The 144,179-nt window shown below is 40.1% G+C and overlaps 4 protein-coding genes across 5 annotated transcripts; 2 read left to right on the forward strand and 2 right to left on the reverse strand.

The window, feature by feature from the left end:
- Positions 1–9,089: 9,089 nt before the first annotated feature.
- Positions 9,090–30,535, reverse strand: tgfbi (transforming growth factor, beta-induced). Of its 2 annotated transcripts, XM_036548643.1 has the most exons (18): positions 30,384–30,535; positions 29,813–29,911; positions 19,564–19,628; positions 18,579–18,736; positions 18,045–18,209; positions 17,492–17,638; positions 16,945–17,086; positions 16,486–16,698; positions 15,522–15,659; positions 15,128–15,270; positions 14,386–14,522; positions 13,701–13,831; positions 11,272–11,396; positions 10,983–11,009; positions 10,676–10,778; positions 10,472–10,545; positions 9,997–10,021; positions 9,090–9,817 (listed from the first exon to the last, which is right to left on the reverse strand). In XM_036548643.1, the coding sequence occupies exons 1-18, from the start codon at positions 30,497–30,499 to the stop codon at positions 9,756–9,758; spliced, it is 2,070 nt and encodes a 689-aa protein (XP_036404536.1). In that variant the 5' UTR covers positions 30,500–30,535; the 3' UTR covers positions 9,090–9,755. The 2 variants fall into 2 exon arrangements, with proteins under 2 accessions (XP_036404536.1, XP_036404539.1); XM_036548646.1 differs by lacking the exon at positions 10,983–11,009.
- A 14,739-nt stretch (positions 30,536–45,274) lies between these two features.
- On the forward strand, positions 45,275–64,481 carry stard15 (StAR-related lipid transfer (START) domain containing 15). Its single transcript, XM_036548456.1, has 6 exons — positions 45,275–46,071; positions 58,006–58,153; positions 60,770–60,873; positions 61,254–61,371; positions 62,158–62,210; positions 63,480–64,481. Exons 1-6 carry the CDS (start codon positions 45,925–45,927, stop codon positions 63,693–63,695), a joined length of 786 nt encoding a protein of 261 aa, XP_036404349.1. The 5' UTR covers positions 45,275–45,924; the 3' UTR covers positions 63,696–64,481.
- Positions 64,482–68,775: 4,294 nt separating this feature from the next.
- Positions 68,776–103,256, forward strand: arap3 (ArfGAP with RhoGAP domain, ankyrin repeat and PH domain 3). Its single transcript, XM_036548049.1, has 34 exons — positions 68,776–68,953; positions 80,491–81,540; positions 84,253–84,296; positions 84,583–84,665; positions 85,331–85,404; positions 85,995–86,231; positions 86,909–86,978; positions 87,383–87,503; positions 87,808–87,992; positions 88,275–88,381; positions 88,678–88,877; positions 89,039–89,124; positions 89,663–89,845; positions 90,498–90,642; positions 91,893–92,018; positions 92,367–92,520; positions 92,689–92,791; positions 92,895–93,093; positions 93,413–93,476; positions 93,935–94,098; positions 94,311–94,523; positions 94,900–95,005; positions 95,103–95,250; positions 96,137–96,205; positions 96,403–96,477; positions 96,962–97,079; positions 97,720–97,848; positions 98,051–98,187; positions 98,408–98,490; positions 98,597–98,632; positions 99,440–99,503; positions 100,260–100,397; positions 100,725–100,763; positions 101,840–103,256. Exons 2-34 carry the CDS (start codon positions 80,576–80,578, stop codon positions 102,284–102,286), a joined length of 5,112 nt encoding a protein of 1,703 aa, XP_036403942.1. The 5' UTR covers positions 68,776–68,953; positions 80,491–80,575; the 3' UTR covers positions 102,287–103,256.
- Positions 103,257–140,940: 37,684 nt separating this feature from the next.
- neurog1 (neurogenin 1) lies at positions 140,941–141,603 on the reverse strand. Its single transcript, XM_036547581.1, has one exon. The coding sequence runs from the start codon at positions 141,601–141,603 to the stop codon at positions 140,941–140,943; it is 663 nt and encodes a 220-aa protein (XP_036403474.1).
- Between the last annotated feature and the right edge of the window lie 2,576 nt (positions 141,604–144,179).

A 144,179-nucleotide genomic window follows, 5' to 3' on the forward strand; every position in this document is an offset into this window, starting at 1 on the left:
TCCTCCTCATGACACCACACCTTCATTTCTTTGAATTTAAGTTAATTGAAAATGGGCTATTTAAAGTCTATAAGTTCTAGACAACATTTAAAAAGAGTGTATCATAGCAAAGGAAACAAATTGTTGTGAATCAAAATAAGCATTTCAATAATGTCACTGCTCGGGGGCAGTATAATACCTATCAATTAGTGATGCAAGATCACGCATGATGTTATTTGCACACTATTGATCACAGTTGTGATAAAACATATCAGTATGTAAGAAATAAGTAAGAAATAAAGGACATAGAAACTATAAAACATTTTGAGCCATCTTTAATAGTTTCTCTAGTAGTATAGGAAAATGTATTTCTGTTTATTGGCATTTCATGTTCAATGAAGAGCATTAAATAGTAGTATTAGTACAGATTATTAAATAGAGTATTGTGTGTGTGTGTGTGTGTGGGGGGGGGGGGGGGGGTGCAAAAACATGCTTAACCCACTAACTGCTCTATACAAGTAACTGTACAAGTACAGCTTTCATGCGTTTTATGTATCTTTAAAGTTACTTGTACAGGGCACTTGTAACTTAGAGTTCAGAGTATCTCATTTATCTGAGGCTGATTATTCTAAACAGGTATATAGGAGTGATTTAAAATGACTGTGATGCATGGTGATAGATAGACTTCTTACATCAGGTCTGGGCACAAATGCATGGCTGAAAACTGGGTGAGTATGAAATAAGAGAAGCCCCATCCCCATCTCTATTAGTGATTTGTTACTAATTTTTACTATCCAGACAATTTTACAGATTTCCTCACCAGGATAGTTTGCACAATGAGCAATTATGCAAGTGTGACAATTGAGAATTACATTTGTGTGAAGGATCTAAGAAATGTTACATGCAATGAAATGTCATTTTCAATAAAGTGAAATTATGTATGCTTCCAAAATAGTCTTGTTTGTAATGTTTGGAATATGTCAGTGTGGCAGAGTTGTGGTATACAATACAAAACTGGACAATAATACAACAATGTACTAGCTTATAAACAAAATAGCAACACTTATGCTGCATTTTGGGTTTCACTTTCAGTCTTGACTGTGTTTTTTAACCTACTGCCTGACTGGTGTCATTTGTTACAGATAGGTTTCAGCTCCACATGACAGACATACACAGAACTCTCTGAATCCTGTTCATGTACCCTGCTGAAATTAAAAAGCCTACGTTTACTGTAGCTAATAATTAATAAAATTATTTGGTTAACTGATGCAAAAATGTTATTATATATCTAATGATTTGGTAATAAAAAGTTGTCTTATAATGATTATGGGTTTTTTGACAAGTTTTATGCCAGGATCTAAAATGACCTCAGTTGGTCATTAGTATAGGCAAAATATATTGGTCATTTTAGGGATAACTGTAGATCAGTGTTTCATGATTAATCATCTTTTGCATCCACTTCCATTACTCTGAGATAACTAAACAGTGGAACCAAATGCAGTGTGTGTGTGTCTGTGTGTGTGTGAGAGAGAGAGAACACGGTGGGAGAGAGAGAGGACTAATTAATTATCTGCAATGATACCACGGCGACATTAATAGCCCAACTGTGGTAGAAATTGTAATTCAACACGGTAATAAATTACATAAAACATGGGTGATCCGCGTATGTCCTGAAACTTTCCCTAGAGACACTTGCATATTCATTACATGGGCCTTCCATAGAGTAGACTGACTAGTTGAACGATGCGGAAGGACACAACCTACATCCATTTGTTCCAATAGTATTCTTTTTGCTGTGCTTAGGCTGGGTGACGTCACACAATTTGGCTCCGCTCAGTCTGGGATTTAAAAATCCACAAAAATCAAGTGAGCAGTGGCATAAACGAAAGTAAACGATTTCATTAGACAGAACGCCTGTTTTTGTTGTTTTTAAACTATATTGTTAATTCTGCATTATTATAGAAACCTGGTGAAATTCGCTGCATATGAAAAAAAACATAAAACGCTAATGCATCTTCAGCAAAAAAGATGCACTGCTGTTCTTCAGAAAACGGCGATCTGGAGTGGTCAGCAGCGAGGCGTAGGGTTACATAATTACTCTAAATAAACACCTTTGTTTAAACAGTTTGTTTGACCTATTCCTAAATATGTTCACATATAAATGGGAATGGATCATGTACCGGTAGCTTTGTGTTGATATTGGAGGGTATTCATAGGCCTGCTTCTCGTGTAATGCCCCAGTGCGCCTATCAGTCAGTCAGCATTTTGATCCCCGCCCAGCACAACCTCCTCGCCATTGTTCGTGAAGGTCACAAAAAACACAGATCTCTCTCCCTTCTGTCCGTTCCGAAAACCAGCTGTGGAACATCGCACTGTACATCAAGCAAAAAGCCAAGTCATGAATGTCAGTCGTCTCATCTCTCCCCCTAGTGGCGGTAAGGTCGTTACTGTAGACAACTGTGGCTGGCTTGGAAATGCTGCAGGTGAATTGAAATGACTCACCAGGAAAGACTTGGCTTGACATTATTTTAGAATGTGCACATTAAGAAATCGAAACAGTCGACACGATCAAACGACACGAATATCCTTGTACTTCAAGGAAAAAAATCCACATCATTCCAGTCTCTTGGAAGGACCAAATTTCACACAGAAAAGAGGGCATTGGTTTCACAAGTGATGGCATGATGCTGTTTTTTTCTTTCTTTTTTTTTTTTTTTAAATTTGTTCTGTGTGGCTCAGTTGAATAACAATGGAGCCTGTCCATTCAGGGGCCGTATTAGCAAAGCCTGCATTGTAAATGCAGGTCATAGTGTTAGCAATATACAGTACACTCATAGAATGCATTTCTGTGCTTAAATACCACTCCACCCCTTAGAAAACTATTGTTTGCCACCCTTAGTTACATATGGATATTGGATAAATTTGGATATTGATTGTTTCTGATCTCCAGTGCTGTCAGAAAAGAGGCGGATCGAATTGTGATGAATATTTTGTAACAGCCAGGCTAAAGCACAATGGTTTTCGCATTAGGCTCCATTTAAACATTTGTCGTAAAGTCCTTAGATTTCTATGGATTAATGAGTGATTTCGGGTGATTGTTTATGTAGAAATATTTACCTTTTTAAACAGATTTATTTTGGGGGCTTGTTTCAACAGCAACAGATCTATGACATGAGAGATTTATCCATATATGAAAGATGGATTGAATGTGGGATTAAATAAGTACTATGCTTACAATATTTAGTGCTTATCAAAATTTTGAAACCCATTAACATGGAATTTGTGTGGCAACACAAATAGCTACAGTTTATGAATACCAGTGTGACAGGGTAAGCTTTAATTTACTGCATGTAATTTTCTTCATTTATAAAATGAATGTATAGATACATGCTGTATACCCTGAGTGTTGAACATATGTCTGTAGGCATCTCCATCTGGGAATCAGCTGTACATCCGAAGATTGATATGTAAATTTACCTGGCAAATAACACCATCTATCTTGCATTCAGGATGGGTTCCAGTACATTTACTTTTTATATGAAAAAATCTTCTGTGAAATAGAACCTGGTTCCACACATAACACACCACTATAGGTCTACCACCAGGGGGTGATCTTTGTCTTAGTACAAGTTAAGAGTTTTTCTTCTTGTTTGAGGCCTCATTTCACAGCCTCCAGTCCTAAATCTGTCCAGCACTGAACCATTGTTGGTTGTCAAGGCTTTTAACTGCTATTTTAACTGGAAAAAAGAGGGCCATTCCCACAAGAAGACATGATATGCAGTGTAAAATAAAGGCCTTATTGTTTATTTTGACTATAGGTCTGCTTTTGCAGCATTGTGGTTATGCATTGTTGCCAAGTGAGACAGATTAATGAAGGAATAATATGATAGCCAGTGCACTGCTGTAACTATAAACGCCCCTACAGATACCACAAGGGGTTCGAGGAGCTTCGCAAACTCAGTTTCCTGTGGTAAACATGGATGAATATGAGAAGACATTACAGATAAATTTCTGAAAAAAAGGCATGAAATAGAACTTTAGAGAAAGCACTGTTCTCAGACAATGGGTCCAGAATACTTTTAAATGAGAGTGAGAGCGCACCAGTTCTCCATCAGTCATAAGGGAAAAGGTGCATCTCAACAGATCCCATGAAAGTTTGGCCAGGGCAGATCAGTGATGTGTGCTGCTAAGCACATTTGGGAGAACAGATGGAAAACTCTAGTCTCTGTCCTAGCCTTGGAGCCCACTAACCCCTTGTTGCTGGCAGCTATTCCTGCTTCAAGGGATAGATTATCTTCTGATTTATGCCGTGTCCCACAACTGTCCTTGAGCATCTAACCACAGCTAAAGAGAACAGTGGCAGTATAAGGGAGATGGAAGGGGTTTCTTTGCCTTTGGAGACTTCTTTAATCAAAGCAGATCAAATCTCCATTCATATGAAAATTTTCTACAGACATTTTCATTACCCAACAATATACTGTATATAGGCAAATACACATATGCAGACAAGCACATATACTGACATGCATGCACGCAAGCACACACACATACACAGAAATACACACACATGGACTCTCCAAAACAGGCCAAAACCTAAAAGTTTTCTCCTGCAACAAACTGACCTGTCATGTTTCTTGTTATATTTTTAGATATTTTTACTTTCATGCTTTGACTAGATCTGGGACTGAATCAATGCATGCTGCATTATTGCCTAAACCTTGATTTTTATACAGCACATTTCAGCAACACAGTTCTGATAGAGAATGCCAAAGGTGACTGCTTTCAGATGATTGCGATAATAAGAAGGCTCTTTTAACATGGGAATCTGTGGGACCCGGTTAGTGTTTTTTAGTGAATAAAAAAGTAAAATCAAGTGTATCTGAATATTCTGCAAGGGTACATTATATGTATTTAATTCATGTTTCTTCCTACACTTACTTTTAGATCTTTTTTTACCCTAATTCAATCTTTTTTCTCATACATTACTAGGGCGTTCACATACATATAAATATGATTTCATTTCCTGTGATAAAGGTGATCCTGGAGTAACAGTGGAACTGCAGAGAAAGGCGCTGGACTTGACATCCCCAAGAAGCCCAAACTGGCACTAGACATGTTGGGTTGGGGGCACTGAGTGAAGTACTGCCAAGGTTGGACATGCCACAGCTGGCGACTCCTGACTATCATAAATATTCCTGTGGCCAAAAGAACGAAAACCTGCCATGCATTCATCACCGCCGCGGCCTATATATCAGCCCTCCCGTCACGGCGCCCGCATAACAGGAAGTCCGCGGATAATCTCTCTACCACATGCAGGGCTGGCCTTTGCCATGATCCTCCGGCTAAACCAAGTCTGTGACTGTCCTGATGTCATGTGACTCGAGAGAGTGCTCCGTGCTGTTTATTTTCAGTGAGTGCTTCATGCTTTCTGTGCGTCATAAACGGTCAATGGGTCATCAAGCTGTGCTGCACAGGCAATGTCACAACCAAATGGAAGTGAGGGAGTGCATGTTGGCCTGTTCTGTTTTGTCATCCATCATGGTAGTGGTATGCATGAGCTACTCTTGAGTGCAGAGGCTTGAGTGGTTATCATCCTCACAAGCAGAAAGTGTTCTGTACATCACACCCCCTCTGGCCCAAAGCCCTCTTTTCCAAGTGTTCCTTGTTTGCAATAAATTGGACATTTTATGTAAACCATCTTCATGTGCAGAGAGCACAGAAGAGGGCAACAGATGTCCCACAGGTCAAATGTTTTACAGAAATCTTAAGCTTGGAACCAAGAACACCTGTTGCAGTCTATCAGATGTCACAAGGAGTGCTGCCAATCTTGTGTAACTCTTTCAGTTATTTATCTCCTCTTTATGCAGCATCACCTAAAACACACAAAAATCTGTACCTTTACTTTTGTAAGGAGTGCTGTGCAAAACTGAATCTGATTTATTGTAGGATTAAAAAATGACCTCAAAAGAAGACTGCACTGGAGTTCACCCACCTTCCCAGATGAATAACTGAGTTGTTAATGTATTAACATATATTACAAGACTATTTGTGTGTAGAACGCTTGCATTTTTCATATAACAAGGTTCATGGGTACAGTACATCAGCCCATGGAGGAGGGTCACAGGAAGAAGGCTCTTTCAAGGCTTATTTGAGCTTAAAATTATTGCACACAAAACCGGCAGTGACATAAACGTGGAGAGAGCTTGCGGCTGTCCGCTGGCTCCTCTGGAGCGGTTCGTGAGGACGTCAGCTGCTGCCATTGATTAGCCGTCTTACAATGTGCCTTTAGAGAGCGCTTAAGCCAGTGGAACATGTGGAGGAATTTGTCAGGCAGGGAGCCCTACACCACACTTAGGCCTCTGTGTAGATTCCTCCACACGTGTTCCATATTACTGGCCGCCTGACTCTACGTTAGTGACCTGAGGAGAGACTCCAAGTGAGCAGTGCACAGGTAGAGAACGAAAGACAAGGCCCCGAATTATGGCCATCATAACATGGGAAGCCTTTTATGGCACAGCAGCTCCAGTTTAAACATGCACATGTAGACACCACGACAGGCTTACTGGTCGAGGCCCACAGCCTATCTTGAGCCGTTTCAATTGTTGCTTAATGTTTCACTGGTAATAATGTGCAAAATATTCCCCTATGTCACTGTATGGTGTCAGCGTACTAATTGATTAGTGTTTTGAAATGTAACAAAAATAATGTTGCAATAAAAATATAAGTAAACTGTTTTGTATATGTATATTTTGTGTACTCTTACATACCACCTGTTTATTCTTCAAAGTCATAGACAACTTTTGCATGGCACTCTAGAGATACTTTGGTAGAGTGTAGTCACTTTATTCTTTACCTTAAAATTATGTGAGATATGAGAGAACTTTTAAGTCACAGAATGTTTTGACAGATTCAGTGTACCGAAAAGTGTTCAGCTAAAGCAATACTTAATGGATAATGGATAGATGGATAGTTTTTACAGCACAAAACTGCTGATGTTGGGAGATTTTTCTCACTGCATGTTTGTAACACTTTGTTGTGTATTGAATCAGACCCACCACTCATAATATAATGATTGCCTACAAATTGTAGATGTCATGCTTAATCCTTAATAATTGTACAGAAAACTACTATAATATCCAAGAGCTTCTTTTCATATAAAGGGCAAGATTCTTTTCACAACTGTGTTAGGGCTACACATTAATCAATAAACTGATAACAGCTGCTCTTGAAATATGGAATATTACTTCTCATAATCTGGCCTGTAAAGGTATCTTATCCTAGCAGCTGTGCCCATTGAGAAAAGTCAGCATCTTCCTTCTCAGCTGGATGGCCTGTTGGCAGCAGGTCACTAAAAACAGAGTTGTCCCACAGCAATACATTCGGGAGGGTTTTCTGTTTTTCTTGCGGTGTGAAGTGCAAAGTGATTGACAGGACAGAGTCACTGAAAGCCCTTGTGAGAGACTGGGCAGAGTGTGGTTGGAATGTTGGCTTCTGCCTCTCAGAGGTGTTGAAACCCGTTAACCACGACTGAGGAGTCACAGGAGAGGGCCTGTGTCCAATGTCCTGAATGTTTGGGTTCCACTTGAGAATTGTGTGGGGAAAAGTAAGGAAACTACAGGGACAAACCTTTGTAGCCAGCCCTTCAGCAGACCACATTCCCGGTGTCTTGAATCAAATGTGCTTTGTTACAGTTTGTCTTTAACTCTGATGATGAATTTAAGACAATGATTGTGTTTGTGTTCTTACAAACCATTTTTGCTCATTTGAGTGACTTCCAAACACATACAGTTGCGCAAGGAATAAAAATAAATAAGGCAACAGTTGCTCAAATGTGTTACTCAAAAGCTGGAGACAAACCACTGCTGCTGTTGCTGCTGCTTTTGGCAGCCCACTCGCTAATCCCCAATTACTCGGCTTTTACCCTTGGTTCTGATCTGCGGTGAGACTATTTTAAGACCTGGCAGTGTTTCATTTGCATAAAATTCTCGCAGATTTTTGATCACTTCTCCAAGGATGGCTTTAACAGAGGCTAATATCTTTTCATGATGTCTTTTGGGCTTTGCTTTACATTGAGCAGGAATGTATTCTTTCAAAAGTTGCCCTTCCAACTAAGAAAAACTGAGTAACAGAGTAACACAGCCAAAACTGCATTGTGCTTATCTTAGGCCAAAGACAGAGGCCTACCCATGATACACTATAACTTTAACAAAAGTGTCCTAGAAATTAAAAACATACATTTGTTACCCAAAGTTAAAACAAAGTGCAGTGGCATTAGATTGAACAGAAGACAAGTGATGTCCCTGCAATTTATGACGCAGAAGTTCGACAAACCGACGCAGCACTAAACAGACACACAGAGACTAATAGAAAAAGGCTGTGGGTATTCCCCACCTCGCTGGGTGCCGTGACCTTTTGCGTGCGGCATATTTTATCTCGCAATATTTGGACTTGTTAAGTTGTCTTTTGGCAGCCCTCCTCCGCTGCTGGTAGCCCAGGCCGCGCTGCCCCCCCATGGCTGAAACAGCCCGGCCACGTCTGGCCCGGACTGTAAAACAGTTCTGGAATGTCTCGTTCGCTGTTCCGGATCGTTCGTTCTCAGGCCTGCCAGCTGGGAACTGACTGCCGAGTGCATACATCCACCTTTCCCAACAGCACTCAACCACAGCCCCCTCCCTCCAGCCTTTACAGGGAACTATGATTCACAGAGAGAACTCAATGACTCAATGATGAGCTTATTCCAGACAACATAATATAATCACGGAATATTATAAACCTGCTGTTAAGATTCGGTTTGTATCCTCTAAGCCCATTGTTAGGTACAGGACAGGCTAATGACTTAAGATTTAATGTAATAATTTCCGATTTGAAGATGGTTTGATGGTTTGCTGTCTTAGTTCATTCTAGCAATAATACTATACAGCTATTTGTGATGAATTAATGTTGACTCAGTTGGGTAATTTTAAAAAAACTGGTAACCAGAATAGATTTTTAGACACAGTATGGTTCCATATTTTTGCAGTACACTGTTGAATTTGACAAGATAATTGTGAATCATATAAACTAATTATTTAATGAACATTGAAAATGAATGAAAACTATAACACTTTGGCTACAAAATGAACATTTTATTTTGAAATGTGCAGACCTGTTCTTATGCTCTACACAAAAATCCCTAGTACAGTATGTTGCAGATGGGTTGTGTGTGACTTGCATATGAATGTGTGCTTTTTTAGCTTGTCTAAAAAAACACAAAACAGATGGTATGAACTGAGCTTCTGAAATGCATGTGGCCAAATAGCATTTTTAGATTCATCTTAAACCATGCAAACATGCTACAGGTAAATGATAAGGAAATACCATATACATTTTTCAAAAGTCTGGTCCAATTTAACAATCAGAAATAAAATGATAAACAGAGTCATTTCAGGTGTATGAGTATTCAAAAAAAAATTAACGAAGCTACATCAAAAAAATCACTAAATGCCGTCCTCCATTTAAGTACCACACAATGCTCACATCAGATGAACAAAAATATCATTCACCAATCTAACGCTGGCCTTTGGTATAAGAAAACAATCATACAAACATGTCTACCAAAATATTTAATCTCTGCATTTACTTTTGCTGTTTTGTTTAACTTTACAATTGTGAAAAGGTACAGACTCATTACCCGCTGAATGTTCAAGTGTAATAATATATTCCTTAGCAAAAGGAATTATTTTTGAAACGTTGGTGGTTGAAATGTCTTCAAACCGTTTTATCCTGCTAAGCACCAGTTACTGAGTACGAGACAGGGTTCGACTGGAGTGACTTCTCAAAACCTTCTGAAACAGATCATCTGGAAAAGGTTAAACGGAACAAACACATTAAATGAATGACAGCCCTAAAGAAAAGCTTTATATTGTATCATATACAGTGAATCAGTATTAGTTCACATTCTGTTTCATTAAAGTTTTACACTCAAACAACAAAAACAACACAGTACATGTAATTATGGAAATTATCATGACACATTACCGTTTTTAACAGCCTGCCTGTGAGTCTGTAAGAAAAAAAAAAGAAGAAAAGGATATATTATTATTTAAGGTGAATTAAAGTTTGTGCATAAAAACTCTATGAAAGAACATTCAGACATTTCATGCTCACTCGAAAAATATAATATCAGAGATAATATCAAGCCTTGTCATGCTGAGAGAATACTAAATATCACTGACATCTGTATGCCTTACAGGAAGATCAGTATGAGCAACAAAAAAAAAATCACCAATCCTGAACCCGAAAGCATTGATTATATATCTAGGAATCTGACTTATTCTGACTTGTCCTTTATCTAGCTAGCCATCTGCTTGCTGATCTTGCAAATCACTATCATGCACAAAGCTTTGTGAATAAGTCAAAGAAAACCATTGTAACGGTTTGTACATCAATTTGGAGCTGGATCAATTTGCGATCTGTGACAAAAAAAGTCCACAAATATTGTCTGGTATCTTACTCTCACAGTAGAGGTGTGCCTGAACACCCTTGCACCCTTGGCTGCCTCAGGCTCGTCACTCATCACTTTCGGAGCTGAAAGAGAAGGAGACCGTGAAGTGGCCTGCCTGCAGAGTCCTGGTTAAGATGTACAGTGGGCACCAAGTTGTACTTGGTCACAGAATTATGGTGACAAGGTCTAGGGAATTTGAGCTGTAACTCTTACGCAGTGGCTGGATGATTGAGCCCACAGCATGGACGACTCCGTTGGTGGCCATCATGTCCGCTTCAGTCACAGGGACCTTGTTGACGTGCACAGTGTAGTTCCTCTGAGAGAGAGGAGGACCCCACCATTAGAACTATGTTATAGCAGGTTAACATTTATCTAAAAGCTTTCACTTAGTCTTCACATCAGAAGTCTCAACACGAATTATTTTACAAAGAGATGTATTGAAGAATACATTGATTTCTGCTTTTTAATTAACATTTCATTCTGAATTGTACATGTAACGTGTAATGCTATGTTCATTTACCCTGGATGCGGGCATCGCCAAACTCATCTAGGAATAAACAGATAGTTATATTAAAACATGAAAAAATAAAAAACTAGGAACTGCTCACTGAGAAACATCAAGTATAAGCTTAAATGTACATATTTAGGTGGGAACTGAACAATTACGTCATACTGTTATGCATTATAGTCTTTTAGGTTTAAAGGGGGAAGCTGGGAGTGATACCACTGATACAAAAAAACTGCTATCTTAGATACAGGAGGAAGGTCAAGGAGACAACAGCACACACCTCCCTCCCCTCCCTACCCACCATGCTCAGCTCCAGCCTTTCTCCCTGCAGTGGCTTCATCCTGGTGTGGGACCCCACTCCTCCGCTGACCAAAAGTTCCTTCCCAATGTGGTACTTCAGAACGCCGGCCAGCTGGGTAGGGTTACCTAGGAAACACCAAGAGGTGTCAGGAGAGCACTTGGAAACACGCAAGCTTTTCCTTCAATATTGTCATCTGGGGTTGAAATTTGACTCCACCAACCAAAAACACAAGAACAAAGAGGGGAAGTGGTACATGGATTGTGGTCACCCACAGTTCAAGGTTTATGCATGTTGCAAAGGCAGGAATGACAGCATTCTCCCAAGTGTGAACTAAAAGCAGTGACAAATCCACTTTGCCCAAACAAATCAGTGTTTTTACACTAGCTTTGTGAACATGGAAAGCAATCTATGTCAACCTGTGTTTTTATTTATTGTCTTTTCAATTGTTGTACTGTACATGATCTTACAATTTGATCTTAATATTAGTATTAGAATGCATTGCTTCAATGTACACACCATAACATACATGCCATATTTTGTTACTTTCCTGTGAAACAGACTATAAACATTAAGTACCTATGTCAATGTCCTCATAGCAAGCCTTTTACAGGAAGAGAATAACATTTACAGACTGACTTTGAGCTTGTTTTAAAGGAAATGCTAAAATCCTGATCTGTCTGCCAGGATACCAGGGCACATGTTTGAATGCATCTGTTCTTTCACCAAATAGATGTACTGAGGGGAAAGCTTCGGAAGTGTGAGCAACACTGTGGTTTCGAGAGACACAACAAAGGAACCTTTAAAGACAGCTGTCTGGCTGTAATGCGCGATGACTCTCAGGCTAGATGCTGTCTTTGTGGCAGCCAGAGGAAAAGTTCCTGGGTGAGGTAATGATCCTAATGATGTGAAGCTGCTTTAACTGGAAGAGATACAACCTCCGGCTCTGAGTCACTGACAATGTTGCCGAAAGGTGCCAGCTGTAACTCCTAATTAAGTCACCATTTGCTGAAGTGGGAGTCCTCCCTAAATGCTGTATTCCTGAGTTATAAATGCAAAACATGTCTTGTTTATAATACAACTCCATGACAGCTGAGAATGGAAACAAATACATAAATTAGCAGAGGACCTATTTTTTTTACAGTACAGCTTTGTTGATTAAGGGAATGAATGGCCAGATGCTGAGTCAGTCATGACTGTGTGTAATACGTCAAGTTCAGCTTTGTTTGCAGAAGACCCAAATGGCCAGTTGTGGGGGAGGATAAAGCCTAGGGAACCAATACCAAAATGTGTTTTCACTTAAGAAGACATAACAATTGTAGGGCCCTGTAACTCCGGACCAGAAATGACATGATGGAGTCATTTGAGGTCTGATGAGCATTTTTGACCACAGCTGGAAGATACTGCTTTCCATGTACAAGAACCAAGCACAGCAGCTGCAAAATGTACAGGGAATATTTTTTTCAACATGATTTAAATGAGCAAAGGGAATAATTCCAAAGTGGGTGCAGCAATTTAAACAAATTTCAAATACAGAAGACAGAGTTGTACAGTAAGTGCCTGGACTCTTTGAAAGTCAGCCGAAATGGCACCAAATCAAAGTAAGGGTATGGCTTTACATGTTATGAAACAAGGTTTATGTTAAAAGTTGAACATCAGTCATCGTGTTCTTGCTTGAGGCTGATAAGGCTATATTAAAGATTTTAAGCTGTTTATACCCTCTCTTGGAAACACATCTCAAACAAATGTTACCGCATCAAAGAGTTGTCTCATTGCACCTTGGCACTCACTTATTTATGTTTCGGAAAGCACAATTCAACAATTGTCAGACCACACATGTCCTCTGAAAGTGGTTGTTTCAACGTTCTGGTGCTGAATCATGCCTTGTCGTTCAAATATATGCAGATTTTTTTCTCTAGATAGCCTTTATGTGTTGCAATGATGTGGAAAGCCTAATATGCTTTTCATTAGCTGGTAAGCGCTCAAATCCTCAAAGAGAAGCATATGATTTACTGAGCAAGATATAGAAGGCACGCAATCCAGTAATACATAATAATACATTGTAATACAGTAAGACATAATACAGAGCTTCCCAGTTCATTGGCAGTCACACTTTTCGGTACACTTGATGCACAGGAAACCTTTCAGAGTCTTTGATTACTCCCCTTTTTTAACAGCCTAATTAGTATTTTATTTGTGTCAGTGATGCATGCTTACCATTGTTTCCTGTTTCCACTAAATCTACTTCAGGGAGTCATAAAAATCTTTTGCACCTTGTCAAAGGGAAACGAAACCTCTCTCACATGCCTTTGATACTAATGGCCCCTTTAAATGTAGCAGCCTGCAGCTTGCCGTGAGTGCAATGCTAAGCAGAATTCCGCCAGCCCTGCGCAGTTCCATGCTGTGCTGCAGGCAGAAGGAATAGTCATTACCCAAGAGCTTATTGAGGTCGGCTGCAGGCATGGCACTGAAGGCTTCGTTGGTCGGGGCGAAGACGGTGTAGGTCCCAGGCTGGTTCATCATCTCCGTAAGGCCAGCTGTCTGAATGGCTCCTACCAGGGTGCTGAAACCAGGAAGCCTATTATTGCATTCACACCACCTCAGGACGCGCAAAACTTTAGCAATGAGGACAATCTGTAACAGCTGGTTAACTGTAATGTGACATCAGAGGACTGAACTGTGTCACACCATTTTACTTCAGCAGCATTGAAAATAAGGTGAATGAGAGAAGTCAGCATTTGACTCCTTTTTCCCCTTTATGAAAGAAATGGAGATAAAAAATGCTGTGAGAGTGGGTGGGGAATGCAGCAGCAGCAATATACTTTGCAGCTGTGCATCCTGTTTGTCTGTTAAAGCCATTAAGCCATTTTCCTAGTTTATCCCATTGGGTATCTCAGGAGCTTTACAGGTTTCAAATAAGCTGTTGGCCACAAACCAGAGTTTAAAGTTATCAGTCAGGCCACACCTGTGAGGGATCAGCTTTTGCATGTAAGACAAGTTTTTTTTTCTTTACCTTTCCTTCAAGTTTGGTGAAACAGTCTTATATTACATTCAGAGCTAAAAATGGTGTTTTGTGTGCAAAGTAATGTAGCAGTGAAGGCTGGCATTTTCCCCTACCTGAATCGGTCATCTCCCTTGAGCACATCCATGACTGTGCCACTGGGTGGGGTCAGAACCTTGTCCACAGTGAACATGGTGGCAAAGCGGCCTGTCTTGTCGTGGGCGGCAATGCAAGCATTCTCGATGCATAGATTCTGTGGAGGACAGCGCAGACAGGTGAGACTCTGGACAGACCTGTACCTCTTGACCGCTGGCTCAGAAGCAGCCAATGGGAAGGACTGTGTGACTCCAGATGGGAAGTGTGGGTGGTCTGTAGTTTCCATTGAAAAGCAGAAATGTGAGAGCTTACTGTACAAATTTCACCCGCAACCCCAGAGAGCACGGCTGTGGTTGTTGGATATGAAAACAGGGGTATGAAATATGTCCCTTGCTCTGGGATTTTAGCTGTGTTTTCTTCAAACAAGTCCATTTATGAAGAGCAATCCTGCTAATTACTGGTTAGAAAATCTGGTCTGGAAATATCCGGTTAAAAATTTCACATGGTGTATCCATTGAAGAAAGTGAAGGATACCAGTGATACATTATTCACATTTTAAAATAAGAAGAAACACAATTTTGCAAATGCACAGTAGTTGGAATGCTGAAAGTACCCATATCTAACTCTATAGCTGAACAGATGCTATGCAAAATAAGTTATAAAGCTGAGACAGTAAATAATTTAAATATGTCGATTATTGTGTCCTCTGAAGTGATAGAATCTATGAGATAGAACCCTTTACATCTCCTCAAACACACTCACATTGCGGTAGACGAACACCCTGAGATTCAGTCCTCCAAGTGTCTCCAGCACTTGACCATGGTAAAGGCTTTTGGAGGACAGCTGTTCCTTTAAAATGTGGTTCGTCAGCAGCGTCTTCAGTTCATCAGTGACTGCTGGGTCCTCTGTACACAACAGTGTCACCTCCATGAACACGTAGCACACCTTTGATAAATCCTTTACTTTATCGTATATCATTTATCATTTATATGTTTTAGAATATGGTTTTCTGAGAAAAAGTCTTGATACATCCAACCAAATGCTTTTCCTTTATTTTTTCTCATATAATGGCATTTAATGGCATTTAAGCTGGGTCCACACAGTAGTAACAAAGCACATATGTGCTGTAATTGAAGCAAAAAGATGATTCTCTCACCTTTGAAAGCTTCATTCTGAGGAGCTAAAAGTGTCAAAGCTTCACTGCCGGTCAGATGGGAATCCAGGCCAGCCTCAACAAACATTTTGGCTGCTGTTGTAACACTGGATCCCTGGGCCAGCTCCAACAGGGTCTTGGCTTCAAGGTAAATAAAACAGACATATCCTGTTCATATGTATGTTCATAAACCTTGGCCCACTGAGTGTGATGTAGTGAGTATGGAGCTAGACTTGAAAGCAGAAGATCACAGGCTTGAACTCTAGGTGGGCTATTGCTGTTGTAGCCTAAAGTGAAATACTTGTCATGAACTGCTTCTGTAACTCTGTATACATGGATAATACTATAAGTACAAAGTCAAAAATATAATTCTCCCTGGATAAGGGCATCTACAAAGAGGATGAGTGACATAATAATGTAACAATTATCTGTATTTGAACTGTCTCTATCATCATTTGAAAATGTAACGTCATTAACCTTCTGGTAACAGTTAGCACAACAGAGCAGTGGCGTTGATCCCTGACTGAGTCAAATCAAAGACTTAAAAATGGCCTCTCTTTTGAATTTGTCATTTAACTAATGACTTTAAGTAAAAGCCCTACAACAGACTAACAACCTGAGTGTGCAATTACTCTGCTGAAGGTCTGACCCACTGACTTACTGTATCAAGGCTAGATAGCCTTTCTATCACTAGTTTGACAAAGTTGAGGGCAAAACCAAAATGCTTATGCCTTTTATTTACCAGCCTTCATGACCAAATAAATCTTTCACATACCATAAAGGTCCATAACAAAGACATTAGCAACTCTCAGTCCTACCTTAACAAATCAGAAAGACTACTGGCATCAACTCAGCAAGTTAATAATATTTCCTTACATCAAACTATCTATATCTTTGGTTCAAATTAGAGCACATCTAGCTCACGCCACATGTCAGCATATCAGGAAGGTTCTGCATGGTGGCCCACCTGAGTCTGGGATGAGGAGCTCGTTGATGTAGTGGACGACGCCATTGGTTCCCAGCTGGTCCTTCAGGCCGATGATAGTCTTGCCATTGAGTGTCATCTGGTCACCATCACAGCCCACCTCCAGCACAGTGCCCTGCAGTGTCTCCAGGGGTGTGCCAGCTACGATGGACTCAGAGCACTGCATGTTCTTCAGAATGTGGTAGTTGAGCAGGTCTAGGGAATCACCAGAAAGAACAGCCCGCATTTGCAAACTTGACTTTATCTAACTGGCCTGTTGTCTTTTCTTTGGAGCAGAGACCTTAAAGACAAAGTGCCAGTGCCTCTTTGGTTCTTGTGATGACCTTATTTTTCCTGAAATTGATCCTGCACTATCATATATGGTTATGTACAATAACTCACATTGTAACTCACTGTCATGTTTGGAGTTGTTTTGATATTTTTGGCCTACACTGCACCAACCTTTCAGTGCCACGGGGTCTCCCAGGATCCTGTTTAAGGTGTCTGGTGGGATCTTCTCAAAGGCCTCATTGGTTGGTGCAAACACAGTGTAGTGGCCATCAGACTCCAGCATAGTGGTCAGACCAGCAGCAGCAACAGCAGTCTGTTACACAGACAAACATTCTTAACCAGAATACCTACATGCTTACATCTTCTAGTCGCAATGTGACATGGAATGATGCATCTGTCAGAGGGACACCTGCATAATAGCTTTTAATTCCTGCCTCAGTTTAGATTGGTGAAGGCAATTATTAAGACATTATGTAAATGGCCATGTTCAGAGATCATTAAGTACTCAAAATACCTTTCAACCATGTAGATGAGAAACTGACTACATTTGGTCATTTACCAATCATTTATGGGTGACTTGAGCTGAGAGAGGGGCTGTTGAAAACGAATAAGGCCATAAAACCATCATTTCCAAGCATTATTTTCTTACAAGATGGGAGATAAGGCACAAAGAGGTATATCCTGTTGTGGGAAAGAAATAATATGCGTCTCAACTCACACGCAGAGTCTCCAGGTCGTCGTCAGTGTCAATGAATGTGTGGATGTTGTTCGTGATGGCTGTGATGACCCGGTCAACAACATGCACGATTCCATTGGTGGCATGCTGGTCTGTTTTGACCAGACGGGCACAGTTCACGGTCACAATCTTTACAAGGAAACAATAGAAAAGAAAGTCTCCTGAATGTGGTTTAAACGTCATGCCCCCAAAACTGCTGTGCAGTTTCAATTTGCATTTTCAAATGTTCTGCCAAACTGGCTAAATAGTGACTTAGATCCAAACCAAATGCTCCATAGACTCCTGGACGCAGTAAAGTGTACCAAAACATGCTGAGACAGAAGGTTGAAAAGAAACAGCGGCCAACCCACATGTCTGAAGTTTCTTGTAAAATGCACATTATGAAATGCAGGGTCTTTTTTCCCAGCCCCAGGAAAAAAAACGTTTTCAGTAGTTATTGACAGCTGCGGGAGCTTTACTTTGGCTCACGCAGAGCTGTCTGGCACAGATGGAAATCAGCACACTGATCTAAAACCAATAGGGGGGTGACACTCACTCCATTGGGGTAGTGGTGAATGTGCACGTCAAAGTCCTGGTACATGGAAGGGTAGGATGAGCCGTGCTTGAGGTCATCAGAGGTCAGGCGTCTGTTGACCATGTGGTAGTGGAGAGCATTGAGCAGCTCAATGTTGACATTGCTCACCAGGGCATCCAAGATTTCCTATAGAGTGGGAAACAGCAGCAGCACACTGACTTCACGACAGTGGTCTTCTTGAATTTAGCTCACTGGATATAGTATACTGACTGAATGACAATTACACTAAACTGCACTACTGTCTACCTGTCTGTCAACAAACAAGTCTCATGTCTCAGTAAAGGAAAGAGTCATTAGCTGCAGCCTCCCTCAGAAAGAACCCCTTCACAAATATCAGCAGCCTACATACTGAAAATCAAAGGATTTTCACGCCATGTTTTTCAAGTCAAATATGTAACATCACCGAAGAATATTTCTGACAACGCTTTGCACAGGAACAGCTGAGGAGTTAAGGGGGTGTAGCTGTAGTCTGGCTGAGTAAATGAGGGCACTTACAGTGGGCAGGGCTGCCCAAGCCTCATTGCTAGGAGCAAAGAAGGTGAAGCTGCCAGGCCCCTCAATCTCTGCCTGCAGTTCAGCCCTTTCTGAGTACATCTTGGTGGTGGTGGCTCCTACCACACCCAGGGTGTTGTAGATGTTCACAAGGGGCAGGGCTGTAAGACATATAAAACCATATTAATGAAGGCCATCAATTCTGGGCATGGATCACAGGGAGTGTTTTATATGGTACTTAAATCACCAGCTACATGTGGATTTCAGAGCTGACCTGTTACATCCCAGCACTACCTCTGACTGAATACTGTGACCCATTTTTAGGTGACAATGTGCTCCTTGAAATCAAAACAATTAATTTTATGTTCTCCGTAGAATAACAGGTAAGTGAAAAAATGTGGATGCAGCACTTCAGATCCACTGCTGTCTACTACCATGTATCGTCACTTAAGAATGAGGCAGTACGTCATTACTTTAAGAAACAATTTCTTTGAAGGCTACAATGATGAATATGATTCTGTTCAGTATCGTTTGATAAGAGCTTTTCTTAAACACATTAGGGATATATACATATCAAAAATACATGGGGGAGCTATACATGGAAGAGTGGACAGCTATTTATATTACATTGCTCTTATCAAGAATGGGTAAAAAATATATCAATAAAATATCAATAAAAAAACCATATGCCACATAACATATCAATTACACCTCAGTGCTAACAGAGAAATATTTCCAGCTTGTGAGTGCATTTTTTAGCTGTCTGTTCCACGCTAGAGAGAGCAAACTAAAATGGTTTTCACTGCTGCACCAAGAAAAGATGGGACTGACTGCCTCTAACCCGACTGCACCCCAGCTGGCAGTATTTTATCACATACACAGCATACAATTCAAAGCGAGGGCTAAATGAAAGGTGCTGTTATTGGTGGGTGGTTATACTACATTTGGCATCAACCCCTATGAATAGTACTGGGCAATGCTAATTTACCTGCTGGACAGCCCTTCTCCCCAGGAATCTTTTCATAGCCAGGGCAACACTCATAGGTGATCACCCTGCAAAACGAAGAAAATGCTGTTTAGTTCAATTATTGGTTGTGATTGACACCTTGTAACCACTCTATATGCATTTCATTACTTTCATGTAGCATGCTGACAAAATGTCATGATTGCACCTTTTATTACTGAAACATTATATGCCATTTTCATGTCTTACAGTTATCACAGTGTGATAACCACTGAGTGTTTTTACTGGCCTCTATAACAGCAACCATGGCTACAAATTTTGAATCATATCTCAATGCTTCATCGATTTGTTGTCTCATAATGGAATTGATTTCCATAGCACATTTAAGTCTGTTTTTCCTGTTGGACATTGCAATGGAAAGGAATATTCTTTTAAATAAAAACAGACAACATGCATTTAGGATGAGATCAGGTCATAGTGCTTTAATAAATCAGTCTGTAATGAAAGAGAAATTGCAGTGAAGGAGGGATTTGCTTGACTTCATCACATTGATATTTCAGCCTGTTAAAGCTGTATTACTGATACTTATCTTCATCATTCATTGACTCTCCATTTCTGTCTCCTTAAGACCTGAGAAGCAGACCTTAAGCTGTTGGGTGGATGATGTCTACATCCTGTCTTGCGTGACGAAACCCACTGAACAACCCTGCTGTGAATCTCCATTTTGTGCCTTTCACATATTTCCACACTAAATCGACACTGGTTCGGACCTGTCGTGAAGGACTGTAAAAACCAATTCCCTCAGAGACTCAGAGGAATCCAGAGACACAGAGTTGGCAATGAAGAAACCCCTTAGAGGACAGCACGGGGCCAATATTGACTACAATTCAAACACTGACTCTTGCCAATAAAAACACATGAGAAATTCTTCAGAGTGGCCAGGCTAAGGTGCACTCCCTCAGCTACCGAAGGAAATTTCAGTCTTCCAGCACAAAAACATATTTCATTCACAAGAAAATATATTTATTTAATATACATATCATATTATATTATACATATATATGCTTTCTGCTACATGCTGTGGAATTATATGCTATTCTATTCCCACAAGAAACTCCCCTAAACAAATACGTCTTCATCTTCACCACTGCAAAGTTTTATCATGATGTCATGAGAAATGTAGCCATGTGCCGCAGGTACATGTGTGGCCATGACCTTTGGCAGCCATTTATACATAAGTCAAACAAGTTTCTCAAATTTTAAAATGCAACTGACTCATTCATTAACATATGAGACTAAATGAAAGAAAACTGTGGGTCATTACTGCTATAATGACACAAGCCATCAATCTGCTAAAGCAGGAAATGGAGAGTTCCAGGTTTATACTAAATCTTCATTAAACAGGAATCTCTCCCAGCTACCTAACTGAAGCAATTCAACTGCTAGAACAACATAAAATCTGACAACAATAAAAAATTCTGGTATAAGATGTAAAGTGATGCCATATTTCGCTACTTTAAAACACAAAGTATTTTTTCAATGAGTGAAAAAGATTGATGCCTATCAATGAAGGCACCAGTTTAAACTGTATAGTATGCATCTGCTATGCATTTCCATAAGAAAAACGAGCAAAACACCACCTACCAGATATACAGTATTACTGTTGTTGTGTTAACCCACACATTGAAATCATTTGAATCTCAACACAATTCAAACAGTCTGTTTTCACTGTCAGTCTTCAAATACTCATTCCAAGTTCAGACTATCCTTTTCTACCATGGGTTCAAACCTCACAGTAATACCACAAACAAGTGAGCCCTTCTTTCTATCATCTTTGTTCCCTCTACCCCTTTGTCCCAAACTAACACCACAATGTGCAATGGGATCTTTCTTTTCCAGATGGCTTAAAATATTCAATGCTTATTTACTGCTTACACTTTCAAAAATGCCACTAGAGTCTTTTTCATATTACTAGAAAGCTCTGCACATGACTTTTGAAATTCAATAACATCTGGATTTTGATTATAAAAGTCACTGAGGCATGGAATTCATTTGAAGTTAACTGTAAAAATACTGAATAATCTTTATTTGAATGGGAAACCCAGGAGAGGTTCCCGGTTTCATTAGATGCCAGTTTTCGCCTCCCTGCTCTTTAAAATAATCACTTCTCATGATGTTATCAAGTAGATTTAGGCAGCAAAGGATCAAGGCGTGTACGGGCAGCAACACTTGACCATAATATGATAAAGGAGGAAACTGCAAAGCTTCAATGTCATGTTTGACACAACTCTCATTCAACTCTACCATGTCTCTCTTAGTATCGTATAGGGTGGGAATAATATTTTTAAAAGATATTTTAACAAGGAGTTCACTGCTACAGATGTAAGCAGAACCCTTCATTCTCAGGGCATTCTCATACTAATGGCGGTCTTCACAATACCTTTGCTGCTATACTTTTTACAACACAGCAGTATTTGTATTTGTATTTGTAACTGTAATTTGACTGCAAGACTAGGTATTTCTCCAAGCCTAATCCAAGCAGGTGTTCTTACCATGAACCATAATGAACTATTCACATTTTAATTTTCCTTAAATGGCTCAACCATAAAAGTAATTTCTCTTTTTTGCCTTTTTGATTTATCCATGTTTCAGTCAGGTTCTTAGTGGATCATGCAGCAGATATACCCTGTTCACAAGGTGGGAAAAAAGAACAAACCCCACGTCACCTGGAGACCATTTCGACAGCCGTTACCGCACAACTATTTCAACATGCTACAGCTGCAAACTCCTCCCTGTCTGACAGCTCCCTTTGAGACAGCTAAATTGGGTAACGACTACAGAAATATACCTAATTGTCTGTTAGTCGCTTTTGTCTCTTTTAATGACCTTTGATGTTTATTGGAAAATATTGCCTATTAAATCTTAATCGTAATCCTGTGATGAGTTAATGGTGCATACAAATCATACACAGAGAAGCGTAACAACACGAGTAACAATTTAAGCCCTGAAAGCAAGCTGTATGATGTGCCACTCCCACAGGCTCTGAATCCCATTAGCAAAATTGATCTACTCAATATACTTCAATATAAGTTATGACATGAAATTGCCATACCTTCTCTGAAGTACTGTTTATTGTAAATTGTACAGAGAGTTTAATAGAAGAGCCTATATGTTTGTTTATTATTAGACATACTTAAAAAGAATTTAGCATTAATGGTAAATTGTGGAAAAAGGAAAAAAAAACATTGGGTTTCCTCGGATTTCAGCCAAGAACACATGCAAGGCTTTAGGTAATCAGCTGGTATTAGCATCAAATGGCAAGCAGGTCAAAGCAGTAACTCCAAACAAAGACTGCGATTCTGACTTTGGTAGATGGGGGTAACCCCGCAGAACACAGAAGTGCTCCAAAGGAGACTGAACTGATTCTCAAAACAGATGGACACTCAACACCTATTTGTCCTCTGCCAGCATAAACAAAGATGGTAGCCATGGATATTTGACAAAATAAACAGTTTGGGCTGCATAAGTCAAACACTGTGTACATTGAGCTTTCCAAGTGGTGTGGTAAGCTGTCTATCAGATGTCTAGCCAAAGTGGTCACAGGTTCATTATGGAATTTATCTGTTTAATGCATTTGTATTTCCCCGTTGAGTCATCTTGCCTCAGGCTATGTGTTTTTGCGGTTCACTTCTTCAGAAAATATCAAATTATGCTTTGACTTGGAGATATCTAGGAGTAGGTGCATGCACACTTCCAGACAAGACTCATTCTCAGGAAGAAACCGATTTAAAAACACAAATTTATAGCACGGCTATAAATTTAGTGAATCTACTAAAAGCTTCCCAAATAAAATGCCTAAAATAACACTGCGTGCTGCCCTCATCCCTTTGGATCACTCTAAAAGAATGTAAGAAAATATATCAATGACATTATTAGTTACCAATAGAGGGCAGTCACATAGCCATGTAGAAGGGACAAAATAACGCTTTGAATAATTATGTCCTTCCTCAAATTTCTAAAACAATTTGAGTTTAAGGAAAATCATGTGGCCAACAATTATGTCTCCTTGCAGCTTTTGTTGAATGCTGTGGAAATATCTGGCTATGTGGAAAACCCATCTCCGTCCCTGTGTGCACAGTCATAGATTTCGACTTGAGCTGCCTTCACTTTAGTCATCACTTTATTCACCATTGGGCAACCAATCAGATGAGCAAACCCTGGCCCAGCAGACTATGGCATCGCCATGTGTACTGTCACCAAGAAACTGCGGCTGACGGTTTTTGCAAGGCAGTCAGACGGCCGCATGGGATTGGGTTTGGCTTGGTCCTGTGCCTTCCTGGGAACGCGATCCAAAAAATGGAGAACAAACTGAAACCGGGAGCAACTTCACAGTGCTCCCTGGTGCGTTCTGAGAACCCAATTGACTGAGGAAATCGCTTTTCTCATAAAAAAAGAGACAAGAATTACATTTTTCGATGCACGGTATGCACCAGAGACAAACTCAGCTATAATAACAGAAGCATTCCTCTGTGTATTTTAGGATTTCAATTAAAGGCACCCCAACTGTGCTGAAGTATTAAGTGGTGCCACAGTGGAAAGGACAGGCCTTTCCAGCTGATTACCGTCAAAGCCCACCCAGCAGCCAGGGGGAGGTCGGTGGAGGTTCAGGCTCCGGTGCTCACAGCCCCCGACTCCCCTCAAGTGACCCCCCTCACGGGAAGCCCACACAAAGACAGGGATTGTTAGCTCCTTTATACAGAAGGCCGGCCAGCCAGACGTCTCCACACTCCCGTAACGTAAAAGGGCTTAAAAGCTTCGAGCAGATGTCAGGACATCATATGAAATTTGTGCCGCTGAAGTTTTATTTCGCCATTTTCACAAAGCCTAGTCTTGCCCCTCTGGACAATCCTTTTCAGTTACCTTATCATACAAGGTTGCTGACACACATTTTGCTTCGGATGATCTTAAGTGCTAAGAAGCTATGCCATCGGGGCAAAGGAGAGAGGCAGCTGCTGGAAATTCTGTAACATTCCTTTTGGGAGAGATTCCTCTAACCACATGAGTGATTTGTTTGTGTTTGGGGTTATTAGGCTGCCTAAACCCCCCTCTGTAAAGCGGCCATTTCCTGCAAACAACCGGCAGCCCACTGCAACCTTTGGTTCCACTCTTACTTTCAAAATAATTGCCATGAAAGAGGTACAGTTTTACATTTCTTTTCAGGTGCAACGGAAAAATGTGCACAAAATGGTCTTCTAATTCTTTAAAATGTCTCCTTATATCGTCGTTCATATCTCAGTTATTATATCTCAGTTTTATATTGTTTATATCTCAGTTATTACGGTTTTCATGCAGTATTTAGTCCCTGAAATAGTATTTCTGATTGCACAGCAGAGCTTTTCATGAAGGAATTTTATCTTGCTAAAAAAAAGCACCCCACACAGCAGCACATATGGAAAAGAGTTTCTGTACTGCAAGAGGCATATGTATTTTTTCAATCAGATTTCAGATGGATACCAGCCAGACACGCTCCAGTGACTATTGATGTTCAATGTTATGCTAAAGAGATCAAACAGAATCCTTGTGTCAATATAAAATAATAAAACTGTTTTGTATTTGGAGAAGAATTATTAATATTATGCACCTTTCATGAAAATAAATGTGAAATCTTCACAACAAATATAATCTAACAAAAAAATATAACAAATATAATCCCAAAGATAAGAAGACCTATGAATCCATTACACTAGGTAGGATTAATGTCTTGCATAAATAACACACACCATTCCAAATGGCCGATACCACAGCATCAAATAAAAAGTCTTTTTATAATCTACCCTGAAATGTTGTCCCATGTCAGGAGGGGGCTAATCAACTTTGAAACAGCTGAATAAGAATATAAAGAGATTAATTACCTGTACACTTAACCATAATTTCAGTTTGATTTTTGTTGCTGTAGTCTTGTTTTTTATTTCCTTTTTGTGTCACGACTGCTCTCTGTAAGAGTTATCTACAGCCTTATTTGCTTGTTTGAAAAAGTATAAAACTTGAAAAAAAAACTTGAAAGGATGTACACAGTGGCCGAAGTGATTTCTGTTGACATGAAATTGGCATGGAACGTTTCATCTTTTGAAAGGTTTTGTTTACCATAAACACTTGAAAATTACTGCGCTAACAGACCAAAGGACTAGTTGTCTGGTATTTTTTTGCACTGTTTTTAATTCCTTCTCCCTTCTCATGTCTGCAGAGGAACTTCTGCTGGGGGGGTGGCTTAAACGAACAGAAGCACCTTTAAATGACTGGTGATTGATGCCTTTTTGCAGTTTCATTTGAGAGCAGCCTTGAGGGTAAATGCCAAAGCTCTGATCAGCTATAAGTTGAGGCCAAACCCAACCTGCTTAAATCTCACCCTGTTAATGAACATCAGATTACATTTGTCACCACAACAGCTTAAATAGTGTGCAGGGCGGAGCAGCTATCGATCTAATAAATTGCAATCAATCTAATATGTTATCTATCAATCTAATAAATTACGATTAAGACAATACACTAATCCATCATGCATCTCAATCATGGAAAACACAAACCAACTTCCCTGTACAACAGGACAAATATTTTCTGTGCCCAGGAAACAATATAAATGTGTGTCAAATATGCAAGGAGTATGCACATCTCTGTCAGTTGAAATACTATTAATTCAATCATGAATCATGATTAATCTATATAATTACACGAATCTGAAAAAGTAATATGGATATGTACTATATTTAAAATATAGGAGTCCATACATGGTGAACACATGGTACCGCTGCCTGGCAATTCCCTTTTCTCCTCTGAGAGCTTTCAGAGGAAGGATCTGAGCTCTGTTTGCCCCAACTGATCCTTTCATGTCCCTGGAATGTTAGGCCCAGTGACTTTGACTATAACACTGTGCTCCCTGCAGAGACGTAAAAACTGATGTCAATCAAGTTAGTGCTGCCGTCCTGCTTGTCAATGCATTCATGGCTTGTCAGCCTCCCAGCGGAACCGGTGGGGCCTTTTAGATTGATGTCTGTAATCAGAGTCGTTGACTTCTCTCTCAGGTGGTTAAATGATTAAGCTGAGCTATGACTGAGCACTGGAATTAAAGGGCACATGGTATCCATTACAAACTCAGACAGTCCCCTTTCTCTCTCTCTCTCTCTCTCTCTCTCTCTGTACTGCACTATTATACCTTGTCAGCTTTGAAAAACAAATATGTTCTTAAGTTGTTATGTTATTATGTTCTTATATAGGTGCTCTGTATGTCTGTGAACACTCTATGACTGAGCTGTACTTGGAATACTTCTCCAAACTTTGAATTGACAATAAACTTTAATATGAGACAAAGTACTCTTCAAAAGCCAGCAAATGATGGAAGTGCCTGACCAAATATCTAGATTTTGGTCTGTTCAATTCATGTTTCCCCATGTGTGGTTAGAAAAAAATTCATGAGGGTTCTGCAAGAGACACAGTTTTCAATGTTCCTCAGTATGGCTTTTACTGGAAACCAAATGATGTAACAAAATTCTCCTGAAATTACACTTTTGTCTGAAAATTCCACAGTACTCCACTGTTCTCATAAGCCATTAATACAGAACAGAGAGAGTCATTTGGTCAGTTTTTTTCTTTGTGGCTACTGTTAATTATTCCCAGAAACAATGTATTATACTATATACACTATCATTATGAGGTGCTTCTGAATGGCTGGACAGATATATTGAATGACCAAGTTAAGATTATTTCAGTTCACTATATAATTATGGTCCCCTTAAAATAATTTCAGAAGATTAAATGAATCTGTTACCACAGAGTTCTCTAGGCAACAGTTTTTAACACTCTTTTTAAAGAACAGACATTTTTATTGATATAGTGAAATGATTACTGTTCAACATTCAACCATGATGTCAGGTTTGACTGAAAGCAATAATTTCCTCCATGGTAAATGTCTGTTATTAAAAAATATAAAACTTTGCTATTACAATACAGCAAAGTACTATATCCAAATGTTGCATTTTATAACATAAACATTACATTAGATCTGAGCAAACATTTGATTATCCATAGGAATTTACCAGTAAATTGCACAGCACCACCAAAACCAGAATTTTTTATTATTGTTTTTGGCCTGCAGTAGTTATAATTAAAGTAGTCCTAAACCAATGTCAAAATCCTCACATTGTACTTTTATTCTATTGTAACGAGATCCATTTGAAAAATGACAGCCAGTTAAGGACCACCACTTTTCCATAGGTAAGTGATTGTAGTACAGATCGGAGTCAGGATCAGAGACAGGATTTCTAAGCCATGTTCCAGAATGTGACTCTACAAAGCAGTGTTCTGTCAAAGGAAAGAAACACAAATGTTTTTCAGGTGCTGTAGCAAGTTTAGTGTCTTTGGCACGTTTAGACTCCAAAGTGCCCACCTGTAGGCCAATAATTGCCATTGTTCAAACAGTTGTAACATGGTGAGGGATCACTGCTTTCGACCTCACACTGCTGTGTGTACACCCCATTGGGGCACTATAACTAATGAACTGTGGAAATGTGAGGCTGGCAAATGGAGGGGATTCCGGAGAGTGATCTGTCGCTGGTACATAGGCAAAGAAACACAAAACATCTTCCTGGATTGTAAAGCCAAAAATGTGGCTCACCATGTGTCCAAACACTTTGGACAATTTCCAGCTTCTAAAAATTATGATTAAATAAAAAAATTACCAATCATTTGTATGGAGCAAATCTGTCAATCTCATGTCACATGAAAATGTCTCAATGATCATTGTGCTCAAGACCAAAGTTTTGATGGCATTCACAAAGTGGAGAAATAAAATGAAAGTATGATCTCGGCTAACATACAATGTGTTGTTACACTTGATTTTTCAACATGCTTTTAATATTTTAGTCTCCATTAGTCTGATAATAAAGACAGTATAAGAACTGGTCGCCTGGTAGCCCTTGATGTGTAAAATTTGGCTTCACACACCAGGTAGAATACCCCAGAGCATTAGACTCTAATGGTTTTTCCCTTTTCCTGGAAACAGCTCCGGGGTTGCCTGTGTGCATGCAATTGTCCACATGTTGTAAAAAAGACACTGCTAACGTCCTTGTATGAAGAGGCCAAGCGTTTCACTCACTAAAACTTTTACAAGATATTTCCTCTCCTGAATTTGGGGAGATTTTCTCTGAACTTGTAAAGTACACCATCCCATCCAATCAAGACAGAGGCATAAAAATGTCTGCACTCTCAGACTCTCAGTTCAAGCCAAACCATCAGCACCTGGTGTCTGCTAAGCATTTTATTAACATGTTTAATGACCTCATCTCACATCTTGCTAGACCAAGAATAGGGAATTTGGTGAACAGGAAGAATCTCATGAAAAGGGAACAAAAGTCCTTTTTACATTTTTTTTTCAAACGTTGCCGTTTTTTCTTCCAACTGAGCAAGACGACTGTGGAATATGATGCAACACAAATATATATATAAAAAATAAGAAAGCTTTTCTGATCTCCGCCTGGCTGCTGAAGTTGATCATAAATGCAGTTACTGAATGAAATATTCACACCAGGAAGCCACTATGGTTAGCTAGCTAGCCAGCTGCTATTCAGAATGCTGACGGAAAAAATATGCATTCGTCTCTAGTCATTTCGCTCCTATTTATCGTGACTAATACAGGTTTTCAACTCACTGCTCTGGCTGTGTGGAGATGAAAAAGGACTGTCATTAACTTAATCAGATGTAATAACTTCCAGCACAGTATAAAAAGCTCCCTTGAACTCTTTGAAAACGCAAACATTTTTTCCACGCAAATCTTGGACAGGCTGCAAAGCTTTCTCAGTCTGAACGTCATCAAAAAATAAATTACACTTACTGAAATGCGAGACACCACAGCACCAGCCTCTGCAATTTAAAATTCTTTCATTTTGCATTCCGAAATATAAGGGTCCTGTTTCTCTGGGCTTAATTACTGTGATCGTTCAAGAGCAAATCCGTATCAAAAATATACAATTTTGGAAGAAGCTGATGTTTCCTTCATAATTACACATACTACTCTCTCAGTGTAGATTGTAGAATATATCCTTTCATTTCGTAATACAGCAATACAGCGACTGCTTTGGCATGATCTGCAGTAATTAAGATGACATTTGCTGACACTTAACCAAAGTGTATACAACAACCAGACTTTTGATAACATTAGAGTCAAACAGTCAGACACGCACCAAACGTAATTATTACAGAAAGAACAAAAAAGTTAACTCACGTTGGCTTGCCGCAGATCTTTCGATGATACCATTGCTTGCAGTTGGTGAAGTACTTCTTATCAGTTCCTTGGATTTGCTGCATCGCGCATACATTGGGGCTATGGGTGACGGAACACCAAAAATAAATAAATAATACTCAGTTCATTCACTGGACCCAATGCAATGCATCCAAAATAACAGAACAATTGCACTTGATGAATGGGTGCAAAGCTGCACAAACAAAACTCGTGACAACATTTGAAGCTATTTCTTTCTTTCATTTCAGCTCTAATAAATCTGTTCAAATTTAGTGTTCATTTCTTTCCACAAAATGCAGAAATAGCCTTACAATATGATGCATTTTTATAACGCCTAGCATATGCACTCCATAACTTAAGAGGAAGTCAGTATGAGTAACTGAATCTTTCTTTTTTGGTAACAACACTAACTGGAGAATACATTATCCTTACAAAGAAAACAGTTGAAACCTGATCTAATTGAAAAGGTAAATAGCGTATCCCCACAAAAGGTATTCCGGCATCGATAACGTTATAATGTGCGTAATTGCGAGTAATATGGAGAGCCTCATACCCATGTTGCCTTCCCCTAATTCTGCTGTGCTGAAGAACTGATTGATAAGGTGACTTCGCGACACAGAGCGTCGCAATCACCGCAAGAACCAAAGACAACAGTGTAAAATGCTTCATTTTGTCCCGGTAAGATGCCCTCCACGCTCCAGACAAGCTCCTAGAGGTTGAGGGTGTAGCGCTTGACGGTGCTTTAATATATACGGACGGGGGCGCTTTTGGGTTGGGAGGGGCTTGAGACGCCGAGCAATTTGAGATATTTGAGCGTACTGCAAAAAAATGTAACTCACGCTGGTTTCTGAGTTTGGAGTTTCCCTTGTGTCGTCGAAAAAAAATGCTAAGTTTTTTTTTGATCTCTCTTATTTCCACAGGGTGAGGTGAAGATTTCGTTAACTGCAGGTATAGCGACATTGAGTGTGAATAAATGCAATATTAATTTCCATTTTACATTTCACACCGGTAAATTAAATTTTACCGATCGACATATTTTTATGATAATATGGAGCACAGTGCATTAGTGGAACTGTAGAATAATGTGAGAGCAGCGTTTTAATTTTACTGTCAGCATCTAGATTACATTATTACTTTCGCCAATACACAATGTGTAATTTTCCCATGTATAGCTATGTTTTTTTCTTGCAATTCTACTAATTGCAGCAATTACCGTCATGTACCTTTAATCATAGGAGCCCTCATCAACGTATTTGAAGAGCTCGTTTAATAAAGTGAAGTAGTTAGGGTGAAAGATTTCTTTGGACCGCAGTTTCACACGAAGTCCTTCCTGCAAGAATGTCACTCCTTAGCTCAGTGCCTTTCATGTTTAATAATATAAAAGTTCAAAAAAGATGCTGAGTTCCAATAATGCCAGTCACAGGGGGGGGAAGACTTTCCTGTTTAAGCCACCATGAAAAATAAATGCCAATTTTGCTGTTGAAACAATGTCTCAAGGCTATTGGCACAGAATAGTTGTAATTACATATTGAAAGAAAGAGGGGAAAGGTTCAAATGAGCTTAGCTTTCACTGATGAGGAACAAGCAGCAGTCAGTGATGGCTCCTTTGTGTTCACTTGCCTCTAGGCTCGTGTTAATGAAGGTAAAAGCATTGCTGTGTCTATTTAGGTTACTCCAAAACTGAGGATTGGCACAAAGATATTCTCCCCCATAACAATTATTCTGATATGCCCTTTATTTTCTTTGCCAGATTGTGAAGCTAATCTTTTAAGCATTATGTAATATACATCTGAGGAATACCTGGAGATAGATGACATAACATGCCTCTCAGGGTAACCTCCACTTCTCCAGGAACCAGTCAAGGCCCACAGCATGAGCTCCGATTGGAGTTTGACTCTTTATGCTCAGTTGCTTTCATGTGATTTTGATGAGTAAAGTCTAATTTTTTATCTCACTTATTAGGTGGTTGTTTGAGTTTTCATTATTTCATTGATATGTTCAGCATTGTGCTGTACTCAGAGCCCAGCAAATACAATATTCCCTGGTAGTTTTTGGACTGATGTTTCCTTTGCATCCATAGCATATGAATGCCATGGCAGAGCAAGTTCTCTCACAAAAATTTATCAGCTATATATATCAGCTATGCATTACCTTCCCTACCAAATGGTGCAGAGCTCAGAATTTCAGTATGTTACCAGGTCAAAAGTTTGCATCAGTACAGAGGTATAAATCAGTGTCACCAGGTAGGATATGGACTGCAGTCCAGCATTTACTCTGTTCTCTATGTTCAAAAAGAAAGCCTAGGGATTTCTTGCAGTTTATGTTTAAGAAAGCTGACACTTAGCACTTTGCTCCTGTGGGCGCTAGCATAGGGCCCGTTTCAAAGCCATCCATCAGTTGACCAGGCACAGCTGTCATCCTGTCAGCGATGATGCAGAGTGATATTTTGCAGGGTGATGCTAATGAGAAGTAACAACAGAGGACGGAACACATCAGAGCCTGACCACTGATTGGGTCATTATGGCCTTTATGTGCATCTCTATTAGGATTTCATTCAACATTCAGTTTCATTTATTACAAAGGTTTTATCTGGTCATGTTGACTGATTTCAAGGCTATGGTGTGTAATTCAACCAGCCATATGGATAACCTGCATATCATTTTGTGATAAAGTCCAAAGCATGCTGCGCTAATCTAGCTGAACTCCAGAATTTATGAGGACAATTTAGATATAACATTTAAAGATAATTGTTTTACTAATAAGTTTGATTCTGATTTGTATGTTGTAAGTGTTTGTAGGGAGTGTAGTATTTTGTCCCACAACAGGCAAATGTTACAAAGCACCAAAGACAAAGAATGGGGTGAATTGTGTTTATGGTATGCAATAAAGAGGCATTTCTTTTTCAACCATGTCACTTCTGTCAGGAAAAAAAGAGGTCTTTGAGACCTTTCAGAAACCACAGTGGCACAAATGTGCAATTTCCCTTTCAGAATACAACATGAAACAAAAAGGCGATAAAACGTTAAATGAATTTTGGGCCCTTTCAGTGGTGATATAAGTTCCTGTGCAAACACAACTTCTGAATCAAATGCTTTCTTTATCTAGTGAATATCTATGATGGAGATTGTGATCACTCATGAAGGGTCCTTGGCAAAAACTTTCAGGATTTTTTGCAATGCCTGTGCAGAACAGGAAACAATCCTAAGTGTTTCCAACACAAGTGTCTGAAAGCTCCAGCAGAATGGCATCAAGTGGCTCTGGGTTACAACATAAATACACGTATGAGGTTTTCTTTTTTTTGGAGAACATTTTCACTATGATGGAATGTATGGGGAAAAATCGTCTGCCATCATCAGTCCTTACATAACGCTATATTTATGTTCTTTCTCTGCAGCTCCCCTCCTTAGTATTTCCCTTTTAAAACAAAGGAGTGTTTAACTGAATTATTTTCTTTTACTGCTTCAGCTAAAAAAATATTATAATGATTTAATTTCAACTTAGGGATTTCTCTTTTTTTGTTTGAAACTAGAGGTCACAGACAACCATACACATAATGCATGGTGAGCTCCAGTATTGTCAAGAGTACATCAAGAGTCAATGTTTGCGAAATTCAGCAAACATTTTGATACATGAATGCTTGATTAAGAGGATTTAAAGCTGAATGAAGAATGGAAGGTATGTACATCTGCACACAACAATAGGATTTACCACACCTGGTGTGGCTAGATGTGGCCAGGGGCCTGGAACCATCACCAGCAGTTCTAACACATTGGCTGGTCATGACTGGACTGATAAGAATGTCAAATGTGAGATGAGTTAGTGAATGCTGTAGGTGTGGCCTTAGACCAAATACAATGCAACTCTACAGTCTATGGACAATATAGACTCTACAGTCTATGGAGTTTGAATGAAATATGAAATAGAAAATACAAAAATATCTTTGGATAAAGGGGGAAACAGTTTAAGCACCAAGAGATAGGCCTATGTCACTGCTAGTTGACATAGGTGGCCATTGTCTGGACAAGCATCTTGTGCCACAAGGATTGAAACATCTGATATTAATTTATATTTATTAATCTATTGATTTTCCTCTTTTCCTGCTATTGTGAACAAAAGGATGTTTGGGATAAAGTTTTATTCAACTGCAACAATGATTCATTGTTTGTGCCTTTGCAAAACGCAAGTGAGGCTAGGCTTCACCTCAGCGTATGAACACTTGTCCAACTAAAAAGGCTGAACAAACAAGCAAAAACAACATGCACATTGATGTCAGTGGGCATTTCATTGAACTCCTCTTGAACTCCCAACCACTGAACTTTGAAGCCATACAGCTCTTGTGATCACCTTGTTCCCCAGCTGAGGTGAATTTGTGGTTTAAACTGATATTGGGCTCACAATATATACAGTAGCGGTAGTATATGCATGAGTTCAGCCCAGAAGCTGAAGCTGAATGCAACCAAATTATATCTATTCCAACATGAGTGGCAGCCATGATATATATCTTACATATATCATTTGCTTTATACACATTTTGTCAAGGCTCATTTGTCACATTTATGCTCCCTCATGATTTTCACAAACTGACAGTCCAATATGAGTGACTCTGGGCTGATTCCCTGCATTGAGTTTCATCTGCTGGCCTCTCATTGCCACCGTGGTGTCTACAGTATGTGGTTGCACTGCTTACTTCACCTCCTACACATTTATTGATCTAACGCAAAGAAAACATTAAGTTCCCCTTTTGAGAGCTTCTGTTTCCTCATGTGTTTTTTTCTTCCTGAATTTGAATGAAATGTGTCAGCAGAATGACTTATGAAGATCTAGAGAAGGCTAAGGCAGGACTTACTCTAATGCTATCCAGATTTCTTTGTATTATATGCCATCCATGATTTGCCTTAGGTATATCATGCACTTGAAAATAAAAAAAAAAGATTTGTTTTTCATTGAGCGTAGCAAAATGCTTTCAGAAAGGGGTCACAGTTAGGTCAGAATTTTATGAATATCTTGGTGACGTTGCTAAGCCAGATGACATTGCTAAGACAAACAGATACCAAGTGTCTACAATGAAGTGGCTTGCAGTTTTATCACACATTAAGCAAGAGTACCTATTGAAAACTCAGAACAAAACTGGTTGCAGATGAAGTGAATGGGATGCATTCCAAGTATGTACTTGATGTGGGTTTTTAATAATGTCACTAAATATTTCAGCTTAGAGTGTGTCTTCTCCATTCTCCCCAGAGCCAACCAATATTAATCATTGTTTTCAGCTTTCCCAAATGAATATTTCACTCTTTTAGCATTTCTAAAATGACAAGATGTGAAGCTTTGAGGTAGAGCCTTGTCTACATTATAAAATTCACTGAGGTCACAGTTTTGGTGTCATGCAGGGCAGTACAATGCACTCCCCTGTTTCAACATTGTTCAGATGACAGTCTCTGTGATCAACAGCAGAGTGACTGGAGACCACTCTCTGTGAGGTAAACCCACCAATTTTAGACAGAACCCACAGTGACCTGAGGCCAGAGGGCTGCGCACCAGTTTAGCTCTGGGCGGACAATTCTCTTTCTTTCCGCTTGGAATGAAAGGGCTCACATAGTACAGCTTTGCCATTTCATTCAAAAAGCCATGAGACACTGGCAACACAAAAAACAAACTTAGAACACACACATACTTCCCTCCTTGGCCAGATGTGTTCACTTCCCTGCATCTGTGCTTATACTTAAAAGGGCTTCGGCTACAAAGTCCATTCACACTAAGATTCACCTCACTGTTGTAGCTGTAGTACAGAAAATGGACTTGCTTTCTTTTTTACTCAAAAACAGGTGTCTGGAAAACCTCCACTGAAAGAAACCTGGGAACTCAACATTTTTAGATTTAGTGATGAATTGGCCAAATAATGACTTACTGCACAACAGGAAAAATGATCTCTGTTTTAATTGTCTTAGTGTGTTTTCTTTTTGTTTTTATATACATCTAAAACTTGCTGCTTACTCAAACCATATGTACCTCTGGTGAGGTTGAAACATTTGCCCATTCAGGAAGGACGTTTTTATGTTACCAGCTGAGACCTAAATTACTTAAACAGATCCAAGGCAATTCTTTCTCTCTGCTTTCCCCTGATCACATTCTTGTAAATGACATACTGACTTTAATGATACTGATAGTCTTAACTGATGTTAAATCATTTTATATCATTGGTAACTAATTTTTTACTCACATTTTTCAATTGACAATAATCTGATGACAACATTTCATAGCCAAAATCATGCACATGTGTTACTTTAATTGCAAAACTAGATTAGATATCAAATGATGATATATGATTTATGTGACTAACTGGAAAAAGGAAATGATTGCATATTCCATATTCCATGGTGATGTAGTGACACATGAAGAGATTAATATAATAACGTACTTCTTGCTCAATTTTCCTCATGCGAATAAGTGAAATATGCTGAAATTTAAACACTACACCCTCTGCCTTGAAAATGAGGATGGAAAAATATGTTTGAATGCTTTCATACAAGTATCTTTGGATTTGAATATACTTGCCTGCTTGAAGCAAAGAACCAACCCTTGATTTGTATGTTACCACATACATTTTTTATTGGCAGTTACCTACGTGTGGCCCTTTAATCTTATGAATTATATCATACCTCAATATGAACAGGCATTATATCTGGGTAAATCATGTTTTCCTCTGTTGTTGCCGGAATGGTTATATGAAATGTCACTCTAGTTCTGAAACCCAGTATTACTGAGAGTTACTTTTATTGCCCAAGGGTTTAACAGAAATAATATATTTTATCGCATAAAGGCCAGTGTTGCACTGGGATCATATGTTTCACAGCACAGTAAAGACCTATGGTTTCAACCCCTGATGAATAATATTTGAGGAAATGGAAGAAGGAACATTCTTCAATATTTCAGACAGACATTGCATGACTTCTTATGCCACACAGCATTCTATTAAAGGTCTTCAAAATGAGTGCGAGATGTTTAACCATGTTGAGTCCAGAAAATCCACAGCTGTAAAGTGATATCTCCAGGGTTTGCTGCAAATCTCTCTGCAGCTTTCTGCAATGCAATCAGATCAGATCACTGAAACCACCATTAATTTAGCCCACCATCAAAAATATTTGACTGTAACGTACGTCCCTCCAAACCAAGATGGTTAAAAAGATGGTTTCAGCTGGGAACGTGATCCCTTCAAACTACTCGCTTTTGGTGAGAGACGCTTTCTCACAAACATTTCCACACATCTGAGAAGTCCCACTGTCAAGTTTGGGGGTTGGGGAGCTCATAAATCTACAACAGTCTACATCTACTCTATTCTGTGCTGCCATGATGGTCAATTTGCTGCATGGTATTTTGATGTAAGACACCCTCACAAGGGGCCTCCCCAAGTCTGCCTCATGGTTACCAGCTCCGGTGGGATAGCATTTTGAAATCGTTTCTTGGACACCCTGCACCTACGGTAAACATACATGACAGCCTAGGTTTCAGTATATCATGTCAGGGGACAGTTGTTGCTTGTAACACAGCTTGGAGCACCAGCTCGCTATTCACATTTGCCCAAAGATCCTGACCATGAGACAGGGCAATAACTACCTCCTAATTTCTCCCCGGATCACTGGAGCAACAATATAAACACAGCAGGGATTCAGGATAGCGTATGTTTTGATAGGCTACTGTGAGGCACATGTGTGCCACATCAACACTCACAACATGTAGGGGGAAAAGCTTGAAACCTCCCACACTCCAAATGATATGCATCCCTGATTGGTTAACTCTAAAACGCAGGACTGTATCCCCCAGTTCTATGTGGTCATTAACAAAATATGATTTTTAATGTGAGTATGAATTATCATAATATGGTAAGATATTTTGTGTGTTATTTACCATTTCCATGCATCATTTGGCTGAATTCTTGCCTGATTTACACAAGTCACATGCTGAGCTTCAGTTATTATTTTTTTTAGTGGCTGGCACATTGAAGGGGGAAAACAAGCATTGCAACAAAATACACAACTCTTCTCAAAAGCATTTGAAGAGTTCAAAGTTTACTTTAACTCTAGATCTTTGCCTCTTTGCCCCTTTTGAAATAAAGGAATGTCCTGTCAGTATCATTGTTATTGTATAACTATTACATAGAGTCATATAATGCAGTATGTTTCAATATATGCATGAATAGGACTTTTTTGTTCTGTTAAATACACAAAGAAATTGTTGAAAGTCCTATTTACAAAGTCTAAGTTGCCCTTTTGGTGAAATTATATGCAGTCTTCATATAAAATGTAATTATATAATGTAATTTTTATGTTCTGTATAGGGTTCTATATTATTGATACACAGTATTGATTGATTAAATTAAAAAAAATAAATAAAGAACTCCATAAAACAGAAAGATTGATGTAATTCATTTATTTGCACAAAATGACACCATTAGAATTAGGTAATTAGCATTACTTACAAGGGGAAGGGGAGGAAGAGCAGTTTTGATGTGCTTGTTTTAGGCTTAGTTTAGCTTTATATTTAACTAATGAGGACATCAATTAAGATAGCAGTACAACTGTTGGTTATTTTTATTTTAGTTATTTAAATATTGTGATATCATTTAAATAAGTGTAACAGGTCATCCATTAATGACAGACACAATGCTTTTGAGAATGGAATGTTCTAGTAGCCTATAGTTGATGCAGGTGTTCTTTCAGTTGGTTAGGCGGAAAGACATCCAACTGAATCCTTATATTCCACTCAAGCAATAAATCATTGCAATGTGACCACCCTACACCATAGTGTTAGGAACACAATTTTATAAGGATTGTCAGACAAAAGAAAGAAATTAAATTATGACTGCATAAATATTAAAATGTGTGATGTTGCTGCAGTGTTGTGTCCATTCATTTTATGAATATTTATTTGAAAATAGGGCTTTAAGTCATTTCTTTGGATGGCTACTGCTTCTAACAGGAAAACATCTGGTTCATTGCTTTGCAAACTTCTTCTAAAAATGAAAGTTCACGAGAGTCCCAGAAAACCGCAAAAGATTAATACTGATTTAATCTTGATGGTTAAAGGAAATACAGTCTACTCAAATAACATCCTTTGCCATTAAAGCATTAAACACAATAAACAAACAGACTAGCTGATAAACAGCTGATAATCAGTAGCCATAACTACACATCCCTGCTAAGATCAAGATGGTTTATATACAGTCTTTCAGGGTTTTTTTCCAATAATAATCTCTGGAGAATAACAGAGGGTTTCACCTCTAGGGCCTGAGACATGACTTCTGTTATCTATATGAACTCAAGAAAGACTGACAATCTAATCTAATAATGCCTGTGCTGTATTTCTTATTTGTTATTGAAAGTCAGGGATGAAATATGGCATGGTTACCTAGCAGAGGTCTGTTTCTTTAATTATTTTTTATTGCCGTGTCCAACAGGAGCTGGCATGGGGCTTTATGCTTAATGTTTAACTACACAGTTGCCTGAAAAGCACACATTGTTCCACACGGCAGTATCCCAAAAAATGTTAGCCCCAATGTACTGTCTGAAATCTTATGTCCTCTCAGATTTTTTCTTGCATTTTGATTTTACAAGTGAAAAAAGGCAAATATTTAACATGTTACAAATATATTTAATTTATTTCCTTTAAATATACACCTCAGCATGTACTTCTGTTGACCATCATGAAAAAATGTGCACGCTTCTCTTGTCATGACTTCTCCAGCCCACATTATTCAGTATGATAGTTTGAGCTGTCTCTGTTGATGCTCAAGATGAATTAGCTTTAATGGCTATATTACTCACATGTATAAGACAGTTAGACCTTTTCATTGATTACATGAAACGTTTTGCACTGAATACTGTCTTGTTGTGTTGTGGCCAGTCTGGTGCTGTAGGAGATAAAGTTGGATTCTCCTCAAAAATGTCTGTATTGTGTTCTTCTTTCTTATATTCCTGTAATACTACAGATACATTCCAATGCATTTCTTGCTTTCTTTTGTGCTTAATTGTTTACTTTCTTGTTACTTTGCAATGCTTTCACTGCAGCCGTCCATTATTTTATCAAGATTCCCACTCATTGTTCCTCCATTTTCCTCCTTTCCCTGAAAATGAAAACATAGCTATAGAATTTGCATTAGCTGAAGCATCACATTGTGGGTTTTCCATATCAAACCACAAGGGCTGAGAAATGGTGTACCTTAAGGAGAAACAATTATGTGTGTTTTTCTAATCTCCTTGGGGGTGCCAGAGGTCTCCGCAATGTCTGGCATGACTTCCTGCTTACATGTTGAGGTTACCTCCACACAAAAAAACAACATGAGTAACCATGGTTACCGCAATGGCCTACAGACAAAATAAAACCAAGGGGCCATCCTTCTCTGCCCTGGTTGTGCTACTGTTCAGCAATGCACAATTACAGCTGAACGTTTGGTAAAAGGCCAAAGCACCCAGCTTTAAACCCTGTTTGTCTTCTCTTCATATATCTCCTGTCTTTAGAACAGCCACTTTCACTACCACTTGCACAGTGTAATTCAGCATCTGGAATGCCATTAAACGTAATAGGCAAAGTGATGAGTCATAAAGACTGGTCAGGAACCACCTGTGTTGTTTGAAAGGAGTAAGAGGTACTGTTTGTGAGGGCCTGAAATGTCAAAAATAATCACAAACACAAATGGTCGACCTTGTGCATGTGCAGAAAGAGAGAGCAGAGTGCACACCTTTCCCCTAGATCACAGTCTTTTACTCATTTTACACTAATACGTCTGTCACACGCTCGACTCTCTGGCGCTTGTCCAGGGAACAGTGAGGATTTTGTGATTCGTTTAGGAATAAAAGAAAGGAAAAAAGGTGACTCCTACATATTTCAATCTTACTTTCATCTGTGGGTATATTAATTTTAAATCTGACACAGATGTACAGCAAGAATAGCAATATTATGACTTCTGTGCATGTATATGTATGTGTGCATGTGTGCGTATGTGTGTGTGTGTGTGTGTGTGTGTATGTGTGCGTATGTGTGTGTATGTGTGTGCTTGCGCGTGCATGTGTGCTTGCGTGTGGTAATGTGGCATTCCCTCTGAAAGGCAGTAGCATTCTTTCACTGTGTGTGAACCGGCAGGGGCTGTCTTTGAAATCCATGGAGCTTTTCATCTGCATTGGATATATGGGACTCAATATGTGAACATAGCGGGAAAAATAACTAACTCCTGAGCAACGATAAGCATGGGTGGTTATTTAGGACCCACAAATGGATTTATCTGTGAGAATAAAGCAAATGTGACCATGTCATAAATTGGTCAGAATCCCACCAATAAACACTCAAAACTCCCAGTTCTTTTCCATCATTGCGAGTCTCATTTGGAGTGGTGAAAGTGGCATTTCAACTACTGACTCACTCAATTAAAGATGGCAAAGTCTGGCTGGCCTCCTCTTTTGGTCTCTTGTGAGGGCTGAAAGGTGAGAGCCATGAGCTGGAGTCTGCTTCCCTGACTCAGCCATTAGGTCTGTTTGTGGTTCCTCTCTTGCATTCTTTCTAGCTCTGTCTCACCCTCCTCACCGTCAATGTTTATCCCTCTGCCGTCTCCTTTGGCTAGCTGGAGGAAAGCTGTATCTCATCCCTTGAGATTTCCGTTCCAAAGCCTGAGTCTTTCTATTGAGTGTTTGTAATGCTCATATGTGTGCTACATATTAATTTGGCACATAATATTCACTAAGTCTGAACTGATGCACAAATCGGGCCCTTATCATATGTCATATTTAGTCATTGAAACAGTCATAAGTTGTTGAACAAAAATGTATATCCATACACGCAGATACACACACACACACACACACACACACAGACATAGACATAGACATACACACATAGACATGCACACAAGGTCATTTGGGCTATTGTATTGTAGAGATCCTGAGTCTGAGGAACCTATGGTCTTACAATAAATTGAGGTAGAAGAAAAGATGTAGAGTAAGAAAACAGAACTGGTAACAATAAACAGATAAAAAAACATTGTCTCATTTTAAAGCTGAGGCAATTAAAGTCATAGAGAGGTTTTGAACTGAAGCCATCCTCAGTTTGCACAGGAGCTTGTCTGGAAGGGTGTTCTTCTCCTGTTATTTTCTCACTTTCTTTCACAACATGATAAAGGGAACCTATATTGATAAGTATGCCTTTGTGCGTGCATTTGGATCAGGTTACTCAGGCAGATGTCTTGAGGTGAGAGGGGTCAATTACGCAAATGAAACACTCTAGGGATGCATTATTTCAGGCATCCGATTTATTGCATTTACACCAACTGCATGGGCAAGGTTCAGGCGGCTTCACAGTGTGTAAATATGTGCATCCACAGTGTGCCATTAAACTGTCAGCACCCCGGTCGCTATTTATAACTGCATTATTTGACATATTAACTACAGCCATTTACGACCATGAGAATTCCTCTACTGGCCATTTTTCATAGCCCCCCAAAATTAAACCTCGCCACCAAAGCGGGATGTCTCTTCATTTAAAACAATAAGCAAAAGATGTGAATCATGGGAGTATTAGTGTTTGATGTATCGCTGGGACGGCCCCCTTCATGTCTGTGAATGACCAATTCAAGCTCAATGCTCCTATGACCTTGCGAACCTAATGCAGCCTTTGGGAACGCAGTAAAATGAAAAAATTGTGACCTGAGAGCAACAACTGGACCGGGCACATGTTGCTGATGTCACCAGACAAGTATTCCAGGGCCACAAAGAGCAACTTTATCCAAACAGAGAAAGGGAATGGTGTTTCTGCATCTGGGAGGAGGGAAAGAAGGAGAAGGGGGCGGTGTGAAAATTAATAAAAAATAATTGCCATTATCCCATTAGCTCAACACTCAGTAGCAGCAGCTCATGTGCTTCTGAATGGATTAGAGCCTTTATTGGTACACTTTTGGAATTCACAATGTCATTGAAAATTATGAGTAATAATGATGTAATGCACAATTATCATGGGAGTCAGAGTGGACTCTTATTTTAAATTCTGCACCAAATGTATTTCTTCTTTTGTCCTTCTTGACTGTGTTTCACATTCAATTTTCAGGAGCATATTTCAGTTGCATTTCATGTATAAGCGTGCTTCTTGGATGAATCAAATTGTATAAAGGTGGCTGTTTGAGTAGTCGAGATTCTAGGTGGCGGTTTTAGGATCCACGTATCTTGAAATTGGTGCTATTCGATAAATTGGCCCAATGCAATGGCTTGTGCAAAAAGATCCAACATTTTAATGAGCTATGCTACAAAACGGACTGTCTCTTAAACTCAGTATTTAGGTACATTCATCTGCCTCAGCACTGAAAATTGATGTGATGGTAACAACATGAATGTCAAAACAGTAAATTTCGACTTAATGTCATTGTTTTAAAATGTGAAATGCATTCTTAAATTTCCTCTTTCCCCCAAAGGGATCTCTTAATTTCAGTTGAATGTGTTCATTTTTTCTCATTGGAAAAGTATATTATATAACATATAATAAGTATAGGCTATAATATAGGATATTATAGCCTAAATGGACTTTTATGCAGAATATAAAATAATAATATGCTTTTAAATTTTAGGATGAACCTTTGATAGAAAGGTATATAGACTACAGTATAATCCAGACTTTCCCAACAAACAAGTAATTCGAGTTAAATATTACTCTAAAATATTAGTTGGACCTAATGTGTTTAAACTACTCAAAACCCCTAAACAATGATTGGTAGTCAAGTTTTCATTTAATACGTCTTCGATGTGTTCAATGCAATTTCTTTAAAAATATAAAATCTGAGCAAAACTAAAAAAAAAATATTCTGGCCTCCTGTACTTCTTTAAGTTGAAGGGCGCCCTCTACTGATACAAATTCAGCAGTTTCATTTAATAATTGGATTTTTTTTTTTTTTTTGCGATTACTTCAGCTAATAGCTATGGAATTGCGTAAAAAGTCTGTTTGAAGAATGTCTTGTGGTCTTGTAAAGGAGAATGGCGAGGAATGTGCATTTCATGAAACAACTGTTACAAAGTGAAGATGTCTACAGCTTTGTACTGTAACCAATGTAAGTCGCTCTGGATAAGAGCGTCTGCTAAATGCCAATAATGTAATGTACAACAAGTAGGGTATCGGATTACTATGACAAGACAGACATTGGCATAATGAAAATGTACCTTGCTTAAGACACTAGGTATAGATAAGGACTAACGACTCCAATTACCTTCTTAAATTCAGTGTAAATGTACTGGTTTGAAGTACACTACTTCAGACACCTGCATTGGTATTTGATTCATAAAGCACTGCTTTCTAGTTGATTTAAGAGGAGTAAAATTGTAAAAGATCATCAGGCCATAACAGAAGAATTTCTTTACTTGCCAACTGCATGCAGTCTCAAAATGTGTGGATCTATATGCACCATACAGTATCACATTTAATTTCCGTTTCAGATAATTGTTTTGTGACTCATTAATTTAATTGTATCACTTAGCAGACACTCTTATCCAGAACGACCTGGAAGTTATCCATAAAACAAAAGTGAATCTAATAACATCACAGGAATAAGAGTACATTTTGAACAGAACAAACAATTTCTAAATATGCGTCCATAAAAGCTGTTTTTTTTAATTATTTATTTAGCCTTTATGTAATTTCCTTTTTAACAGAAAAAGCAACAATGCATTTGCAAACAATTACAGCTTAAACATGCCATACATACTGTTAAAACCTACATAATAACTGAGACATTATATTTGCAATATCTATGGTTAAATTAAATTAAACAGTACATGGTACACAAACATTAGCCAACTTGCGAATTAATTATAGTACAAAAGGAAGGTTGCAATGCGTTTTTTTTTTTACAAATACGCACAGGATCCTTCCATCCTTCTCACTTGCATTAAACCACCTAAAGTGACTATTACTCCTCTGAGGTGAAAGGTTGCCAGCTTGCTCTTAACATAAAACCGATTGAATGTTTAAATTAATCCAAAAGTCATGATCCATTTGTACAATAGATGTCAATCTCAGAGTTAAAAAAAAAAAAAAACGAACAAGGAAATTCTTGTTATAGAAATAAGAGTTCATTCTCGGAGCACAATGAAACATGAAAACGCACATTGGCTACTCTAAATCGTAATACAACGTATTTGAGACGTAAAGAGAGCTAGCTGCGCCTAGCACGCACCAACACACCACCGATACCAACGTAATTTTGCATTATGATGAGATACTTTTCTATGGGAAATGTCGTGTGTAGACTGTTTTGTGGATACGTCAGTGTCACGGATCAGCTGATTCTCACGGAGCAGGCTGCAGGCTGGAACAAGAGCTGAGCGAAGGAAGAGGAAGCGGAGTGAGTGAGTGAGAGAGAGAGAGAGAGAGAGAGAGAGAGAGAGAGAGAGAGAGGGGGGGGGGGGTGCGACGTAGTGAGACTATGACAAAAGATGGATGTGGGGTGGGAGTAGGGGGGTCAACAGACACATAAAGAAATCTGAGAACGGTTCTCATATTCCATCTAGCCACAATAGAAGCCAAACAAAATAAGCAAAGAAAGGAAATCTGCTGCCACAGAGCTAACATGACACTCGATATGTGTCCATCACTCAGTCTGACTGAATAAGAGGGCTTGTACTCTACCCCACCTGAACAACCGGGATATCAGTAACGTGACGCCTTACCTATATATTGCTCTCCTGTCTATGTGACGAGTGACAGAGGATACGGGCTCCCGCTGAATGCTGACAGCAACTGGTACAATATTAGTGCACCTGCTGGAATAACCTATAACAACAGGAACTAAGTTAGATAAGTTTGATAACTACATATCTGATACAACGCGAAGAAGAGGACTTGCAGTTAGTCGAAAGGTGCGCAACACACAGCTTGGATTTGATTAAAACCGATTTTTTCTGTTCATTCCAGTTTCTGAGAGAAGAGGATAGTTTGTGGAAGGTCAGATACAGCAGCGTTAAGTAAACGTGAAGATCTCGGCTCCAGGGTGCCATTCTGGGGGTTTCATTAATAAGGCAATTATTCCCTGATCCGTTTGAACTGTCGCACGCGTTGTATCACGCCAGGAGAAGATGCCGGTCCAGATTCCGGACGATTCCGATTTCACCTCCTTCAAAGAACAGTGCGAAAATCAGGAGGGATGGACCTCCAGGTACAACAAGGGAGGAGTGACCGTGTGGTGCAGAGAGGAAGAGTGTAAGACCGTGCAGAAACTGAAGGCAAGCGTGATTTTATTCTGCTCCTCTGTATCCTCTTTTTAAGCACCGCAGTGCGGACTACACAGTGCGCGCTATGAGTTGAAAGTGGCTTTCCTCACAATCCGTAGCAGCCTACGTGCAAACCGCAGGATCTTACATCGGTGTTGGTAACTGCTAAAAGGGTCCTTGCTGAAGAAAAGGCAAATAGCTCATATGGTTTTCATAAACTCTAAATAACGCTTCAACGGAATAGATTCGGTTGTAGTTTTTGTTATAGTATAATGTATAAAGTATAATGACCGCTAGTATCTGTTATTGTTGTTTTAGAAAGGATATAGTCACGCCATGTCCACCGGGAAAAACAAGTTTATAGCACCCATGTTTCAGATAATGGACTATTTAAATATATGTACATTTGCTGATAGAAATGTGTGCGTTTAGTACTACTAATTATGAGTTCCTTAGTGTCTGTTTAGGACGTAATCGCTTCTGCCTGATATCACACTTTGGAAAACGATCCTCTGAGAAAAGGCAATGGCCAGAGGGCGAGCCATTTCTTTTTTCCAATATAGGTGTAATTACTGAAATTGGTAACTATCACATTGGTAGAACCTACTCTACATGAAAAATTGGGTTGTAGCACTGTGTAAAAATAACAGTAATGATGGAACTAAAACGGCAAACTAAAAAGATAATAAACACGACTAAATATGGCTCTTAAATTTATGAAAAACATATCTAATCCTCCTGCAATTATCTCCATCATACCAGATAATGTTGATGTGAAAATATCAATTGTGAGTTATGTATTACACACACACACGCAGAGAGAGAGAGAGCCAATGAAAATCAGTTGCCAGCAGACATTTCTCGAGTAAAAACCAAGGATAAAAGATGTGTACTGTTGTGTTATGGCAACCCCAAACCAGTAGCTTTATGGCCAGTTGTGTGACTGAGTTGGAGCTGAGTACCACTAATTAGTCATGTGGATATAGTAAAAAGCAGCTCAATTTCCCATTTTCTGTTATCATCAGTGTGAACAGGCCTTGAGTGAAGGACTAACAAGTCTGTTTTTATTTTTAATTTACTTGATTAGCTCTTTGTGCTACTCAGATACAATGCATTGCAAGTAGAGTATTCCAAGGAGAACAGTTTCCTCTATAAAGTTCAATGAGGTTCTCATGAGTTTAGTTTCAGTGCTCAGCTTGTTATGAGTCTGATACTTTTTAGCATAAGGATCAATTATTTTCTACTGAGAGGAGAAAAGATAGCACACTTGCTCAGTGGACATACCTTATTTCATGTGGACATATCTTATTTCACATCATGTATCTTATCTTTTTTACATAGTACAGTCTATTTTTGCTTTGAATTTTCCATAATGAAACAATGCTATGAATCTCACATATCATTAAGTCATGCTCGAAATGTTAATGTGATTATGTATAGTAAGGATCAGTAGTTGATAAGGATCAGTAGACAAGCATCAAGTAGTCATTTCTCATTTATTCCGCTTTCAGCAGTGTTGCTAGCAGGGTGCCCAAAAAACATTTCACAAAATCTATAACAAGCTAATATTGTCTTTCTGACACACCTAAAGTATGATTCCAAGCCATTATTGTTAAACTAAAGGTAAAGGTATGAAAAAAACAAAAGGTGTCATCTTTCTTGTTTTCTAGAAGGCCATGTTTTTGTTTTGTTTTATAAAATCCATCAAACTATTTCATGCAAAATATCAAAAATATGTTGACTTTTAAAATAAAACATCAGGAAAGTAATATCACCTTATGGAGAAATCTGCTAGAATAAAAGTTGTAATATAAGTTTCCTTTGATCACCTCAAGGTCATAGTATTTGTGTGTTGGAAAATCATACCTTGTATTAGAGAGCCAATGCATTTAGGCTAATTCCTCAGTTAAAAGGAAAGTATGAAAGAAGAGTGAGCCCAGTTGTGTGAGCCCAGTTACAGTAAGGAAGCAAGGAAGCTAAAGTGGCAAAGTGGTGTGGATCCCCATCACTACTTAAGATTCGGTGGAGACAGAATACAATAGTCCGGATAATTGAAAGCAAGCTAAATTAAAGGGAGCTCCCAGTGTTCCTCTTTGAGGAAAAACGCATTAACCTAAGGAAAGTGTTTTGTTAGAAGCACTGAGCAGGTGCAAATCAATGATGCAAAGGCTGAACATTTGATGCATGCTTTTTAAATGAAACCAAACACAAGGTTGCTTCTCTTAAGTCTGCTCAGCTCAGGCTGGATCCACATCTGAAATAACACACCTCAGTCAGGAAGGCAAGACAGCTGCTAATTGAGGCTCTGTGGTAATAATTACAAGGAGAAATTATGTCACATGGGAATTTAGCAGTGTTCGTACTTGGTGTTCTTCTGCGGTACATGGTTAATCTTTTGTGAAGTATGCACAATATTATTTGGAACAAGGGTAGGAAGCAGTAGACTAGAAGTTGGGGTAGGTAGTTAGGTAGGTACCTTTTTGGTATATTTCTACACTGACTTTTCAATAATATTGAGTATGTGAAACACAGACTTTGCAAAATATGTTCCTAGTATTAATTATCTTCATCCCTTAAAATGATTGAAAATAATGCTTTGTGAAGTGGAATGCTTGATTCAGAGCTCGTGAGTGCTATGAAAAAACTGTAGGAAGGAGGTGGGTTTCAGTCCAATTATCAAATTTATGTTAAAGTATTTCAGGTATCGCTTGTGGTTTGAAATCTCTAGAAAATTAGAGACTGATAGTGGTTATGTGCTTGAGCAGATTTATATTTTTAAGCTCACTGTGATCATCAATCCAGCTCCACATGTCCCCTAGGGCCTTGAAGGTCAAAGTTGTATTCATACAGCCTCCTTAAAGCAAAGCAGCGACAGTCATAGTATATTTAGACACCCATTTTGAACTGCATAAACAGCACAAAATTGCTTTCCAACAGAATTTTTTGCAGTTGTACCCATTAAGACGCAGTGTGAGCAAGTGCAGTGCGTGGTAGCCGCCTGGAGGGGGATGGGCCTTTCTTGCACAAAAGCTATAACAGCAGGAGCTTTCAGGGGAATCTCTGAGTAAGCAGTGACACGCTGTAGTAGAATGTGGAGCACCAGACGATCACTTCCACTCATAGTGCTGGCAGCAATACCTCTCCGGGGAAACTGTCAGCAGCAGTCTTTTGCAGCGGGGACTGCCAGAGCTGTCCGAGGGGAAGGGACTGTATGCCAGCTACACTTATTGCAGGGAAAGGTGGGAGGGGGGCGGGGGCTGGCACTCTGTGCCTTGATGTACTGCAGCGTACCATGTGTTCCCACACAGTGCACTGCACACTAGCACTGCCCCCAGCAGTATTCTGTATGCTTCGCTCTGCCTACTTCAGCACTCTCCGGTGGAAGCGCAGCAATAAAAATAACAGCTGAGTTTTATCCCTGAAAAAAGAACCGTTCGTTGTGGCCCGTTGAGCTCTGTTTGCTTGCTGTTCCTCTATGCTGTGCAGGACAGTTGAATAAGGTAGCTCTTTGACCTAATCGTTATATAACAGTCATGAAAACTGCCACCCACACACCTCAGCAAAGCAAAGGAGCATACATGCTTCTGCATCCTCCAAAACTCAGATTTTTACACTACTCAACAGTAGCATTAGTTTCAACTGTTTACATTTACTTCCTTCAATTAACAATCAATCAGGGCTCATTCTTCACTCAAGGCAAGCACATTGATGACTGAGTGACTCAGGAGCCCCTCCAATTTTGCTATGATATATTTTCACTTTTTATTACAGTTGCTGCATGCAGCTTGGCTTACAGTTAAAAATATTGTTGTTGTGGTTTATTCTGAAATGTAGCTCCTCAGGACTGAAATATTGAGCTTGGCATTGTTGTTAACCACTTGCTACTGTTACTTTTCTGATATGGGGGAAAAAGTCTGCCTTTTATGACAGGAGCTGAAATTTTAGAGGCTTAAGAGCTTTTTTAAAAGGTATTTTATTTTGACCCCATTTGACTCGCCAGGTTTCAAACATACAGGAGTCAAGTTAATGAGCATAACCACTATACCACTGACCTGCAGTTTCACTCAAAAATTGTTTAATTTCAGCCTGCAGAGCTTGTTCAACACAAGTATCAGTTGTAACAGGACCAGGGTAGTGGTGGTGGAAGGGTGCTATGCGCCTGCAGAGTAGTTCCATTCCCTGGTGGAGTGGAGCCAGGCCACATCTTCCTGCCAGCCCACAGCCACAAACCTGTTGCCAATGAACTCTCCCCCGGCTTATTTAAGGTTCCCCAATCTCTCAAAGGCAGTGAAATACTGTTGAGGGCAAAAGCATGGAGTGTTTTGGCTGAGCTGATAATCATATCTGTGTACTGAATAATTTTGAATGAGAAACTGCATTGCTGTTCCTGGATTGTATTTTGACTACACTCTTGCCTGCTGGCTTGGATTTGTGTGCTGTGCTGGGAACCATCTTAGCTGGCCAGTAATAGACAGGGACTCGTAGGTGCAGGTTAGCTCCACACGGGGTTATGATTTGTTTTCTTCTTTTCATCTTGTTTTGTGCCATTATTGTGGGCAGTGCATATCTGTCACGATAAAAGCCCTAAGGTCCTTTATTTTATTGCCTAACCCCATGCCTCACCTCTGGTCCCATCGCACAGTATTTACTGGACAGCAAAGGATCACTCCCGCTGACATTTCACCCCATTACTTACACTCTTCCCTCTTGCCTCATTTCTCATCCATTCCTATATCCAGACACAACCTGTGGCTTGAAATGGCTTCCGTAACTGTGGTAGGCGATAGATCAGGATAGGGTAACGACTTAACAACATACTGATCATACAGTCTCACAGTGTTCATGGTTAGCACAGAATTGTGTGTTGTAATATGATGCATCTTTCTTTGCTAGCCTAACTAAAGCTCTTTGGGATGCTAGTGAAGCATAGAGCGTAGAGGCCTGAGCACACTGCAGTGTGGGTAGGCTTGGCTGAGCTCTCCTACAGAAGGCTCCACTTTGGCACTTGAGTCATTAGTGGCCTATGGCAGGGTAGAAACGTGTCACATACGAGCTGTACAGTGGCTTTTTGAACATGTGCTCTCATGTAGAATGAAGCTCTGAGGAATACTTTTCAAGTACTTTTCACACAGTATGGTACCCCATACTGTATAAGTACTCTGTGTAAAACTGCACATCATAGGGCTTACAGTGCCCTGTCATCACAAAATAGATATTCTGCTGTTGTGAAAAATTTGGCATGCTGCTGCAGAATGAATAAAGGGGACTGCTGAAACAACCTTAGAGTTTGAAAGGGCTTAGAAGTAGATATCACAGTGTGAAGGCAAAAGGCGACATTGTAGTTCTGTCTCCTCGCCATTTTTTCACTTTTCATAGAGAAATGCATGAGAGAGAATCACAAAGACACTCACAGAGGCCTCGGAATTACACTGGCATAGTTTGTCCTGAAGAGGTCACGGAATGTGAAATTTACGAGGCAATTACAAATGAAGGTAGCGGCTCTTTCTCCCTGACCCATTCCAACTTTGCAATCACCAGAGACATTTTACCTGGTGCTGCCATGCGGCGATGATTGGCAGAATAGATTAAATGCACTTCTCACAGGAGGGGCCAGGGACTGCAACAAAGCGATTTTAGGGGGTTGTGGGATACCTCAGTAGAAAGGGTGCATTTATGCTAAAGCACGCCCTAACTGGGAATGAAATGGGAATTCACAGCAAGAGCTTGTTTAATATATGATGGAAACACAGCCAGGAAGTGTGTCTCACGCTCAAGGGCCCCGTAAGAGTTGCCTGAAAGATTCATGACTTTTCTGTTTCAATGGGGCTCAGTTCAACTCTTCCTGAATTCCAACATGATTTAGAAAACAAAAAGACTGTTAAATGTGAAACCTAATATTTGGCAAGTATGAAATGCAGTATAATTCATTTTTCAACCTAGTATGAAGTGTTTCATTAGAACATGTGCTTCTTTACAGCCTTGTTCTCTACAATATTTTTATATATCCATTATTTCACAGTGGCTACACTTTATTTCGCTGCGGTTGACAAGTAAGTAAAGAGCCCTGTTCCATTGTAATGCAGCTTGTATTGTTTATGCTTCTTTCATGTCACTGCAATTTGTTAGAAGTGAAACAAAAGTATCACTTGAGTATCACTTTGCCTTGAGCTACAGTACCAGCTACACAGTAATTGTTTGAAAATCTTTGTAAACAAAAATTGTGTTACACTAAATGGCAGGAGATAATGCTCCTGAAGCCTTTAAGAGGATGTGTTTCAAACGTGTTTCCTGTGTTCTCCATGTAGATATTTTAGCACTAGATTATTTTTCACATGAGAACATAGTGTGTTCTGAACTTACTTACTGATGGATTCATCTCCTTTACTGCTGGGTTCACCCCTGTGTGGCATAAAGAGAGCTCCTCTGCACTGCTCCATCACACAGTGGGACAACATCAGAATAGTGCTGCATGATATGCCCCAATACATCAGAAAGCCTCTAGTAATGGAAAATCACTGACTGATGGGATTCATTTTGCAGGCTGTTCCACAGGTATTCACTTGGATGTCTGTGCACAAGTTTCAGTTGGTCCAAGCAGAGGCAATTAGGCCTAGAGAGAAACTTCTAGAAAAAAAGGGATGCAATCGTGCTATGCATCTATTATCCTGTGAGTTAAAGAGCCAACATGCAGAAACTCTAACAGGGTGGCATTGCGAGTACACTGGCTTCAGTGTCAGAAGCGGAGGATAGAGGTCCCTCTTAGGTAGGGCGCACTCAGAGACGCTCTGAAAAATTCAGAGCGGAAAACAGAGGTAAAGGCAGGTGGTGATGCTGAAACCTGAGTCGCCTTCACTGCCGTGTTATGGGGGCAAGCACATTTTTTGGGAGGACTCCAGCTGACCCTGAGGTCCATGTCAGATAGAGGACGACAGGGAAGGGACATGAGGATGTTTATTTTTTGGATGGGGGGGGGAGCAAGGGAAGAATTTGGGCTTCTGCAACACTAACAAAAAAAAGGTATAATGGACTCTCCTACATCATTCATGAGGCCTTCTGGGGCACAGCTGTGCCTCTAGCCATGAATAATTGAACGTTCAGAGAAACCGTCGTCGACATTCCATTCACAGAGCCCCAGCAGCGTTTGTTCCAAGAAGCCAAGTGGAAACGGGGAGCAGTTGTTGGAGCTGAGGGAGGGCGGGGACCGCTCATGAATAATGAATGTTGTATTAGCAGGTCAGGGGTAGAGTTACATGGAGCATTTGCATCATTGCCTCAGACAATATCCGATGGCATTGCACCTGACACTCGGCAGCCTCACTTGACCGGCACACCTACGCAAGCACAATGAAAGCCAACTCGTGGGGTAAAAATTCAAAGTGGAAAAAGGCATTTGTTCCATTACGCTCATCCATTTTGACATAAGGGTTTGCATGGCCTGCTAACAGCCACGCTTGGCAGGATGGCTGATATCACTTATTCCTATGCTTGCTTCCAATGCCGTTAGGGAACCATATTCGCTTTCTGCATCAAAGTTTATTAAATCTAAATTTTGGGGAAAAAAATATATAGAACATCGTTCAACTTTCAAGGTACTATCCAAAGTACAGAACATTTGATCTTCTTGTCAAACAGGCTAGGGAGCAGTTTTATTTTACAAGGTGTTTAAAATCTGTGATACAGGTCAAGGGCAGGTTAATTAAGGAGGCACAGTGTGAAAGATAGTTGGCATCAACAATGCCTGTTAAGCAATTTTGGGTTAATGTACTTCTGCAAGTGATCAGCAGTAAGTTCCCTGGATGAAACAGATCGATACTCATTCTTTTTTTTTTTTTTGTAAAGGCCCGGTGACTTGACTGTAATTCTATACTCTTAGAAGAACAACTCATAAAGTACAGTGAAGGAAGCAGAGATCATTATTGATGATCAGATTCATGGCCAACTATTTTGGCCAAGTGGGTCATTACAGACTCACTGGAGGAAAGGCTCAGCATGCCTTTGAAATATATATCTAAACACACTACAGAAGGACTGCTGAATATAACATTCTTGCATTCAATTTTTTAAATCTATGAAAGAGTGTAGGTGCTGTCCACACATCTAATGCAAAAAGCAAATTTAGGCAGCTAAAAGTGAACAGCCTTTCCACTGAGACGTCTGGTAATGTACCTGTTCTCTTCCTCCAGACAGTACCCAGGCAGTGTCTGCTGGCTCAGAACCAACGTCCTAGCAGGGTCTGTTGCTTTTAATCTTTTGTTCTCAGATTAGCCTTTTGGTCTTCAGGATGGTCCTTCTGTCACTGTCTGAAGCTGCACAGAATAACTGAATCACACCTAGCTTCTAATGACAGGGCTCCTAAGCAAAGCTCAATATCACAAACAGTGACTTGTCCAGGAGGAATTCGAAGGGAGGTGCGAGAAACCAAAAAGTCCCGTACTGCAGGAAGGAGTTCCTGTAGAGGCTCACAAACATTATTCGATTCGTAACGTTTGTTCGGTTAACCTGTATTTATCGACAAAGCAGTTGTTCACTCAACCAAAATACTACATAGTTTCTGTTATTTAAAGCAGTTTCTTGTAGCTAGCTTGGGTTAATATGGCTGTGTATTATAGACTGGACTTTATTTCCTGTTCATTTGATTTAACAACTGAACTGAATCTTCCCGACATGAGTCAGAAGCAGACTACCTTCGTTAAAGAGATTATGATACCTCAAGGAGCTGAGTCATGTTTTTAAGTAAATTAGGAATATATTCATTTTAGATGTGCTCATTTCACAAATAAAATACTGCTTCTATACTGTTAACTCAATACTTATTAACTCTGCGACATACTTTTCTTTCAACAGCCAGCCTAGGAAATCCATAATTTAGCGTAATACATCTTTATGCTTCTTAGTGGGGACTTCTTCAATCCCCACATTGCTTTTATCAGTAGTCATAATGAGCAAAATCATTACTTCAGAAGAGAATGTTGGGCTATGCAGTTTAAAACCTTCCACAGAGCCCCATCTAGTGAACAAATGAAGTCTGTATAACTTCTGTATAACGTCTTAAAGGGGCTATCTTAGCGTGAAAGCTAAGGCTCCTTCATGTTTTCCTGGTTTAGATATTGTCCTCAGTGTACTTTAGTAACTGGTGCCTGAGCTCAGCCTGAGCATTATCAATGAAGGTTATTCACATTGTTGCACTTAACATATGAATATTTTAATTTGAATTGGCACTTTATTTTAGGATCAATGTATACATTGATCAATTGTTTATAGTCTGATTCTGAACACCCCCTTTCCATTCACATTCTTAGCGTTTTTACAGGCCTTTATGTGTGGTGTAATGTAGAATTGGAAGGGAAACAGAATTCAGTTTGATGAACACCCTAGACTTTGCAATAGTGTTTATAAATGCCCGAGACTTATTTGGCCATTATTCAATGTATTGACTGATGAGGTAGCCTAGAAATTACAGTATATAGTGATGATTTAATTGACACGAACAAGACCTGCTGAGGTCCAATATGGCATCAAATTTTAGTTTCTGTTTCCTACATAACTACAACCGAGACTGACTGTGATAACCGTTAGTTGTACATTGTAGTGATTATGGAATTCAATTAAGAGGCATGAGGAGACCATGGCTTTCAGGGTGCAACATCTGCAGAGTGGTGTTTGCAAACTAATAGAAAAGCTTGTGGAAAATGTTTCTTAATGCATATTAAAGCATGGCCCTTGGTTGTACAAATCATTACTATTGAGACAGCAGTTAGTGCAGGAATTTTATGTTTTGTTGATCTGTTGTACCAAAACCTATTCATATTAAAACTGGTGACACAAAAATATTCCTTAAGTAAGCTTAAGAAAGCTCTTTCATTGCTTATAGGTTACTTTTTACCAGGGCCTCATGCAAAGCTCATGCAAAGCACAGCCCTGGATTAATATCATCTCATAATTTGCTTCGCTGCTTTTGTGAAAAAGAATCTATGAGGGAGATTCTAATGCCATGAACTGCTATGCAGGCTTGTGCCAGAGGTGCCTTTAAATTGCTATGTTGGCATTTCAGTAAATGTGTTCTCCAGCTTTATGATTTGTAAGCAGAACTGAATGTTACTGTAGCCCTTTTTTGCACCGTTGAAGTACAGAAGAGAAATATGGGTTTTCAGATCACTTTTGTACTATAATCATTGTTGCTGTAATCATTTGCTTTGTATAATTTCTGCTGAATTCTTCATTGATTGGTGAAGTCCTTTAGTTTACATTTGAATTTTATGTGATGTACTATGTATCTACTGCCAAAACACTAAGGTTTATAAAATACTTCCTATAGCATAAACCTGACGGTACTGTATGTTTCCGGTAATGATCATATGTTCATAATGACTAACCAGGCTGGTGCTATCATGCCCACTTCGTTCTTTTAATAAGATCAATTTGTTCCATTTCTTTACTTTGTAACTGTGACTTGTGCAGCAGCTGCTAATTACACATTGCCACTGGTCTTCAAGCATGGCTAAACGATGTCCTTTTAAGGTTGGCAAACCTGCAGGCCCTTTCCATTGTCTCTGTGTTATTGGCGCTGCCTGTCTGAAATATCACCTTTTGTCTGGGTGAAGTTCCAGAGTTTGCAGCCCTAATTAATCAGGTGAGTTCAAGGGGATAATTGTATGCACGGTCCTGAAACCCAACCGGTCACTTAATCCTGGACCAGCTACCAATTTGACAACATGCGCAGGCTTGTCTCTCTAGTTGCATTGCGAAGACAAGCTTACAGCTTACAAAAGGGAAACACAACAGCGAAATGTGGCCCACTTTCCATGTGCCAGTTGACGTCAGTGATTCAGTTTTAACTGTGTTTACCATGGCATGTTATCCTTGAGATTTCAGCCGGGCGAATGTAACTGAATCTAACATAAGCAATTGTGAAAGCCTCTGAGTACAGAGGGGACCATGTTTAGGCCAAAGTGGTGAGAAGGAGGTGAGAAGGAGATATGGTAAAAGAATGGTATTGAAATAGGTCACTGCCTTGTCCTCTAGTGCCATAATCCGTGAGCATTTAATCAAGTTTAGGATTGGCTGCAAGGCTTTCTTAAATAGCCCAATAGCCCTGTTTCTGCTTTGAACCTGAGTTCTAGATGGGAGTCATAAAGACTGAATTGAATTTGTGTAATGGAGCTTGATATCTTTGATCCTTTGTGCATGAAGGATGAAAAATGACTGCAACAAAAGGTTTTGAAAAATTGGATATCTGGTGGCATTGAATTTAGCATTGTTCAGTTAAATGCAAGTGTTGTACTACCATAATTTGTTGTCATTTTTTAAATGTCAATGATCTGAAATTGAATTCATAATGGAACATTTGCCTGTAAAAACCAAACTGGAAGCACCCTGCAGTACCTTCCATACATAAATTATAATTGAGGGAGTAGTACTCCTAACATATACAGTAGCATGCAGTCATGACCCATGGCAAAATAGTAGAACGAATTCATCAATACAACAGGGTATCAAGGTTTGCTAAATATGGCTGGTAGCCACTGTTTCCATATGTATTAGTTGTGATAGGTTTTGTATATATGCCAGGTTTCAATTCATTAGTTCATTCAATTCACAAGCTATTTTAGCATCTGGACAAAAAATGATTGTTGAAATACCAGATGTTGGTATTGTGGAATATCAGAATTATTAGAATACTTTATTCATTCCCAAAGGGTGATTTTATTTTACCACCAGCAACAGATATATGAACAACAGTCACTTAGACCCTACCTCTGAACTTCTGAACCTAAGGTGGGAGTACATTTTCCATAGGCCTCTTCAGTCTCATCAGGTTGCAAGGAATTTGGTCATACTTATCAACAGTCTCATTGCTGGTCTGTAAAATTCTGACAACACAACAACAATCCTAACAGAGATAAGTGTGTTCGACATTTGTGAAACTGTGTTCTCATGTTGTTTCAGATGAGGATAGTTTGCAAGGACGTGACAGCTGAAACATTGTACGATGTCCTCCACGACTCGAGCTACCGTAAGAAGTGGGACACCAACATGATCGACACCTTCGATATCGGGAGGCTGACAGTGAATGCAGATGTGGGGTATTACTCCTGTGAGTGAAGCTTTTGTCCTCTTTATCCTGTACAGACACATCACCTCCCTCAGGAAATTCACTGCCACATTCATTGACCTATGGCATGTTGACACAAGTTTTTTTCTGTAATTTACCAGTGGCAGTGAGCTGATTGACAGGCCAATAAGTTTTTTTTTTTTTCAATTTGAGCATCCACCCTTTCCCTAATCAAACAAGGCATTTGAATGCATTCAAAATCAATAATAAAAGCAAGACAATACACATGAATATGGGAATAAGCATGCACTCAGAGTTCAGGTGACACATATTGATTTGTCCAGACCAAATTAGAGTTGAAATTCACCATTTATAGATGTGAATGAGATTATTGTATACAGTGCATTGATTAGGGACCCTCATATTGCCCTTTAAAGATTTTTTAAAGAGTTTTGAAAGGTGCCTGCATTAACAACCAGCACAAACCTCTCCCTCTCTCTCTCATACACACACACACACACACACACACACACACACACACACACGCATACAGTAAAATTAAAGACGCTCCAATATGTTAGTGTAGTGCACTGATAAATGTGTACAATCTTTTCCCAAGCAAATAAACAGTGTCAAAGCAGGATTTGTGTTTTTTTATCTAAATATAGTGAATCTGAATCTGCTGTCTATTTGTTTTTGGATGCTGTATGTCTTCAACCTACCACTGCTTAGATTGAATGGCCCCAAGTTAAAAAGCTTCGAATCCTGGTGTCAAGGCTGATGTCTGAAAGGCCTTTTGGACTGTATTTTTTCATTGTGTCACAACAAAATGACTGTATGGCTGAGGTGTCATTCATCTGAAAATGAGTTGCTCGTAGCCTTCTATCAAACTGTAATTGAAGTCATCTACTGGGGTGAACGTGTATGTGACAGTGATTCACACTCGGCTTTTGATTGTTGTTTTTTTTACACCTCCATAATTGCCATTTTTTGTCCTCAATATTCTGAAGTGCTCCACAGTTGAAAAACAAAAAAGCCAGTGAAGAGTCAATCCATTTCATCCTGATGGTATGAATTATTGAGCTGTGCCATATGTTTGCTTGAGTTACAGTATTTTCATTAAATGAAAGAATTGCAACCTCACATCAGAATTACAGATGTGTTTTCAGCAAGTTTTAGCGTGTTTCAAAACAAAAACACACTGGAACTATTGCAATGGCAATTATTTATTCCTTTTTATTTTGTAATAGCCTGTAGAACTGCATACAGATTAGATCTTAAAGATGGAAATGTTCAGCTGGCAAGCATTTTGTACCTTCTTATATCACCATCAACAAAGACAAACATCATTTAAGTGATTGGCTTTTAGCTGCGTCTGATTGGCCAGTCAATGTTATGAAAATCATTAGAATGCCTTCACGGTCCTCATCATTCATCTGTGTTGATGATTTAATCTCGCTCCTACTTTGCTTTCTTGCTTTGGGTTTGAATGTCCATAAATGTATCAGGCATTGACTTCAGTTCAACAGAGATGACTTTTCATAATATCTTTTCCAAAGCTCAGATCCTAATGGGTGTGTTGTTTGTGACTCGCAAGCAGGCACTGTAGTAGCAGCTAATTCTTGGCGGTATCCATGAGCTAGTAGAATCAATAAAACCTAATTTACTGCTCCAGAGAGCTTTCTGTGACAATGATCCTAGCCAATTGACCAGGAAGGCTGGGGAAGGGGAGACTCAGAAGAGTAATGGCAGGCCTCCTGATAATATTACCTGACTGATTTATTCAGATATAATCTAGGTCCATGTTTTTCTTCAAACAAGGATTCTTTTCACTTTTTTGTTATTAATATCCTGAGCTGTGTAATAAACTGAGAGTTATTTAATACGCATGATATGTATTTTTGTGATTCTGTGTTTTACTCATAGAATAATGTATGACAAAACGAAGCAACTACATTGTAATGAAAGTGCAGCACAGTGTGGTATTGGATACGTTAACTTGGGACTCATAAATCCAGAAACACTGGGCTGGAATCATTTTCTTATAGTTTCATTTTAATTATTGGTTTGGTTCTTCTCTAATGAGTGTAGTTCAGGAATTTACACTGCCATCTACAGGACAGTAGTAGACAAAGTAGTCTGACAAAGCCTATCATAAGACATTGATGTTTAACCTATGGATCCATTGTGAAAGCACTGATTGTATGTTTGCTTACCTAGAAACATAGTTGATAAATATTATTACTTTACAGGCGGTGTATGCTGTATTATGCCTTGTGTCTAGCCAAGGTCAAAATACCAGTATTGAACAATGCACCATTTGAAGGGATGGAAAAGTGGTGTATTGTCTTAAGTAGCATCTGGCATCTTTCTGTGAACTTGATCGCATGATCTGTGCTTTTCATTGTGTCTATGATTTATTTTAGATGGAATGTTAATTGTAAAGGCTGCCTTTAGCATGCTTTTTAATTCCTTTAGATTTTGTAAATGTGTTGTTATTTGTAGATAGTCAGTGCATGCACGCCCGTCTGTATGAAAGTTTATTTGTTTATTAAAGTTTATTTTTATATGTTGTCTGTATGTTGTATGTTATTTATTTGTATGTTGTCTGCATGAAAGTTTATTTCATGGTCATTCTGCCAACTCATCTGTGTACAGGGAGGTGCCCCAGCCCGCTGAAGAACAGAGACTTTGTCACCATGCGGTCGTGGCTCCCTCTCGGAAATGACTACATGATCATCAACTACTCTGTCAAACACCCAGTAGGTTTCTGCGAAAAAGCGCCCTCCGGTAACTGTAGATTTTTGCTGGAGTGGTTAACTCTCAGAAGCCACACAAAGGGGTCAGTTTGTTTCTGGGTCAGTCTGTTGTAACATAAGAAGAACAGGTCAGACTTATTAGCCAAGCTGTTGTATCAAGTGAATAGAAGGTCACACTCTGTTTTCTAGGTTAAAGTTAAATGGCATAGATCCTGAGCAATAAATGCAATACATTAATTCCCATATGATAAGTTAATTCCCATGTATCTTCTGTCAATATAATAAGCATACCATAAGAAAACGATCACTTGGCATAGAAATGGACCTTTGTCTTTTAGGCTCTGCTCACTAATACATGTGTTTGCTATGTTCTCTTACTCCAGCAATATCCTCCAAAGAAAGACTATGTGAGAGCTGTGTCTCTATTGACTGGTTACCTCATTCAGTCCAATGGCGCAAACTGCTGTACACTTTACTACTTGACGCAGGTAGACCCCAAAGGTAAGAAGTTCTTTAACGTAGATCACACACAATTGTGCCAAATAAGGGTCCTATGGACGGGGAAAAAGTTATGTAAATCTAGATTTTTTTTTTTTTTGCCTTCTGGAAAACAGAAGCTCTGTCGGTGCCTAGGTTGCGTTTTTACAGTCCTGTTCCTGTTTATGCCTTGAGGGGCACTTCCTCTACTGCTGTAACTTACGCTTGACTGAAGTATCAGGAAGCGGGAGGCAAAAATAAACCAGTGCAATACACATCTTTTATTCATACACCAAAGCTGCCTTTTCCAAACTTGCAGCTACCACTTTTATTATTAATGTCTTCCGCTGCAAGGTGTATGTTTTTGACTTAGCATGTGCATCATACCCTCGGGTGGGGGTTAACCCTGCACTGTACAGTATGACGCATTTCCTTCCATAGACGTTCTTGGCTTTCAAGAAACGGAAGTGACTGAAGACCATCTGCTTTTTGCTAAACGCAATGGTCATGGTTAAAAGGACACTTTGTTCACAACGGTAGCATTGATCAATTTACTGTACATTGTTTACGTGTTTAGTTGGAAGCAATTGTTGATACTTTATTAGAACTTTTAGAAGGTAATTTGTGTTGAAGGCCTGATGTCAGTTTTAACTTATAGATCATTAGTGGATTTTGTTACTGCAGCCATCAAATCAATGCTTAGACACTGTGGTTTAGGTTTCTCATTCCACAAATTTATGTGTGTATGAAATAAGTACTATTTATAAGGGCTTATAGGCCTAGTCTGAAATTCAGCTGTTTCTATTGCAGGTTCCTTACCAAAGTGGGTGGTCAATAAGGTCTCTCAATTTGTGGCTCCAAAGGTAACCATACACATGTATTACATATTCCAGAGCAGCTCATCTCTCTTTTTTTTTTACATTATATTCCAACAGAAAGTGTACACTGTCCTGTGATCTCTTTGAATGGAAGCGCTCAATCCTGTAACAAAATGTACTCAAGCAAGCAGACCAATAGTGGTCATATTGAAGTCAGTTTTAGAATTAGTGTTAGAATACATCATTGGATGTGTTATTGTATATTCACTCAAAAAGAACTAGAGTACCTCTATAGCATGTCCAAATACAGATATTTTATTCAGTCACAATACAAAAACAACCACAGAGGATATACTGTCTTTGGACCATGGACCTATACAGTATGTATATGGGCATGGGAGTAGCTACACTCTTTGCTTGGTTTAATTCACAGTATGTGCATCTACATTTTCAGTCTAGGATAATGAATCTTTACACTGCCATGCATTTTATTGTTCTTTATCATAGTTTTTTTCCTTTCCTTCTTCACATCTTATTCTTAGTGCAGTTTTGCCTAAACATGCATATTAAAACAATTTCCCACCCAGACAGTATTTAAATTAAGCAAAATTTACTTTTTATTTTAATTAACACATTTGATAACAGAGCTCTGAAACTCAGAAGACATTTCTCATTGCTTGCTGTTTCTATCACAAGGCCTTTATAACAAAGTACAAATGTTTTCACTACCCTGCACTGCCATCTACTGGTCAAATATAACAAGCTACAGGATATAGCTTCAGCTACCTCTTTTGGTATGTTTGTAGTTTCCTTTGAAATACAATACATTAAATACAACAATGTTTAAATACAAAACATTTAGTCTTCTTTGTATGATTATTAACTGATATATTAAATTTCCACACTGTCAGTCACCTTCTTACAGTACATATATCCAGTAGGCTATTTGAGGGGGGATGAGGGAGGATGCTATCCTCCTTGTTGGCAAAATGACCAAAATGCATCCCCCTTGTTAACCTGCCATCCCCCCTCTCCATCCCCTAGTTAGTAGCAGAGAGAGTGCTGTGTGTGCATCTGCCATCCCCCCTGTTAAAAATGAACAAATCACCTGCTGCATATATCTCAACCATAATGTACCAAGAACAGAAATGGCCATGCTGGATCAAAACATGGCACCCTCATCTGGCAGCTGTTTTCAGAACAATCAATCCGGGAACAGGTTCGACACTCCCACTTCACACATGCTCATCCACGTGGGCTCTTTCACTGCGGGTCTCCACGTCACCTCGGGGTTCTGTCTGTGCTCTCTGGCAGGCGATGAAGAAGATCTACAAGGCTTGCCAGAAGTACCCGGAGTGGAAGCGCAAGCACAACCCCAACCTGAAGCCGTGGATGTACCCCGAGCAGAACACGCTACCCTGCATCAGCGCGGCCGACCTGAGCGTGCAGAGGGCCGACTCGCTGGAGAACATTGACGAGAGCGGGCTGAGCGAGGAGAAGACGCACAACAGCGACGACGACGAAACCTAATCCTCCTCCCGGAAAAGCCCGGCCGCGGTTAAACGCAGCGGAGGGCGCAAACGCGATTCACTGACTGGATGTGTGTATATATGTGTGTGTGTGCGTGTGTGTGTGTGTGTGTGTGTGTGCACGTGCATATGTTGTATAGTGTGATGCAATACGGATTTCCACTACAACCCTTGACCTTCATGGCACTGTTTCATTATTATTTTAATTGTGCATTTTTTGCACAACGCTTGTCAATGGTTGGGTTTCCAGAGGGAGTTTTGAAATGACTTCAGCAATTCGTGGCAGAGACAAAAATCAGTGTTTGTCTGTTTCAGCATCTGTAGACAGAAGCAAGATTTTGGTAACATGGGACACCTAAACAAATGTAAACAAACAACATTTTTAGGTTGATCCAAAAACCTCCTTTGGAAGCTCTGCTAATATGAGTATTAATTTTCACAGAAAATTCTGCTGTAAGTCTGCATTGTGTTCCTTCCAAACAGCTGAGACCATGCGAGCATGTGAAGATTCAGTCAGCTAGAACTGAGGCTTTCATCACTTAGATGATGATATTTAATGCTCTCTTGCCATGTTATTTCTGCCTCTCTTCTTTTCTTGGTTAATTTCATATTGCTTGTGCGTTGTTTCCAACACAGCCTCCCAGGCAATAACTCAACATGTGATAATGTTTGCTAACAATGTGGCAGCTACTGGAAAATGGGATCTATGGGTTTGATTGGAAATAACTTATCATAAATAAGCAAAACACAAATGTGTTGATGTGCAGGTGCCTGGAGGATTCAAAGGGGCAGCTGGTAGCTAGAAGTCAGATTGAAAGCTTATGGAGTCCGCTGTAACTGAGACACATAACATAAAGTAAGTTTCTCCTCCTTGTGAGGAGTACTTGGAGACAAATGGATCAGTGTGGAAACATTCACAAACCTTTGAGCCTCATGTCCTGTTAAGTCCTTGGGCATATCATATAATTCTTAATTATTCTTCATTAAATCTTATAGTGTTCTCAATATTTAATATTTAATGTCAAAATGCAGATTTTCCAAATGTAAGGAGAAGTAAAAGTAAAATAAAATTATTCGCTTAATACATCATTAATGCTGCAAAATATCATGACAGCATCTCCCTTACAATAATTGTGATAAAATGAGTTCCTAGCATGACAAGTGTGGACATGCTAAGTAAATACATGGTGGCAATCAAATGCAAAGTAATCTGGAATTGGCTGTTATCCAGATTATTACGGTAAACATGGGTAAACCAGTTATATCATTCAAAATGTGAGCCCATAATAATACCTAAGATACATGCATTTATTTGGCTGTGCTGTAATAATGCCAACTCTTTGTATTGTCACTGATTTTATTATTCCACTCAAAACATGTAGAGGGGACTGTTAACAATACCCAACCTCAGTGGTGTTATACTCATTGGTATGTCTGTAGGGATTTTTTTTCATTTGCAGGATGTTTGAAGAGTCACAAAAATAAGCAATATATGAGGTTTGAAGAAATAAAGGAGAGAGAGAATGTAAATCAATACAATTGTATTTAGCTTTTCATAGTTGACAATTATATATTGCATTTTACAAACCTGAGAAATGGAATTTAAAACTGGACTATAATAATAAATTAAATCTATTTTGTGCATGTGAACCCAAGGAAAGGACTGAGAAATCTCTATCTGGGTTGGCCTGAGTATTTTGCTAACCAGTTTGAATTAAAACAGCATGATGATATCCTATTTAGTAATTTATTCTTTTATTTATTCATCTGATTTACTCTGTACAGCTGATGAGCTGGTATGACATTGAGGTTGAACTGATGTTAGGTACTGCCTAGATTTTGGAGCATCGTGTTTGAACACTGTGGAATATTCTGAATTCCTCTTACCTGCTTAGCCCTTGAGGAGTACTTCTGTCGGAACAGTGGTTTCCAAATAAGTCACTGCTGTAAATAAGGTTTGCAAAATATTACATTTAAGAGCTTAACTGATCACCTGAAGAGACCCAGACCAAGTGTGTGACTCTAAAAAAGGTGACACCAAGCAAGTAAGGAAAATGCATACCATGCAGACACAGTCTGTATGGTGAAGGCCACTGGCACTACTCCCTGTGACACTGAACAGCATTGTGTACAGCAGCTGTGTAACCTGGAAAGGGAAGACAGCTCCGTTACAAGTGCAACAGTTGGCTTCACAGATTGCTATTCTGCACGGCACCAGATCACTTGGCTACTCTGGGTGTATAGATTTTTTGTTCCTTAACTTTGCCTCTCTGCCTTTTTGCTCCATTTTCTCCATCATCTCTTTTGTTCTTTTTGAATAAAAACATACATTTCTGGTTTATGGATTTCTGTCATTTATCGTGTTCTCTGCTTGTTTGTTGATTTTTGTTCCTTTCTTATCTGTCCGCATCTTCTGAAAAATTAAGATTGATGTGTATCTTTAACCTCAGGCCAACAAAGTTACTATTTGAGTTGCTCTAAATGTTTGACAACATTGGCTCTATACTTCTACTTGACATATCTATTACCAAGGTGTTCAAAGCTGATTGTAAAGAAAATACTCCTTTTTAAAGCATGCATTCAAGTAGTTCCAATGTATGTTAAAACCTCAATTTCATTATGCCAAACAGGAAAGAATTTTCCATTAGGTCTCTGCTTCCATATTCTATTGAGTGAAAGATTATTAAAAAAATTAAGCATGCAATATTAACAATTATTTTCTCAACAATATTTGGTTGAATGTTAGATAATACAATGGGAATACAGTGGTAAAATTTCTCAGTATTAATTCAGCCAATCTGTTACATGGCATTGAAACAAAAAGACCCCATATTTGTGTTAATATATTTACTTATTCATGGAGATGTACTTACATATTCAAAATATATATCCCTACAGTGTCCACAAGTTAAGTTTGCATAGGACATTTGACAATACTGAGGACCATTTGCCATTAAAGGGGAGGTTGTGGTCAGAAAGACATTTATTTTCTGGGAAGTTGTTTTGACTGCCTGCCAGTTTCTTCATTGGCTGCTACAGTTATACATGCTGTTGTGAAAGACTTGTATAACCCTCTGGTTATAGGCATGGTCACAAACCCAGTGATTTTGCCCATTATACCCAGATTTGGAAGCTTTTTCTTTTCCTCCAGTCATGTAAAAAAAATCAGGAAATCGAAAAGATGCCATTCCTTTTATATTCTGTGGCTTCTCTTACTCATTCTGAGTCATGCCCAGCAACAGAATAACACTTGAATATGAGCTGTTTGGAAGCAGCTAGCAGTTTTTTTTTAAATTTACAACTCACCCACTACCATTTTGTAAATTGATGAATTTCAGGAGAGAGAAGAAGGGACTACTACCTAAGCTGCTGTCCTGAACAAATGCATCCTGCTGTATATTCATGGGCCCCTTGGATATATTCTCAAACCTGAAGTGCTGTTTTTATATATTACCAGCGATATGTTATATAAAAGAATAATTTCAGTGCAGTATGCAGTAAGTCATTGCATTTCTGAATGGTATTACGCATACTGTACCTCTCAATAGTTGATTTCATAGCGCTTGGTTAAAAAAAAATAATGTGGGCCACTGGTTTTACAGAAGTTATAGAAGTGAAAATGACAATTGAATCTAAAGAGAAATATTTCAGACTCATTTTAACAGACACACATTTGGATTTATGCACTACTAATGACAGATTATGTATGCCTGTGTGTCTCCCTTTTCCTCCGCAAATTTGCAGCTGGGGCCACTCCTCAAAATCTGTATTGTCTCAGGCATTTCCTGTTTCCCATTTGGAGCACTTCCTGTCTACATCAGAGTTGGATTGTTTTTCGCGGATAGAGAGGAAACTCCTCAAATCGGAGGTTTTCTGATTTCTCACAGGAGAGGTCATTGGCGCCTGTCACATTGTCTGTTTTTTTGTGAATTGCTCCATTTTGAGAGATCTACCCGTGATGAAAAGTATGAGTGAGGGTGACCATACGTTCTCTTTTCCCCGGACATGTCCTCGTTTTGGGACCTAAAACAGGACGAGGACGTGTCCGGGAAAAGAGGACGTATGGTCACCCTAATTGAGCTTTCTTGCCATGCCACATGGACTGCGCTGACATGTAATAACGCATACGTTTGGTTTTTTTTTTTATCTTCGTTAAATAAGTAGTTTGATCAAGACTGATTCTTGCAATATTCCAACACTCATATCCGTTACTGTTGGAAATCCCTGACCATGGGAATGGGTAATTTTATACGGAGATATACTTACCCAAAGATGAGTGTGCTGAGTGGGGGACAACTTTTTCTTTTCCTATGGCGGCAATGTGGGGCTATGCAAATAGGACGCCTAAATACAGTTTAGACAATCTCGGGATCCCGGGTCTCCTGTGTTTCACAATGATTTTAGTTGCCCTGTGCAGCTGTGAAGTTGTTTGGTTGAATAAATTCCTGGAAACCGTCAAATAAGTGTATATGAGCTCAGTTTGTGAGATGGTGTGAATATGAAGCATAGCGCCAGGGGGCTTTATAATAGTGACGGACCGTTTATTACATATAATAATTCAGAAGACACCCCTGACTAGGATCATTTGCATTGCGTGATATTAATTACAAGGACAAATATGAGGAAAAACCTAGAGCAAAACTAAGTTGGGCTACATAGATTCCATTCACAGGAAGCAAGTGCACAAATAAATACCCATTGTTTTATATCGAACTTTAATATTAGACATAGGGATAATCTTTAACATTTGTTACTTACCTGAGGAGAAGTCACAGATGTTGCATACAGCACAGTAAGACAACCTTTCAACATGCTCTGTGGATCTCCTTGTATAAAATTAAAGTCCATTATCTAGTTGAATTAATAAGGGCTGTGGGTGATCAATGTTTTTGTTAATAAATAATGCATAGAAGCATTATAGCATGAGTCATCACTTCAAACTGGCAGATAGGAAATACAAAATGATCGCTATCAAGCTTGGTGAAGAAAAAAAGTCGGCACAGGCGTTCCTCATACCACGCACCCTTCCCTTTAAGGACTGCTGATGGTACTTTTCGTTGTTTCTGTGGTAGTTAGTTGGAGGCGAGCTGGTCGCCAGGAGTAAGAGAAATACCTTTCCTTCAAAGCACATATAGGGGAAATACTGTTCGTGTGCGTTTGCTTCTGTGGCGACCTGAAGTAACTGGGGGATGCGAATTTAAATATTTCTGTGATTTTGTGTGGGTCAGAGCCGTGGCCACAACAGGTGACAAAGAAGAGGTAAGTTACAAATTTAAAGTTTAAAGACTCGGTCCCTAACGTCAACTTAAGGAATGCTGGTATAGGGCAGCTAACTTTTTTAGCTAGCTTGGACATGCGATGGCTAAGAGCTAGCTCGGCAGTAGCGAATAGATGCCCAGAGAGGTTGCAAATAGTTTGCCTGCTGGTTAATTAGCAAACTGGGGTAATGTATTGGTATACTGATATGAGCTGTTATTTTGAATGTGGTGTTGAATCCCAACCGGTTTCATGCATTAACGTAACGTGTTTTCTCTTCTCATTTCTTTCGCTTGTTACAGAATAGTGGCAACTTGTGCCTGAAATCTAGAGTACATTACTCAACAGCTAGCAACAGCGAACAGTTATAGGATTTTATCTAGACTGGTTATATTGAACGTTCACGGGAAAAACCAAAAAGGACGTATTCATAATACACATTTTGCCATCCGCTTCTTCCATACAACAGTTGAACTTATTAACATGCAGCTGCGTATTGCAGGTTCATTTTGTTTTACATCTGTTTGTGTGCAGTTCGTACAATATAAGCACTAATACTACTCCAAGTCTGGACCTGGAGTAAGCTGGATACTGACTTGCAGATTGATGCTGAAAGTGGGCTGAATAGTGGAACTGGTGTGACGGATAGTATTGCGAGTAATTGACCTATAGTGTAGGTAATAAATGGAGCGGTATGCAGAAACAGAATAAATTGGACACCAGCTAGCACAGCTGGTACTGCTAAGTACAGTTGTGTATTTTGAAACCGTTAGTCAAGGGTGTCCATTGAGGAAGTTGTGCAAATATTACCTGCACTTGCATTTTTCTTTACATTGCAATAGATTAAATACGCAAAAAGGTTGATTGTGTAAAATTTAGAATGTGTTTTCTATGCGTAGATCTGTGGAGTTCATAATAGGCCTCAAAGATAGCAGTGCAACAGCTTTGATTTTTTTTTTTTTTTTTTTGATAGCATTACATGGATTGTTGTATTAGGCTACTTTCAACTCTAAACCCCCCCAGTTAGTGGTTTGTTTGCTTTCAACTTTACTCTCAACATTTTTATTTTGCTTTTATACCATTTTCAGCACTACTTTCCCAAAGTGGGTTTTGGATAATGACAGTTATAGGGCAGTGCACAGAGAGTTAATTGAATTAGGAACACACTATAAGCAATTTGCAAGTTATTTGTCTCCCACTGCAGGAGATGTAACAAGTTTAAAATAGCCAGTGGGGAATTTGTCAGTTGAAATACTTCTCAATGTTACAGTTTACAGCAGAACATATTTTAATAGAATTTTGACACAGTTACTTTTATTAGAAATATAACCCGGTTGTAAATATTGAGATTTCTACTTTTGTCTGGCATGGAATGTTTGGCACATTAAAAAATCCACTTAAGCCAATGAATGATTTAATGAATCGAAGCTCAGCATCAGTTTACTGTGGGCTGATAATTAAATTTATTTTCATCAATGTGCTAACCTGAAGTCTAGACTTAGCATTGGGTCTGTATGCTGCAATGGGTGCTTTCACATAGCGGTATCTGTATCGAAAGCAAATCTGTCAAAACATTTTATTTCTAGTATGTTGACTCTTGATGTATGCAAATGTCACCTATGGATGTTAACAAAAAAGACATTCATATTGCATGCACTTGGCTTTCTCTGGCATGATCTCTCATGGTTCCCACCATTATTTGTGCATGGATGAAGTGATCTTACCTATTGCGTTTTTTCCTATGGGAAACAGAAAGGCTTTTGTTCTTGCGCAATTATATGGCAAGACACCACAATGGGTGTCTCCTCTAATCTGTTTTAACACTTGGTCAACTGTACCTGTGCTGAGTTGTTTTTGCACTTAAAACTGATACAAGTCAGCTGTATGTTGGCTAACACTACATACCAGACAAGTCAAGTGGAAGTAGGTGTGTTGTATTTTGTTGTCATAAAATAACTGTCATATGCTTATCTGTGTGTAAAATGTCTGGCAAGCGTGGACATAATTCCTTGGGAGAAGCATGAAGCAGGCCTTAACTTGCGGTTTCCCCTGAATGATCCAGCTATAGCGGTCACAGAATGTTCACCCACAGTGTTCATGGTCAATCTTCATCTGTCCAATGGCCACTGTTTTAAACCATCTAGGCCATCTTTAGCTGTTGACTTACTGATGTAGGCTTTTGGTTTCCCTGAACTGTTGTTTTCAGAACACAGATCTCCAGGAGGAGGACGGTATTTACTGATATTGATGCTCTAGTGGGAACAAAGACAGCAAAGGATGTTTTCAAGGGAGTCGATGACACATGATGGTTGTCCACCTTTTATTGATTGATACAGACAAAGTCTCCTCTCATTTAAGAAGGTGCCAAGAGACCTAAGGGCTAGTGTGAGAAAGCTAGTTACTACACTCAGGAAAAAGGGCAAGTGAACATTTTTACAATGTTTAGCATACACACAGTGAAACACTTTCAGTTAGTTGCCTAATCTAGGGACCGCCCCATTAATGTTGTGGTATCATTTTAGCAGTTGTTGGTTGGAAACCTTTTTTTAAAACTGTTACTCACACATACATGTTACACTGTTTTAATGAAGATTCCATCACAAGCATATAGTAGACGTAAGCTTGGTTTCATTTCAGTTCATTGGTCTTACTCGTGAATGTGTTTTGCAGCTATCTACACATTGTTTTTTATTTTTTATTTTTAGATGCGTCGGTAGTAACTTGTTCTTTACATTACATAGCACATTTAATTTTCCAAGCATACAATAAACACATGAATTTTTTCTTAGCTGCCTGAGTAGTAGGCCAACTTGTGCCATGACTTACACAGCACTTAATTTTCTACACATACAGTCAACACGTTATTCATTTACATCATATGCAATGGCACGAGTTAAAAAGACATGGGTGGAGAGACATTAAGAGAATTTTTCAATTACCATGCTGGAACTTATGGTCATTATGGTGTGTGATTGGACGCAGAGTTCCAAGGGTAACACCCTCATGTAAAGGTCTTGCAGCTGACATCAATGGGAAGAGCCCATGCATCACGTGTCTTCAGCCACTAGCTCATGATGCAGAATGAACTCTCTCTGTCATGGGAGGCTGAAGATTGGAAATTTCTCAAAGCCATTATCCAAAATAGAGTCCTTGGCCATTTGCTGTCATCTGATGCTATCAGAGGTATCTATTTTCTGTGTTTTACTGTGTACAGAGTGTACCATAACACCTATGTTATCTGTGTGTTTCGTACGTCACTTATTTTGTAAGATCACAGCTGCTGTGCTCTGAGTGAAATGTATTGTCTCGCAATCTTTTTATAATCAGATCTCTCCATCTGGAGTGCAGGACCGATCCCAATGTCTGGGCCACAACCAGTGCACCAGTTGTTCTTTTTCCTTAGGAGTGCCTGTTTTTGGGATTGGTCACGTGGCATAAATGCTTTTAATAACCCAGTTTTTTGTCTGCAAGCAGAGAGACTAATTCAGGAAGTCACCACTCGCTACAGTGCACAGGGAATAGCTGTAGCTCTTTGTGTGTGTCCTTTGGGGAGAGAGTGAAGAGTGGAGCTTGTGAAGTGAAGCTTTCATCCAGAGCAATTTCGATTCTAGAGTTCAGTTAGAAGAACTAGGATTTTTTTTCCCTAAAGCCCAATTTGGGCTTTAGGGAAAATAGCTCATTATGAGGACAGTATTTATTTCACCATTATTTCACCATTCCCTTACACATTTATTTGCCATGAAATGTGACATACCTGTGTGGCCCGCACACAGACACACACACACACACACACAGGCAGGGATGGAGGCAGATCACAGGCACACCCTCCACTATGCTCCACTCCTCAACTGACACAGGCATACTGCATGTGTTCCTATTTCAGACCATGTTCACATAGCTAAGCGGAATACCTACAGGCTCAAATGACCTCAGAGCTGAGTTTCACTGTAGAGAGACCTTATCGACTGATTAATGTGCGAAGGTAGTGTCGTCTTTGAAGATTTTGACCCAGGTCACAGAAAGTCATGTTTACTCGAACAGCAATAAAGTCAGGAGGGTCTTTATTATTGAGGCATTGCCATTACTGAGGCTCACCGCTTGTGAACAGATCTGTTCCTCTCTGAGGTGGGAAACCTAATCAGTCATGTCAGTCACACTTGGTCCCAGGAAACAGTCCCCTTCCACTGCAAAGAAAGGTGAGGATGGCAGTGCTTTCGGACTTTTCTTTTGTGCTGCACTGTGCCGACCGAACACCTGTCAAAGCAGTAAAAAAGAGCAAGCATCTCAGTCGCCCTTGACGGGCAAACTGAAGAGGCCCAGGCCTTGGCGAGTAAAAAAGTGCTGTTATGCCTCTCCAAAGGGGCAAAAGAAGAGGCCTGGAAAAAGTGTTGGCTCCTGTTTGAATGAAACAGAGCGCCTCAGTCCTGTTTGCCGATCTGAGTGCTGAAAATGTGACCAAGCAAGGGGCCAGCTTATTAGCACACAAGTGCGTTCAGTCATCAAGGCAGCGCGGCCTCAGCCAGCCTCGAACAATGACATATTGTGCTGCACAATAGTGCCCCACTGTTATTTTTATACACCCCGGCACCCTCCATCCCAAAGGCCCTCCTCGATTCCTCCGCACGGCAAATTGCTTTCTACCCTCGGCTTCCACTAATTGTTTGACATGGAGGATCAGGCGACATTTGAGTTTTAAGATGGCTCTGGAAGATGGTTAAAAATGTCCCTGTCCCTTGGTGACGTTGGTTTGAAGTGGCTGAGTTTTGATGTGCTGTTTTATTTGTACTGATGGGGATATTGTATGGATAATGAAATATTGTTTGGAAAAACTGACACTGACAGTGGTGTTTTTTAGGAGGCTGCACATTGGCATTATTAACATTTAGCCTAATGGATCTCTAAGTTCTGATCATTCCCCTCTCATAATACCTGCTGTTTCATGGAACTGAATTCTTAACCGTGTATGTGTGAAGAGATGCATTTGCTCTACACCACTGTTTTGTATACAGCACAACTGGAGCTGCTCGGCACATTTTGGAATCTGTTCTTTTTACAAACACTTGCAGTGCCCTAACCTTCAAATTACATGCTGGCACTCTGGAATAGTGTGTGGGTTGCCATGGTTTGGATTAGTGGTCAGACCCATGGTGCCTTGTCAGTAGTTGTTTACATGCACAAGTACCCATGCAATTAAAAACGAATAAAGACCGTTAGCCTCTGGTATGAATATTTATTCATAAGCTGTTGTGGAGGTAAACCAGTGACATTTTTGCACAGACTTTTATAGGCCGTTAGCAAAAGCCATTTACTGAAATGAGATCTATAATAGCCAAAGAACAATAGGATATTGTAAACTGTGGTTGTTGATTGAGCGTAGCAAATGCCTCCCCCGTTCCCTGATTCTAAATTGCATTAATTTTAAAAAGCCAGTCAGTGCTTTAATGCAGCTTCAGTCATTGTGTGAGTTGATATAACGAGCATTTGTTTATGGGGCGAGGCATCTTTTCGCAGATCATATGGGCGGCACAGATATGCGTCAGGGTGGGACGTGGAGGGGTTGGTGTCTGCATGTGAACTCTGTTGTGAGGACATCAGTAGTCGCAGGCAGTTTTGTGGTAGTTCGGTGTCTCAGCTTTAATGCACTTATCCTCATACAAGTGTGGACTTCAAATCTCCATGCCGCCTTTACCCTGACGCTCATTGTGCCGTTTGAAGTTGTTGAAGTTCGCCGTTCGAAAGTGTATCGTACTAGTTGCCCTTTAGGCTGTAATTGTACAAATCTGATAGTACTGCGTCCTCAAACAGACCTTGCTCTCAGCTGAGAACTGTCTCATTGTGGAACTGTACACATCCTGTCCCCGTACTGTCGCTGTACCTACTGTATGCACTTTTGTAAGTCGCTTTGGATAAAAGCGTCTGCTAAATAAATAAATGTAAATGTAAATGTAAAAGCAGCCTCACTGCACTCAGACCTTGTTCTCAGTAAGTCAGTGGAAACACTTGCATGGGGACATTAAAAAACTACCAACCTTAAGCTAGGAACTCTCTATAGTTGGTTGTCCCATAGCTAAATCCTACCTCCAGGTCCTGTGAATCATATTGTGCAATGTTTTTTTTTTTTTTTCTTGAAAATTTAACATAACCGATTACTAGTCGAAATGACCCAACAGATTTTCACATGCATCCAATGCACTTTATGGCACAGTGCCTCCAAATTGTAAAGAGTGTTGCATTGGTGTCATAGCTTTTATTAATTAGTGTGTGTGCACTGTGCTGTCTCCTGTCTAATAAAGACTGTATTTTTAAACTGTCTGTCTGAAGTTGTCACCTTCTATACAGGAAAAAAGTGTTACATGCCAGTAGCACAGAAAGCAGAAGGAAGGAAATGGGCCTGTGAACAATTGGTGGAAACTGTGTCACTTTGAGCCTGTAAAATGAGAAGCTGCTATGTTACGTAAATTACAGGAGAGTGTTGACATGTTTATCTTTTCAAAAAGTCCTGCAATAGACGATTTTCTGCTTGGGACAACTGACAAAAAGGAAATTGTAAAATGTAGACAGCATACAATTTTACAGGGGTTTGTGATTGTAAACCACATTTCATCGCATCCTCTTATGCTACAACCAAACTGGGTGCTACATCAGTTGGTAACTAGATGCAAGCTGAGTGATGATTAGAAACATACAGATGTAGTTCACTACTGTACATGAGTGGTCAATACAAGTGCTTTTTAAAACTAAACAGATGCTCTAAAAAACAAATTGCAGTTATAATTGATGTTTTTGTCGTATATTTTCTAAAGATGTTATAAAGTCCCTTGTGCTTTCTTTTGTGCCCACAATTTCTCAAGGAAATGGAACATTATTGCAGCTGGGAATCCCTTAATCATTTGCAGATTTTAGTAAAGATGATGGCTGAACCCAGAGCAGGGTCTAAGGCTGTGTCTCAGAGATATTGTGACCGCAAGATGACCCTCTGGTCCACTGTAGCCTTTGTCCATTCCCATAGGCTTACGCTTCCATCCAGCCCTCCCTCCCTGTCTGTTGCCATGCTAAACCCACACACACACACACACACACACACACACACACACAGACACACACAAACCAACCGGAACATACTCCCACAGCGCATCTGAAAATCCAAATTCTCACATGCAGTGATTCATTTTGAGACCACCGTTTCTTTTCTACCTGAGCTGCGCCCCACCATGTTACACTTTCGATTTTTTAACAAACTGAAACCGTCTGAAAATTGAGTTTTCCTCTCTCCCCAGAGGACAGGGGGGCATGTTTATCTCTAATCTGCTCGAACATCAGACGGTTATCTCCCTTCCTGTTGGAGCAGGCAGGAGAGGAGGGCGTGGACCCTGTGTTTGCAGCAGCGTTTGAGAGACAGCTGTATCCTGAGTTTCAGGCCGCTCTGACGGGGACCTGAACCAGAGCTGCACCAATCCATGGGAAGCTCAGATCGGCCTCCATGATAAATCCTGTTGACTTGGAAAACGTGGGTGGGGAAGAGGGGAGGAAGCAAAGGCACTTTGTTTGTAACCAAACATGACTCTTGAAAACTGGTGCTTCAACCACACTTTTTGGAGGAGGTTGCATTTTGTTTGTAAACACAAATCAAATTAAACTTAAATCATAAATAAACCTAATTTTTCGACCTCTGTATAATACAAACATATAATGGGTGGTTTTGGTTTTACATCTCCTCTGTTTCAGACACCAAAAGCAACACCTATAAAACAGACAACATACTAGCATATACAAGCACTTCATATACCTGCAGAAGCATATTTAAGTCATCATCATTTGGGTCTGATTTTCAACATTTAAAACAGTTGTCAGAATCTTAATTTCTACCTTTCCTAGCACGTGTGCCCTTGGCATAAGACTTACTTTAGTGATATGAGTGGTAAAGACAGTCAACTTAGTGCTCATTTAAAAGTAATCAATAACTGAGAAAAGCTGAGACCCTGCCGCATGTTAGCACAGGTTGCAGCAGCTCCACCGTGGGTCTGTCACTCATTCCATTGCCATCCCAATAAGCCATGTCAAAGACACCATGTCTGAGAATGTCCATTAACCCCAGCGTGTCTCCAGCTTTCCCTTATCCTTCCCCCACACTCATGAGCTGGTAGCTGCATGTGTGTGGAATGGGAAAGCCAGACTACCAGCCAGAGGCACTGTTTTGGCCGAGCTGTCTATTTTTCTTTTGTGCCTCAAAATAAACTCTGACACCATCTCTTCACTGGCTCTGACGTTCTGTCTGAAGCTGTTGCAGAAGTTGTGGTTTGAGCCTTGCGCTGATGTCTGGACAAAGAGCCATTAAAGTACCTCCGCTCCCTTCTCTGGTTTGTGTTGAAATGTAAGGGCACACCTATGGCTCTTTTTCTGAAAAACGGTGAGTAGTTTACCTTACAGTTAAACTTTGACATGTTAGATCTGACAATAGATTGAAATTTACTTGAAGTTCTCTGGGAAAATGTTAAGTAGTTAATAAGTAATGAACCCCAGGGTTATAGTTGGATATTACAAGACAGTATTCAGACGAGCAAATAGACAGTTGACCAACTGAGTTACCCTGTGTTTTATTTCCTAATAAAGAAAACCTTTTAAAACCCCAGGAAGTGTTTCTGTTATATATGTTCTGTGATCCCATTGCTATATTTATGTCCCTTATTTCTGATATGTCAGCAGTACCACTGGATATTGATGCGGGTCTGTGGAAAGGCTTTATTGAAAACTGAAAACATACAGATTGATTAGATCAGTGCATTGGTGCCATAATATATGCTAGTTTGTGACTGCAGGCAGTCTTAATTGAAACTATTTTTATTGTCAGTTGTGAAAACGTTGTGTTGAAAATGGGTCCACTAGTGGATGCAGAGCAAAGAGACTCTCGTCCTACTTTAGTCATGCAGAACATTTTATAACAAACCTCAGAAGACAAAAATGTTTAGAGCATCACATAAATTAGTGAACCATGTCTTTAATATTATTAAGCCCTTAAAGAGAATGCAACAAAGGGGTTATAGTTGAGCCTGGTTAGCACAGGAATCCAGGCACAGTGGAGGATACTTAAAAAAAAAAAAAATCCTTGCACAATGACACAAGATGTTTTTCAGTTCAACGGTTCGGAAAATGTTAATTGCATTTTGCATTAACATGCTGATTCATCAATGACGTTCGAATTTCTGTCCAAGAATGCCTCAAAAAAAAAAACTTGAGTGCCACGGGTGCACAGCAGTGACTTTGAAGCAGGTCTACCGGCACTGTTTTGTGGGGACTCTGGCAATGGGCGCTGCTGTCTGTGCTCACTGGTGATGTGATCCGAGGCCCTGGAATGAAGTGCGGCCTCTGTATCCCTCGCCCCTTCGCTCCCCCGGCAGGCTTCTTTTATCAGCGCGGCTCATGCGCTTCCTGTGGTGCTGCTCAACACATAATCCGGTCCGCCAGGGTACAGGAGCCAAAGGTTACCTGCCAGCGCGCTGACAGGGGAAGAGTAGGATATTACTCACATCCCTTTTCATCAGCCTGCCTTCCCACTCCCTCGTGGTGTGTCTCAGAAGGAGGGGACTCTGACAACAATGCCACTGGCCTCGGTGGAAGCCTGCCTCACTGCTGTGCAGCAGCAGCGAGAACAGTTCCCAGTGCTGGATATTTCCTGGCTGATCATTGAGAATTGGCTGGATGAAAATAGGCAAAAAGAAATAAGAATATTATTGATCTTAGTTCTTTGGTGTTTATGTTTTAGATTTATATACTTATGTTTTTTTTTTAACTCTGGTATTCTTAAAAAAAATCAAGAATTATTCTTGCAGTCGTTGTGCTTTACGTTACTGTCAGTCTTATGTATCAAATAAAACTTTGATCCACCCAGTGCAGACATTAAAACTTGGTCATACAGATGCATACTAAGAAGCAGTAAAATAACAAGTTATGCAACACCTAAGGCCCCTGTGTGGAAAAAGAAATTGTCCCCTCACATTCAGCAAATGTCCCCCTGTAGCTGTAATGACAGGAACCAAACGCTTCCCGTTGTTGTTGACCAGTCTCTCACAGCACTGTGGAGCAATTTTGGCCCACTCTTCCAGGTAGAACCATTTTAAATGTGACATTTGTGGATATTGAGCATGAGCTGCTAGTTTCAGGTCTCGCCCACACAACATCTCAATTCGCTTTACATCTTGTCTTTGACTAGGCCATTCCAAAACTTTAAATTAGTTGTTTTTCAGCAATTCTGATGTGGTCTTGCTTGTGTGTTTTTGGATCATTCAGATCAGAAAGCTGACCATGCATCAGTTGAAAGGGAGGGACCTTAGTGAACAATGAGGTTGTGACATAGGGTGTAAATGTTTAAACTTTTCAAATAATTTAAATACCAAAATGGTCCAAAAAGGCTTTACAGAAATTTAAAAAAATGCCAACATACATAATTTGTGTACATTTTACAAGAAATAAAGTTTTTTGGCTTTTTGTCAAATATTTTGTATTTTTCAAGCACATCTATTTATTTAGATTTTTAAAATAAGATATAATTTGACAGAATATTCAAAGACCTATTCAATGGGTGCAGCACTGTAGTGATAACAAGTCTGGACATGATCATTATCAGCCTTTAGACAAGGCCTTGGAGCAACTTGCTTGCAAACTTGCTGAATGTAGATGTTGAGATTTGCATTACTTAGAAATTATGTAATTCCTATGAAACAGGCCACTTCCTAATATCAGTTATGTAAGTGTCTCCAGTATTAAAGCAGAACTTTTGTATGGTTCATGATATTTATCAAATACTTATGTACAGTTTAGCATTAATCCTTTAGATTAATATAGAAAAATGTGTTATGAGTCTCCATTTATTAATGTACAGTTTGTGCATGATAACATTTTTATTGTTTAGAAATTGAGTTAAGCAAGCCTTTCTCTTTCAATCTGTAATCATATATTGAAATGATTTAGAAGCATAATCTCAAGTCTCTTGGTAATCTTATTTTAATTCTAAGCAGTGAGATTTTTTCATCTTATTTGATAATATGCTGTCTGTTAAATTCATAACTTGTGCACATTAGTCGTACTGATGTCCACAGTCAAGTAATCACAGTCAGTGGGTTTGCATGTCTTGCCTCCCCATATGCATCTTAAGAGATCTGTTCCCTTATTCTTTCTTCAGAAGCTTACAGTCCATTTATGAGGAACAATAAGGTGGCTTTGTCTGCTGAATGACCTCAGACTTTGTGCCAAATCTGTGACTTAATGAGGCAGTAGGAATGCCACGACCCCTTCTTCTGGAAAGGTCACGGTGATGTCATTGAAACCATAAAAAAAAAAAAAGTTCATGCTTCATTGAAATACCAGAAGGGCTGTATTTCTCTCTCCACACTCATTTAATATCATCTTGGAATCAATAAGCCTATGTTACACAACCAGATACACAATTTGTGTAGATTGCAGAAATTTCAAAGTATGACTTTCAACAGCCTTGTTTGGGGTGTACTGATGTCATCATCATTTTTGTATTTCTTTTGTAATTTCAGATGAAGGGGTGGTGTCCCTTTCTACCCCTGGCCAGCACTGGGCGTTGAATTTCTACGCCGGTGGGATCCAAAGTCTCTTTTCATAATGGCGACGCTGGATGGGAACATGGATGTGGAGAACCTGCTGGCCTCCATTCACCTGGATAAGTACCTGGACGTCTTCAAACACTCGGGCTTCCACCGGGCCAAAGATTTCTTCCACCTTGACAATGAGGCTCTCAACCAGCTGGGAATAACTGCCACAGGCCACAGGAAACGCATCTTGAAGCTAGCAGACCAGATCCGGCAGCAAAGCCAGGAGTCCTCGCTTGGTCGCTGCCAGTCTGAGTCGGCCATTCAGGTAGTGTTGCCAGAAGGGTCTGTGCCCTCCTGTCCCCGGGAAGAGGTCTCCATGTCACTGGCGCACCTTCGGAACAACTCAGTCCCAAACATTCCATCTGTGCTAACGAATTCCAGTTTAGACCAGAATGACATCATGGTGAAGCCAGTGCCCAAACCAAGGACTGTATTCCACAAACCCAAAAAGGAGTCTCCTCTTTCCTGTGTGATGCCAGAACCCCAGCTTTCCAAAGGACTGTCTCAGGAATCCCTATGCTTCACGGTTTTGGAGGGCATTGGCTCTGGAGAGTCTTTTTCAAGCTTGGAGGATCCTGGTCTTGACCAAAGACAAGGCTCCTGTGAGAGGAGGCTGAGTAACTGTATATCACCATCAGAGTCTGGTGGACCTCTACCCCCAGTTCCCCCTAGGCTCCATAGGGGGGTGCCCCCAGCTACATTCAGAGTTCCCCAGTCACCTAGTAAGGATGATCAGGACCAGTCCATCACCCCTCCTCTCTCTTCCTCCCCCAGTTCACCTGGTAGTCATGGGGATCCTTTGCGGTCCTCCTTTCACAGTTCTCCTCCATGCAAAATGGAAATGGTCTCTAATGACATCTACTGGGGAACTTCACCCAGCGCTGAGGGCATAGGTGGAGAGAATCAAAGGAATCGTCCTGTCCCCTTACCTCCACCTCGGCAAGAGCTCAAGAACACATCCGCTGAGAGAAACAGGTCAGCGACTTCCACAATTCCACTTTCTTCCCTCTGTCGTTTTGTGTACAACTAACATCATTTCACATGCATGAACTCATACTTGCACGCGCACACGCACAACTGAAAGTTATTGACATTCCCATCATAACTTAAAATGCAGATAAACCAGTGTGTGATTGTTGAACAGATATCAACAACAGAGTTCGGCTGGAGTCCTCAGTTCTACCTTGTTGATTGCAAAGGGCCAGAATGTGAAACTTCCTGCCTTTGTCCAGACTCCATTTTCCAAGACAACAGAAGACAAAGGGGATTGTCAAGACTGCAGGGTGTTCAGGTTGCTGTGAGGGAGACACACATTGAACAGGCATTGTCTTTCTTTTCAGTGAATTTTCTTGGCACTGTTATGAAGCTTTTCTAACATTTAGGCTACAGGAAGGCAAAAATGAGCTATATTACTTTTTCCCTTCAACGTTCATACTTTGTTAAAAGATGGAGATTGGGGAAAAGAACTAAATATTGTAAGTAAAACAGAAGAATCAGCACTCTTGAAAGTTAATGTATTTGCAGAAAGTGAGGCATGCATTTTCTCACTCCCTGTTTAAAGCACAGAGATTGTGGGTGTGAATGGCAGCACGGGTAAGCAGAGCTGACACTTTCTGAGCAGACTGACAGACACTCCTAACATGAGAAGGAGTGATGAAACCCAAAATGTCACCTCTCCAGCTTACTGCATACTGGCTGTATTTGTTTTGTTTGAAATTTGGACAGTTGATCAAGGATTTCTCAATAGTGGAAACCGTCTTAAATGATTATCTTGTCAAACTCTATTGGAGGCATACCTCACTTTGGCTTGTAATTACCCTGCCTAGCCGCAGTGTTCAGCTTTACACTTCAGCTTTTCATTTCCTGCTCTGATAATGATATTAGGTGTGACCACAGCAGTCATGGTAAATTCCCTTGCTGACTACAAACGCAACAGCAAGTCCTTCAGAAGTTGCTCATTACATATAAACAATGAGCTAATGTGAAGATAGGCTAATTAATGTGTTACCTTTATGGGAGGGAGAACTGATTTTCATAGTGTGTTTTTGGGCATCACATACAATTAAATGGTAAATCATTAAAAGCCTTGCAAACCTGTTGTGCTACAAAGGAAATGGAGGTACAATAAGAAAGACAAAACCCAGTACGCTGATAAATAAGCATTGCAATAAGTGAATTGATAAATCTTAAGTAAATGTGGAAGTAAATAAGTGGCTGATGGTTCAATGAGGTGTGTCACTTTCCAGTAAAAGGATATGAGAGTAACTGGGCACCACATTTTAAGTTGGAAACGGTACTGAGAAAATCGTGGGATTCTCTGACAAAAGTCATGTTTCCACAGAAATAATCTCAGTCTAAACCACACAGCCTGTGTTCAGATTGAAATGATGTTTGCTGTGGAATTTTGCAGTGCATTTACTCTTTTCATACTGGAGCCAGAAATGTTTGTCATGGTCCACCAAATTAAAGTAAATCTTATCCTAGGTATTTGAAGTAAATTGAAGATCCCACATACTCCTTGGGAGTATTGCAGTATACTTCTGTGTTGTTAAAGGTCTGAATTTCATGAAAACATTTTTACCTGCCCAAATGCAAAATCACCTTGCTTGTTTGATTTTGTTTTGCCCATACAACAGATCTTGCAACAAAAGGCAGATTAATGGTGAAACGATTAAAGCGAATTCTTCTCTGAGCTTGCCCTGTAGGAGTAAGGTAGGGGTGAGGAGTTAAGACAGGAATGTTCATCTTCTCAGTGCACAATTTAACTCAACTGCTTAATAAGTATAAAGAATAATTCCCTGATGTGAGAACATTTTTTATGTTTGTGCTGAGTGTTAGTCAAACTTCAAAATAAAACTTAAATGGAAAGTTCTTTCTTTTTGATGTGTAATGTTCCCTGAAATAAACAGCATTTTCAGAGATAATGAAAGGCTGCCTCTTCACATAACATAAACAAACCTCTCAGTATCAGAATGTTCATGGCTGATCTTCACAGATGGTACGTGATCAAAGCATGCTTGTGGACTTCACAGAGATTAATGGTTTAAAGCTATGTGTTAAGTTTGTGCTGGGAACCACTCGCTACATTGGCTCAATATTGATTATTTTACTGAAGTGTTTGTCAATTCCTGTGTAGTACTGTGAGTACCGTATCAATAATACATTGCCAATATGTCATGTGGGTTATCTGGGCAGGAAAAGACATGTTCTAAAACATAGTCCCCAGACAAACTGGTTTGGGAACTGTGTAGAAATCCATTACAGATTGTACATGCAAATGTAAATCTGTAACTGGATCACACACATATCAGGCCAGGCCACTGAGTCATTGAGGGTTATAGAATAATTACTTTCCCATCGTGTAGACTAGCATGCATTTGTCACAGTAAATGCAGATTGTTTCTGTTGCAGTTAATAGTACAGTGCAATAAATTGACAAAAATGTTTGTCAGTACGTACTTTACAATACTGCTTAGTGACTCCAGTGTTTTTCATTCAGATGTATTCTAGAGTAAAAATGCTTGTTGAAATAAATCATTTTTGTTTCATATTACAAATATTTATAATGTGTGAATTATCTTACATTAAGAATATTCTTTTTAGTGTATTTGCTCAGGTTCTGACACTGAATTGTGTTGTACATGGGTTCATCAATTCGTTAAAAACTTTTTTTTTGTGTTTCCACAGCACTTTAGGTAACAATTCTTCAGAGCCCCATGAGAGAATACATGGTAAGCCTGCTGTCTGTAAAAATAGACTTAACATGACCCAGGTAACTTGTTCATTTTACCATTTTTCACATGGTCTGATTAATTTCATGCAACATCCAGCATTTATTTGAAAAAACCTTTCCACTATGAGCTTTTCACATAGTGGTTTTATAGATACTGATTCATACATTGCCCTGGTTTGTTGACTTTGGTCCAGCTCCTACTCAGCCTTAACATTCTTAGCTCTGTGACTAAGAGAGGTTGCTTTTAAGAGTTTCATCTGGGCTGCTTCCCTCTTCTACCCCAGCCCCTCAGGAAGCCCACGACGAATCAATTAGCCCTTACTGCGAGACTGTGTTTCAGAGCAAGCAGCCTTACGAGGACACCAAGGTAAGTGTGAGATTTACACTTGGGCCTACTTGTCCTCTACAGGAATAAAATAAACTAGCAGGCAACCATTGTGTGCAGGGAGCAGGGCGTGAGTATGCTGTGAATAACTGCACACTGCTGTTTAATTTAGTGGATCAGAATCCCCATGTCAGCAATTGACCATAAAATCTTCTGATTATATCACACCTGAGTGGAAATTGAAATCTTCCTGTTGGAGACAACAAATGCAGGAAATGCTCACATAGAACCATATAAGCTAAGTTTTACGACAGATGTTTCTGAAAATGACTTGGTTAGGGTGCTGTACTGCTACTTCTAAATTAATGCAATTAAAAAACCAAGATGTGTTGCTTGGATTGGAAATGCATGAGCCTCATGAGATGGTGCTTATTTTCAAAATGATTTGATTTTACATTGTAACTATTTATTATGGGGCCAGCTATCAACAAGGGATGACAATGCTTCACCCCCTCCAAAGATACATTTCCAATCATGTTGATTGAGACTATGAGAATACTAAAATTTTGGACATGTGTAATGTTTGTTTGTTGTTTAAAATGTGTCCAAGACTACTTGTATTTAGCAGATGGTGTGTACAGGATTTGTAGTTAGACTCAAGAATTATATATTTTCAGTAAGGCATGTTATCTCATGGTTACACAAAGGCCACAAGGACCAAAAGTGAAGGAGAAACTGGGGTGTTGAAAAAGGATGAAGACACAAAAGCAGAGGATGCTGGGTAAGAGAATTGCATCCTGGAGAAGGGAGATTTTCTGACCACCAGGGCAGCTGGCACTGCTGGAATCTCGTGATTAAACTCAGCAAGGCCTACATGGGTAGTAACAAACAGATCTTTGTGTTAGCATTGACTGTGTTCTTTCAGGGCGGTGCTCGGTGCCATTTCTTAAATACTCTCAGATTTCCTTGTTGATTTCCTGCCGTAGCACACTGTAATGCAGTCTTTTTTGTACACAGTCCAATATTTAAATGTGGGTAACAGTGCATCTTCGAAATTAAAGTAATTTTTTTTTACCTGACCAATGGGATATCTGTATAATAACCACTGCACTAGTTGTGCAAGTGCATTGTGTGTTTATTTATTTAGCAGAAGGGGTTGTCCAAAGTTGCCACACATTGTAGTAAGATGTCTCATTGTATGCATGCCCAAGAAGCAACTAAAACAAAAAACACAAGATATGCTGAGAAACCAGCATGGTTACCACATGGTTACAGGGACCATTGGTATATTGTGATTACCCAGCATATAGTAAGACAGCTAGCTGGTTTCACAGTGAGTTTCGGGAGGACATACAGGGTTTCTTTTCCCAGGCGACAACTCCTGTCCAGAACCCCAGGCCTCACCCGTTCAGTGCACTGCGAGTCCCAGGGGTACTGCACAGTGGGGGAGCCAGCCCCTGCCTCTGGGCGATGCTTATCCCTGCCCCCCAGGCTGTACCACGAGCAAGACGACGATCAGACCATCTCCCCCTATGCCAGCTACACCTCTCTGTCCGAGCGAGCCGTGCCCATCATCAGCGGCTGGCTGGACAAGCTCTCGCCTCAAGGGTACGGCTCACCCGGGCTCCTGCGGCCCTCCTCCTGTTGCATCTCTTCCCCTCTGCGGAACTGTCTGTGCTTCGTGTCTGTCCTCCCAAACCGGTGTGTCTGTGCCTCCTCTTTGCTCGTTTATTTTTATCTGTTGTTAGCCTGGTCTGACACTGTTGCTTGTTTAAATACAATGGATACACTTAACGTCGTATTGTGCTGGAAATCGGTCTGGATAGGAGCGTCTGCTAAATGCATGTAATGTAGCGTAGTGTAATCTGGTGTTGTGCTGTTTTTCTTGACATGAAAAAAATGCCACAGAAAGGATATTCAGGATATTATTTTCCCCTTTATTCATAATTTTAAAAGTGTTAAATCTCATTTTTTAGATTTGAAAGGCAGGAAAATTATTCAGTATTAATAATTATTAATTATTAAAGAAATTTGTTGTTGGATTTTAAAAAGGTACTCATTTGTACTGTGCCCTGAAATTGTGGACTGAGGCTTTTTCTTATGTAAAGAGATAAATTTGATTACATCTGTTCTGTGCCTGAATTTTGTTTATTGTATATTGGAAGAGAGGATAAGAAATGGTTCTGTTTAAAACTGTTTTGCTGTGTTAACAGAGTTCCTTTTCCAGTTATTGTTCCTACCGTTGTTGACACATGCCAATCAGTACATCCTATATGTTGTTGCAGAAACTACGTGTTTCAGAAGCGCTATGTGAAGTTTGATGGCAAAAATCTGATGTATTTCGGCAATGAGAAGGTACTGTAAAATTGCTGTGCGTTTCAGGATATCTGACAGTTCATTTTTACTACATGTAAATTGTGAATCAACACAGACCTCTATTAACCATTTTCCATCCAGTCAATCATGATTACTGAAACCTTTATCTTATACCGAAATAGGGAAAGAACTTTTTTAGCCTGGAAGCCAGGCCAAAATATATTTCGAAAAAGCACTTACACTTACGCTTGTGTTGTCTGCCTTTTTGTCTAGAGTTTGAATGCCCACAATATTGTTACACATCAGTCACAATGCTGCTGTTTAGAAAATCTTCATTTGTAGAACATGGTTATAGCCCATAGTTTACAGTGCTTGTTGTTTACCAAACTTAATTTAACATCTCCCCCTCTCTGCCTCCCTCTCCCAAATGGCTTCTCCACCAGGAAGTTTACCCAAAAGGCGTGATTCCTTTGGCTGCAATACAGATGGCTCGCACGGCCAAAGACAATAAATTTGAGGTCGTGACGAGCCACAGGACGTTTGTCTTCCGTGCAGATAACGAAGGTAAACATGCAGTATTTCAAAGAAGCTGCACACTAACGGACAGTGGAAAAGTAGACGTGAAACTGACCTCAGAGCCTGCAATCGCGTAGTCATGTGTCATTTCAGCTGCATTACATTGAGACACCTGATGCTTTGCCCGATTTCAGCGAAACGCGAAACACTCCATCTTAACTCTGTCTTGCCGAGCTGTTCGTGTGAAAACCGCAGTGAAGCAGGAGAAGGACAGGATACACGCTGAAAGTAGGGCGTGTGAATTTCTGCCTGGCTCAGAGAAGGAAAAAAAGGTTTTCATTTCCTTAAACAGCCCTGAGGAACAAATGGTGCAGCACTCTGCAGGAAAGAGTCAAGGAGCAGCTGGTGTTCGGTCGGCCGCGTTACGGCCCAGGCAACCACTGCCAGAGGAGCGGCTTTCTGGAGCTCAAAGGGACCAAGTCCAAGGTCTACGCTGCCATCTACACCGACCAAGTGTGGCTCTACAAAAGCGAGCAGGTGATCACGCAGTCACAAAACAGTCATTCTGTTCTCACTATATTTAAGTCTAGAGCACAAAATCTCCAACAGCAGAATGTTCAAAGCTAGTAAAAGCTTGGGTGACAAGAGCCAAAGGATATTCTTAGCTTTAAACCCCCAATCTCTCTTTTTCTGAAATCTGAAAAAAAAAAATTCACTTAACTTATTTGTAAACATACATTTTGTTTTAAAATTTTGTCACTGCATTTAATGATTGTGCTGATCACATCAACATCCTAATTCCTGATTTCTGTATTTCAGTGTTTTAAGAATGGAATTGGGATCACTTTGATAGAGGCCAGAGGCTCCACAATCAGAGACAACAAGAGCAAAGTCTTTGACCTTATAACACCTTACAAGACATTCAGGTAAATTGTCTGAACAACTGTTGCACTGTTGCAATGAATATATACATTTATTTCCTTGTCTAGTGTGGTCAAATTGTACATAAATTGCGGTTAGTATCCATCTGTTTGATAAGATGGTAGTACTCACAGCTGGCTTTTTTATGAGAAACCCCTCCAAGGCTAAATGTGACTGACTGTGTCGTGGGAGGACAGTGTGGGGAAGCACACAAAGGGCCCAGTGGACACCGCTGGAATGTGTGACCTCAGATGCCAGACCAGGAATCTGAGGGTCTGATACAGCTGTGTCCCTCCCACAGTTTCACAGCGGAGTCGGAGAGAGAAAAGAAGGACTGGATGGAGGCCCTGCAGGAGTCCATTGCGGAGACGCTCTCCGATTACGAGGTGGCGGAGAAGATCTGGTCCAACAGGTCCAACAAGATCTGCGCCGACTGCAAGGCCATCAATCCCGACTGGGCCTCCATCAACCTCTGTGTGGTCATCTGCAAGAATTGCGCAGGTGAGGCCCTCTGAAGGGAAAACTGAACAAAAGGGGTCCAGTTTTTCAGGCTTACCTGGCTGAGATGGCCAGACGTTTGTAATCTGTGTCTGAGGGCCTGAAACTGATGAAGGTTACCATTGTTGAACAGTGTCATTCCATTTGGTCCTTTTTGTCTGCAGGGCAACACAGAGGTCTGGGCACAATGGTGTCCAAAGTGCAGAGTTTGAAACTGGACACCAGTGTGTGGAGCAACGAGATCGTGCAGGTGAGGGCAGGCCCAGAGGGTGGTGCATGAGCAAGAAGCCCAGACTCAGCCTAACTTCAGTGCAACTTGCAATTTAAGTTGCATTTGTTTTATTTTCGTTTATCTCACTGATTGCTAAGCTCATGAGTTGGTGCAAGGAAATAACATCTAACACTTAAAGACTTAAAGGCATTGCTCAAACTAAAGACATATAGTGGTAAGATCAAATCTGGACTTTGCTTTTTTCTTTTCTTTGCGTAATTTGTCCTGTCTCAAATTGTCCCTTTTATTGTAAAGGGCAGCAGTGTAGTATAGTGATAAGGAGCAGGACTCATAACCAAAAGGCTGCCAGTTTGATTCCCTGCTGGGGCACTGCTGCTGTACCCTTGGGCAAGGTATTTAACCCAGAATTGCCTCAGTAATTATAGCTGTATAAATGGGTAATGTAAAAAATTGTAATGTGATTTAAAGCAAAAAAAAAAAAACTCTGCTCCTCTCAAGCAGGCTGTCTGTTCTGTTATCCTGACCTCCTGACCTCCTGTGCATTTGTGTGTGGCAGCTTTTCATCATGCTGGGCAATGACAGGGCCAACGAGTTCTGGGCGGCGCGGCTCCCTCCGGCCGACGAGCTGGACTGTGACGCGACTCCGGAGCAGCGGCGGGAGTTTGTGACCCTCAAATACCGCGAGGGACGCTTCCGTCGCCCCCACCCTGGCTTCACCAAACAGGAGGATCTCCTCAAGGTGCCACAACTTCGACACAGATTGGGGAAAGCAGTACAATTACACATTGTACAGAACACATCATTGTACATTACTGTACTTTAGTACTGTAACATAATATTCTCCTGCTCCGCATACCTAATATAAAAAAGGAACTGGAAGCATTGTGAGAAGTTTCCAGGGACATGTCAACATCCTGCCTGTGTTTATACTGTCGGTGATATTTATTGCATAATGGACTTCTCCAATAGCAACATCCAGCATCAGTGCCCATTCAGTATGCTAAATTTAACGAGATGCAGGCGAGCAGAGTATTTGTATTTCTGCTGTAGCAATCAGCAACCTCGTCATGTAAAGGCAAGCGAGCAGTGGTATTTATCTCTGCTGGCATGCGCTTACCAATGACTAGTGTTTCTGTCTTGTGTTCACCTTGTAGTTATTAGTGGTGAGATGGGTTAAATTTCACTTTTACAAGTCCTCCGACCTTTAGGCATATCTGAAAACTTTCCTCTCAACAATTAGGAAATGGAGTGTGTTTTGAAGCATGAACAATTAGGACAGGGACAGCAGTATAGTGAATTAGGGACGGGGCTGTGTGGAGAACGGGCCTGAATGTCCTGTGGGTAGGTGCGCTTTTAGTGACGCAGTGGCTGAGTGCATCTCTCCCTCCCAGGCCCTTTGCACTGCTGTGACCGAGCAGAACCTGCTGAAGACTGTCACCAGTATCTTTGCGGAGGCTGAGGCCGCCTACCTTTCCGACACTAATGGCTACGACAAGTGTTTGTCCCACAACCCGCACAGCCCGAAAGCTACCTCAGGTAAGGGACCACAATACACCGGGCTGCCTGCTGGAGAGAATGCTGGGGGGGGGGCTTTCAGAACATTACAATATGCTCCAATTCAAAACAGTGCCCCAGACTGCCATTAAAATGTCGACATGCAGTGTGCATTAAGGTGTACTTTAGCTTTCACTAGGTCACTCTCTTTGGGTAATTTTACAATTTTATATATGTTAAATTTTGAAAATTTATAAGAGGCCATGAAGAGTTTATTAAGCTTACGAAGCTTAAACCCAGGGAAAGCGTTGGCTTTAAAAGTGATTGGCACAACTAGTCAAACACCTGCCCTGAGCTTTTTCCCCCCAGAGAATAATTGTAGGTGTCTGTGAGGTCAATTTCATCTGTTAGTGTGGAAACCTGCATATTATAACGGAATCTATGGTTGTTTTTCTAAAACCGCTCTTATCGGACAACACAAACAGACTGCACCGAAAGCAATGTAACTGGCTCTGCCGGTGCACTGTACAGTGCTCGGCAGTTGCGATTAATGAGGGTAAGATAAGCCCACGGGGATTGAGGAAGCTTCTTTGCTTCTTTGAGCCCTTTGTTATTGTGGAAAAAGACATCGTATGGCAACTTTGCACAGCCCCCTGTTGGGAACTCTGAGGTTTTGTGCACCCACACTGAATAGCAGCCCGGAAAGTCCAGCTGAATGAGTGCCTTTGTGAGTGAAGAGAATGCACGAAACAGGAGATCAGGGAGAAAAGGGCTGTCTGATGCCAGCAGGAGTGAGCGTGTGTAAATAGTTGAAGCTTTTTTTTAAGGTCAGAGAAAGCAGAAGGTTGCAGCTAACACTTGCAATTCAAGAACTGAGGTGTGTCCAGAAGCTCAGTTTCATGTCATGCTGACATTTAGTGTCAGAGTGTCAGATTGCACTGCTTTGGGTCATGCTTACCAACCAGCCTATCAAAAAAGTCCCAAAAGGCCTTGAGCTCAAGGGTGTCTCTCACCAGCATTAGCCATTCACATAAACTGAAATAGTAAGCCCCTTGCCTTTGTTTTGTACTGATATGCAAATGTATCTCCTGTGCATTCTCTTAGATTACACGGTAGAACTCACTGTTTTAAAGGAAGAGAAACACGATACCATTGAAGAATCTCCTCCTTATTTTCTACCACCATACAAATGCAGGAACCTACCGGTGCAACAGTGACAAATCCATATTAATAAAGGCAGATGCATTGCTCTTTTTATGTCCCCGGCGTCACCATGCGTGTTCTTTCTGCAGATCTGAGCTCTATGGACCAGTCTCAGAGCGTTTATGATGAAATTATCCAGCCGGTGTTGCACTCTGGGTACCTCTACAAGTCAGGCTCCATGAACAAAGGCACATTATCCCGAAAGACCAGAGAAGGTAGGCCAGTGTCCACCAGCACTATGGTGCCTCACGTTTGGCGGATTGAATGTGCTTCCTCAGTGTTCACAAGAATAAGAGGTCTTTATTGGACAAATTGCACAAACATTAGTCACAGGACAGTGTACTTTTTGAGGGTTAATGTTAGAATTACGGTGAAAAGTTGTGAATTAGTGTCTGCGTTCCTAAATGATATCTCATGAAAATGTGTTTGTAGTTCAGAAGACAGCATGTTCTTTTTTTCAAGCTGTTTTCCATTTTCCACTGTGAATCTGGATGGAATGAGACCTTCATTTTTTGCCAGTGGCAGTACAGTAGCTCATCCATAGTCTGCCTGTGTGTCCCCAGATTTCCAGAAGTACTGGTGCTCGGTGGAGAAATCCATTCTCTTCTACGAGTCGGATAGGTGCCATGACCCGAGCATGAAGATCGATGTCAAAGACATCATCTGTTTAGGAGTCAGCCGTCCAGATTCATGCAACAATACTGGATTCATTGACAGGTGGATATCTCTGAAATTGTCCAGAGTGACTTCGGGAACATTATTCTCTCTTTTTTTAATCCTCTGATTCTAAACGGCAGAAATATGGTAATATCTTAAACTGTGTAGATGCTGACCTTCTATATGACCACTGCTTTTTGCCTTTTCGACTTCCTGTGCTCATTTCAGGTTCCGCTATACCTTTGAACTGTATCTATCGTCTGAGAAGCTGTACCAGTTCGGTCTGGAGACTCCAGATGCCCTCCACAGCTGGGCAAGAGCAATTGGAAAGGTGAAGGACTACTTCTATACTCTTCTATACTCTACTTCTATACCCACCTGTAACTGCATGTGAAATCATTTTTAATTTGGGGTTTTTTGTGGCCCGCCCTCAGGCCGCCACGCCCCTGAGCTGCCACTGCCTGCTGGCCCGGGAGTTTGAGCGAGTGGGAGTCCTGCGCTACAAGGCCATGCTGGACCCCCAGCAGTGGAAGGAGGGCTTCTTTGTCCTGCAGAAGTCCAACCTGTTCATCTGTCCCCGGAACGACGGAGCCGCCGAGGACATTATCAACCTCAAGCGCCTGCAGGAACTCAGTGAGTCCAGCCTGCTGAAGGGCTTTACTGCACAAAATTACTCTTCATGCTTAAACCCATCACTAAGGCTCATCAGGATGTGCTTGTTCATTGATAGTTTCCACAGCATTATTTGTTAACTGGTCAGCAACAAGTGATCAACTAATGTATCTCTTTGTGAAGAAGTACTGCCTGGTGTTATTCACTAGCTGGCTGTTGTGTGACTCATATCCAATACAGTGATGTTGGTTGGTAATCCCACCCCAGTCCCTCCAGGCCACTCTCATGTGGACGTTTTTCACTTGTGTTACTTTAACCCTCTCCTGCCTCTATCTCACAGGTATGACCTCTCAGAACGACAACCACGAGAAGAAAGACATTCTGGTGCTGGTGGAAAAAGGAAGGTTAGTTTCTTAGTTTCTTAGTCTTTGTTGGTCATGTTAAGCATCTGTGGTGTGCCAAATGTGTGTAAAACTCTTAATCACTTAAGAGTTTTTCATTCAACTAATACAACCCTTTTCCCTGTTCTGGGTATTTTGCAATCATTGTGAGATGTGTAACACATCATATGTTTAGGAATTCTGTGAGATAAAGTTGTTTGCTGATGCACTCTGGACTATTTCTGAGTAAGCTCAAGTATATTTACAGGTGAAAATACTTGTGTCAAGTTTGAACTCGAGAAGCATTTGTCAGTTAGTAGCTTGTTAGTTCCCAGTTATGATGTCACAGCCAGTCGGGGTAACTCCAGACGTTATGCAGTGTCACTGTGTGTGAGGCTGATGCTTGTTTTCTGGAGGCTTTCTGTACCCCACCAGCTCCTCCCAGTGGCTGGAGATCTATATGGTCCCTTTTGTTTCCGTAGAACACTGTACCTCCAGGGGGTGGGCCGCATAGACCTGTCCCTGTGGTACACAGACATCCAGACAGCAGCAGGTGGAAAAGGCAATGCTCTTCGAGACCAGCAGCTTAGTAGGAATGACATACCCATCATTGTAGACAGCTGTATTGCCTTCATCACCCAGTATGGTGAGTTTCACATGCAAGGTGCGGTAGTCATATTTGATTTTTCAAAAAAGGGTCTTGAAAAAAAATCAAAAATCTTATTTGATCAGTCACAGTTTATACCATATGACTGTTGTCAGCTTGAGAGAGTTTGAGCTATCTTAAGATTTCATTCAAGGATTTGGGGACAGAGAGAGGGAAGAGATACTGACTGCTTTTGTGGGGTTGCTCCCCAGGTCTGGGCCATGAGGGGATATACAGGAAAAATGGGGCCAAGTCCAGGATCAAGCTGTTGATGGAGGAGTTTCGCAAGGACGCCCGCAATGTCAAGCTTCGTATTGGGGATAACTTCATTGAGGATGTGACTGATGTACTAAAGAGGTTCTTCAGAGAAATCGATGACCCCATCTTCATGACTGACCTGCATCCTATGTGGAAGGAAGCTGCAAGTGAGCAATACCAATCCCCATTACCTCACCCAGCACTGCATCATTTCTGTAATGGGATACACAGATTGAAGAGAATTGAATTGAGTGACTCAGTCGGTCCATAGTTTACCTTATTACAGTTGACATTAAACATGTATTTATATCTGATTGAAGCTTGAGATCATTTTATGTTTTCTGGGAAAATGAAGTGTATGAAGTTAAACCCCCAGAGAATATGGTTTGTTGATGTTCCACATTTGCATGCTGTCCAACAGAGCACTTTCCCTGGATTTTATTTTCCTTTAGAAAAAGCAGGTGTCGTTGTGTGGTTTATTGTAATTATGGGCTTTTCATAAAATACTGGTGACATTTGCTTTTTGTGACCTACCTTCTGTAGAGATATCCAGTAAGATGCACCGCCTGGACAGGTACAAGGAGCTGATTCGCAGTCTGCCCAGAGTGAACAGGACTACACTAGCTGCTCTGATCAGTCACCTCTACCGGTCAGTGCCCTGAAACCCTGTCTTGCATAGTCATGCAGCATTGAGGTACCGTCATTGGCCTGTCTCTTAACTGTAGTGGCTGCTCTCACTGACCCAGGGTTCAGAAGTGTGCCGACCTCAACCAGATGTGCACCAAGAACCTGTCCCTACTGTTTGCACCCAGCCTCTTCCAGACTGACGGCAAAGGAGAACATGAAGTGAAGATCATTGAGGACCTCATCGACAACTATCTCTACGTCTTTGATGTGAGTGGATCTGCTGGCCATTCTCTGTTTGTGTCTGTTGACTCGTAATTGTAGTCATATAGAAATTAATATGCCTTAATACTCTTGTAATGCTCCTACATGGTGCAACTAACTGTTTGAAATATGGAGGTCTTCATTAGGTCAGCCCAGCTCAACAAATCGATCTGTATATACATAGGACACATCACTGTTGTGTCAGCGGGTCTTAGCAATAATCAGTCATAGCAGAAGATTGCCACACAGTGACAGAATTATAATTCCCTTCACAGGGAACTATGAGACCAACCACAAGTGAACTAATCACAAGTTAATTTAGTTGCATTTTGAAAGTATAACGATTTGGTTTAGAATTTGTTGAATTTGTGAAGTCCAGTTGCCCCCTGTCCCACAACCTTAGTGAAGATAAGTATTGCATATCAACAATAGCATGTAACAGTTATAACCAGACTATGAATGTGGATGAAAACCAATTGTAGAGTAGTGTTTTGGCAAACAGGAAGGAAATGCCAGTCTGCTAAAATTAGCTTTAGTGTATTGCTTTGAGGGAATACAAAGGAAACCATTGAGCATTCACTGAGGATGCAGTACATGCTTTTAATCTTGACTTTACTTGGAAATTCCAGCTTCCAAGAACGACTGAAGTCTGATTTCCACGGTGTGTTTTATTTTCAAGTAAATCATTCAGGGGAACACCAGGCTGAAATCCACTGAGGTTCCACACTGTTAATGAAATGTTCTCTTGTGGCGGAAAACTGACACAATGTGGCAAATTGATGGGAAAACCCAAGCGGCTCAAAGTCCCTTTGATTTGAAGATTTACGTGCCTAATGAGCGTAGTTTCATGTTGGGTGTGTGTGTGTGTGTGTGTTTCTGTGTGTGTCTGCAGATTGACGAGGAGCAGCAGACACAGATTGAGCTGGAGATCAGTCTAATCACCACATGGAAAGATACACAGGTAATGCAAGCATCTCTTGATCAACATATTACATATGTCTTCATTTTTAGGGGCGCTGCCACTGAATGTGACCATTTTCACTTTATTGCATGGCTGGTCATGTCGATACAGAAATGCAGACAGATTTGGAGGAATAGTGTTTGTTTGCACTCAGTGGCTCCCCATTGATTGTTCCTCATCCCTGCTGGTTTGTGTAGCTGTCGCAAGCTGGAGACTTGATCATTGAAGTGTATTTGGAAAAGAAGATACCTGACTGCTGCATCACTCTCAAGGTTAGTCAGTTATATGCTACGTTTTTATTTTGCACGCTACTCAAATTAAGCTTTTCCTTAGCTTACTTAGCGCTTTTTCCTTAACTTTGAATAACAAGAATGAGCGTTCTTTGTTGTTTGTTTCATTACAAAACATTACGAGTTTGCCAGTTGCTTAAAATAAAGGGAAATGTATATAGGAGAAAAAAACATTTGAAGTTTTTGACTCAAAGTTAAGAGCAAATGTTAGATTTAATTAATGCCTTACATTGCCTTACTCAGAATTATTTTCCACTACACTTTATTTGCTTTTTTTTCAACTTGATTAAAGTACACAACAAACTTGAGAATGAGATATAGCCGATTTTTTTTAGTTTCATAGAGGAAATTAATTGCCCTTCCCCTTTAATGTGTGTTGCACTTACACTCTTTTACCACAAGGTAGCGCTCCAACACAGAAACAGTAATATGCGGTAGCTGTTCAGTGTCACTGTTGTTCCTGCAGGTGTCGCCATCAATGTGTGCAGAGGAGCTAACCAATCAAGTCCTGTACATGCGGAATGTACCTGCTGGGGAGAAGGAAGTATGGCTGACATTTGAGGCTATCGAAGATGGAGAGTTGGGTAAGAATGCAGGGAGCCAACTTGCGAGGGTGAAACTCATGCTGTCATTCAGTTCCAGTGAACCTTGTTGCACATTCAACTCAGAACTGAAATCAAGAAGCAAGAAATGAGAATGAGAATTGCTCTCAAAATTTGGTATTTCTAAACTTCTCCTTAGAATATGAGGTTCAGGGAACACGGTCCTGTGAGCATTTAGACATACTGTACTGTAATTATGTTAAGATATGCAAACCTAAATGTAATACTATGTTTATATTGCCCACTCATATATTACTATCATGTGTATATTTATGCATTTATGTGTATATATTATATATCCAAACACATACTGTCAAAAGATATTTTACCATGAGTATCTTGTGTACATTGAGAGCTACTTGGTTACTTGGTTTTGTCACTGTATTAATAATTTTAATTCATTTGGTTAATGTTTCACCATTTTAAATATCTCAACTTAGAGTGAAGAATTGTTTTTTCCAGCAACATAGTAGTGTGAAGCAATCAGGCTTGCCATACTGAAGCATTGTTACAATGCTTGCTTGGTACATACGAACAATGTGGGGGAGTAGATATGCAGTAGGGTTTGCACATGTATTAGATAAGCTATAAATGTGGATGTGCCATTCCTCTTCTCTCACAGAACGGCCCTTGCACCCTAAAGAGAAGGTTCTGGAGCAGGCCCTGCAGTGGTGCAAGATGGCCAATCCCAGCTCTGCTTACCTAGTAGTCAAAAGGGTGCCCAGAGGGGAAGCTATCAATATCTTTACAGGTACATCCTTCCCACAGTCTGCACCTCAAAACCAAGACAGAATATGGCACATATAGGACATATAGGTACTAAATTTGGTACAGAAATTGTTCACAGTGAATTTTGTATGTGGCATTTGCCAGTGTTCTTTGCATAGAGCTTACATCTCCTGTGCTGTGATGCAAATGTTGAATCCTATTTTCTGGGGGTTGTTGGGGTATAGGCTACAAGAGTGAGATCGTGAAGAGTGGCGTTCTGAAGTGCCGAGAGGAGCCTCCAAAACTGCTGCAGGGGAACAAATTCCAGGAGCACACATTCAAGATTCAAAACCACAAGCTACTGTTGCTGAAGGACAGGAAGGTACAGCTGCCACTCAGGATGCCAGCCATTTATAGAGCGTCCCTTGTTCCAGCAGCAAACTGGATGACCCAAACAACAAACTCAGGAATATGGGGTCAGCTGAAGGAAGTTAGAATAATTGTATTTCGATGGATATTTATTTTTCTCAGGAAACATCACATCATCTGTTCACTTATCATATACAAATTCAAACATATTCCCATTGTGATTCTAATTTCAGAGCAACAAGCCAGAGAAGGAATGGCCACTGAAAACTCTGAAGATCTACATCGGGATTCGGAAAAAGCTAAAACCACCCACAAAGTGAGCTGGCATTTATCTGCCTCTATATACTGTGCACTTGTTTTAAACAAACAAATGCTGTATTTTGTGGCTGTCAAAGGGAAGTTAATTAATGCATCTTTTTCAGGTGGGGCTTTACTGTGCTATTGGACAAACAACAGCTGTAAGTATTCATACTGACAAAGCCTGCTGCATTCATTAAAGTACAGCACGAGATCTGTAGTAGTACTGCTAATGCACAGATTGATCACAGTGACAATTTCAAAGTTCTGCTCGTACATTTAGTGCATTTTGGATACCATAAAGAACAGAATGGTTGTTTTATACGATCATGATTTTTAGAAACCTGAGGAGATTGTGTTGGACACATAGCTCTGTAATGTGTGTTTGAAATGATTTATTGCAAACACTGTGACACATAATAGATATAGTACTGCTCTGTGGTGTCTGTGAAATATATGCTCTTTACATTTAAGAGCTGTTTTTGCCAGAGTGCTGAAACTATATCTGAGCATATTTTTATTTTGCCTGAAAATTTTGAGGAAATGCCTATTTGAATATTTTAAAGTTCACACGGCTGATACAATGAGAACAAACCTTGTTTTAAAATATGATTGTTTACGTATAATATTCAGTATTGGAATGCTGGAACATTAAAGGAGTTGTTCTTTCCACTATAGAGAGTTTTTGTCTGTCTGGAAGTAGAGCAAGCCTAATCAAAGACAGGGAAATGGGTGATTAAAATACAAGTATTGACTTTTTTTTTTGAAAAAGGAAATTTAAATCCCTCGACTGAAACACTTTACTATATGTGCTGCTATATGTGCAGTATACAATTTTATACTGCTGTTTACTAGCACACAAACCTCAGGGGCACCAGAACACAGTAAATTAATTATTATTGGTCCACTAAATCTGAATGAACAGAAAGTTACATTCACACACTTCCTCCATTGTGCTATTTCCACAGCTACCTCTGCTGTTTGAGTGAGTCTGAACTGTGGGACTGGATGATCAGTTTCCTCAAGGCCCAGGTAGGCTTTCGAAAGCCTGTACTTCAACATGCATCCACTGTGGAGAGTAGAGACAGATCAGGGGGACTGAAATGGTGGCATAAACCATTGCAGTCAGGGGAGCTGGCAGGTGTTCAAACCTTGTTGTACTGTCTCTTATTATGAGCAAACCAGAATCCACATCTATGAGCCTGCTTGATTTTTTTCTTATTGTTACATACTGTATTTTAATATACTATATTCATTTATTATATACTATAATATACTGTTTAATATTTCATTTATAAATTAATAAAATTAATTTATAAAATTTAATATACTATTTGTATTTTACTATATAGCTTATGTTTGGGTGGAGCATGTCTCATTTATAAATCATTTCAATAATAAGATTTTATTGTACTAACTTATCTTCCGGAAGCATGTACAATTACTAAAAATGATCTTGATGAACAAAATTAAATTCATCTTGATGACATTGATGATCTTAACGTAAATGTGAAGGGTCAATGTGTATGCGTGTAAGGTGCAGGAATATGAACCTGTTGTGTATACTGTTGTGTGCATAGGTTTCCACTAGTTTGTTTTCAAAATGAAATGGTTGCTGATCATGAAAGAGACTAAACATTATTATGATGAGCAGGTGCAGACCACAATCTGTTAATAAACCACAATGTCTCAGGGACCACAATGTCTAGCCTGATGATCCATCCAAAGACCGGAACTGTTCCTGTACACATGGGATTTTGGTCATATTGTATGTGCGTTGTTCTGTAGCACGATGACCTGCGACCCCCAGTACTGCGCCGTCACTCATCCTCAGACATCTCCAAACAGAAGTTTGGGACCATGCCCCTCGTGCCAATTCGTGGGGATGAGAGCAACTCCACCATGCTGTCTGCCAACCAAACCCTGGTAATGGCCCACTTACTTCCTCCTGGATTGCATCCGTTACGAACATTAGTAATGCAGTTACCCAGTCTTCAGGTAGTCAGATGGGCTATGTGGTTATCAGATGTCAATGGAATAGTGCTTTGTGATGTCATGATTTCTCAGCACATCAAATGTGCCGTATTTCAAGCCAATCAGCATCTCAAATCAGCATCAAGCTTCCTGCTTCAGTCTTCCTGGCAAGCCTGCCCCTGCCCTCCATCCCCATCTTCAAGTCCCCAGCCCTTGTGGCATTGTAGTTCCCTGCTTCTGTAGCTCATGTAGTGCCCCATTATTCTTCTGTCTTTACAGCGAAAGCTTCATGCTAGGAGGACACTCTCCATGTTCTTTGTAAGTATACACCTGCTGTCTTTTTGCCTGCTAAGCAATTGCATCTTCCTTTTCCCAAAATCTTGTTGGAATTTTGTTTCAGCATGGCATTAGCATGCATCTTTATTTTCTTAACAGTATACCCCATTATGCATATGCACCATTGTGATTCAACTGAATGGGCTTGTGCAGAACTGAAGATGATGCATGCTATTCAGTGCTCATGTTTTCAAATGTGGAATTAAACCACCTTTCTTTCATGTATCATGATCATTAACAGTTTTGATTTATTTGGAATGGTTCTGTTTCAGATCTGTTGAACTCCAGGTGCTACTCTCTCTGTTTCTGCATGCATTGCACCACTTATTTTGCTTTCATATTATGTGGATGCTTTCACTTTTGTATAATCTCTTCAGTTGAAATGCTCCCACTAAAGAAAACACATATGGTCTCTTGTAACAAGGTAATATACAACAACCTCGTTCCTGTTGTTTCTGTTGGACTCCATAAATACTTTTGTGCCGTGACACAAAGGTGGCTCAGTTGTTAAGTGTAGGACTCAGCAGGGGACAGACTGCAGAAGACTAACAAGTCTGCAGTATTGTTCCATGGCCATTGGCTTGAGGTAATGCGGACTGTTTTAAGGGAAGCTGTGAGTGCTGATGGCAAGGGGGATGAGGTCGTTGGTGTATGCCAGCCGTGAGTTGTTTATAGGCACATTGTTAGCAAACAATTTTTCCACATAGTTTCTAAGTCTTTCCTGAAAGTACCCACATATAATTTTGTTGTCTCCCTAACAGCCCTTGGTATTCTTTACCAAAGATAAGAAAACCAAATTCTGTCTTGTTTAAACTCACTTTATTTTATTTCCAGTTTTGCGGTCAATATCTATTTTTCAGGTCTTTCACAGGTCTTTTCCAGATCCAGATGTTCATTGTAATCCCAATGTAATCCCAAATCCATTCCAGTGCGAAGTTTCCGTCTGATTCTGGATTGAATCATCAATCCCAGATCAGGCAGAAGGAATCAACACTAAACAGTTTCATCAGTTCAAAAGTTGACCCCCCCCCTCCCCTCTACCCCATTGCTCCCTCCAGCCCATGAAGATGCAGCAGGACTCCTTTGAGGAGCGCCCCGAAAGCCCAGAGCCTCTGTATGAAGAGGTGGGCGACTTCGGCCTCCAGGTGCTGAAATCTCTGGAGACAAGCTTCCTGTCTGGCAGCAGCTCCGAGACCCAGGAGGTACCAGAGCGGCCGGTCAGCCTGGGCCAGAGGAAGACGGCCTCCCTGGACCGCATGATTGGACCCAACCCCGTGCGCATGCTGGGCAGGGAGGGCCTGCTCCCCCCTGCTGCCTCTCTGGACACCCTGTACCTGGAGGAGCCCAGCAGCTCGGACGCCCAGGTCTCCCTACAGCCCTTCCCCAGGAGGAAGCAGCTAGGGCCCTGCAGCCCCTCCCAGGAGCTGCTGCTGCAGGAGCTCTCCACCGTCTTCACCAAGAAGACTGAGAGTGAGGGACAGCAGGCCAGAGACAACAGCCTCTGAAGACAGTGCACACCCAGAGGGAAACTATACACACCTCCCATACCAATAACCACTGCAGTACCTGTCATGCATGATACACCTTATACTCTACCAAAGCTTTCTTTTTTAAAGATTTATCCTTACACATTTACTGTATTTTCGCGGCATTAAAGTAATCTTCCTCCACACTAACTTATATGGGTGCACAAGCTACGTATATGAATGGGTGGTTATACATTTGAATTCATTCAAACAAACAAGGAACAAGTGGGTATGGATGTTGGCAAATGCTTGTTGCATCACTGCCCCTCATCTGTGCACTTCAGACATAGATATAATTACTTATCTCTTTATTTTTTACCACCATCTTATTTTATTATGTTAATTTACTTTAATTATGAATATCCACATGTATGTCAACCAAGGTTGGGATGGTGAAGCAGTTGGCATAGGTTACACATTAAGCAGTGTACAATACAAGGCACTGGCATGTTATTCCTCTCTTCAAAGTCAGACTCATTGTAATATGTGCAACAGCCTATGTATTTATTTATTTATTTTTAGAATACTCAGTGAATTTTATAACAGGATGGACTTTAAGGAATATACTGTGAAGGAAAGTTACACACTGAGGAAATACAGATCCATGAAGAGTCTGAAAGGCCAGAACAACTCAGAACCCCAAGGCCTTAATAATCTTTATCCCTGGAGTTGTCAGAATAAGGATTGGCAATCCAAAAGTAACAAGTGCAGTCTTGTTACATCTATCAGGAAAATAATGAAAGATCATTCCACAACGTTTAGATTTTAAATATTAAAAGAAGGACAATGATATAAAAGTTGTTGCCATTTCTGCAGATTTGCCATCTCTCAAAAGAAGAGCCTGTTTCACTTATCTTCAACAGTAGATGGCAGTATGAAACCAGAGTGGTAGCTTATTTTGAATCATGACACTGAGTGTGAGTGTGTGTGTGTCTGTCTGTGTGTCTGTTATAAACACCTGTAACATTTTTATCAAAAATTGAATGTTTTTCTTGAAAGGTAGTTCTTTCTGAGATTCCAAAAGTAAAGTCAGTGGAACTAGGAACTGTTTTTTTGTGTGTGTGTGTGTGTACAGTGCAACAAACTGCTCGCTTATCTAAGTTATAATTGCACAAGTGGCAATTATTTTATAATTCTTAATATACAAACATTAATTAACAGATCACAAATGTAGTTTGTACAAATACTTATTTTCAGTTTCAAGCAACTTTTAAATGCTGGCTCCAACCACTATCTAATGTGTTATATCACTGTTTCATGTATACAACTGCAGAAGATTGAAAATATCACTGTGAAATTGTTTAACCTATACAGCTATCAATATTTTATATTCATAAGGTAACAAACATTTCTTAAGAGGGTCACTTGTGGTCTGCTCTGTGCTCAAAAAAAGGCAGATTATTTTGTACAAGATGCCATCATCATTTGTTAGATTGAGTATTTAAAAGCTTGTTTGCATATTAACATGTTTCTTTGTGGTTACTGTATTTCTTTTATTGTTTTTTTTTTCATTGTGCATTATTGCATATATTGCTCATAGCTGTAAATATTGTATAACTATTTACTGTATGTCTGCTGTTTTAACTTTGTTGGATTTTTGTTTGTTTATTGGAAAATGTGTAGCATAAATGAAGGAGTTGTTTTACATTTGGTATTAAATGTGTTGTTTTATATATAAAAAGTCCTGGTGTTATTACTTATGAAAATTGTAAGAATCCATTGCACATGCTTAAGTTAGATTTTCAGCATTTACAAAATGCATTTTAGTTAAAGTATTTATACATTATGAGAAAATTGTGTAAATACTTAAGACAAGGCCCCCTTTAAGATAACTGATTGGAACCCAAAGCTGAAGACAGGAGTTATAACCGTTGAGGCCATATGTTCTGTTTACTATGAAAATAACCAACCTCCAATAGATATTGTTTCTCCCAACAAAGTGGTCATAACAAAAAAAAAAAAAAAAAAAAAAAACTAAAATGTAAGTATGTTTCATTGTAGCTCCTGTAACTGGGGAAGGCTACCAGTTTTGGCAGTTATTAATTTTAAAATGCTGGAGGGGTCAGTCTTCACAAATATTAGGAGGTAAAAGGTCAACGTATGAATTTTTCGAAAGGAGTAGCGAGTATGCCTTTGTCAAGTCTCAACATGGCCACGCCCGTAGATTTAAATGTTGATTATTTCCTTCATTTCAGTCTGATAAGTGAAGACATGAAACTATAATTTTCGTTATAACCATATTAAAGCATAATTAAATGCAACAATATAAGCATGAAAGCCTGAGTTTTGCCTATTTTTGTTGGCCAGCCATACTGAAAAATCTTATAGCTCTGATTCTCAGCTACACTGAACCGTGAGGATGTGGCGGTTAGCTAGCTAGCTAGCGAGGGACTGTGATAAAGAGGGGGTTGGGGTTGAAACATTGGAAACATAAGAAAGAACAGTTTCCAAGTTATTATTTAGACCTTTTTATTTCATTTCTCCGTTTGTTTGAATGGTGACAAGTGACAATTGTATAGACATAGAACCTACGCATACAGATGTCCCTTAATATAGTGATACAGCGATTGAGCGAAATGTAAAATGTAAACGATTAACCGCCACCTGCAAGGATCGAACCAGGTTGCTGTCGTTAATGTTTATCGTGATAAAGCGGATGGAAGAACCTGGGAAGAACCTCACCTGTCTCTTAAAAACGGAGGCAAATGGTTGGGACAAACTCAAAACTTCGCTGATGGAATCGTGTATTTCAATAACGTACGTATATTTCACAGCAGTTCTTACATGTTAACTCCAATTAGTGGTGTTCATCAAACACATGAGATTGCCAATAACGGCTGAGTTGCATAAGCGCAGACGTGTTGACGTTTAACTCTTAGTTTTACATCATAGTTTACTCCCCAGGTATTCGGTGGTAGTCAAAAGGGGGTGAGGTTTGTATCACTGCTACCTGGCATATTACTTTTTAAAATAGTCAGTTACATGTTTTGTTTGTTTGTTTTCTTTTTGGTATTTGTTTTTAAACTGCCTCTGAATTTCTTTGAAGGCAAAAGTTGCATATGCCCATGTAAATTAATATTTCATATCAAAAACACATTTTCTCTGTTCCCCATGTTCTTCATCAGCACTCTTGCAGTGAGAAGTGTCCAGTAAGCTTGTCCAGTAAGCTTGCAATCACAAAGATTAAAAACCATAAAGGTAGACACAGTTGTTGCTTTGTGGAGATGATAATGAAAAATTGGTCCCCTTGGATGAGAACCTTGGTCTTTAGCTCAACATACTGTTCAGTTTCAACTGCATACCTATGCCCGTTAAACTCAGTAACTCGTTCAAGCAGGGCTCAGAACATGGCTGATAATGTTACAGGCCATGGAGAATCAGAGGTCTTCGCTAACCACCAGGGTGCCAGGCCCACCAGAATGACATGGCTGGGGATGTTGCCAACTGTAAGTAGGGATGGCTTGTACCGCTACACTTAATTTTGTCCCACTTAAATATTAGTATCAACAGTGTTTCCTCTAGTTGCAGAGAGAACTCAGATGTTACAGTCATAACAATACAGAATACTGCAGAATGTAAAGAGCGTCATGACACAGTGAAGGGAGAGGTGGTTGACATGTAAGCTGAGCTTCAACCTGTCTGATGCGTATCATTGCAGCAGTGCCCTTGTTTTTGACAAAGTAAGGCCACTGGGTTATTCCAAAGGTTGTCATGGCAATGTCTGCATCCTGCGTTTCATAGTTAGTTTGATAGGAAGTACTATCCATGCCTAGACCCACTCAACTTCAGCTATCAGACAGGAGAGAGTTAGAGAGAAGTATGATCACTGGCTACAAGAATATAAACAAGAAAAACAGCACAAATACAAGGAATGTTAATGAGACATAAAACAAAAGTATCAATTTATATTTCAGTACCATAACCATTTCCATTCCCATAGTGCCATGTTGAGGAAGACTATTTACATGAAATGATCTTGGGGAGCTAAAGTGTCAATATGTAAACCAGTGCTATCATAACTGCCATGTAGATTTTTTATTTAAACTAATGTTAGGCACTTATTATAAATTGCTATGATATAATCTATCTGTTAATTCAAAGAAAGGGGAGAATCAGGGTCAAGGGAAACTCATTCTATGGCCACAACAAAGAGGAGCTGTGATTGGGATGCTCTACCCAGCAAAAAGTGGTCTGATAACTGCTCAAACATACAGACTCATTCCCTTTTCTGCCAGAAGGCCAGAACCAGTGTAGTGAACCATATCCACGACATTACTGATAGCTAATGGAGGGAGATGAGCAGCAGCGAGATGTGAGGACATTTCAGGAGGTAGTAGACTAGCAGAACACCAGCATTCTGGGGGAGTTGTACAGGCTTGGAACGTAGGTGGGGAGTCAAACAAGGTGGGCACCACGTCCTGGAATAGGAGCTGTGTTCATTTGGTGGAATTGGCTGATTCTTCAGATGCTGGCTCTTCAGGCTCAGCTCACTGACATCATTTTCTTAGAGAAGGTCAGCTCGTTGTAAAGTGTCCTTCCAAGGTTCTTTATTGTCTGGGAGGGAGACACTATAATGTTGTCCAGGGTGATGGAGAGGTCTTGAGGGAGAGAAGGGAATTAACTGGGATGCAGAGCAGCCAAGTCTTGGCCAGGCTGAGCAGGTGATGGTTTGGGGGGAAAGGTAAGGGACATTTTGTGTAAAGGAAAACCTGGTATATAGCGATGGTATTTACATCTTGAATGAAAGGGGTGTTTCCTATCTCATGAAACGTAAAAACTGCTCTGCTTGTACTTGTACATGTTCTAGTGGATGGCAAGGTAGTTGAAGAGAAAGCTAATATTTCTCCTAAATGTAACAGTTCTGACCAGTTCAGATGTATCTGCGGTTAAGTGATTGCCTTTAGCTGGAACTGGTGAGCCAAAAATGGTTTAATTGCTATTTTAAAAATTAGAGTTGTTCTATTATTTTAGCAGCTGTCCAACACAATCTACAATAACAATATTTAGAACCAATAACTTCAAAACTTCACTGCACTCACGATATATTAAAGTTTCACAGATGACTCAAGATGAATCAAGTTTTTATTGACCTATTTATTATGTGAAAAGCATATTTTGTTTATGGAAATACTGTCCAGATTAAGGAAAAATGTTCTTTCCGATGATGTGCTTATTTAAGTAATATTAAGCATATTCTTCCATATTATTTCCCTAGATTTCTGCATTAAAACTTTTAGAGGTGCACACCTTACACCTGTGGACCTCCCCATCTCTGGAAATTTGACAAATTGGACACTGCTTTCAGGAATCAGTAGAATTTTGGGAAAAGAGGATTACTTAAATTCTAGGAGCATGCCACAAGCTTTGACCATAAAGCCCATGGATCAGTCAGTCACAAACATACTTTCCATAATACCACCTTGAAGTGTAATCTCATAAGCTTGGTGAGGCTCAGCCTGTCTTTAATGGAACACCTCAAGGAAGAAAGTGACAAAACTCTGTGACGGTTGAATCTAAGCAACAATGGGAAACTGCCCAGCCTTGTATATTGAAATGAAAGGTGTTACCTCGGACTAAGTCAACTTTGCTGTCTGCCTACCTCTCACCAGTAATCTGTTTCTACTTAATCTTTTTTGTCTCTTTAACTCTTTTTTTACAGTCCAGGCTGCCTGAAGTTTAGAGATCTTGAATATTTAAGTGGATAATACAACTGAGAAAGATCCAATGACAATGCTGCTGTATGATCTTATTGATCTAAATCAATACAATCTATTTTTTAACCTCAAAAATCAATAAGCTTAAATTTCTTACTATTCCTGTAGTTCAAGTTTATGCAATATTGACCTGTCATTACAATCATAATTTCTGCTCTGTACTCGTATTGAAAGAATTGGAAAGAAACCAAAGTGGTTTGACATGTAAAGTCTGATTTCGGCCTCTTTCACTGTGTAATGCTTGCATTCACTCTCTCTCTTGTCTATCCTTGAAATACCTGTCAGATGAGGATGAACACCCATTTGTTATAAGCATGCCAGAGGAGGTTAAATGTCATTAAGCTAAAACAGTGGTGAATGCAGAATACGTATGTGAAAAGTGTGATTACAGTGTCACATTGACATTAAAATGGGCCATGTCGTACCTGATTATTACACAACACCCAAAACAACACATATTGTTCTGTGACTTGAATGCTGGTGGGTCCTTAAATTCCACATCTGAATAAGGTGGGGAAATGAACTTAATTGCTACAGAATAGAAAATCAGCGTAACAGAGGTAATTGTAAGGTGTCCAGCTTTTATTGTTAGCTCAAGGGGATTGGAAGTAAGAGGTCAGAATGGAGTTTGTAAGCCTGAGGTCATTAGGTAATGGTTGTAAGAAAATGGATGTTTGTGGGTCCGGTACCGTTATCAGTGATTGTTTCAGGGTTACAAAAGCAGAGATTGTCATCTTGTTCGGAATTTTAGTTGTCCATGCAGAGTAGAGAGATTTCTAGTTAGTGATGCAGATGTCATTGAAAGCAGAAATAATTCATTTCACCAAGTTACCCCTGGATTTGGAATTACTTTCTCCCTGCTTTTATTTGCAGAAGTAAAAATAACGATTTACTTAATGACAAACAGTTTTGTCATGAAAATTGCTCCCAAAAAACCCATTAGGTTAGACTAACCACAAACCACAGATGTTTACATTGTACCATGTCAATCTATACCCCCTACAGACCACTAAACAGGAAATCCTCATTGTCAAAGACTGGAGCATGGGCGTACAATAGAATTTGTCTGCTGACTAAATGAAAAAATAAATATGTATAAATCTGTCCAGCAGTATTTAGGTTGCCAGTCATTTAAGAGAGAGAACAGAGAGAGATGCAGACAGTTGGTGAAACCAGTACCTCCTTGGGCTGGCTGTTTTGTGTCATGAGGCTGGGGTCTGCTTTTAGAGAGGTAAGAAGAGAGAAGACAAGCCTGGACAAGAGTTTAGAGGATTAAGTTCATTCTCACTGCCAGTTTGTCACCTATTGGATGCCCTCGGCCAAGGGTCTGAATGGGCTGCAGTATTTTTGGATGGCTGATTCACTCCACTAAGCAATAATGGCCCCTCTCAGTGCAGCAGGAAAAATATCCCCAGGGTAGAAGCCTCTCAAGGTGCCAAACAAGCCCTTAATTCAACAGCTTTCTGTGCATGCCGCATTGGCTTCATTTTGATTACACTCTCGCGATACAAGTTTGCATGAATGCAATATTTGTGAGGGGTTATAACCTTGTTGCTACCCATTTCACCTCAGTAAGGCTTTCTGCATCATTAAAATGTGATATTTGTTTAAAGTTTAGCACAGGACTGAAAGGACATTTTAATATGAAAAGGTGCCTTCTGTACATATTGGCTACTATTGTTAGTGAAAACCACATATAGAGGTTTTCACAACATATCAGTGAAAACATAAAGCTGATTTCTATCTGCCACACTTCCATAACAACTTATAATACCATATTTTCTCAGAATACCTGTTGTCTGAGTGGTAAATAAAACAGGAGAGAAACACAATGAAACAGGGAAGTCAAACAGTGAACCATAGTAGCAGGCAGTTAAGATATTAAGGAATAATGCTGAAGCTAGCAAATCCTCACGCTGCATTGTTTTGTTTTGTAGCCCTTCTATCTTTCCATTATGGTCCCATCAGTGTGCACATCAGTAGAAGTCCTGAACAGACTGGAATAAAACCCAAAACCAAAACCCCAAACCCAAGCCCAGTAGAAAACTAAACAAAATATTAAAATGATGGCCAGTATCATATGAAAAATGAAGTCTTGTCATGAAGATGATATACTGGGTTTTTTTCTGCTTATTTATTTATGGCATTTTGTCATATACAAGTAATGAAATCATCATTATACGATCTTTCTTTGCCAGCTATTGAGGGGTTTTGAGTTTCTGAGAGACTTCATAGTGAGGAAACGTGTTGTTGAGTTTGGCTGAGTATAATTATTCTGATCATAAAGGATCCCACAAGGATTAATTAAGGCCATTGCTGGAGCAACAGAGGACATTGTGAACTAGCCCTGGATTTTTCAAAGGAAATCACTGTTCTTGAAAGCAGCCCTCTCTCAGACTGAGAGAGATAGGGGACTCCGTGCTCAATAACTGTGTTCTTGGGAGTCTGTCTCACACTTGAGGTGTCTGATCCACTGGGAAGAGATGCAAGGGGGACAGAGTGACTCAAAAGGTGAGGAAACCACAGGATTAGCACAGCCTGGGTTCCTGTTTCAGACTACGGGTGAGATTGCCTCTCTGTTAAGCCTAGTGACAATCAGGAGTAATTAGGTGTTTTGTTGGAGCCGCGTTTTGCATTAAAGACAAGGAAACCTCTCAAATGACAGCCATTATTTTTGTCCCCTGGCTTGGCAATTAGGACACAAACCTCTAACTGGTATTAAACAACTTTCTGACCCCCGCCTTATTTCACTCTAGAGTAAGAGAAAATCGAAGGCAGACAGAACTGATCTGGTCATGTGATCACATTTACCATGAGAAAAGGTGGCTGTATTGTGTTTATTGTCTGTTTTATTCTCACTGCCACAGACAGTGGGTTTGCTTCTCAGACATTTCTCAGTCCCAGCTAGAAGACAACTTTTGGATGAAGTGATAAATCACAGACACTGAGAAACAAGTGTCTCAAACTGGATTTTATCAGTCTGTCAAGTTCCACTGGGATATAACACCACTGAGGATTCTGGTTGCACTTCCTTTTGAAATGTGTAATTTAAAAGCACTATGTCTTAATACATTCAAAATACTTAATACATTCAAACTTGTTCATAGTATACCCATAATGTGTTATAATACTTTACTTAAGCATTTAGGAATTTGCATAACAGCTTGTGATAATCCACATAATGTGTTACTGTGATTGGACTAGAGACTATGGATTGTGTGGGCCATTAACACAGTGTATTATTACAATGACCAGAGATTCTTGATGAAGTTTCCAGTGCAGCTTTGTACTAAGATACAATTAGTTTCATAATGCTTACATAAAGCACCTTGCACAAGATCAAGGTCAAATCATTCCAATCTTTGGTATGGGCATTTATTCATATTGCTTCTCTCTGAAATTACTGAATGGCCTTTTCTAAAGAACGTAGAGAAATTGGACAGTTTTCACTCAACATTTGTTTGTTAAACTGGTATTTTAGGGGCTATATATAACCACCGTTTAAGGAAATGTAGTTGACAGCATAATTTATACAGTCTGTACATTAAAGCTTAAGCATGTGATTGGTCATTATCATGTCATCTAAAGGAAGAAGTTTACTACAGCTTACACAACAACTCCATCCAGTTAGTTGCCCCAATTATTTCAAACAACTCCAGACTGTTTTGATTAGGCTGAGTTATGCAAATCTGCGATGTGCCTGCATTGTTACACACATTTCCCCGGAGGGGCAAGGCTGTAAACACCCTGGCAGCATTCTTCCTCCGCAACAAATATCCCCCCAGCACCCAATCGATAAATAGAGAATACGTTAAAGAGGTATAATCCTGAGGATGACCCCGCTTTGTCACTTCACCTCTCCGAAAACATTGGGGGTGGGGGGATGACAAAACAAATGAAAAAAAAAAAGCGCTTCACATTAAATCCACAACGCTGCACGTCTAAGCTGTCACCTCTGTAAATGACCTCGGGATTCAAATGGAGAAGAGGAAAAAAAGGACACACTTTATAACTCAGACTGAACCTTCCAACCAAAAGCCCCTCCTCTTATTTTCGCCGCACAGAATGTTGTTGCTTGCTTCTCCTTACATTAATCTTCCCCCCCACCCCTCCCCACACACACCCCTCAATCTCTCCTTCGCTGGCTCCCACTATTGTGACTGGCCTCATTGTAATGTGAGCCTGACTTCATCTCTATGCACCGGCAGGCAGGACTGTCTTTTCCTCTCCTCTTTTTTTCATCCCCCCTTCTTCCACAGGGGCATTAATTGCTCCAGACCACCAGTATGTTGCCGCTGCAGATGTCCCACTCCTTAATTTGCGTAGAGAGCACAATCAGTCCCATCTGCTGCAGTTTTTCCTTTCCACCACGAGCCGTCCCCCCCCCTCCACCACCACCACCACCTCTGCGCCCTCACTACATATCCCCAACTCTCTCCAAAGTAAGCCCCCCACCTCCCCCCAACCTCCCTACCAAAAAAAGCCACAACTCCTACTCCTCCTAAAAGAGAACCTTGTCAGTGGGGCCAGGATTGAAAGCCTATCAAAAAGCTATACAAGAGTGCTTTGGTGTGGAAGGGCAGAGCGGAGGGTTGGTGTGAAATGAGGACCCCCTGCTAGTTTACTTTTTTCTCCTGCGCTCCCTGTCAGGGGCCTGAAAGACGCTCGGGGCAGATAAACCGGGACAGATGGGGGAACCTTTGGAAGGAATAATCAGGAACGCGCCACGGCCAACGAAGGTAGCGCGTGTTGCCGTTGTTTATACAAAACAAAATAAAATATATGACTGTGAATCCCTTTAATTAGGCCCGGCGACACTTGGCCGAAGGCGGCTTCCTCCCCCAATCTTTCCCCTCCAGTGCCCATCCATTCTCACCAATTAAAAGAAGAAAATGCAGAGGACATAAAGGACATGCAAACAGCGCAGACATCATAAACCACTCTCGGGACAGAGGCCACTTTCAGACACAAGTTTTTAACTCAAACACAAGTGTTTTTTTTTATTTATTTTTAACTTACTCATTTTAAATACATTTTAACATTCATTTTTTAGTAAAGTGATACTGTATAAAGGAAGGTAATGACAAATAACAATGTTTTAATAATTTTATTCTCAGCACTTTAACCCTCAATGTTAAAGTTAATGTTAAACCCTTATGTTTCTTAATTTTCTTCATATATATATATATATATATATATATATATATATATATATATATATATATATATACACGCACACACACACACATATATATATATATATATATATATATATATTCTGATAAAGCTTAGGAATATGAATGAGCTTGGTAGGTGTACAGCTTCATTGTGAATTTTGTATACCTCAGTATTATGACATAAGACAGTGACATGATTTATGTTATGTTCAGGAGGGTAGGAAACTTATTTTGGTTATTTTGGTAACTTTTCAGACAGGCTTTTGTTCCGTCCATCACAGGTCTCTTTTGTCTCCTCTCTAAAGTAAAGTAATGAGATGAGTGAGGGCAGTGCTATGCTCACAAGCCTGTATTGTGTGGGTTACAATGAACCTTCATCTCAATACACATTAAGAGCTGACTGTGGGCATTCATCAACAATTTTCGCCCCTGATTTAGTGTTCCATTTTGCACGAGAACGATGGCATTTTTGACACTTATTGTAGCCAACCTGTTGCACAAATGTTGAGATTTTAATTTTTGCTTATTGAGGATGGCATTGGTATCTGCAATATCAACTGTAAACAGACCATCTCCTGAATAAAAACTATGTCAGGTTTTAGAAATGGGCATTTTATTTAAAAATAGGCATTTCATTGAATTTCACAAAATTTAGTGTGATTATCTACATTACTCAAAAACCGAGTCCTAAATATCATCAATATTTTGATTCATTATATTGCACTGCCGATAATACAGTGCCTTTTTGGTTCTATGACTAAGTTTTGTGAAGTAAAAAATGCATATTTGTACTGTTGAAGGAAACCTTTGAAAGCTGTTAAGGGTTCCAATGCTAACACACAGACATATTTTTAAATTAACATGAAAATGCAGAAGTACATCTGTTATCTAATATTTTGAATAATTTAAACGTATGTGGAGCACGTTTTTTCTGTTTAATGGTTGTCTTATACACAGACCTCAGAAGTTTGTCATATGATATGAATCAGTTCCAAGCACACATTAGAAATGCTAATGATTTGGATCTGTGATCCAAATCATTTGTTTACTTTTTGTAAACGGATTCCTTATGATAATCAATCACATAATGGCTGAGCATTTTGCCAGCCACCACACTGAATGACCACTTTGCAATAGGAATACAAACTGGAATATTTTAGTTTTGTAAAACCTGTTTTGACTGAAATGCTAAAATTACTCCCCATGTTCAATACTGCAGGCCTTCTCTCTGAAAAACAGAGCTTTCACCACAAAGCCATCTGCGAGTTGCACAGTGAGCATTAATAATTCAAACTGTAAACACTGAAGATATTCTTTACCATAATCAACTTTATTGTCATATATCCTTCAGCAGACTTTCTTATATTCTGTTTGCAGGAAAAGAATCTCATTTGGAGAACAAAATAAACTGTGACTCTGAAGTACTGTAGGAAGAGTCTGAATCAGCGTATTAAAAATCAAACTTTGAATTTTAATAATAAAGTTTAAAGTGGTTGTGAAGCTAATTAAAATCATGTTTATTGTGATGAAAAGTATATTTTTTAAAAAATCATTCATATTGTTTTAATTATATGATATGATTATATGAATTATCTATTTGTTGCACCTTATTTATCATGTAATTGTTCCCTTTTACATAACTAATAGTGCCTTGTACACAGTTTGTGATTTTTGCCCTGCTTTGTTTCTTTTGATGAGTGAAATTTGGCATGCGCAAGGGATGGATACAGGTATCATTGGTCAGACACTGAAATAAATGCCCATCCTAAGTGTCTGCATTGAAACTGTACCTCAGATTCACACCCTGGTTTGTGTGTCAAGCAATGATAACTTTTCTTTCGAGCGCGCTATGAAGTGCACGTCGATGTCAACCAGTCTTGATATTTTTATCGAATTCTGTTTAGAGCTGAACAGTTAAAGACTGCCTATGACTGCCTATTAGCATGACCTGTATTACTGCTGAAAATACACAGAGTAGAAAAAATGCCAGATGAAAAAGAGGGAGCACTAAGCCAATATGACATTGCAAAATGAAGCATTTACTAAGATGTGGATAGAGTATCAGGGTTCATTTCATTCATCAGCACCATTACAAATGAAGGAAGCGAGTGGAAAGAAATGGTCATGTAGTTAAATAGAAACAATTGATGACTTTATGTATCCCAGAGTTATGGAGAGTACTTTATCACTTCATAAGGCAGTTCATCAGTTACCAGTTGGTGGAAACATATAGCTTTATAATTGTTGCCAAGTCTTGAGGTGGTGACACACACCAAACGATTCTCTGATTTAAAAACTCATGTTAGTTTGTCAGCCGTGCTTCCCCAATACTACAGTACAGATGACAGAGAAAAGTTTGCTGGTGTTGGCTCTCTCTCTGCAACATATTCTAATTCCTATTTCAGTAAGTCAGGAATGGTCCCTGATCTTGTAGGCACACCTGTGTAGGTTGCAAAGCCACACCAGGTGAGAGATAAAAATCGCCCTCTTTGAACAATGTCAGCCATGTGTTGTCTTAAAGTACTCTTCTTGGCTCAAACTCATTAATCTGGAGGCTGCCATTTTATTGCCAGTATGTTATTATATGCTTGCCATTACTGTCTTGCATGACTGCATCCATCCCCAAAGAGTGGTGCACTTCCATATGCAATCGGGGATGAATGTGTGGACCCACTGGAAGTTAGTTTACTTGCTAATAAGTAACTTCATAGTTATCTCATTCAGCATTACATAATCCTCCCCATAAGCCACTAGTTAGTTAGAAACCAGTGTAATGGTAGGCAACTTTAGTTAGCTTGCTAGACACAAAATGAGAGGAAAATTTCTTCCTGCCTCTTCTTTTTACCAGGATTGAAGAGAAGTTACACTGAGAGCTGCTGCATACATTACGTACAGGTACATGTACATGTAGCCCTCGTGATGAAGCAGCCTCTCCTTTGGAAAAGGAAGACACGTTTGTGCTGGACTTTAGAGTTAGGTATCTCAATGTAGCTTTGACATGCCATCAAAATTCTATCAAATGTTATTTTATTTCCCGTTCTATCATTTTAATCATGTGACAATTTCTTTATAAAGGGCACTATAATAAATTAAATTTGCTTGAAATATTGAAACATATCAGCCTGGAAGACTGATACTTGAATCAGTTCAACATCAGTTACTGTGAACCTGTTTCTGCAAGGTTCCCTGTGGAATTGTTTACAGTGTAGTTTTATTCATAACTTGCTCTGTCATTCAGTAATATCAGCAGACAAAAGAAAAAGACTAAATAAACTGCACATATAAACCTATAAATTGTACATGTGCATTAATAAATGATTAAGACCATAATAGTAGAAGTAATTTAACATAAGGTTGCTTTGGTGCTTTTTAGTTTGTAAATAAGTATACCAAACCCCTGTCATGGAGTGTCATGTACATTCCTTCTTGTGATATTTACCAACAGGCCACAAAAGCCTCTCACTAGTAAGTGCTAATGACTTTTCTTTCTATTAGTGTTTTTGTATGCTCCCTGGCATAACCACTTGTGTCATGTTCTCCATAGTTGCACTGTACTGTTCAGGTTGAAGCTGGGGAACATGTTTTAGTCATCTACATTGAAAAAAGCACACTGCAAACCCATTTGCAAGAAATAGTTTGGAAGGGCAATAATTGGCCATTGTGATTAGAAATGTAATTTCAAACAAGCCATTGTAACACAGTTATGAGAAATAGAGGTAAACCAACCTTTGAATACTGGGATTTGAATTTAAAGAAAGCCTTAACATATATATTTTATAGTATTTTTTACGACAAAGCTATGTGTATTTCACAAGACCAAATGGCTTCTGAAACTGTATTTGACAGCATTCCCATGAAAACATATATTGATCCTTTTTACAACAGTTACACCATTCTGTATTTCTGCCACTGGATTATATGAGCCCTTTAATTTATTGATCTAGAAGTTCATTCAGCTTTTTATTTCCTTCACACTTGACAGTCAGTTGAGCTTGAACAGTTTCCCCTCTAAAAGTGAGTGAAGGGGTATTGTGGAGCGCCGTTTCGCTCGTTATCCATGGCAACTCCTCACGTCATTCAGCCGCCCTCCGAGAGGCTCGCCGCCACCAAGAGGCTGGGGCCCGCGCGGCCGCAAGCCGGCCTTGTGGCCCCGCCACTCAGAACGGGCATGCGAGGGAACTGGAGAACGGCCCACTGTGGCCCGCGGTCATGGTCTCTCCCAATTCAATAACAGTTTGTTCTCAATTAGATCGCTTTGTAGAAAGCTGAATGCCTTTCGGAAAATTCTTCTCCGCCATCTGGGGAGGGCTTTCAGGGGCATAAAAGATGGCATCCTCGGCATAATACTGATGTTTCGCTTCTTTTCCCCTATCCCGTCTTTTTATTTTCTTATTCAGCTTTCTTTTTTCTTTTGCCATTTAGTGCACTGACTTTCAGAATCAAACATGAAGCATTCCAAAATGGCGTGCTGTGGCAGCATGATCTGTATGGATCACAGTTTGTGAATCATAAGGCAACTCTGTTTTATTGCGGCTAAGCTATACTGTTAACACATCCAAAAGTATATACATGAGGGTTTTTTTTTATTTTTATCAGCTTTTGTTGCTTGTTTTAAATGATAAGGGGCTTCTGAACTAAAATAATGGCCATTGTGGTGAAAAATATTAGCAAAATGCAAGTTCATAGTATTTAAAACCATTGATACCACAGAAATGACTGAACAAAGAATGCTTCATTTACTTCATGACTTTATTAAATCACCTATACCGATAAAATTCATAATTCACCTTTGAATGGTGTGAATGAGTGTTTTCATTTGATTAACAGTTTCATGATAGATCTATTCGGATTGTACACTGAGAAACATTAACAAATATTATCATTTCCCCAAATGAATGTGACATTTTTGAAGTGAAAGAACATCTAATAAACCCATACAACTTTCAAAAACAACATCCTGTAATAATGTATCAGAACAACAGATGGCGCTGTTTAACATTCTCTTCACTGTTCCGTGCTTTTTAGGAATAATCAAACGTAAGGAGGTCTAAACACTCACCTGTAAATTAACCCTCCGTGATAATAATGAGCATCATATAACCATGCTATTCACATACATCTCAAGGTAACCTTATCCAGTGCAAAACAATAATCCATACTTATGGATTATGGATTCATTCACAATCAATGTAAACTGTGGATTTAAAAAAATCTGAGCCAAAATAATAAAATTCAAAGCAGCGTGTCTGATGCACTTGATTTTAGTTTTGGATTGCAAAATATTTCATATAAATCATGGCACTTGGTTAAACAGTGTCATAATAAACTGCATTACTGTCAGCTCTGTCATCTCTTTGCGAGTATTTTTCTGATCTGTGTGTGTCATTGTCATTAGTTGTGAAGGGGCTTACTGTGTCGACTTGTGGATCAGATTGTGACCAGTGTCCAGGCTGTGGCCTGGGGAGTTAATGGAAAGGAGGATAGGTGTACGCACTGCATCTGCGCCACAGTGGGAGCAGGTGGGGGGGGGGGGGGGGGGGGGGGTATATGGGATGAACGTTCAGTGTCTCAGAGAGAGCCCCCCCACAGAGTGCACTTTGCTGTGAAGCACCGCCTTTTGTTTGCCATTTGTTTACCTTGCTTCCCTGAGCCGCAGTGAAGGGAACAATGAGGGCCAGACCAACAGCTCATTCAGCTGCCCTCTGCGGCATCATCCCAGGCCACAGCACACTGTGCGCTGAGAGAAAGAGAGAGCGATCAAGAGCCCCTAATAGGCTATCCCCAGATCAGAGGCACAAAGGCACTCAACTCATCCAATAAAACAGTGTTCTGTGATCTGCGCCTTGCGTTGTTCTTAATCAGGGCTGATCATGAGGGTCTAGATTCAGGCTGTATCTTGGGTACATTCTCCCCCCACCATCCACTCACACATTGAAACTGTAATTTACGTTGTCTGTGCATCTGTGACCTACTTCATGATATTGCCAGGTATTACCATGTCACACAGGAGGACGCCAATCAGTGTAAACGCCAGTGTCTGGCCTGGCAAGGGCGTATTTTGGAGTTGGAAGTTGGTGGGAGAAGTGTGGGGATGGTGGGGGGAGGGGTGGTCATTGGATTGGGGGGCTGGGAGTGGTCTGAGGGGTGGTTTGAGAACAGTCGGGCAAAACCAGCTGCATTGCAAAAAACGCCGCCCATTCCCCACTCGGCAACAAAAGATGAAAGAAGGCCCTGCTGGGTGGCAAGGACACCAGGTGACTCCGGCAACCTGAGGGGTTTAACTGAGCGCTCTCTAATGTGTAAAACCATATCCAGTTGTATGCAGACAATTAAAGAAGTTTTTTAGGGGGGGGGGGGGGGTCCTTTCCTTTGCTTTTTAAAGGCAACCACATAATCTTCGCCTGCGAGTTGCAAACAATGGAGCGGGTTGAGGGTGGCACCACAGTGGCCGTCTCTTAACAAGGGCCCAGGATTCTGGACCCATTCACTCAGATCGGGTTGCACATGAGAAACTGTGGATGTGAGGGAAGGGCTATGGGCTTTCTGTCTGCTGAAATATTGCCCACCCCTCTTGTGCATCTCCTAATGAGCATATTGGACCTGTGTTTAGGAAGAGGTTTAGAAAAGCAGCGTTTACTTGCTTTTCTGAATGCAAAGTGTGCGTTTGCGTGTGCATGTAGGTGTGTGTGAGTGTGTTTGTTTATTTATGTGAATATGCAAGAGAGAGATGAGAAAGAGTGTTTTTTTCTCATAAAAAATGGACTTCGAGCATTTCCATTATTCAGTTCAGTGAAGTGTTTAAGAAGTACACATTTTTGCCACAGCAAGGCTGGGTTTGGCTTGACATCTGGTTCACTGAATACAATTGTGTCATTCACTTCACTTGATGTAATGATGATAATTGTTTTTGGTTCACTTTCATGGTTTTCTTCTTAGAGATCCATATCAGAACATTGCTTGGAAAAAATGATTAGAGCACTGTCTGCTTAATTGAGTTTTTGCCTGAGGTTGAATTATAGGTGCATTGTGTTACATATATTTTGGGATGGCAGCTATGCCATTCATCAAGTTACTTCTTGGTAAGGCACACCCCACACCTATACATCACTGAGAGTGAGCCCCTTTTGGGGGTTTTATACAGAATTGACCACAGCCGTAGCCACTATTTTGTGTGTGCATGGCTGTGCATGAAAACTGGCTAACTACTTAACATAACCCTAACCCTAACCCTAAACCAGAAGATTAATAATAATGCTAATGAGAAAATATAACCTGTGCAGATTGAAAAACATTTCTAAAATACATTCCATATTCATTGCATCATTAACAACAACATTGCTTTGCAAGGCAACTCAAGATCAAAGTTAAATGGTAGGCCTTCACATCCCCAGTCTAGTTTTGCTATTCACACCTACATTCTACTGTGTCTGGATTAAAATGATTGCAAACCAGCCAGAATTAATTATCTTACGAATGAATTCTTTTTTCAGCCAGTAGGTTTACTTGCTAACTTGCATTTCAGTTCATATGCATAACTTGAAACTAAATTCCAAAGTACCAATATTAATCATATCTCCAGAAAATGCTTTTCACCATGTGAAAATGGCAAGTTACTCACAAATTGTAAATTCTCTATAAGTCAGTACACATGTGCAGAAACATATTCTGCCTTTAAATTTACTGATATAAAAATGAAGTGAACTCACAGTAATTTGGGTGGCAATCCAATGCACCAACTGGTCAAGCCATTTGAAAACCAAACCTATGGATTGCTTCATTTGGTCAGACTACCCTCTTTCAAAATTACTACCATCAGGTTTCAAAGAACTTGAAAGCAGCACTTTCACCTTTCGTCTCAATTTATCTTTCAAAAAAAAAAAAATTATCATAGCGGAAGTAGCTACAAAATGAAAATATAATGGCATAATTATTGGAAGCTCAGAGATAAATTAAGAGGTATGACTTGTATGATAAAGCTACATAAGTCATGTTGTGCAGAAAAATATTGATCAGTCACCATATTATTTCATATTATTACAAAAGTCAGCCATCTAGAATCAGATTATGCAGAATGAACGGATCTGAAAGATTCAATAAACCACAGATTTTTTAAATGTGAATAATCTGTAGGTGTGCATTGTTAGTATTAAGAAATAATTACATTCTTACATCATACTTCCTTGAAGCACTCTTTCAAATGATTGCCTTTCACTCATCAAGCACCTCAGGTGATGGAGAGGTGGTTACAAGCCATCCCTCCTAGAAAGCCAATCAAATAGAATAACAATTTACAAGGACAAGAAAGTGGGATACGTCTCTTTGGCTTTTGAATGGCATATTCATGTGTTTTGCTGGCAGAGTTAGTGGAAGTGACTGCAGTAAATGAATAAATAAATAAATAAAAGGTTTCAGTGTTAAACAAGGCAATGCAAAAGGTCACCAGAGGTATTCTCAGTGTTCTCTTCTGAGTTATTAAACAGGGTACAGAATGTGTTGAGAAATTGGATTAGATGAATAGGTTAATCGAAACTCTTCAGATCAGTCAATCAAACCCAAAAGCAGCATGCACACTTCACAGCAAAGAAAGAGATACTCTGATCTGAAATTCCAGTTCCAGTTGAACATCTGCATTGTCCAGACTGGATAAATTGATCCATCATCTTTTATTGAAAAATGGGTATAAATGAGATACATCAATGTAATGAGTACAGTACACATGACTATTCTAGCAACAAAACATGCATCTACTGTACAGCATTGTATGTCCTTGGTTGGGAGGAGAAAATGTAGTTTAAGTTGTTCACATTTATACAAATGTAAAATGTGTTAAAACACTGTCTTTGGAATGGAATCAGCTGTTGCAACATCAGTTTCTCACAGCCTGTGAAATTTCATTTATTCCTTTTGCTTACTGTTAATGTAGACACACATGCAGCGCCTCTGTGTCCCTCAGTTCCCATAACACACGACCCCGTACTTGTGCTCCTCAGCCTGTTTAAAAGACGGTTTTAAAAGGTTAATGCAGTTAGGGTTCACCCTCAGTTTACCATTGCATGCGGGTGTGTGAAACAGACACTCATTACACTCCACCCAATAAATAATCATTGAACTCTGGACCCTGTTTCTCTGCTTCCCTGTTGGTTTACAATGGTGGTGCACCCCTGACTGCTGGTTTATGATCCAACCCCCATGTGGCTGAGATGGGATAGAGAGTGTCTCCTGCTGTGTCTCGAGCAGCCTACAGTGGAATGACTCTTCTATTCGGTACTGCAGGCCCCTCTGAGGCAAAAGCCACTTCTTTTGTCTTTGTAGTACTATTTGTTCTCACATACTGGACGTCCTCCAGAAGAGCACATTGAAGTGTTTTATTCAGTGCAACCGTGAGCTGTACAGTTGTGCTTGGTTTTGATAGGTGTATGACATGAAAGCATGAAAAAATCTTTGAACAAGTACTCCCCTTGATTTAGTGTTAATAAAAGAGTTTGTCGAATGTTTTGTGTTTAAATGAATTATATATGTTACATGCAGTTGCTGTATAAACTGTTGCACATAGTATACAGGCGCTCAAATTGAAATGTACTGTTGCAGCCACCTGCTAATCTGTAAATTGTCTTTAAATCACACTTGCTTTTGGGGAAGTGAAAAGAATGTGCAGCAGTCTTGAAATGCAGTTAAAAGGATAAAAGTAGGATTGTAGGAAAACAACTGTAAACATTCCATTTTTTGTGCTACAGTAGTTTTTTTCTGCCTGGCTTTACTGGACATTGTATGGTTTTACTGACCACTTTGTGCTCCCTTGTAATTACCCTGTGAAAGAGAGCCGACATGCTCAATAGGGCCCGGGACATTAGCAGGTTTGTTAATCATTCTCCCGACACACTTGGGCTGATAGCGAAAGCCAAGCTGATGCCACGCACCGACAGCTCCCCCTGACTAATGATGGACGCCTGCTCCTTTCCAAACCTCAGAGGGGTGATAAGTGCACCCCTCCAAGCCCCTGAATAATGAGCACAGGAAGCCGTCTCAGTCAGAGAGGCACTCCGTCAAATCAGGAGTGGGCCACTCACCCGCGCATAAGAATCAGATTTCCCAGGATTGATCAGGCGGGTTATTGATTAGCGTTACCGTCACTCTCCTTCAGACCTGAACAGTCAATGTTAGAGCCAGGGTGCATCACACAAGTTGCCCCTCAGGTGTTTTCTCAGCTCTCCCTCGTTCGTTACACTGGAGGAGAGAGGCTAGGCTGTGTTACTTTGCGCATGTGTGTGGTAGATTGATTGGCATGTCGGCTCTCTGATTCTGTGGTTTTGGAGACACAGATGGGGTACAGGATGGACACCCACCGAAACTTTATCACAGATTCTGGAGCTGTTGTTTCAAAGTGATTCCCTTTAGGGACATTGAAACATGCATGTTTTATTTTTATTGTAAGAAAGTTGACAGTTATAGCAGAGCAGAGCTGTCCTTTATGTCTGTTTTTTTTTTTGGGTTATTTGGCATTTTATTATTTGTTTATTTTTAAATGCCATTAATATTGGTCTTAACTACATTAAAATGAGCAAGTGGATACTACATAACGGCAAGATTTTGGTTGTGGTTATCATCAAGTTTAACCTCGTCCTGAAAGATACCCAACTCATTATTTAAATCCTCATGCTTCACATCCAGTGCAGCTCAACAAAGGAACCTCTGAGACAATTTCAAACGCAGTCTCAATATATCTTTTTTTTTTCAGCAACATCAACAAAAAAGATGTCTCCTCTATTGATCATACCCTCTCCATCCCCTCCTGCTTGCCCTTTGCCCCCCCACCCCCTCCGTCCGGCCACTATCACAGGACTGGTAATTATTCCAGACTTCCAGCTTCCCCCTGGAACTAATGTGATAAAATCTAGGAAAAAGACAAGGTGCACAAAGAGAGAGATGTAGCCCTGGGCAGGATGGCTGCCAAAGGTCTAAGCCAAGGCAACGAGTGCCTTTGGGCCGTAATGGGATTTTCTGGGGCTTGCACTGATCTCCTGCTCCCTCATTCAAAGCCGTCTTTTTGCTGCCAGGCGGCACACTTCTGCCCCCCCTAACCTCACCCCTTCTAGTTCTGGGTGGAGGGAGGCCCATTTTTGGGACAGATCCGGGCGTTTAAGAAATCACAGCAACAGGTGAGGCAAAATCCAGAACCTGAGAGACAGAGCTATTTGTCAGCATAGTGTGCAGCAGGTAGGAAAGAGGAGAATGGAGTAATGTTCTCTTTCTGGGGACAGGTGATTTTCAAGGGATTGGAAGTATTTCAAAGAGGTAAAATTCCATAGATTTAAGCCAAGTTCTGTTATGGTCAGTAATTATGTAATGTATGAATGTATGAAGGCCACAAAACATACATAATAATTAGTCTGTCATGCTAAAGGTGTAATATGCCTGAAAGTATCATTTTGTATGCGCTAGCAATTAACAAAAGAGGCCTTACATTCAATTAGTTATTTTAATTACTTGTTTGAGATTTTTTTGAGTAGTGAGCATTACAAAACATTGGAATTGAATTAGCTACAAGACAGTTACATGCAGCCTCACAATCACAATTAACTCTCACGTAAATGCTGAAGCTATTTAGCAGATAGTTTCATACCACCAAATGCAGTTATCACTGGTGTCCCTCTTGTCTTCAAAGTCATGTTATGTTCTAAGGACCAGACAGGCAATTGGTGCAAATTGCTACTTTATTCATATGCAGCAATGTGTTAGCAAAAAAAGAGAGACATGCCATAAACGAGCTTCAAACGTGATTCAAATGTTTACATTTGTTACTCTTGCAAAAGTATCTTGTAGACATGGATATTTGCAAATGATGGGATCTAAGCTAAAACTGGGAAGCCCAGGGGTATGTGAGAGTCACCAAAGTGATCTCAATTCAATGGACAGCCAGATAAACAGTAACAGTAGGGGTCACAGATCTATGACTTCTGGGAATTGTCAGGACTCACACTTTAACCTGTGGAACATGCATTCCATTTAAAAAAAAACCAAAAGTATGGGGGAAGAGGCTAATTTATGATGGAAAGTAAGCACAAATTTGCTGCTTGACTATCCAGCAGGATCAGTACATTGAAGAGTTCCCATATTCTGCAGTAAGAGTTTCTCTCTTTGTTTCTAGGCTATTGACAGCCGCAGAAACACCCCCGGGCCTGAACTAAGGGCTGGCAGAGCTGACAGTAAAGTCAAGACTGTGTGTTTCAGGGGGGGCTGTGGCCTTTGGGGGGGATGGGGGAGCCTGGTCAGGCGAGCTTCAAGTGGCCGAGCTTTTCAAAGCTTTGTTATCCACTTTAGGATGCCCCCGCTGACCTCCTTGTGCGCTCGCTCGGCGAGGCGAGGAAATGGAGAGGGGGCTCGGGTGCGGTTTTATTGTGGTCGGGGGGAAGCGGGGTTCAAACGCACACGACCAGCATTCCCCCAAGGAGCAGAATAGGGTGACGGCCCTGCCCAAAGGTGAAGCACGGAAGATGCTTTCGGGCCTGTGAAAGGGGAGAGAGAGGCAGGAAAGATCAATGTCCACAGGCGACCTCCTTGTTTTGCGAGGCTGTCGTACACTGCTTCCATTCTTCTGGCGTCTTTGTCCCACTTTTATTTCAAATATAAAGCGCACGTTTTGCCCCCCACCCCTGCAAAGTGGCAGGGGTTGCTTGGTGTTGGGCACTGGTGCACTCTAGCACTAGTGGGCACGGTTGCCACTCAGACGCCTTATTGTACAGACATGCGTGCAGCAGAACATGTAAGACAAATTGATTGACAGGAGCAGTCTCAGTTCTTTTCACGCTCCTGTTTTCTTCCACATTGTGACAATTCATAAATTTCGTGGCTTCCCAAGTCAGCTATTGCAAAAGTATCTTTATATCGTTGTCAAAAACATGCAACATCTTTGCTGCTTTTATGTACAGACATGATTTTGATTCCCATAGCTCTATAATGTGTGTTTGCATGATAATCCTTGTAGAAGCAGGTGCTACACGTTTTTAATTACATCTCAAAACCAATAACTGTGCTTCATTTAAACTTTCACACAGAACTGATAATAAAGCTAGGACAACAAAAAGCTGCATCAAATGTCTGATCGCACATGATTTTCAGACTGGACCACTTTTATTTGTGACTGTGTCATTTATCCCAGCGACAGATGCAATGTAAAACTCTCCCTCTTTCCCCCTGTATGGAGGTTCATTTAACTTGTTGTGCTTTGAGACGTTGCCCAGCCACAGCTCTTCCTTGGCAATCCAAGAATAAAAAAATGCAATTAAAAAGGCTGCCTTCTCATTCAAGGCGTCCCAGACACTTTCACTGGGGGCTTAATCCCACCCCCAGCTCTAAGACTCTAATGCGATCTGGGACACACGGCCCCCATTCACGGCGCTTCATCCTGGCCCTTTGTGTTCTTAATCGTTCTTCGGTATTAAGCAGCCCACACAGTCCAATCCCCTCTCAAACACCCTACCCCAGTGCTTTGTCAGATGTCAGGCCCCTGTCTTCACCATCCCCAAAAACCCAGCACACAACCACGCTGTTGTCCTTCCCCTGCCTGGGAACGCTTTCTTGACATTGCACCGTTGATCCGATGTTGTCTCACGTGCCCTCTGTGTCCCCGCACGCACAGGGAAGAGGGTGCCTCCAAATCGGCTCACAGTCACACTCTGGCTCATGGTTCTCAGACCCAATATTAACTGTTCCAGTAACTCATCATAGGTCTGTAATTCACAGGTATGCACACCGTTTTACTGTCCTATTTGCACTTTTGGAAAGCTATTAGCTGTCTAGGATGTGAGATGATTTTATGCTTTGCTTTTATCTTTGAAATTACCAATGAAACCCAAACAAATGCAATCCAAACAAATACAACAGGGTGCAACAGCTCCATACATCCAGTTTGTCAGATAAATCCCAATAAAAATCAGGTGCAAAACATTCATTTGATCATATATGAAAATGAGTACGATCAAATATATGCTTTTTTACATCTACAAAAATGATTATAATGTTAAAGATGACAAATCACTTATGGGTATTTGTAAAAGGAGAAAAATAGAAATGAGTTTCATAATCTGCAGATAGAAACACAAGACACAAATCCACTACAGCCACAATGAAAATCAAATTGATGGAGACTGCAGTCACAACACAAATTTGACGGGACAACAGTTAGGTTATTTTAAAATTGCCCTACCAAGAAAGATAAGCATCTGGTCACTGGAAACACTCCAAAACAAGTTACATTCTGTGTTTGTGAAAGCTGGACCATAAAACAACACAAAGAAAAACAAGATTAACATATTTAATATGTGCCTAATTCGGATCCTGACAAACACCATTAACAGGTACTGTAGGATGGGTAACTTGTAAAGCTAAATATTCTGAAGGAGTGCACACAGATAGTTAACACAACATTCAATTCCAAAAGCTGAGGTATTCTGGCCAAATAGCAATATGCAATGTTGACTCCTCCTGCCTAGACTATAGAGAGCCTCACCAATAGAAATCGCTACAGAAAAAGACCAAGACTGTGATGGCATGACAACATCAAACTATAGGCTGAATAGTCTCTGGTCAAGCAATAGACAAAAGCCTGATTCCAACTTAAAATGCTGTCCTTTAGGGCTATTCATCTTTAGATATGTATGGAACCGTAAGTAAGTATAGTGAGAATTTTGGATATATGAGTCAAATTGTGTATTCAATATATTGCATTGATTGCACATTCTTATTGGTAATAATAATGATAAAGTGTAATACCAGATATTACAAGTTCAACTTTAATGTGTCATCAATATCATACCAAATCAGAAGTTTAAAAATATTCTCAAATATCTATGATAGACAATGCTACAGATTATATTACTGTAAACTTATGTAAAAAATACCTGCACACATAGTTTACAATTTCAGTGCAGGGTCGTCAGTCATTACATTACTTATGTATCTTTTTTAGTGACAGATGGTGATTAACTCACCATTTCTCCCTCAATGTCTCAGATTTATATGACACTATTACAGTGTCAATTTGGTTCAATTTAAAAGCATTTCCTATATATATATATATATATATATATATATATATATATATATATACACAAGCTGCATATATAATACACACCAACTCCCAGTTCATAGCAAGCTTTTTCATTTCTCTTACAAGTAAAATTTTGCTTTCTAATCTTTTTAAAGCACTCTTTGCCTGGAGAGCTGTTAATTTGAACAAGAAAACACCACAGAACATTGTGAACGAGACTAAAGGTATATTTTTCCCCTTGTCTTTGTTTTTATTTCCTTCTCTGTCTCTTTCCAAGTGCTCCTCAACACTTACTCTGGCAACACAAACAAATGCAAATAGGCTCTGAAAACTTAACATAATGTAACTGGGACCCCTTTTTGAGAGATGGGATGAATGGTCCTTAAAAGCAGGCCTAATTAATCTAAGTACAGAGGCAATGGGCCCACTTGGAATTTTTTCACTCCTTTATCTGAGGAGAAAGAATGAAAAGAGACAAGCCTCCGGAGCAGGGTCTGCCTCATTCAGCCATCCGATGTTAACATTATCGAATGCAATACCCCATGAGTGAAGAAAATCAATCAATCTACCTTTCTTTTTCGTTTCTTCTTTTAGTGCTGTAAAAAAATGGGGGAGAAGGGAGGGCAAAAGATATATGGCAATAATCTCAATTCTTTGGGCCTACACATTTTTAAGTAGCAAAAGAAGCCTGGTGCTAGAGTTGTCAGGTGCTGGGGTGGCTGGGAAGAACAATGGGAGGGGAGAAGCAGAAGGCTGGAGATGAATGCTTTGGGTAAATCAGTAATGGAGCTAAAGGCCATACGCCTGTGGGGAATTTGCTGGCTTATAAAAGAGCTTTAAGAGGCCCTCATTCATATGGACCAAAAGAGATTTGAATTGCCCCCTTCACAATCGCTTGAAAGGCTGAGCTCAGGGTGTTCCGAAACAAAGTGGATATCAGGCCGCCTTTCAATGGTTCTAATAAGCTTTTAACTATTTTACATTATGGCGTTACCCTCTTCTTCTCCCCTTTTTTGGCATTGTTTGCTGGCCGTGCGCTAAGCCAACTTAAATGTCTGATTTATACTTTTCTTCATGGTGAATTAAAACAAAAAAAAATTAAATGAAATAGAAGACCAAATCAATGGGAGGGAATTCAGTTTTATTATGTAAGCTAGAAAAATGGGCTTCATTATTTGGTCAGCCACAGGGATTTCTTTGTAAAGTGCAGTCTGGGATAAATAAGAGGAAAAATAAGAAAACTGGAGAAATGTTACTGTGTATCTTCAGGATCTTCATTCAATAGTTTAATTGATGTTCATTTTAATTTGTGCTGAATTTGTATCATTTTCTTGAATAACGCCATATAATTAATATTAACCCACTGTAGGCCTTCCGCCACTAAGATATCCCCAGGGTCCGGGAGCTTACATTTAAATTAATTCCAGGTATTGAACTGCTCCACAAAGATCTTAGATATGCTTTGTGGCATATAAATGAACACAAAACAGGTGCTTTTTATTCTTGCTAGAGACTAAATCCAGTGAACTGAATAAATGAGACAAAATATTTTTATCAATGGGTTTTCACAAAATATGGTATATATGGTATATTCGATACGAAAAAGATAGGAGTTATACATGATATTTCAGGGCAGGAGGCAGTGATGAGTGTTGCTATGGTTTTATTTTATTGCCCTGGAAATTGCCTCCTCTCCTCTGTCTTGTGGGGGTCAGGGGTTCAGCGGAGGCCTGCTTGGACCTTAAACTTCTCCTCACAGCACCCCTTGAAGATGGGTGTAAATTTTGGGGGTGGGGAAGACTAGGGGAGAAGCACCGCCAGTACGGTCGCCCTCTGGATGACACTTTTAAATCTGGGGTCCTCTTGGCTGTGTGGACATTAAGAATTTCATGGTAATTGTTGAAGACAAGGAGGGGGGCTTGACCTTTGTGGCCCTGATTAAGTTCTCATAAAAACCTCACGGCTTCGTCCCAGTAACATCTCCTGACAGTAAAAAGGACAGAAAAATGAAATAACACTTCTCAGGGGCTTCAAAGAGGGCTAGAGAGAAATGTGTAGTCTTCGGTTGCGCTGTCAGAAACAAAAATTCAAATGCATGCACAGCCTTTTTGTTGCATATTAGTCTGCATCAGTTTTGCTGAATGTAAAAATATTTTTTAAGGTTTTAAAACAAAAAAAAGAAGTAAATTAATATGACAAACATTTCAATACCTTGTCACGATGCTGGTAATATCATGGCTAGTAAGAATGTCCAGCAATACACATTACTTCAGAAAGTAATGTTTGCGCAGGTCTCCAAACGGCTGGCGTATCGTCATATTCAATGTGCAAGGGTATGTGTGGTTGCGTGTGTTGCCTGCGTGTTTGTTACCCAGTGTAACCTATGTGACATCGCCCAGTGAGCTGTATGAACTGGTGAGCTAGTTCTTCACTCTTTATTGCCTCTCTTTTCAGCTCTTTTACAATCACTGTTGGAGTTGTTTTGTTTCTCCTCTTCTCTTCTCTCTCTGAATCCCCACTGAAGTGTAGTGATTTGCTGGGGGGGGAAATAATACATACCATAACAGAGAAAACTTGTCCTGAAAAAGAAAATGGTTTCACAATGGCAATTGTTTTTTTTAACATGGGTCAATATAGGTTGCTTTGCTTTTTTAGACCAAATGTTTTTATATTCAAATGATGCATACAATAAAGTCATTACAGTATATAAATCTTTACCCTGTAGTGACCCTACCCACTCCACACACACACACACACACACACACACACACACACACACACACACTCGTGAAGATATTAATTAAAATAAAATCATGTTGTCAGAAAGTATAAACATAAATTTAATGACTGCATGTAAGACATGTACAAGGATAGGAAGGCAAATATGAAGGTATAGTGCATAAATTCATTTAAGCTTTTTGTTTATATTGCACACATTTTTATTCTAACTCTAGTCTTAATTAATGTATCATAATAGATCACACACATGCACAAATGCATGCACTCGCATACACATCATACCCATTGGCAGTATATTTATATTTAGATACATAGTTCCCACTGTAAAACACCTCTTATAGTTAGATTCAAAACAAGATGCTTCTTTTGTATAATTTCCTTTGCTTTTGTAAAGTAGGGAAATTGTAATTCTGAAAGTAGCAATAAAGGAGGCTACTTCTGCATTCTACCACAAGGATTAGAGTTGATAGAAACCACTGCATACCTGGCAAAGCAGATAAGGTAGATACTCTTACTTGTTTTGCATTCATTTACCGTATGTTAGACTAATGACAAATACAATCTCAGGAAATGAACATAATTCAAGGTGTACTGCCAACTCTGCACAGCCAACTCTGCATCAATATGTGTGCCAAGTAATTCATTACCAGTTCTCTAAGAAGTACTTGAAATAGTAAAAACAGACAAAGAAATGCTCTATAACTCACTGCAAAATTAATTAATAAGACACCATTACAGTAATAGCACGCATCAAGCAGCTTGGCCAATGGAGTGCAGAATGCAGGCTTTGGCATCAGTCTTGGCTGTAGCATTCAGAGCGTCAGTGCAGGTGCAATCACTGGCAGTGAGGGAGAGGCGGGGCAGGGGGAGAGGTTATCTTGTATTGCATTGAGAGGAGAAAAATCACATCTGTTTATCCTCAGCATCGAGTGGGATTGGATTTCCTTGATTTTTATCTGTTCTCTCCGAGGACCCCCTCTCAGGGAGGGGAGGGGTTTAAAAAAGCCATCTATTTCCAGAGGAAAAGCTCTGAATATGCCCAGCTGCATGGCTACCCTCTTGATTGACACTTTCCTGTGACTCTGTTCTGCCTCTGTGGGTATCTAAGCATCTGGCTGCCCCTCCCCAGCGCAGGAGAAAGGCAGCGCTCGAGGGGTGGGGGCCCACATAGCCAGGGGGGTTACAGGCATAGGTGACAGTGCGTTTCAATACAGGTAGGTTTGCCTCCACCCCCTTTCCCCTCCCTTCCTCTTGAGCCCACTCCAAGCTAATTAGACAGCACTTAACATGGTTGAGAGCACTTCCAACCTGCTGCCAGCCATTTCCCTTAACGGGGAGGGGGGGGGGTGGGGCTTATTCTCCAAACAGGTTGTGTTTTGAACTTGTATTGCCCCGAAAGAGAAGCACCCTCAGCCTCTTTAACAGTGATCGCTGTTTAACACCAGTCGGCTCATTGTCTGACCCTCATGACTCTCTTGTTTTAAGAGGGCTGTATGTATTGACACTCTTCAGAGGAAGGATGCTTTCAGGACATTCAGGGGCTTTTGTCAGTGACACTTGTAAATGTAACCTTCTCTTTCATCACCTGCTTTTGACATAATCACTACATAATATCTGAAGTGTGCATGATGTTGAACTGAGCAACCTGCTGAAGTACAAGTGACTCTCTTATGTACTTACCTATTATTCAAGAGGTCTGGCCATGTGATTGTGATTGAGTACTTGTCATTATAGTAGAGAAAATCAACAGATTCTGTGTTCCATTTCAAACCATAGAGCTGAAACACATATCAATTAACATATAAACTGATGGCATTAGTATCAGCTTTTATGTCTTATTGTGTGTGTGAGCGTGTGGGTGTTGTGAGTGCAAGCGTAGGTGTGTGTGTGTGTCTGTGTCTGTGTGTGTGCATGTGTGTATTAGTGCCTTTCCATTACAAATGAGGACAAGATAACTTTACATACTGAGGGCAGCCAGTTGGAACAGCCAGCCCTCAGGCGATGGCTGCCTGTGCTATTGTATCCCCCTTGTTCTAAAGCGGACGTTTCAGGCCCCCAAATCTAAGGTTGGCCTCTACCTGAGGTTATGAGGAACAGATGCTTAATCTACCGTAGAGACACATCTGCCCTCGCAGTGTTTCAGTACAGACGGCAGCAGGGCTCAAATAGCCAGGCAAATGCTGTGGCTACAGCGGTGACCCATTATGGTACCGTTCGACATGATTGAATCGCTGTCATCTGTGAAACACCACTAGTCACTTCACCCCTGAGACATTGCACCTCTGCTGTCTGTAAGTGCTGGGACAGTGATTTTCCTGTTCTGGAGTTTCTATTTGTCTTCTCTGTGATTAATATGTGATGTGAGAGAAAACATCTCTAGGTTTATACTATAATGAAGCACCACATCAATATTTGGAACACATGGAAAACAGAGGCAGGTGTTTGCTTTCAGCATGTTTGCAGCTCAGTGTACATTGTCCTGCATGTCCCCATGACACCTGGTCTAGTGCAGCCCTGCAGAGCACCAGTTTAGGCTCTTGCCACATTTCAGTGAGAGAGAAGGAACATCTTTTTTCTTTTTAATAGAATCCTTGTTTCAGTGTATTTGCCAAACGGCAGATCAGAAAGGCTGTTGTCTACATCAGATGCAGTGTTGGCTTGAGGGGCTCAGGATGTTTGATCTCCTGGAGGGGAACATAAGTAAAGTTATGGTTTAAATATGTATGCAATTTCCCCTTAAATGCCTTGCAACAGGCTAAAGTAACAAAAGAGTAGATGCCTGATTTGGGGACAGGGGAGTTGGGGGTATACAAACATAGCGCCTGTGGGCGGTTGCTGGTGGGAGGGAGAGGAAGTTGTCCTCATTGGGAGGGCAGAGGGTGCAGAGACTCAGAAAGCCAAGCATTCCTCCCTCCCAGTGGTTCCAGTGCTGACAGAGAGAGACAAAAAGAGGTCTCCCCTGTTATTAGACTGGCAGTAGGAGTGATTGGTGGCCAGGGGAGTGTAGAGGCTTAAGCCCCATCAAACAAAGAATCTAGAGGGGGTTTACAAATTGAGAACAATATGGAGGAATTTACAGTGGGATCAATTCCACTTTAATACCAAGTCATGCATGCTACTGACCAATCCAACTACTGTATGCCAGGAGGAAAAATTTAAATAGACTTTTGTTTTAGCTTCCTGTTGGTCTGTTAAACTGATGATCAAGCTATTTAGCATAAGCATTACATGGACATCACAGTTACTCTAAAATCAATCTGAAAAGTGTACATAATATTAATACTGTTATTGAAATGGAGAATGACTGCTAGTAAACATGATGTTTATCTCTTCACTAATTATGCAAGATTGGTTGCAAGCTCAGAATTGGCAAAGCACAATGCAGGGTGTATAGGACAATTGGAAAGAGTATTATATACCTAATAAATGAATAATATCATTGCATGATTGGTTCCACTGTGGAATGTGGTTTATTGTTGGTAGCAAGAATCATGGTGTTTTGCATACATTTACACACTATTACCCATAAGCCAAAAAAAAAAAAGTCAAGAGTCGCATGCAGAAATAAATCTTAAATAAAGAACATAAAAGAAAATGATCCATTGTCTGAAGTCCTAATAATGGTAATATTTTCATAATAATTACTGTGAACACCTGTCACCAGCTGAGTTCAGGATGAGGATGAGTACTGGTCAGTAACTTTCTTACTGAGTATTACTCATATTAAGATATCATATTTAAAGCAAGCCTATGCTAACACTTATTAACTATTGGCTTCTTTCTTAATAAAATATTATTGATTATATATTAGCAGTCACCTGTTTATATCCAGCATTACATTTTGTTTGACAAATTCTGAATGATTCATTATATTTGTTTTGTTACAACTTAAAACATTCTTTAACACAGTGGTTCAAAAGAGCTCTAAGGCTTGCAGGAAGCTTGATTTCCGGAACGGAGAATTACTGATTTATTTATTTAAATTTTTTTTTTTTTTTTTGGACATCTGTCAACCTTAGGTGTCTGTAGTGTTGGGGTAGGCGCTAAGCCATCTGTGATACTAATAACCCATTTAGAAAATAATCCTCTATTTGCTCAACAAATCATTAACTATCCTAATCGCCCTCCAATGCCAACAGGTTGCTTTTGAGGTCCCATCATGAGGATCAAGGTACGAGGCCATCAGTTAGGATGCAGAAAGGCAGGCAGGAATTGACTAAAGTGAGGGCAGATAGAACAGATAGGTAAACTGCAGAGGTCCTCCAGAAGGGTCTGTTAATCCTTACATCAGATGTGTCCACAAACAGCGTCAGTCTGCCAACCATGGGCTACAGGAGAGCACAGAACGACCTCAAAACAAGCAATCAGGGAGGACGGTGGTTCAAAACAAACTGACGCACAGATGCATTAGCATTAGAACTTTAAATGTGCCTGCCACCTCAAGCCCACGCTGCTGGAAAGATTCATGCCAACAGGGTTTCCAGCTCTTCTTAAAGCATTAAAACTGTCAGAACCAGAGATGGAAGCTAAATTGTTCAATCAAAATCAGTTTTTGGAATCAGGTGGTGAAATGCATAGCTAGAAATGAAAGCCTGTGCACACTATGGTCATCCATGATCATGCAGGGTTCACTAGCAAAGTCTTTATGAGAAAGAACCAGCACAGTAGTAGCACACATTTTTACGTTTCCATATATTACACACTGTGTTCATACAGCATGTCGTGGGATGTCGCTTATCGTATTCACTCTCAGCCACAGTGCCAGGCATCCTTTTAAATTGCTATTCTCTCATAGAAAACCAACACATGCTGTAACATCCTCCTTATTTGTCCATCGTCAGCGTGGTGTATTTGTCCACTGTGAATTAGTATTGCCTAATGACTCCAGTGAAGTTTTTGACGGGAGGGTGCTGGGTCCTCTAATGAGAACCATGTCCCACCTTCTGCCCAGCTGAGCCCTCTCCTCTCCTAGAGTGGAGTCTGGTCACTATCAGGTCCCAGACACCAACAAGAGCCCAAGGAGTCCTGCTATCTACTGTCCCTTCCATCCTGCCACAATCAATATTTAATGAGCCCAGCAAAACAGCACGCTGAAAAGAAAGTGCACTGTGGAGGTGGGGGACCAGCACTGTCACAACAGGGACTTTTAAAATCATTTGAACATACAAAAGAAGATTTTAACAGGGGGTAGCTACTCGTTCACACATCTGAGTTCACCATTATACAAAGGCAGAGCTCTTATGATCTGTTAGTATTTCTTGTCTCCACACATGGAATACTCTAATGAAATACTCTAAATTATTGCCAGGGTATCAGATCAAGGTTAGTGTGCCACCACTTTGTTAATGGAGTTACTAACATTATTAAGTGGTTAAAACTGTAACTTGATTCTGGTATAAAACCCTTATAAGAAGACAGTATATTTGCTTTTTGCACCAGGTGTGATTTGTTGCTCTGAAGCCAATAGCTTTAAAAATAAAAAATCACCCTATTCAAGCACTAGAATTATTATTGTGACTGCTGGTGATGAATTTGTATTTCACGAACACATGAATCTGTATTTAATGAATACACGAACTTGTGACTTTCTGATGTAAAAAGTGTCAGAAAATTGAAAGGTAGCACTGAATGTGTTGCAGTCGATGAATGAACCCTGAATCATGGGGTCATGGGGTTAAAATGGGACACAGCCATCACATCGTTGAGCAAGGTGCATTACCTCAGTTGCTTTACTAAAAATCCAGTAATGGGTTATAGCATGTTTAGGACATAAATAGAGCATGTTGCTAGTCAGGAGATGAAAGAGGGAGATTGGCGCAGATTGCATGAAGCTGCAATGATGCCTAAGGGGAATGAGGGTATGGAGCCCTCCATAAACCTTGCCTGCAGTCGATCAGAATTTCCATTTATGTATTGAACATGACCCAACCTCAGTACAGAGCAACGTAAAGGTCAAAGGTTCGAGACATTTTCAGAGACAAGGCTATCCCCAGGCTACTACTCTTTGTGTGTGTGTGTGTGTGTGTGTGTGTGTGTGTATGTGTGTGTGTTGAGAGGTGGGGGAGTGGGGCAATAAGCTGTAGTTATGCAGGCAAGACAGTGTGTGCGGGATATTTTGATGTTTTTGTTACTGTTTGACTGGGGAGGCTGTCTCCCTGGGGGGTCAGGGGTTCCCCTCCTCAGTGATGCCCTGTGACCCTTTCCATCCCTGCCAGTACTGGCTTTCAGCCCTGAGGGGTGTGTCGGGGAGCAGAGGGGTAGACACACAAAATCAATCTTTCTTTGGTCAGGGGCATATTGTTTCACTTGTGGGCATTTTATATGGAAAGTTGTTGAAACTGTAGAAATATATAGAACAGATTTGGAAAGATGTGGAAAATAACAAACAAAATGGCATTAGTGACATAATAATAAGAAATTTTCTCAACAAGTCTATCATAGATAGATGACTATGTATGACAATTTGGTAATAGAAGAGATAAGCTCCCTGCATTGCCATATATTTGACAAATATATGTTCTTAATGCAAGATGTAATACTTTCTTAAACACATGGTTTAATCATTTTCAAAATTAAACATTTTTTCCCCGTTTGCTATCATTGTTTATTTCTATACAAGTAATACCAATTCAAAATGATTCCACTGTATCCTAAACCCACATTTTCAAAATGTTAGAATTACTCAGGATGGGGCACAAAAACCATGGATGTAAACCATAATCTGTTTTGTAACCTAATTTCTGTCACCGAAATAAGGTTAGGAAATGTTCAATCACAGCTCTCAGGATTAGTCTGCCTCCTTTGATGAAACAGGAGACTCCCAAGCAGATGCAGTGAAATTCCTGATACCTAAAAAGCCTCATACATCACATTCTGACTAATGTCGCCCCTATTCATGGCAAATTAAGGACACGCAATCGTTCCCGAGCTTCACAATTTGTCCCCGTCTCAAACTGGCCCCCGAACCGTGGCCCGTGTCATTGTGAGGCAGTATTTACGGTGGGACGCGTATGAGCGAGGCTTTGTGTATTTCCAACGTGTTTCGTTTTTAAAAAACAATTATAGGAGACTAATGAATTAGATTAATTAACACATCGTCACAGAGACCTCTACAAAAGCAAGAGGCTATTGTTCTTTTCATACTCTACTCAGCTTCACTTCGACTTGTGTACAACTGGCCTGTTGTTAGTCCTCTTTATGCTGTATGGCACTGCTCGCATAAGTATACAGGTCAAATTTTCCACCGTAATTACAATGCATATTCAAATATTGATAATCATCATAACATTATACAATATGTATTTTTTTACACTTCATAACTTTTTAACCCAACATTTTAAGTAATGAATGCGAGATAGTCTGTCCAATTAGAGGCAAGCTTTAGCAATAATTACTTTGCAGGTGCGAGCTCAGCTCATGACTCCAGCGTCGGTTCATTTTAGTGTTTGGTTGGTATAATTGCTTATGGTCCTGTGCATATGAACAAAGAGACATATTCATAAAGCATGCGCACGTTATAAGGCAGCACACTGCTGTCATGCAACGGCGCCTATTGTGACTACACACTAAACTGAAACAGGTGGTAATAATGCAGTCAATAACAAACCATCGCAACTTCATAAATTACAGCTTGATAGATGGCGGTAGGAATCGTTCTCCGTTTAATTCCTCATCTTAGAAAACACTTGTTTTATGGTCATTTTTAGGAATTATCTAATCTATATAGATATTTTTTTTCAGTTTCAGGCAGTCAACTGCGAATCATTAGACAAACAGTAATTAGTCTCCGCGTGTGTATGAGCAAGAGAATGCGAGAGAGAGTATGTGTTTGTGTGCTTACACTGGCTTCACTGTGGTGAAAATTATGGTATTTCCATCATCATAATTAGACGATGCAGACTCCTTAGGACGCAACGAGGCAACACGGTTTTTCGTGGAACCTTTCCATACTGAAAGAGATTAATCGTCGGATTAACATTCGGGTCTATTCTCTTGATTAGACAGGCTGAATTCTTTCTCCTTCTTTCTTCTCTTTTTAATGTTAGTTGGCATGCGCTTCTCTCCCTGGGGCCTGCTGCAGTCCCTTTATCCCTGTCTATCCCCGACACGTGCAGATACAAGAGCCTTGGCCGGACCTCATGCTGAACTCACAAATAGAGGATTTAACCTGAGCCCCTTTAGAAATAAAACGATCCTGGAAGCACAAAGAAATCCCAATCAAAACCTCTTCAAAGTCCTATCAGAGTTAAAGAAAGAAACTGGGATTACCGACTTCCCAAGATACAATGCAATAAACCCACGAGGCAACAGGCAAATGGAAGACTTTTAATCAATGGAACTATATGGGAAAATAACTAAAAGTAAAAACAGCTGTAATAATAATAATAATCATAATAATAATAACAATAATCATAATAATAATAGCGCGCAAGACGTAAAATGATTTTATCCTCAGTTTGAGCAGCAAAAGAACAAAATATGGTGAGAGCCTTATAAAATACTATACGTATTCGGTTATCCAGTTTAAAATAATTCAAACTATCTAATCTAGTCAATCTGAAAATTCTTTGCCTTCAATATTTAAGGTGACATTTCGGCGATTCAAATGCAATGTTTTGGCATGAACTTTCACTGACTAAATTCAAATGGTGTGATTTTTCTTTGTTTCTACCACCACTGGGCTATTTAATATTATAACTAGAAGTTACACGTATACACGTGCAAAATGGAGGTGAAGCCATAACCCCTTAGATACATGTTTTTATAGAGGTCTAAGGGATGTATACTGAACGCTCCTACAGACAGATGAGGCGATGCAGTAACAATTTATCTCTAACAAGTGCGTCCACCTGCCTCTGCACAGGCCCTCTATTACTATCAGTTTATTAATGCATCACTTCCCCTTTGATTCGACGAGATAAACAAGGATAGATACTTTGTCGTGGGACCCAAACTGTTTGAGTATGAGAACTATCGCTTTATACATGTGTTCTAATGTAGTATAAAACTTATAGAAGTGTGTGTGATAGCATAGTAAATGCACATATCAGCGAGGGCAAGGAACTTTCATTAGAGCAAACTGTAACAATAATTGCAGGATTCAACCCTTTTCCCCCGATGTTACCGAGGTATGAAAAAACAAACGGCACCAAGCATTTAAAAAAAAACCTTATAATTTTATTTGTACAAAAGTGTTTGCACCAGACTTAAACTTTGAGGTAAATACATAATAGAATAAATCTCTTTATATACAATAAAAATACATTTTCATATGAAAGCAAAACGTTGAATAAATTAAAACAAAACGATGAAGTCAGTGTTGGAGCGGTCCTCGCATGTGGAATTGAGTCTTTCTGCTGGGCGAGACAGAACGGTTTTCAGGGGGTCGAAATACATAATGTATGAGACCAGATCCTTGTCTTTTGACAGCCTTTCAGTCTATTGTCAGAGCGTTGAAACCAAATTTCCACGCTCGTTTTTCTTTATTATCACTCTACAAATTGTAAAATTGACTTTTCACCTCAGTCTGCAAAAGCAAATCTGTCTTTTCTTCTTTTTAATTCTAATTTTCTTTTAATAGAGGTGGGGGTCAAGATTTCAAGAGGACTTTAGTGTATGCGCTGGAAAAGTGCAAAGGTTTGGAAAAATAGCATAGCAAAGGCTACCTTACTAAAAATCACAAAAAATAAAATTATCATCCTATATGCTTGCGATCTCAGTGTAAAATCCATAGAAACGAAAATATGTAAATACACACAGGATATCAAACAAAACTTGTGAAATATAGTTAAGGCAAACAGTGAATAGTTAGGAAAAGCTACAGCGCTTCGTTTTTCTTTTTTCTAAGCGTGTGACAAACTTGATTTTACTATAAAGCCAATCCCCTTCAAGTTATCACTATTATCAACATTATGACAGGCCACATAAGCTTAATAATAACGTTATTTTGGCAATCTCTTAATAGATGCCCGGAACAAAGTTGTGGAAGCTGTACAGACCATCAGCCTGCAAAAATCCATAGTCCTCGGAAGCGGCGGGGCTGCTGGGGTTTGAGGTACAGTACGAGGGCGAGGATGAGGAGGACGATGCGCTGGACATCCAAGAGCATGCATCGCTGCCTGGGCTCGGGGAATCAGCCACACATCCCAGCCCCGGGAGCAGGAGCGGCGTGTCCTGCGACTTGCTCTGGCGCTGGTCTGCAATTCTGATGGTCTCGGACAGCGCCCAGATGTAGTTGTGAGCGAAGCGCAAAGTCTCGATCTTTGTAAGTTTCGTGTCGTCCGGAAACGCAGGAAGGACGCTCCTCAGAGTGTCTAAAGCGTCGTTGAGGTTGTGCATTCTGTTCCTCTCCCGGTCGTTGGCTTTCATGCGCCTGTTCTTCTTGACCACATGCACCGTGGCCTCGCTCCTCACGCGCCCTCTGCGTCTCTTCTTCTGCTGCTGCTCGGGGCTGGAGGGCTCCTGGTTGTTGCTGATGGGTGATGACGGCTGCCCAAGGGAGGATGACGGGGAGCCCGCCTGCATGCTGCTGCGCGAGTCCTCGTCATCCGTGTGCGTGTAGGACAAGTCGCAGCTAGAGTTGTCCAGGTCTGAGTAGAGGTTCTCCATAGTAGTGCACATACTGTTGAAACTGCAAAGAGACATAAATAGAAGAGAAACTGTTTAGTGCGATTGCATGGATGGGGCGTAAATGCAGGGAGTGAAAATGTAATCGCATGACAGACGACCCTAAGAGGGAGAAAAAACCTACCTCAGTGTTGTTCTTGAATGCTCTTAATGGAAGATGTCTTGTGTGGCGCCAAAGTCCCACAGATAGTTTGGATGATGAGGAAAAAGGCACGCGTCTGTCTTGATCTTGATGCAATCAGCTCGTGTGAGCCAGTGAGCTTGGCACACGACTGGCGTCAAACCCCTTATATACCCTGGTGAAACAATGGTCGTACCCCCCTCGCTTTGGCATTTTTTTGTAAGGGATGAAAGGCCGGGTTGCATCAGGTCTGCCCCGTGCCGCACGGCTATCTCATTAGCATAATTTATGCCCGTTGTTTGTTCACCTTCTGAAGCGTGCCTGTAATCACAGCCGTCCAATCGGAGCGCGGAACCGCTGCCCAGCCACGCGAGCGGCACTGTTGCTATCACTGCACCCGGACACGCAAGCCCACTTAAAAGTTAAACCTCTAGAGGAAAATGAAAAGATAGGACGGCCAAAATAATCGAAGTGCTTAGCCCCCGAGGCAGAGGCACACTCCACAACTTTTTGTGGGGGACGTATTTTCTTTCAACACCTGGACACTTTAAATGTTTAAAATATATCTTTATGATCGCACTTCCTTCATAAAGTTTGTATAGGCTACAATACCCCAATTTGATATTACCAGATACTTCAAACATTTTCTCACTTTGGGAACTTCCTAAAGACCGGTTTCTTTGTGTTAGATTTACATTGTTTTATATGATAATCCTTATCAAAATGTGATTTTTTTTAAAAATTAGTCGGCCAACTTAAATATCAAAATAGGTGCATACCTTTATCATAATATCAGAACAGTTTCAGTGTATATACTGCGCCACGAATATCGAATGAAACGCGTATCCGTAGCAATTATTTCTATACGGAGACATGCGGTGAAATAACGTGGGTATAATAAAACTTGATTTCACCATTAAGAAAATTAAGACGATCGATAGTCTTTGTCCTTTCTGCAACAGCGACGAAAATAATGTATTTAAGAGTTTATTGGTGTAATAGTACGAATTAGTAAAGTTTTACTTTATTTCGGGTATGTATGCTATTGTTGAAATCATTTATTGAGAATATGAATTTGGACCTGCAACATGACATTAACATTCAAAACATGAAGTGCACAGTAGTAAAATGATCAAGTCTTTCTTTACGCAATTTTATTTTGTTAATTCAAAGACATCTTTATGAGACAGCCATACACTTGTCCATTAATTATTCCATTTATTCAATTTCCAGCATCTCGCCTCTCTTTTGAAAAAAGTGGATGGGGGTACTATTTAGAAATAGTTTGAGGAGAGACCTGCAGAGTCTTTCTCCCTATGGCATTATGAGAGTGGGGGGACAGTCATTTATAAATAATTACACAATGTTTAGAGTCTTCAGGCATGTATAATATATCAAAGCGATTATAAGGTGAATTGTTCCTTTGTAAGCGTCGCCCCTCACTTCTTTTCAGTCCCATACGCCTTGTCTCCCGTCCAAATTCTGCTCCTCGGAGCTTTTGTCACTCATTTTTTCTGCCTGCAACAGTCCAATGGCATTATTCTTATTCAAAGAGCCCCAGCGTGAATAAAACGCACCGCCACTGTCGCTTGTTTGAATTTTTGCTGCAACATTTTATACTTTATTATTATTATTATTAATATGTTAATATTATATTGTAAGTTGTAGTAGTAGTGTTAGTGTTAGTATTCATTATATATATATATATATATATATATATATATATATATATATATATATAAAATCATTTTGCATTTTGTTCAATTTTAGTATTCTTTTAATCAATTCATAAACTACTACTACAGTACTGAAGTGTGCGATTGTACTTTATCCACTGATGCCTACTCATTACTCACGCACAACAGGGAACTCTTCCTTGTTTATGTTTTAGGTGGAGGTCATATGTTTACGACTCAACGGATAAATCTCTAACTATTCCGCAAAGCGGATTTGCGCCGAAGGTGGAGCTGCATTTTATTATTACAGCACCAACCTGTCAGCAATAACTTCAAAGGCAAGAAGCAGCTTGCCTGCTTAGTTTGTTATTATTTAGGACATTAGTGGTCTTTTTTTGAAGGCATGCTTATTGGCCGTATAAAGTGATAAACGTAACAGTTTTACAAGACGACAAAGTCAGTTCCACACCAATGGAATTGCATCTTCCTAAGTAAGCGCTCGCACAGCCTTGTGGGGGTTTGAAAATGCACACTTGCGGCCCACACTTGAGAGACGTTGCCTGGGAGATGCTCTGACAGGATTAGACACAAGTGCACGAGATGTGATTGCATTTCAATATACGAAACACGTGAGAAAAAGACACAATCGACTTGCTGGAGGAGAGACTAATCCTTGTTAGACAATTTTTAAAAATCAGCGCTGAAACTCTTAGTTATGGAAAATAGCCCATAAAATAATGTATGGCTTTATCAGTTTCCATTTCATTATTTCT

The sequence above is a fragment of the Megalops cyprinoides genome, chromosome 16 (genome assembly GCF_013368585.1).
Source record: "Megalops cyprinoides isolate fMegCyp1 chromosome 16, fMegCyp1.pri, whole genome shotgun sequence".
Classification (NCBI taxonomy): Eukaryota; Metazoa; Chordata; class Actinopteri; order Elopiformes; family Megalopidae; genus Megalops; species Megalops cyprinoides.

Excerpts from the sequence above, each read along its gene's own strand:
- tgfbi (XM_036548643.1), bottom strand. The coding sequence starts at position 30,499 with ATGAAGCATTTTACACTGTTGTCTTTGGTTCTTGCGGTGATTGCGACG. Across the intron at positions 15,660-16,485 it reads GCTCCTCATCCCAGACTCAG|CCAAGACCCTGTTGGAGCTG; the intron begins GTGGGCCACCAT and ends TTTACCTTGAAG. Across the intron at positions 11,010-11,271 it reads AAAGGCTGGAGCTGAGCATG|ATGAGTTTGGCGATGCCCGC; the intron begins GTGGGTAGGGAG and ends GTTTATTCCTAG.
- stard15 (XM_036548456.1), top strand. The coding sequence starts at position 45,925 with ATGCCGGTCCAGATTCCGGACGATTCCGATTTCACCTCCTTCAAAGAA. Across the intron at positions 61,372-62,157 it reads GACGCAGGTAGACCCCAAAG|GTTCCTTACCAAAGTGGGTG; the intron begins GTAAGAAGTTCT and ends TTTCTATTGCAG. Across the intron at positions 62,211-63,479 it reads CTCAATTTGTGGCTCCAAAG|GCGATGAAGAAGATCTACAA; the intron begins GTAACCATACAC and ends GCTCTCTGGCAG.
- arap3 (XM_036548049.1), top strand. The coding sequence starts at position 80,576 with ATGGCGACGCTGGATGGGAACATGGATGTGGAGAACCTGCTGGCCTCC. Across the intron at positions 93,094-93,412 it reads CAAGCGCCTGCAGGAACTCA|GTATGACCTCTCAGAACGAC; the intron begins GTGAGTCCAGCC and ends TCTATCTCACAG. Across the intron at positions 94,099-94,310 it reads TGCCTTCATCACCCAGTATG|GTCTGGGCCATGAGGGGATA; the intron begins GTGAGTTTCACA and ends GTTGCTCCCCAG.
- neurog1 (XM_036547581.1), bottom strand. The coding sequence starts at position 141,603 with ATGTGCACTACTATGGAGAACCTCTACTCAGACCTGGACAACTCTAGC.